This window comes from Gnatocerus cornutus, chromosome 1 (genome assembly GCF_029298725.1).
Source record: "Gnatocerus cornutus isolate USDA-ARS CGAHR chromosome 1, icGnaCorn1.1, whole genome shotgun sequence".
NCBI lineage: Eukaryota > Metazoa > Arthropoda > Insecta > Coleoptera > Tenebrionidae > Gnatocerus > Gnatocerus cornutus.
The window spans coordinates 37,817,736-37,961,914 of record NC_142233.1 but is presented as its reverse complement, the minus strand read 5'-3'; the positions used below and the strand labels follow the sequence as shown (position 1 = coordinate 37,961,914).

Sequence of the window (144,179 nt, the reverse complement as noted above, 5' to 3'; positions counted from 1 at the left end):
TTCTGGCTTGAATTCGCAAAGAAGAGAACGAAATCTACAAAATCATGACTTTTTACCAAGATTCAACAGCTGAATTGCAAGAAAACAGCAGAATTCTGCACGAAATCATCAAAATTGTTACAGAAAACCGCATATTTCGATGCAAAACGACGATTTCTCGCCGATTTTCGTTGTTTTCTGGCTTGAATTCGCAAAGAAGAGAACGAAATCTACAAAATCATGACTTTTTACCAAGATTCAACGGCTGAATTGCATGAAAACAGCAGAATTCTGCACGAAATCATCAAAATTCTTAGAGAAAACCGCATATTTCGATGCAAAACGACGATTTCTCGCTGATTTTCGTTGTTTTCTATCTTGAATTCGCAGAGAAGAGCACGAAATCTACAAAATCATGACTTTTTACCAAGATTCAACGGCTGAATTGTAAGAAAACAGCAGAATTCTGCACGAAATCATCAAAATTCTTACAGAAAACCGCATATTTCGATGCAAAACGCCGATTTCTCGCCGATTTTGTTGTTTTCTGGCTTGAATTCGCAAAGAAGAGAACGAAATCTACAAAATCATGACTTTTTACCAAGATTCAACGGCTGAATTGCAAGAAAACAGCAGAATTCTGCACGAAATCATCAAAATTCTTACAGAAAACCGCATATTTCGATGCAAAACGACGATTTCTCGCCGATTTTCGTTGTTATCTGGCTTGAATTCGCAAAGAAGAGCACGAAATCTACAAAATCATGACTTTTTACCAAGATTCAACGGCTTAATTGCAAGAAAACAGCAGAATTCTGCACGAAATCATTAAAATTCTTAGAGAAAACCGCATATTTCGATGCAAAACGACGATTTCTCGCCGATTTTCGTTGTTTTTTGGCTTGAATTCGCAAAGAAGAGCACGAAATCTACAAAATCATGACTTTTTACCAAGATTCAACGGCTGAATTGCCAGAAAACAGCAGAATTATCCACGAAATTATCAAAATTCTTACAGAAAACCGCATATTTCGATGCAAAACGACGATTTCTCGCCGATTTTCGTTGTTTTCTGGCTTGAATTCGTAGAGAAGAGCACAAAATCTACAAAATCATGACTTTTTACCAAGATTCAACGGCTGAATTGCAAGAAAACAGCAGAATTCTGCACGAAATCATCAAAATTCTTACAGAAAACCGCATATTTCGATGCAAAACGACAATTTCTCGCCGATTTTCGTTGTTTTCTGGCTTGAATTCGCAAAGAAGAGGACGAAATCTACAAAATCATGACTTTTTACCAAGATTCAACGGCTGAATTGCAAGAAAACAGCAGAATTATCCACGAAATCATCAAAATTCTTACAGAAAACCGCATATTTCGATGCAAAACGACGATTTCTCGCCGATTTTCGTTGTTTTCTGGCTTGAATTCGCAGAGAAGAGCAGGAAATCTACAAAATCATGACTTCTTACCAAGATTCAACGGCTGAATTGCAAGAAAACAGCAGAATTCTGCACGAAATCATCAAAATTTTTACAGAAAACCGCATATTTCGATGCAAAACGACGATTTCTCGCCGATTTTCGTCGTTTTTTGGCTTGAATTCGCAAAGAAGAGCACGAAATCTACAAAATCATGACTTTTTACCAAGATTCAACGGCTGAATTGGAAGAAAACAGCAGAATTCTGCACGAAATCATCAAAATTTTTACAGAAAACCGCATATTTCGATGCAAAACGACGATTTCTCGCTGATTTTCGTTGTTTTCTATCTTGAATTCGCAGAGAAAAGCACGAAATCTACAAAATCATGACTTTTTACCAAGATTCAACGGCTGAATTGCAAGAAAACAGCAGAATTATCCACGAAATCATCAAAATTCTAACAGAAAACCGCATATTTCGATGCAAAACGACGATTTCTCGCCGATTTTCGTTGTTTTCTGGCTTGAATTCGCAAAGAAGAGCAGGAAATCTACAAAATCATGACTTTTTACCAAGATTCAACGGCTGAATTGCAAGAAAACAGCAGAATTCTGCACGAAATCATCAAAATTCTTACAGAAAACCGCATATTTCGATGCAAAACGACGATTTCTCGCCGATTTTCGTTGTTTTCTGTCTTGAATTCGCAAAGAAGAGCACGAAATCTACAAAATCATGATTTTTTACCAAGATTCAACTGCTGAATTGCAATAAAACAGCAGAATTCTGCACGAAATCATCAAAACTCTTAGAGAAAACCGCATATTTCGATGCAAAACGACGATTTCTCGCTGATTTTCGTTGTTTTCTATCTTGAATTCGCAGAGAAGAGCACGAAATCTACAAAATCATGACTTTTTACCAAGATTCAACGGCTGAATTGCAAGAAAACAGCAGAATTCTGCACGAAATCATCAAAATTTTTACAGAAAACCGCATATTTCGATGCAAAACGACGATTTTTCGCCGATTTTCGTTGTTTTCTGGCTTGAATTCGCAAAGAAGAGCACGAAATCTACAAAATCATGACTTTTTACCAAGATTCAACGGCTGAATTGCAAGAAAACAGCAGAATTATCCACGAAATTATCAAAATTCTTACAGAAAACCGCATATTTCGATGCAAAACGACGATTTCTCGCCGATTTTCGTTGTTTTCTGGCTTGAATTCGTAGAGAAGAGCACGAAATCTACAAAATCATGACTTTTTACCAAGATTCAACGGCTGAATTGCAAGAAAACAGCAGAATTCTGCACGAAATCATCAAAATTCTTACAGAAAACCGCATATTTCGATGCAAAACGACAATTTCTCGCCGATTTTCGTTGTTTTCTGGCTTGAATTCGCAAAGAAGAGCACGAAATCTACAAAAGCATGACTTTTTACCAAGATTCAACGGCTGAATTGCAAGAAAACAGCAGAATTATCCACGAAATCATCAAAATTCTTACAGAAAACCGCATATTTCGATGCAAAACGACGATTTTTCGCCGATTTTCGTTGTTTTCTGGCTTGAATTTGCAAAGAAGAGCACGAAATCTACAAAATCATGACTTTTTACCAAGATTCAACGGCTAAATTGCAAGAAAACAGCAGAATTATCCACGAAATCATCAAAATTCTTACAGAAAACCGCATATTTCGATGCAAAACGACGATTTCTCGCCGATTTTCGTTGTTTTCTGGCTTGAATTCGCAAAGAAGAGGACGAAATCTACAAAGTCATGACTTTTTACCAAGATTCAACGGCTGAATTGCAAGAAAACAGCAGAATTATCCACGAAATCATCAAAATTCTTACAGAAAACCGCATATTTCGATGCAAAACGACGATTTCTCGCCGATTTTCGTTGTTTTCTGGCTTGGATTCGCAAAGAAGAGCACGAAATCTACAAAATCATGACTTTTTACCAAGATTCAACGGCTGAATTGCAAGAAAACAGCAGAATTCTGCACGAAATCCTCAAAATTCTTACAGAAAACCGCATATTTCGATGCAAAACGACGATTTCTCGCCGATTTTCGTTGTTTTCTGGCTTGAATTCGCAAAGAAGAGAACGAAATCTACAAAATCATGACTTTTTACCAAGATTCAACGGCTGAATTGCAAGAAAACAGCAGAATTCTGCACGAAATCATCAAAATTCTTACAGAAAACCGCATATTTCGATGCAAAACGACGATTTCTCGCCTATTTTCGTTGTTTTCTGGCTTGAATTCGCAAAAAAGAGAACGAAATCTACAAAATCATGACTTTTTACCAAGATTCAACGGCTGAATTGCAAGAAAACAGCAGAATTCTGCACGAAATCATCAAAATTCTTACAGAAAACCGCATATTTCGATGCAAAACGACGATTTCTCGCCGATTTTCGATGTTTTCTGGCTTTAATTCGCAAAGTGGAGCACGAAATCTACAAAATCATGACTTTTTACCAAGATTCAACGGCTGAATTGCAAGAAAACAGCAGAATTCTGCACGAAATCATCAAAATTCTTACAGAAAACCGCATATTTCGATGCAAAACGACGATTTCTCGCCGATTTTCCTTGTTTTCTGGCTTGAATTCGCAAAGAAGAGCACAAAATCTACAAAATCATCAGTTTTTACCAAGATTCAACGCTGAATTGCAAGAAAACAACAGAATTATCCACGAAATCATCAAAATTCTTACAGAAAACCGCATATTTCGATGCAAAACGACGATTTTTCGCCGATTTTCGTTGTTTTCTGGCTTGGATTCGCAAAGAAGAGCACGAAATCTACAAAATCATGACTTTTTACCAAGATTCAACGGCTGAATTGCAAGAAAACAGCAGAATTCTGCACGAAATCATCAAAATTCTTACAGAAAACCGCATATTTCGATGCAAAACGACGATTTCTCGCCGATTTTCGTTGTTTTCTGGCTTGAATTCGCAAAGAAGAGAACGAAATCTACAAAATCATGACTTTTAACCAAGATTCAACGGCTGAATTGCAAGAAAACAGCAGAATTTTGCACGAAATCATCAAAATTCTTAGAGAAAACCGCATATTTCGATGCAAAACGACGATTTCTCGCCGATTTTCGTTGTTTTCTGGCTTGAATTCGCAAAGAAGGGCACGAAATCTACTAAATCATCACTTTTTACCAAGATTCAACGGCTGAATTGCAAGAAAACAGCAGAATTCTGCACGAAATCATCAAAATTCTTACAGAAAACCGCATATTTCGATGCAAAACGACGATTTCTCGCCGATTTTCGTCGTTTTTTGGCTTGAATTCGCAAAGAAGAGCACGAAATCTACAAAATCATGACTTTTTACCAAGATTCAACGGCTGAATTGGAAGAAAACAGCAGAATTCTGCACGAAATCATCAAAATTTTTACAGAAAAGCGCATATTTCGATGCAAAACGGCTATTTCTCGCCGATTTTCGTTGTTTTCTCGCTTGAATTCGCAAAGAAGAGCACGAAATCTACTAAATCATCACTTTTTACCAAGATTCAACGGCTGAATTGCAAGAAAACAGCAGAATTCTGCACGAAATCATCAAAATTCTTAGAGAAAACCGCATATTTCGATGCAAAACAACGATTTCTCGCCGATTTTCGTTGTTATCTGGCTTGAATTTGCTAAAGAAGAGCACGAAATATACAAAATCATGACTTTTTACCACGATTCAACTGCTGAATTGCAAGAAAATAGCAGAATTCAGCACGAAATCATCAAAATTTTTACAGAAAAGCGCATATTTCGATGCAAAACGGCTATTTCTCGCCGATTTTCGTTGATTTCTCGCTTGAATTCGCAAAGAAGAGCACGAAATCTACTAAATCATCACTTTTTACCAAGATTCAACGGCTGAATTGCAAGAAAACAGCAGAATTCTGCACGAAATCATCAAAATTCTTAGAGAAAACCGCATATTTCGATGCAAAACGACGATTTCTCGCTGATTTTCGTTGTATTCTATCTTGAATTCGCAAAGAAGAGCACGAAAACTACAAAATCATCACTTTTTACCAAGATTCAATAAATTGCAAAAAAACAGCAGAATTCTGCACGAAATCATCAAAATTCTTACAGAAAACCGCATATTTCGATGCAAAACGACGATTTCTCGCCGATTTTCGTTGTTTTCTGGCTTGAATTCGCAAAGAAGGGCAGGAAATCTACAAAAACATGACTTTTTACCAAGATTCAACGGCTGAATTGCAATAAAACAGCAGAATTATCCACGAAATCATCAAAATTCTTACAGAAAACCGCATATTTCGATGCAAAACGACGATTTCTCGCCGATTTTCGTTGTTTTCTGGCTTGAATTCGCAAAGAAGAGCACGAAATCTACAAAATCATGACTTTTTACCAAGATTGAACGGCTGAATTGCAAGAAAACAGCAGAATTCTGCACGAAATCATCAAAATTCTTAGAGAAAACCGCTTATTTCGAGGCAAAACGACGATTTCTCGCTGATTTTCGTTGTTTTCTATCTTGAATTCGCAAAGAAGAACACGAAATCTACAAAATCATGACTTTTTGCCAAGATTCAACGGCTGAATTGCAAGAAAACAGCAGAATTCTGCACGAAATCATCAAAATTCTTAGAGAAAACCGCATATTTCGATGCAAAACGACGATTTCTCGCTGATTTTCGTTGTTTTCTATCTTGAATTAGCAAAGAAGAGCACGAAATCTACAAAATCATGACTTTTTACCAAGATTCAACGGCTGAATTGCAAGAAAACAGCAGAATTATCCACGAAATCATCAAAATTCTTACAGAAAACCGCATATTTCGATGCAAAACGACGATTTCTCGCCGATTTTCGTTGTTTTCTGGCTTGAATTCGCAAAGAAGAGCACGAAATCTACAAAATCATGACTTTTTACCAAGATTGAACGGCTGAATTGCAAGAAAACAGCAGAATTCTGCACGAAATCATCAAAATTCTTAGAGAAAACCGCATATTTCGATGCAAAACGACGATTTCTCGCTGATTTTCGTTGTTTTCTATCTTGAATTCGCAAAGAAGAGCACGAAATCTACAAAATCATGACTTTTTACCAAGATTCAACGGCTGAATTGCAAGAAAACAGCAGAATTCTGCACGAAATCCTCAAAATTCTTACAGAAAACCGCATATTTCGATGCAAAACGACGATTTCTCGCCGATTTTTGTTGTTTTCTGGCTTGAACTCGCAAAGAAGAGCAGGAAATCTACAAAATCATGACTTTTTACCAAGATTCAACGGCTGAATTGCAAGAAAACAGCAGAATTCTGCACGAAATCATCAAAATTCTTCCAGAAAACCGCATATTTGGATGCAAAACGACGATTTCTCGCCGATTTTCGTTGTTTTCTGGCTTGAATTCGCAAAGAAGTGAACGAAATCTACAAAAGCATGACTTCTTACCACGATTCAACTGCTGAATTGCAAGAAAACAGCAGAATTCTGCACGAAATCATCAAAATTCTTAGAGAAAACCGCTTATTTCGAGGCAAAACGACGATTTCTCGCTGATTTTCGTTGTTTTCTATCTTGAATTCGCAAAGAAGAACACGAAATCTACAAAATCATGACTTTTTGCCAAGATTCAACGGCTGAATTGCAAGAAAACAGCAGAATTCTGCACGAAATCATCAAAATTCTTACAGAAAACCGCATATTTCGATGCAAAACGACGATTTCTCGCTGATTTTCGTTGTTTTCTATCTTGAATTCGCAAAGAAGAACACGAAATCTACAAAATCATGACTTTTTACCAAGAATTAACGGCTGAATTGCAAGAAAACAGCAGAATTCTGCACGAAATCATCAAAATTCTTACAGAAAACCGCATATTTCGATGCAAAACGACGATTTCTCGTCGATTTTCGTTGTTTTCTGGCTTGAATTTGCAAAGAAGAGCACGAAATCTACAAAATCATGACTTTTTACCAAGATTCAACGGCTGAATTGCAAGAAAACAGCAGAATTCTGCACGAAATCATCAAAATTCTTACAGAAAACCGCATATTTCGATGCAAAACGACGATTTCTCGCCGATTTTCGTTGTTTTCTGGCTTGGATTCGCAAAGAAGAGCACGAAATCTACAAAATCATGACTTTTTACCAAGATTCAACGGCTGAATTGCAAGAAAACAGCAGAATTCAGCACGAAATCATCAAAATTCTTACAGAAAACCGCATATTTCGATGCAAAACGACGATTTCTCGCCGATTTTCGTTGTTTTCTGGCTTGAATTCGCAAAGAAGAGAACGAAATCTACAAAATCGTGACTTTTTACCAAGATTCAACGGCTGAATTGAAAGAAAACAGCAGAATTCTGCACGAAATCATCAAAATTCTTAGAGAAAACCGCATATTTCGATGCAAAACGACGATTCCTCGCTGATTCTCGTTGTTTTCTATCTTGAATTCGCAAAGAAGAGCACGAAATCTACAAAATCATGACTTTTTACCAAGATTCAACGGCTGAATTGCAAGAAAACAGCAGAATTCTGCACGAAATCATCAAAATTCTTAGAGAAAACCGCATATTTCGATGCAAAACGACGATTTCTCGCTGATTCTCGTTGTTTTCTATCTTGAATTCGCAAAGAAGAGCACAAAATCTACAAAATCATGACTTTTTACCAAGATTCAACGGCTGAATTGCAAGAAAACAGCAGAATTCTGCACGAAATCATCAAAATTCTTACAGAAAACCGCATATGTCGATGCAAAACGACGATTTCTCGCCGATTTTCGTTGTTTCCTGGCTTGAATTCGCAAAGAGGAGCACGAAATCTACAAAATCATGCCTTTTTACCAAGATTCAACGGCTGAATTGCAAGAAAACAGCAGAATTCTGCACGAAATCATCAAAATTCTCACAGATAACCGCATATTTCGATGCAAAACGACGATTTCTCGCCGATTTTCGTTGTTTTCTGGCATGAATTCGCAAAGAAGAGCACGAAATCTACAAAATCATGACTTTTTACCAAGATTGAACGGCTGAATTGCAAGAAAACAGCAGAATTCTGCACGAAATCTTCAATATTCTTAGAGAAAACCGCATATTTCGATGCAAAACGACGATTTCTCGCTGATTTTCGTTGTTTTCTATCTTGAATTCGCAAAGAAGAGCACGAAATCTACAAAATCATGACTTTTTACCAAGATTCAACGGCTGAATTGCAAGAAAACAGCAGAATTCTGCACGAAATCATCAAAATTCTTACAGAAAACCGCATATTTCGATGCAAAACGACGATTTCTCGCCGATTTTCCTTGTTTTCTGGCTTGAATTCGCAAAGAAAAGCACGAAGTCTATAAAATCATCACTTTTTACCAAGATTCAACGGCTGAATTGCAAGAAAACAGCAGAATTCTGCACGAAATCATCAAAATTCTTACAGAAAACCGCATATTTCGATGCAAAACGACGATTTCTCGCCGATTTTCGTTGTTTTCTGGCTTGAATTCGCAAAGAAGAGCAGGAAATCTACAAAATCATGACTTTTTACCAAGATTCAACGGCTGAATTGCAAGAAAACAGCAGAATTCTGCACGAAATCATCAAAATTCATACAGAAAACCGCATATTTCGATGCAAAACGACGATTTCTCGCCGATTTTCGTTGTTTTCTGGCTTGAATTCGCAAAGAAGAGAACGAAATCTACAAAATCATGACTTTTTACCAAGATTCAACGGCTGAATTGCAAGAAAACAGCAGAATTCTGCACGAAATCATCAAAATTCTCACAGAAAACCGCATATTTCGATGCAAAACGACGATTTCTCGCCGATTTTCGTTGTTTTCTGGCTTGAATTCGCAAAGAAAAGCACGAAGTCTATAAAATCATCACTTTTTACCAAGATTCAACAGCTGAATTGCAAGAAAACAGCAGAATTCTGCACGAAATCATCAAAATTCTTACAGAAAACCGCATATTTCGATGCAAAACGACGATTTCTCGCTGATTTTCGTTGTTTTCTATCTTGAATTCGCAAAGAAGAGCACGAAATCTACAAAATCATGACTTTTTACCAAGATTCAACGGCTGAATTGCAAGAAAACAGCAGAATTCTGCACGAAATCATCAAAATTCTTACAGAAAACCGCATATTTCGATGCAAAACGACGATTTCTCGCCGATTTTCCTTGTTTTCTGGCTTGAATTCGCAAAGAAAGCACGAAGTCTATAAAATCATCACTTTTTACCAAGATTCAACGGCTGAATTGCAAGAAAACAGCAGAATTCTGCACGAAATCATCAAAATTCTTACAGAAAGCCGCATATTTCGATGCAAAACGACGATTTCTCGCCGATTTTCGTTGTTTTCTGGCTTGAATTCGCAAAAAAGAGCAGGAAATCTACAAAATCATGACATTTTACCAAGATTCAACGGCTGAATTGCAAGAAAACAGCAGAATTCTGCACGAAATCATCAAAATTCTTACAGAAAACCGCATATTTCGATGCAAAACGACGATTTCTCGCCGATTTTCGTTGTTTTCTGGCTTGAATTCGCAAAGAAGAGAACGAAATCTACAAAATCGTGACTTTTTACCAAGATTCAACGGCTGAATTGAAAGAAAACAGCAGAATTCTGCACGAAATCATCAAAATTCTTAGAGAAAACCGCATATTTCGATGCAAAACGACGATTCCTCGCTGATTCTCGTTGTTTTCTATCTTGAATTCGCAAAGAAGAGCACGAAATCTACAAAATCATGACTTTTTACCAAGATTCAACGGCTGAATTGCAAGAAAACAGCAGAATTCTGCACGAAATCATCAAAATTCTTAGAGAAAACCGCATATTTCGATGCAAAACGACGATTTCTCGCTGATTCTCGTTGTTTTCTATCTTGAATTCGCAAAGAAGAGCACGAAATCTACAAAATCATGACTTTTTACCAAGATTCAACGGCTGAATTGCAAGAAAACAGCAGAATTCTGCACGAAATCATCAAAATTCTTACAGAAAACCGCATATGTCGATGCAAAACGACGATTTCTCGCCGATTTTCGTTGTTTCCTGGCTTGAATTCGCAAAGAGGAGCACGAAATCTACAAAATCATGCCTTTTCACCAAGATTCAACGGCTGAATTGCAAGAAAACAGCAGAATTCTGCACGAAATCATCAAAATTCTCACAGAAAACCGCACATTTCGATGCAAAACGACGATTTCTCGCCGATTTTCCTTGTTTTCTGGCTTGAATTCGCAAAGAAGAGCATGAAATCTACAAAATCATCACTTTTTACCAAGATTCACCGGCTGAATTGCAAGAAAACAGCAGAATTCTGCACGAAATCATCAAAATTCTTAGAGAAAACCGCATATTTCGATGCAAAACGACGATTTCTCGTTGATTTTCGTTGTTTTCTATCCTGAATTCGCAAAGAAGAGCACGAAATCTACAAAATCATGACTTTTTACCAAGATTCAACGGCTGAATTGCAAGAAAACAGCCGAATTCTGCACGAAATCATCAAAATTCTTACAGAAAACCGCATATTTCGATGCAAAACGACGATTTCTCGCCGATTTTCGTTGTTTTCTGGCTTGAATTCGCAAAGAGGAGCACGAAATCTACAAAATCATGACTTCTTACCAAGATTCAACGGCTGAATTGCAAGAAAACAGCAGAATTCTGCACGAAATCATCAAAATTCTTACAGAAAACCGCATATTTCGATGCAAAACGACGATTTCTCGCCGATTTTCGTTGTTTTCTATCTTGAATTCGCAAAGAAGAGCACGAAATCTACAAAATCATGACTTTTTACCAAGATTCAACGGCTGAATTGCAAGAAAACAGCAGAATTCTGCACGAAATCATCAAAATTCTTAGAGAAAACCGCATATTTCGATGCAAAACGACGATTTCTCGCTGATTCTCGTTGTTTTCTATCCTGAATTCGCAAAGAAGAGCACGAAATCTACAAAATCATGACTTTTTACCAAGATTCAACGGCTGAATTGCAAGAAAACAGCAGAATTCTGCACGAAATCATCAAAATTCATACAGAAAACCGCATATTTCGATGCAAAACGACGATTTCTCGCCGATTTTCGTTGTTTTCTGGCTTGAATTCGCAAAGAAAAGCACGAAGTCTATAAAATCATCACTTTTTACCAAGATTCAACGGCCGAATTGCAAGAAAACAGCAGAATTCTGCACGAAATCATCAAAATTCTTACAGAAAACCGCATATTTCGATGCAAAACGACGATTTCTCGCCGATTTTCGTTGTTTTCTGGCTTGAATTCGCAAAGAAGAGCAGGAAATCTACCAAATCATGACTTTTTACCAAGATTCAACGGCTGAATTGCAAGAAAACAGCAGAATTCTGCACGAAATCATCAAAATTCATACAGAAAACCGCATATTTCGATGCAAAACGACGATTTCTCGCCGATTTTCGTTGTTTTCTGGCTTGAATTCGCAAAGAAGAGAACGAAATCTACAAGATCATGACTTTCTACCAAGATTCAACGGCTGAATTGCAAGAAAACAGCAGAATTCTGCACAAAATCATCAAAATTCTTGGAGAAAACCGCATATTTCGATGCAAAACGACGATTTCTCGCTGATTTTCGTTGTTTTCTATCTTGAATTCGCAAAGAAGAACACGAAATCTACAAAATCATGACTTTTTACCAAGATTCAACTGCTGAATTGCAAGAAAACAGCAGAATTCTGCACGAAATCATCAAAATTCTTAGAGAAAACCGCATATTTCGATGCAAAACGACGATTTCTCGCTGATTCTCGTTGTTTTCTATCCTGAATTCGCAAAGAAGAGCACGAAATCTACAAAATCATGACTTTTTACCAAGATTCAACGGCTGAATTGCAAGAAAACAGCAGAATTCTGCACGAAATCATCAAAATTCTTACAGAAAACCGCATATTTCGATGCAAAACGACGATTTCTCGCCGATTTTCGTTGTTTCCTGGCTTGAATTCGCAAAGAGGAGCACGAAATCTACAAAATCATGACTTTTTACCAAGATTCAACAGCTGAATTGCAAGAAAACAGCAGAATTCTGCACGAAATCATCAAAATTCTCACAGAAAACCGCACATTTCGATGCAAAACGACGATTTCTCGCCGATTTTCCTTGTTTTCTGGCTTGAATTCGCAAAGAAGAGCATGAAATCTACAAAATCATCACTTTTTACCAAGATTCACCGGCTGAATTGCAAGAAAACAGCAGAATTCTGCACGAAATCATCAAAATTCTTAGAGAAAACCGCATATTTCGATGCAAAACGACGATTTCTCGTTGATTTTCGTTGTTTTCTATCCTGAATTCGCAAAGAAGAGCACGAAATCTACAAAATCATGACTTTTTACCAAGATTCAACGGCTGAATTGCAAGAAAACAGCCGAATTCTGCACGAAATCATCAAAATTCTTACAGAAAACCGCATATTTCGATGCAAAACGACGATTTCTCGTTGATTTTCGTTGTTTTCTATCCTGAATTTGCAAAGAAGAGCACGAAATCTACAAAATCATGACTTTTTACCAAGATTCAACGGCTGAATTGCAAGAAAACAGCAGAATTCTGCACGAAATCATCAAAATTCTTACAGAAAACCGCATATTTCGATGCAAAACGACGATTTCTCGCCGATTTTCCTTGCTTTCTGGCTTGAATTCGCAAAGAAAAGCACGAAGTCTATAAAATCATCACTTTTTACCAAGATTCAACGGCTGAATTGCAAGAAAACAGCAGAATTCTGCACGAAATCATCAAAATTCTCACAGAAAACCGCATATTTCGATGCAAAACGACGATTTCTCGCCGATTTTCCTTGTTTTCTGGCTTGAATTCGCAAAGAAGAGCATGAAATCTACAAAATCATCACTTTTTACCAAGATTCACCGGCTGAATTGCAAGAAAACAGCAGAATTCTGCACGAAATCATCAAAATTCTTAGAGAAAACCGCATATTTCGATGCAAAACGACGATTTCTCGTTGATTTTCGTTGTTTTCTATCTTGAATTCGCAAAGAAGAGCACGAAATCTACAAAATCATGACTTTTTACCAAGATTCAACGGCTGAATTGCAAGAAAACAGCAGAATTCTGCACGAAATCATCAAAATTCTTACAGAAAACCGCATATTTCGATGCAAAACGACGATTTCTCGCCGATTTTCGTTATTTTCTGGCTTGAATTCGCAAAGAAGAGCACGAAATCTACAAAATCATGACTTTTTACCAAGATTCAACGGCTGAATTGCAAGAAAACAGCAGAATTCTGCACGAAATCATCAAAATTCTTAGAGAAAACCGGATATTTCGATGCAAAACGACGATTTCTCGCCGATTTTTCTTGTTTTCTGGCTTGAATTCGCAAAAAAGAGCACGAAATCTACAAAATCATCACTTTTTACCAAGATTCAACGACTGAATTGCAAGAAAACAGCAGAATTCTGCACGAAATCATCAAAATTCTTACAGAAAACCGCATATTTCGATGCAAAACGACGATTTCTCGCCGATTTTCGTTGTTTTCTGTCTTGAATTCGCAAAGAAGAGCACGAAATCTACAAAATCATGACTTTTTACCAAGATTCAACGGCTGAATTGCAAGAAAACAGCAGAATTCTGCACGAAATCATCAAAATTCTTACAGAAAACCGCATATTTCGATGCAAAACGACGATTTCTCGCCGATTTTCGTTGTTTTCTGGCTTGAATTCGCAAAAAAGAGCAGGAAATCTACAAAATCATGACATTTTACCAAGATTCAACGGCTGAATTGCAAGAAAACAGCAGAATTCTGCACGAAATCATCAAAATTCTTACAGAAAACCGCATATTTCGATGCAAAACGACGATTTCTCGCCGATTTTCGTTGTTTTCTGGCTTGAATTCGCAAAGAAGAGAACGAAATCTACAAAATCGTGACTTTTTACCAAGATTCAACGGCTGAATTGAAAGAAAACAGCAGAATTCTGCACGAAATCATCAAAATTCTTAGAGAAAACCGCATATTTCGATGCAAAACGACGATTCCTCGCTGATTCTCGTTGTTTTCTATCTTGAATTCGCAAAGAAGAGCACGAAATCTACAAAATCATGACTTTTTACCAAGATTCAACGGCTGAATTGCAAGAAAACAGCAGAATTCTGCACGAAATCATCAAAATTCTTAGAGAAAACCGCATATTTCGATGCAAAACGACGATTTCTCGCTGATTCTCGTTGTTTTCTATCTTGAATTCGCAAAGAAGAGCACGAAATCTACAAAATCATGACTTTTTACCAAGATTCAACGGCTGAATTGCAAGAAAACAGCAGAATTCTGCACGAAATCATCAAAATTCTTACAGAAAACCGCATATGTCGATGCAAAACGACGATTTCTCGCCGATTTTCGTTGTTTCCTGGCTTGAATTCGCAAAGAGGAGCACGAAATCTACAAAATCATGCCTTTTCACCAAGATTCAACGGCTGAATTGCAAGAAAACAGCAGAATTCTGCACGAAATCATCAAAATTCTCACAGAAAACCGCACATTTCGATGCAAAACGACGATTTCTCGCCGATTTTCCTTGTTTTCTGGCTTGAATTCGCAAAGAAGAGCATGAAATCTACAAAATCATCACTTTTTACCAAGATTCACCGGCTGAATTGCAAGAAAACAGCAGAATTCTGCACGAAATCATCAAAATTCTTAGAGAAAACCGCATATTTCGATGCAAAACGACGATTTCTCGTTGATTTTCGTTGTTTTCTATCTTGAATTCGCAAAGAAGAGCACGAAATCTACAAAATCATGACTTTTTACCAAGATTCAACGGCTGAATTGCAAGAAAACAGCAGAATTCTGCACGAAATCATCAAAATTCTTAGAGAAAACCGCATATTTCGATGCAAAACGACGATTTCTCGCTGATTCTCGTTGTTTTCTATCCTGAATTCGCAAAGAAGAGCACGAAATCTACAAAATCATGACTTTTTACCAAGATTCAACGGCTGAATTGCAAGAAAACAGCAGAATTCTGCACGAAATCATCAAAATTCATACAGAAAACCGCATATTTCGATGCAAAACGACGATTTCTCGCCGATTTTCGTTGTTTTCTGGCTTGAATTCGCAAAGAAAAGCACGAAGTCTATAAAATCATCACTTTTTACCAAGATTCAACGGCCGAATTGCAAGAAAACAGCAGAATTCTGCACGAAATCATCAAAATTCTTACAGAAAACCGCATATTTCGATGCAAAACGACGATTTCTCGCCGATTTTCGTTGTTTTCTGGCTTGAATTCGCAAAGAAGAGCAGGAAATCTACCAAATCATGACTTTTTACCAAGATTCAACGGCTGAATTGCAAGAAAACAGCAGAATTCTGCACGAAATCATCAAAATTCATACAGAAAACCGCATATTTCGATGCAAAACGACGATTTCTCGCCGATTTTCGTTGTTTTCTGGCTTGAATTCGCAAAGAAGAGAACGAAATCTACAAGATCATGACTTTCTACCAAGATTCAACGGCTGAATTGCAAGAAAACAGCAGAATTCTGCACGAAATCATCAAAATTCTCACAGAAAACCGCATATTTCGATGCAAAACGACGATTTCTCGCCGATTTTCGTTGTTTTCTGGCTTGAATTCGCAAAGAAGTGAACGAAATCTACAAAATCATGACTTTTTACCAAGATTCAACAGCTGAATTGCAAGAAAACAGCAGAATTCTGCACGAAATCATCAAAATTCTCACAGAAAACCGCACATTTCGATGCAAAACGACGATTTCTCGCCGATTTTCCTTGTTTTCTGGCTTGAATTCGCAAAGAAGAGCATGAAATCTACAAAATCATCACTTTTTACCAAGATTCACCGGCTGAATTGCAAGAAAACAGCAGAATTCTGCACGAAATCATCAAAATTCTTAGAGAAAACCGCATATTTCGATGCAAAACGACGATTTCTCGTTGATTTTCGTTGTTTTCTATCTTGAATTCGCAAAGAAGAGCACGAAATCTACAAAATCATGACTTTTTACCAAGATTCAACGGCTGAATTGCAAGAAAACAGCAGAATTCTGCACGAAATCATCAAAATTCTTAGAGAAAACCGCATATTTCGATGCAAAACGACGATTTCTCGCTGATTCTCGTTGTTTTCTATCCTGAATTCGCAAAGAAGAGCACGAAATCTACAAAATCATGACTTTTTACCAAGATTCAACGGCTGAATTGCAAGAAAACAGCAGAATTCTGCACGAAATCATCAAAATTCATACAGAAAACCGCATATTTCGATGCAAAACGACGATTTCTCGCCGATTTTCGTTGTTTTCTGGCTTGAATTCGCAAAGAAAAGCACGAAGTCTATAAAATCATCACTTTTTACCAAGATTCAACGGCCGAATTGCAAGAAAACAGCAGAATTCTGCACGAAATCATCAAAATTCTTACAGAAAACCGCATATTTCGATGCAAAACGACGATTTCTCGCCGATTTTCGTTGTTTTCTGGCTTGAATTCGCAAAGAAGAGCAGGAAATCTACCAAATCATGACTTTTTACCAAGATTCAACGGCTGAATTGCAAGAAAACAGCAGAATTCTGCACGAAATCATCAAAATTCATACAGAAAACCGCATATTTCGATGCAAAACGACGATTTCTCGCCGATTTTCGTTGTTTTCTGGCTTGAATTCGCAAAGAAGTGAACGAAATCTACAAAATCATGACTTTTTACCAAGATTCAACAGCTGAATTGCAAGAAAACAGCAGAATTCTGCACAAAATCATCAAAATTCTTGGAGAAAACCGCATATTTCGATGCAAAACGACGATTTCTCGCTGATTTTCGTTGTTTTCTATCTTGAATTCGCAAAGAAGAACACGAAATCTACAAAATCATGACTTTTTACCAAGATTCAACTGCTGAATTGCAAGAAAACAGCAGAATTCTGCACGAAATCATCAAAATTCTTAGAGAAAACCGCATATTTCGATGCAAAACGACGATTTCTCGCTGATTCTCGTTGTTTTCTATCCTGAATTCGCAAAGAAGAGCACGAAATCTACAAAATCATGACTTTTTACCAAGATTCAACGGCTGAATTGCAAGAAAACAGCAGAATTCTGCACGAAATCATCAAAATTCTTACAGAAAACCGCATATTTCGATGCAAAACGACGATTTCTCGCCGATTTTCGTTGTTTCCTGGCTTGAATTCGCAAAGAGGAGCACGAAATCTACAAAATCATGACTTTTTACCAAGATTCAACAGCTGAATTGCAAGAAAACAGCAGAATTCTGCACGAAATCATCAAAATTCTCACAGAAAACCGCACATTTCGATGCAAAACGACGATTTCTCGCCGATTTTCCTTGTTTTCTGGCTTGAATTCGCAAAGAAGAGCATGAAATCTACAAAATCATCACTTTTTACCAAGATTCACCGGCTGAATTGCAAGAAAACAGCAGAATTCTGCACGAAATCATCAAAATTCTTAGAGAAAACCGCATATTTCGATGCAAAACGACGATTTCTCGTTGATTTTCGTTGTTTTCTATCCTGAATTCGCAAAGAAGAGCACGAAATCTACAAAATCATGACTTTTTACCAAGATTCAACGGCTGAATTGCAAGAAAACAGCCGAATTCTGCACGAAATCATCAAAATTCTTACAGAAAACCGCATATTTCGATGCAAAACGACGATTTCTCGTTGATTTTCGTTGTTTTCTATCCTGAATTTGCAAAGAAGAGCACGAAATCTACAAAATCATGACTTTTTACCAAGATTCAACGGCTGAATTGCAAGAAAACAGCAGAATTCTGCACGAAATCATCAAAATTCTTACAGAAAACCGCATATTTCGATGCAAAACGACGATTTCTCGCCGATTTTCCTTGCTTTCTGGCTTGAATTCGCAAAGAAAAGCACGAAGTCTATAAAATCATCACTTTTTACCAAGATTCAACGGCTGAATTGCAAGAAAACAGCAGAATTCTGCACGAAATCATCAAAATTCTCACAGAAAACCGCATATTTCGATGCAAAACGACGATTTCTCGCCGATTTTCCTTGTTTTCTGGCTTGAATTCGCAAAGAAGAGCATGAAATCTACAAAATCATCACTTTTTACCAAGATTCACCGGCTGAATTGCAAGAAAACAGCAGAATTCTGCACGAAATCATCAAAATTCTTAGAGAAAACCGCATATTTCGATGCAAAACGACGATTTCTCGTTGATTTTCGTTGTTTTCTATCTTGAATTCGCAAAGAAGAGCACGAAATCTACAAAATCATGACTTTTTACCAAGATTCAACGGCTGAATTGCAAGAAAACAGCAGAATTCTGCACGAAATCATCAAAATTCTTACAGAAAACCGCATATTTCGATGCAAAACGACGATTTCTCGCCGATTTTCGTTATTTTCTGGCTTGAATTCGCAAAGAAGAGCACGAAATCTACAAAATCATGACTTTTTACCAAGATTCAACGGCTGAATTGCAAGAAAACAGCAGAATTCTGCACGAAATCATCAAAATTCTTAGAGAAAACCGGATATTTCGATGCAAAACGACGATTTCTCGCCGATTTTTCTTGTTTTCTGGCTTGAATTCGCAAAAAAGAGCACGAAATCTACAAAATCATCACTTTTTACCAAGATTCAACGACTGAATTGCAAGAAAACAGCAGAATTCTGCACGAAATCATCAAAATTCTTACAGAAAACCGCATATTTCGATGCAAAACGACGATTTCTCGCCGATTTTCGTTGTTTTCTGTCTTGAATTCGCAAAGAAGAGCACGAAATCTACAAAATCATGACTTTTTACCAAGATTCAACGGCTGAATTGCAAGAAAACAGCAGAATTCTGCACGAAATCATCAAAATTCTTACAGAAAACCGCATATTTCGATGCAAAACGACGATTTCTCGCCGATTTTCCTTGTTTTCTGGCTTGAATTCGCAAAAAAGAGCACGAAATCTACAAAATCATCACTTTTTACCAAGATTCAACGACTGAATTGCAAGAAAACAGCAGAATTCTGCACGAAATCATCAAAATTCTTACAGAAAACCGCATATTTCGATGCAAAACGACGATTTCTCGCCGATTTTCGTTGTTTTCTGGCTTGAATTCGCAAAGAAGAGCACGAAATCTACAAAATCATGACTTTTTACCAAGATTCAACGGCTGAATTGCAAGAAAACAGCAGAATTCTGCACGAAATCATCAAAATTCTTACAGAAAACCGCATATTTCGATGCAAAACGACGATTTCTCGCCGATTTTCGTTATTTTCTGGCTTGAATTCGCAAAGAAGAGCACGAAATCTACAAAATCATGACTTTTTACCAAGATTCAACGGCTGAATTGCAAGAAAACAGCAGAATTCTGCACGAAATCATCAAAATTCTTAGAGAAAACCGGATATTTCGATGCAAAACGACGATTTCTCGCCGATTTTTCTTGTTTTCTGGCTTGAATTCGCAAAAAAGAGCACGAAATCTACAAAATCATCACTTTTTACCAAGATTCAACGACTGAATTGCAAGAAAACAGCAGAATTCTGCACGAAATCATCAAAATTCTTACAGAAAACCGCATATTTCGATGCAAAACGACGATTTCTCGCCGATTTTCGTTGTTTTCTGTCTTGAATTCGCAAAGAAGAGCACGAAATCTACAAAATCATGACTTTTTACCAAGATTCAACGGCTGAATTGCAAGAAAACAGCAGAATTCTGCACGAAATCATCAAAATTCTTACAGAAAACCGCATATTTCGATGCAAAACGACGATTTCTCGCCGATTTTCCTTGTTTTCTGGCTTGAATTCGCAAAAAAGAGCACGAAATCTACAAAATCATCACTTTTTACCAAGATTCAACGACTGAATTGCAAGAAAACAGCAGAATTCTGCACGAAATCATCAAAATTCTTACAGAAAACCGCATATTTCGATGCAAAACGACGATTTCTCGCCGATTTTCGTTGTTTTCTGGCTTGAATTCGCAAAGAAGAGCACGAAATCTACAAAATCATGACTTTTTACCAAGATTCAACGGCTGAATTGCAAGAAAACAGCAGAATTCTGCACGAAATCATCAAAATTCTTACAGAAAACCGCATATTTCGATGCAAAACGACGATTTCTCGCCGATTTTCGTTGTTTTCTGGCTTGAATTCGCAAACAAGAGCACAAAATCTACAAAATCATGCCTTTTTACCAAAATTCAACGGCTGAATTGCAAGAAAACAGCAGAATTCTGCACGAAATCATCAAAATTCTTAGAGAAAACCGCATATTTCGATGCAAAACGACGATTTCTCGTTGATTTTCGTTGTTTTCTATCCTGAATTCGCAAAGAAGAGCACGAAATCTACAAAATCATGACTTTTTACCAAGATTCAACGGCTGAATTGCAAGAAAACAGCCGAATTCTGCACGAAATCATCAAAATTCTTACAGAAAACCGCATATTTCGATGCAAAACGACGATTTCTCGTTGATTTTCGTTGTTTTCTATCCTGAATTCGCAAAGAAGAGCACGAAATCTACAAAATCATGACTTTTTACCAAGATTCAACGGCTGAATTGCAAGAAAACAGCAGAATTCTGCACGAAATCATCAAAATTCTTACAGAAAACCGCATATTTCGATGCAAAACGACGATTTCTCGCCGATTTTCCTTGCTTTCTGGCTTGAATTCGCAAAGAAAAGCACGAAGTCTATAAAATCATCACTTTTTACCAAGATTCAACGGCTGAATTGCAAGAAAACAGCAGAATTCTGCACGAAATCATCAAAATTCTCACAGAAAACCGCATATTTCGATGCAAAACGACGATTTCTCGCCGATTTTCCTTGTTTTCTGGCTTGAATTCGCAAAGAAGAGCATGAAATCTACAAAATCATCACTTTTTACCAAGATTCACCGGCTGAATTTCAAGAAAACAGCAGAATTCTGCACGAAGTCATCAAAATTCTTAGAGAAAACCGCATATTTCGATGCAAAACGACGATTTCTCGTTGATTTTCGTTGTTTTCTATCTTGAATTCGCAAAGAAGAGCACGAAATCTACAAAATCATGACTTTTTACCAAGATTCAACGGCTGAATTGCAAGAAAACAGCAGAATTCTGCACGAAATCATCAAAATTCTTACAGAAAACCGCATATTTCGATGCAAAACGACGATTTCTCGCCGATTTTCGTTATTTTCTGGCTTGAATTGGCAAAGAAGAGCACGAAATCTACAAAATCATGACTTTTTACCAAGATTCAACGGCTGAATTGCAAGAAAACAGCAGAATTCTGCACGAAATCATCAAAATTCTTAGAGAAAACCGGATATTTCGATGCAAAACGACGATTTCTCGCCGATTTTCCTTGTCTTCTGGCTTGAATTCGCAAAAAAGAGCACGAAATCTACAAAATCATCACTTTTTACCAAGATTCAACGACTGAATTGCAAGAAAACAGCAGAATTCTGCACGAAATCATCAAAATTCTTACAGAAAACCGCATATTTCGATGCAAAACGACGATTTCTCGCCGATTTTCGTTATTTTCTGGCTTGAATTTGCAAAGAAGAGCACGAAATCTACAAAATCATGACTTTTTACCAAGATTCAACGGCTGAATTGCAAGAAAACAGCAGAATTCTTCACGAAATCATCAAAATTCTTGGAGAAAACCGCATATTTCGATGCAAAACGACGATTTCTCGCCGATTTTCGTTGTTTCCTGGCTTGAATTCGCAAAGAGGAGCACGAAATCTACAAAATCATGACTTTTTACCAAGATTCAACGGCTGAATTGCAAGAAAACAGCAGAATTCTGCACGAAATCATCAAAATTCTTACAGAAAACCGCATATTTCGATGCAAAACGACGATTTCTCGCCGATTTTCCTTGTTTTCTGGCTTGAATTCGCAAAAAAGAGCACGAAATCTACAAAATCATCACTTTTTACCAAGATTCAACGACTGAATTGCAAGAAAACAGCAGAATTCTGCACGAAATCATCAAAATTTTTACAGAAAACCGCATATTTCGATGCAAAACGACGATTTCTCGCCGATTTTCGTTGTTCTCTGGCTTGAATTCGCAAAGAAGAGCACGAAATCTACAAAATCATGACTTTTTACCAAGATTCAACGGCTGAATTGCAAGAAAACAGCAGAATTCTGCACGAAATCATCAAAATTCTTACAGAAAACCGCATATTTCGATGCAAAACGACGATTTCTCGCCGATTTTCGTTGTTTTCTGGCTTGAATTCGCAAAGAGGAGCACGAAATCTACAAAATCATGACTTTTTACCAAGATTCAACAGCTGAATTGCAAGAAAACAGCAGAATTCTGCACGAAATCATCAAAATTCTTACAGAAAACCGCATATTTCAATGCAAAACGACGATTTCTCGCCGATTTTCGTTGTTTTCTGGCTTGAATTCGCAAAGAAGAGAACGAAATCTACAAAATCATGAGTTTTTACCAAGATTCAACGGCTGAATTGAAAGAAAACAGCAGAATTCTGCACGAAATCATCAAAATTCTTAGAGAAAACCGCATATTTCGATGCAAAACGACGATTTCTCGCTGATTTTCGTTGTTTTCTATCTTGAATTCGCAAAGAAGAGCACGAAATCTACAAAATCATGACTTTTTACCAAGATTCAACGGCTGAATTGCAAGAAAACAGCAGAATTCTGCACGAAATCATCAAAATTCTTACAGAAAACGGCATATTTCGATGCAAAACGACGATTTCTCGCCGATTTTCGTTGTTTCTTGGCTTGAATTCGCAAAGAGGAGCACGAAATCTACAAAATCATGACTTTTTACCAAGATTCAACGGCTGAATTGCAAGAAAACAGCAGAATTCTGCACGAAATCATCAAAATTCTTACAGAAAACCGCATATTTCGATGCAAAACGACGATTTCTCGCCGATTTTCCTTGTTTTCTGGTTTTAATTCGCAAAGAAGAGCACGAAATCTACAAAATCATCACTGTTTACCAAGATTCAACGGCTGAATTGCAAGAAAACAGCAGAATTCTGCACGAAATCATCAAAATTCTTACAGAAAACCGCATATTTCGATGCAAAACGACGATTTCTCGCCGATTTTCGTTGTTTTCTGGCTTGAATTCGCAAAGAAGAGAACGAAATCTACAAAATCATGAGTTTTTACCAAGACTCAACGGCTGAATTGAAAGAAAACAGCAGAATTCTGCACGAAATCATCAAAATTCTTAGAGAAAACCGCATATTTCGATGCAAAACGACGATTTCTCGCTGATTTTCGTTGTTTTCTATCTTGAATTCGCAAAGAAGAGCACGAAATCTACAAAATCATGACTTTTTACCAAGATTCAACGGCTGAATTGCAAGAAAACAGCAGAATTCTGCACGAAATCATCAAAATTCTTACAGAAAACGGCATATTTCGATGCAAAACGACGATTTCTCGCCGATTTTCGTTGTTTTCTGGCTTGAATTCGCAATGAAGAGCACGAAATCTACTAAATCATCACTTTTTACCAAGATTCAACGGCTGAATTGCAAGAAAACAGCAGAATTCTGCACGAAATCATCAAAATTCTTACAGAAAACGGCATATTTCGATGCAAAACGACGATTTTTCGCCGATTTTCCTTGTTTTCTGGCTTGAATTCGCAAAGAAGAGCACGAAATCTACAAAATCATCACTGTTTACCAAGATTCAACGGCTGAATTGCAAGAAAACAGCAGAATTCTGCACGAAATCATCAAAATTCTTACAGAAAACCGCATATTTCGATGCAAAACGACGATTTCTCGCCGATTTTCGTTGTTTTCTGGCTTGAATTCGCAAAGAAGAGCACGAAATCTACAAAATCATGACATTTTACCAAGATTCAACAGCTGAATTGCAAGAAAACAGCAGAATTATCCACGAAATCATCAAAATTCTTACAGAAAACCGCATATTTTGATGCAAAACGGCGATTTCTCGCCGATTTTGGTTGTTTTCTGGCTTGGATTCGCAAAAAAGAGCACAAAATTTACAAAACCATGACTTTTTACCAAGATTCAACGGCTGAATTGCAAGAAAACAGCAGAATTCTGCACGAAATCATCAAAATTCTTACAGAAAACCGCATATTTCGATGCAAAACGACGATTTCTCGCCGATTTTCGTTGTTTTCTGGCTTGAATTCGCAAAAAAGAGAACGAAATTTACAAAATCATCACTTTTTACCAAGATTCACCGGCTGAATTGCAAGAAAACAGCAGAATTCTGCACGAAATCATCAAAATTCTTAGAGAAAACCGCATATTTCGATGCAAAACGACGATTTCTCGTTGATTTTCGTTGTTTTCTGGCTTGAATTCGCAAAGAAGAGAACGAAATCTACAAAATCATGACTTTTTACCAAGATTCAACGGCTGAATTGCAAGAAAACAGCAGAGTTCTGCACGAAATCATCAAAATTCTTACAGAAAACCGCATATTTCGATGCAAAACGACGATTTCTCGCCGATTTTCGTTGTTTTCTGGCTTGAATTCGCAAAGAGGAGCACGAAATCTACAAAATCATGACTTTTTACCAAGATTTAACAGCTGAATTGCAAGAAAACAGCAGAATTCTGCACGAAATCATCAAAATTCTTACAGAAAACCGCATATTTCGATGCAAAACGACGATTTCTCGCCGATTTTCGTTGTTTTCTGGCTTGAATTCGCAAAGAAGAGAACGAAATCTACAAAATCATGAGTTTTTACCAAGATTCAACGGCTGAATTGCAAGAAAACAGCAGAATTCTGCACGAAATCATCAAAATTCTTACAGAAAACCGCATATTTCGATGCAAAACGACGATTTCTCGCCGATTTTCGTTGTTTTCTGGCTTGAATTCGCAAAAAAGAGAACGAAATCTACAAAATCATGACTTTTTACCAAGATTCAACGGCTGAATTGAAAGAAAACAGCAGAATTCTGCACGAAATCATCAAAATTCTTAGAGAAAACCGCATATTTCGATGCAAAACGACGATTTCTCGCTGATTTTCGTTGTTTTCTGGCTTGAATTCGCAAAGAAGAGCAGGAAATCTACAAAATCATCACTGTTTACCAAGATTCAACGGCTGAATTGCAAGAAAACAGCAGAATTCTGCACGAAATCATCAAAATTCTTACAGAAAACCGCATATTTCGATGTGAAACGACGATTTCTCGCCGATTTTCGTTGTTTTCTGGCTTGAATTCGCAAAGAAGAGCACGAAATCTACAAAATCATGACTTTTTACCAAGATTCAACGGCTGAATTGCAAGAAAAGAGCAGAATTATCCACGAAATCATCAAAATTCTTACAGAAAACCGCATATTTCGATGCAAAACGACGATTTCTCGCCGATTTTTGTTATTTTCTGGCTTGAATTCGCAAAGAAGAGCACGAAATCTACAAAATCATGACTTTTTACCAAGATTCAACGGCTGAATTGCAAGAAAACAGCAGAATTCTGCACGAAATCATCAAAATTCTTAGAGAAAACCGCATATTTCGATGCAAAACGACGATTTCTCGCCGATTTTCCTTGCTTTCTGGCTTGAATTCGCAAAGAAGAGCACGAAATCCACTAAATCTTTACTTTTTACCAAGATTCAACGGCTGAATTGCAAGAAAACAGCAGAGTTCTGCACGAAATCATCAAAATTCTTAGAGAAAACCGCATTTTTCGATACAAAACGACGATTTCTCGCTGATTTTTGTTGTTTTCTATCTTGAATTCGCAAAGAAGAGCACGAAATCTACAAAATCATGACTTTTTACCAAGATTCAACGGCTGAATTGCAAGAAAACAGCAGAGTTCTGCACGAAATCATCAAAATTCTTAGAGAAAACCGCATTTTTCGATACAAAACGACGATTTCTCGCTGATTTTTGTTGTTTTCTATCTTGAATTCGCAAAGAAGAGCACGAAATCTACAAAATCATGACTTTTTACCAAGATTCAACGGCTGAATTGCAAGAAAACAGCAGAATTCTGCACGAAATCATCAAAATTCTTACAGAAAACCGCATATTTCGATGTAAAACGACGATTTCTCGCCGATTTTCGTTGTTTTCTGGCTTGAATTCGCAAAAAAGAGAACGAAATCTACAAAATCATGACTTTTTACCAAGATTCAACGGCTGAATTGAAAGAAAACAGCAGAATTCTGCACGAAATCATCAAAATTCTTAGAGAAAACCGCATATTTCGATGCAAAACGACGATTTCTCGCTGATTTTCGTTGTTTTCTGGCTTGAATTCGCAAAGAAGAGCAGGAAATCTACAAAATCATCACTGTTTACCAAGATTCAACGGCTGAATTGCAAGAAAACAGCAGAATTCTGCACGAAATCATCAAAATTCTCACAGAAAACCGCATATTTCGATGCAAAACGACGATTTCTCGTCGATTTTCGTTGTTTTCTGGCTTGAATTCGCAAAGAAGAGCAGGAAATCTACAAAATCATGACTTTTTACCAAGATTCAACAGCTGAATTGCAAGAAAACAGCAGAATTATCCACGAAATCATCAAAATTCTTACAGAAAACCGCATATTTCGATGCAAAACGACGATTTCTCGCTGATTTTCGTTGTTTTCTGGATTGAATTCGCAAAGAAGAGCACGAAATCTACTAAATCATCACTTTTTACCTAGATTCAACGGCTGAATTGCAAGAAAACAGCAGAATTCTGCACGAAATCATCAAAATTCTTAGAGAAAACCGCATATTTCGATGCAAAACGACGATTTCTCGCTGATTTTCGTTGTTTTCTGTCTTGAATTCGCAAAGAAGAGCACGAAAGCTACAAAATCATGACTTTTTACCAAGATTCAACGGCTGAATTGCAAGAAAACAGCAGAATTCTGCACGAAATCATCAAAATTCTTACAGAAAACCGCATATTTCGATGCAAAACGACGATTTCTCGCCGATTTTTGTTATTTTCTGGCTTGAATTCGCAAAGAAGAGCACGAAATCCACTAAATCATTACTTTTTACCAAGATTCAACGGCTGAATTGCAAGAAAACAGCAGAGTTCTGCACGAAATCATCAAAATTCTTACAGAAAACCGCATATTTCGATACAAAACGACGATTTCTCGCTGATTTTTGTTGTTTTCTATCTTGAATTCGCAAAGAAGAGCACGAAATCTACAAAATCATGACTTTTTACCAAGATTCAACGGCTGAATTGCAAGAAACAGCAGAATTCTGCACGAAATCATCAAAATTCTTACAGAAAACCGCATATTTCGATGCAAAACGACGATTTCTCGCCGATTTTCCTTGTTTTCTGGCTTGAATTCGCAAAGAAGAGCACGAAATCTACAAAATCATGACTTTTCACCAAGATTCAACGGCTGAATTGCAAGAAAACAGCAGAATTCTGCACGAAATCATCAAAATTCTTACAGAAAACCGCATATTTCGATGTAAAACGACGATTTCTCGCCGATTTTCGTTGTTTTCTGGCTTGAATTCGCAAAAAAGAGAACGAAATCTACAAAATCATGACTTTTTACCAAGATTCAACGGCTGAATTGAAAGAAAACAGCAGAATTCTGCACGAAATCATCAAAATTCTTAGAGAAAACCGCATATTTCGATGCAAAACGACGATTTCTCGCTGATTTTCGTTGTTTTCTGGCTTGAATTCGCAAAGAAGAGCAGGAAATCTACAAAATCATCACTGTTTACCAAGATTCAACGGCTGAATTGCAAGAAAACAGCAGAATTCTGCACGAAATCATCAAAATTCTTACAGAAAACCGCATATTTCGATGCAAAACGACGATTTCTCGTCGATTTTCGTTGTTTTCTGGCTTGAATTCGCAAAGATGAGCAGGAAATCTACAAAATCATGACTTTTTACCAAGATTCAACGGCTGAATTGCAAGAAAACAGCAGAATTATCCACGAAATCATCAAAATTCTTACAGAAAACCGCATATTTCGATGCAAAACGACGATTTCTCGCCGATTTTCGTTGTTTTCTGGATTGAATTCGCAAAGAAGAGCACGAAATCTACTAAATCATCACTTTTTACCTAGATTCAACGGCTGAATTGCAAGAAAACAGCAGAATTCTGCACGAAATCATCAAAATTCTTACAGAAAACCGCATATTTCGATGCAAAACGACGATTTCTCGCTGATTTTCGTTGTTTTCTGGATTGAATTCGCAAAGAAGAGCACGAAATCTACTAAATCATCACTTTTTACCTAGATTCAACGGCTGAATTGCAAGAAAACAGCAGAATTCTGCACGAAATCATCAAAATTCTTACAGAAAACCGCATATTTCGATGTGAAACGACGATTTCTCGCCGATTTTCGTTGTTTTCTGGCTTGAATTCGCAAAGAAGAGCACGAAATCTACAAAATCATGACTTTTTACCAAGATTCAACGGCTGAATTGCAAGAAAACAGCAGAATTCTGCACGAAATCATCAAAATTCTTACAGAAAACCGCATATTTCGATACAAAACGACGATTTCTCGCTGATTTTTGTTGTTTTCTATCTTGAATTCGCAAAGAAGAGCACGAAATCTACAAAATCATGACTTTTCACCAAGATTCAACGGCTGAATTGCAAGAAAACAGCAGAATTATCCACGAAATCATCAAAATTCTTACAGAAAACCGCATATTTCGATGCAAAACGACGATTTCTCGCTGATTTTCGTTGTTTTCTGGATTGAATTCGCAAAGAAGAGCACGAAATCTACAAAATCACCACTGTTTACCAAGATTCAACGGCTGAATTGCAAGAAAACAGCAGAATTCTGCACGAAATCATCAAAATTCTTACAGAAAACCGCATATTTCGATGCAAAACGACGATTTCTCGTCGATTTTCGTTGTTTTCTGGCTTGAATTCGCAAAGAAGAGCACGAAATCTACAAAATCATGACTTTTTACCAAGATTCAACGGCTGAATTGCAAGAAAACAGCAGAATTATCCACGAAATCATCAAAATTCTTACAGAAAACCGCATATTTCGATACAAAACGACGATTTCTCGCTGATTTTTGTTGTTTTCTATCTTGAATTCGCAAAGAAGAGCACGAAATCTACAAAATCATGACTTTTCACCAAGATTCAACGGCTGAATTGCAAGAAAACAGCAGAATTCTGCACGAAATCATCAAAATTCTTACAGAAAACCGCATATTTCGATGCAAAACGACGATTTCTCGCAGATTTTTGTTATTTTCTGGCTTGAATTCGCAAAGAAGAGCACGAAATCCACTAAATCATTACTTTTTACCAAGATTCAACGGCTGAATTGCAAGAAAACAGCAGAGTTCTGCACGAAATCATCAAAATTCTTACAGAAAACCGCATATTTCGATACAAAACGACGATTTCTCGCTGATTTTTGTTGTTTTCTATCTTGAATTCGCAAAGAAGAGCACGAAATCTACAAAATCATGACTTTTTACCAAGATTCAACGGCTGAATTGCAAGAAACAGCAGAATTCTGCACGAAATCATAAAAATTCTTACAGAAAACCGCATATTTCGATGCAAAACGACGATTTCTCGCCGATTTTCCTTGTTTTCTGGCTTGAATTCGCAAAGAAGAGCACGAAATCTACAAAATCATGACTTTTTACCAAGATTCAACGGCTGAATTGCAAGAAAACAGCAGAATTCTGCACGAAATCATCAAAATTCTTAGAGAAATCCGCATATTTCGATGCAAAACGACGATTTCTCGCCGATTTTCGTTGTTTTCTGGCTTGAATTCGCAAAAAAGAGAACGAAATCTACAAAATCATGACTTTTTACCAAGATTCAACGGCTGAATTGAAAGAAAACAGCAGAATTCTGCACGAAATCATCAAAATTCTTAGAGAAAACCGCATATTTCGATGCAAAACGACGATTTCTCGCTGATTTTCGTTGTTTTCTGGCTTGAATTCGCAAAGAAGAGCAGGAAATCTACAAAATCATCACTGTTTACCAAGATTCAACGGCTGAATTGCAAGAAAACAGCAGAATTCTGCACGAAATCATCAAAATTCTTACAGAAAACCGCATATTTCGATGCAAAACGACGATTTCTCCTCGATTTTCGTTGATTTCTGGCTTGAATTCGCAAAGAAGAGCAGGAAATCTACAAAATCATGACTTTTTACCAAGATTCAACGGCTGAATTGCAAGAAAACAGCAGAATTATCCACGAAATCATCAAAATTCTTACAGAAAACCGCATATTTCGATGCAAAACGACGATTTCTCGCCGATTTTCGTTGTTTTCTGGATTGAATTCGCAAAGAAGAGCACGAAATCTACTAAATCATCACTTTTTACCTAGATTCAACAGCTGAATTGCAAGAAAACAGCAGAATTCTGCACGAAATCATCAAAATTCTTACAGAAAACCGCATATTTCGATGCAAAACGACGATTTCTCGCCGATTTTCCTTGCTTTCTGGCTTGAATTCGCAAAGAAGAGCACGAAATCCACTAAATCATTACTTTTTACCAAGATTCAACGGCTGAATTGCAAGAAAACAGCAGAGTTCTGCACGAAATCATCAAAATTCTTACAGAAAACCGCATATTTCGATACAAAACGACGATTTCTCGCTGATTTTTGTTGTTTTCTATCTTGAATTCGCAAAGAAGAGCACGAAATCTACAAAATCATGACTTTTTACCAAGATTCAACGGCTGAATTGCAAGAAACAGCAGAATTCTGCACGAAATCATCAAAATTCTTACAGAAAACCGCATATTTCGATGCAAAACGACGATTTCTCGCCGATTTTCCTTGTTTTCTGGCTTGAATTCGCAAAGAAGAGCACGAAATCTACAAAATCATGACTTTTTACCAAGATTCAACGGCTGAATTGCAAGAAAACAGCAGAATTCTGCACGAAATCATCAAAATTCTTAGAGAAATCCGCATATTTCGATGCAAAACGACGATTTCTCGCTGATTGTCGTTGTTTTCTATCTTGAATTCGCAAAGAAGAGCACGAAATCTACAAAATCATGACTTTTTACCAAGATTCAACGGCTGAATTGCAAGAAAACAGCAGAATTCTGCACGAAATCATCAAAATTCTCACAGAAAACCGCATATTTCGATGCAAAACGACGATTTCTCGCCGATTTTCCTTGTTTTCTGGCTTGAATTCTCAAAGAAGAGCATGAAATCTACAAAAGCATCACTTTTTACCAAGATTCACCGGCTGAATTGCAAGAAAACAGTAGAATTCTGCACGAAATCATCAAAATTCTTAGAGAAAACCGCATATTTCGATGCAAAACGACGATTTCTCGTTGATTTTCGTTGTTTTCTATCTTGAATTCGCAAAGAAGAGCACGAAATCTACAAAATCATGACTTTTTACCAAGATTCAACGGCTGAATTGCAAGAAAACAGAAGAATTCTGCACGAAATCATCAAAATTCTTACAGAAAACCGCATTTTTCGATGCAAAACGACGATTTCTCGCCGATTTTCCTTGTTTTCTGGCTTGAATTCGAAAAGAAGAGCACGAAAACTACAAAATCATCACTTTTTACCAAGATTCAACAGCTGAATTGCAAGAAAACAGCAGAATTCTGCACGAAATCATCAAAATTCTTATAGAAAACCGCATATTTCGATGCAAAACGACGATTTCTCGGCGATTTTCGTTGTTTTCTGGCTTGAATTCGCAAAGAAGAGCACGAAATCTACAAAATCATCACTTTTTACCAAGATTCAACGGCTGAATTGCAAGAAAACAGCAGAATTATCCACGAAATCATCAAAATTTTTACAGAAAACCGCATATTTCGATGCAAAACGACGATTTCTCGCCGATTTTCGTTGTTTTCTGGCTTGAATTCGCAAAGAAGAGCACGAAATCTACTAAATCATCACTTTTTACCAAGATTCAACGGCTGAATTGCAAGAAAACAGCAGAATTCTGCACGAAATCATCAAAATTCTTACAGAAAACCACATATTTCGATGCAAAACGACGATTTCTCGCCGATTTTCGTTGTTTTCTGGCTTGAATTCGCAAAAAGAGGACGAAATCTACAAAATCATGACATTTTACCAAGATTCAACGGCTGAATTGCAAGAAAACAGCAGAATTATCCACGAAATTATCAAAATTCTTACAGAAAACCGCATATTTCGATGCAAAACGACGATTTCTCGCCGATTTTCGTTGTTTTCTGGCTTGAATTCGCAAAGAGGAGCACGAAACCTACAAAATCATGACTTTTTACCAAGATTCAACGGCTGAATTGCAAGAAAACAGCAGAATTCTGCACGAAATCATCAAAATTCTTACAGAAAACCGCATATTTCGATGCAAAACGACGATTTCTCGCCGATTTTTTTTGTTTTCTGGCTTGAATTTGCAAAGAAGAGCACAAAATCTACAAAATCATCACTTTTTACCAAGATTCAACGGATGAATTGCATGAAAACAGCAGAATTATCCACGAAATCATCAAAATTCTTACAGAAAACCGCATATTTCGATGCAAAACGACGATTTCTCGCCGATTTTCGTTGTTTTCTGGCTTGAATTCGCAAAGAAGAGCACTAAATCTACTAAATCATCACTTTTTACCAAGATTCAACGGCTGAATTGCAACAAAACAGCAGAATTTTCCACGAAATCATCAAAATTCTTACAGAAAACCGCATATTTCGATGCAAAACGACGATTTTTCGCCGGTTTTCGTTGTTTTCTGGCTTGAATTCGCAAAGAAGAGAACGAAATCTACAAATTCATGACTTTTTACCAAAATTCAACGGCTGAATTGCAAGAAAACAGCAGAATTCTGCACGAAATCATCAAAATTCTTACAGAAAACCGCATATTTCGATGCAAAACGACGATTTCTCGCCGATTTTCGTTGTTTTCTGGCTTGAATTCGCAAAGAAGAGAACGAAATCTACAAATTCATGACTTTTTACCAAAATTCAACGGCTGAATTGCAAGAAAACAGCAGAATTCTGCACGAAATCATCAAAATTCTTACAGAAAACCGCATATTTCGATGCAAAACGACGATTTCTCGCCGATTTTCCTTGTTTTCTGGCTTGAATTTGCAAAGAAGAGCACAAAATCTACAAAATCATCACTTTTTACCAAGATTCAACGGCTGAATTGCAACAAAACAGCAGAATTTTCCACGAAATCATCAAAATTCTTACAGAAAACCGCATATTTCGATGCAAAACGACGATTTCTCGCCGATTTTCGTTATTTTCTGGCTTGGATTCGCAAAAAAGAGCACAAAATCTACAAAATCATGACTTTTTACCAAGATTCAACGGCTGAATTGCAAGAAAACAGCAGAATTCTGCACGAAATCATCAAAATGCTTACAGAAAACCGCATATTTCGATGCAAAAGGACGATTTCTCGCCGATTTTCGTTGTTTTCTGGCTTGAATTCGCAAAGAAGAGAACGAAATCTACAAAATCATGACTTTTTACCAAGATTCAACGGCTGAATTGCAAGAAAACAGCAGAATTCTGCACGAAATCATCAAAATTCTTACAGAAAACCGCATATTTCGATGCAAAACGACGATTTCTCGCCGATTTTCCTTGTTTTCTGGCTTGAATTTGCAAAGAAGAGCACGAAATCTACAAAATCATCACTTTTTACCAAGATTCAACGGCTGAATTGCAAGAAAACAGCAGAATTCTGCACGAAATCATCAAAATGCTTACAGAAAACCGCATATTTCGATGCAAAAGGACGATTTCTCGCCGATTTTCGTTGTTTTCTATCTTGAATTCGCAAAGAAGAGCACGAAATCTACAAAATCGTGACTTTTTACCAAGATTCAACGGCTGAATTGCAAGAAAACAGCAGAATTATCCACGAAATCATCAAAATTTTTACAGGAAACCGCATATTTCGATGCAAAACGACGATTTCTCGCCGATTTTCGTTGTTTTCTGGCTTGAATTCGCAAAGAAGAAAACGAAATCTACAAAATCATGACTTTTTACCAAGATTCAACGGCTGAATTGCAAGAAAACAGCAGAATTCTGCACGAAATCATCAAAATTCTTACAGAAAACCGCATATTTTGATGCAAAACGACGATTTCTCGCCGATTTTCGTTGTTTTCTGGCTTGGATTCGCAAAGAAGAGCACGAAATCTACAAAATCATGACTTTTTACCAAGATTCAACGGCTGAATTGCAAGAAAACAGCAGAATTATCCACGAAATCATCAAAATTTTTACAGAAAACCGCATATTTCGATGCAAAACGACGATTTCTCGCCGATTTTCGTTGATTTCTGGCTTGAATTCGCAAAGAAGAAAACGAAATCTACAAAATCATGACTTTTTACCAAGATTCAACGGCTGAATTGCAAGAAAACAGCAGAAATCTGCACGAAATCATCAAAATTCTTACAGAAAACCGCATATTTCGATGCAAAACGACGATTTCTCGCCGATTTTCGTTGTTTTCTGGCTTGGATTCGCAAAGAAGAGCACGAAATCTACAAAATCATGACTTTTTACCAAGATTCAACGGCTGAATTGCAAGAAAACAGCAGAATTCTGCACGAAATCATCAAAATTCTCACAGAAAACCGCATATTTCGATGCAAAACGACGATTTCTCGCCGATTTTCGTTATTTTCTGGCTTGAATTCGCAAAGAAGAGAACGAAATCTACAAAATCATGACTTTTTACCAAGATTCAACGGCTGAATTGCAAGAAAACAGCAGAATTCTGCACGAAATCATCAAAATTCTTACAGAAAACCGCATATTTCGATGCAAAACGACGATTTCTCGCCGATTTTCGTTGTTTTCTAGCTTGGATTCGCAAAAAGAGCACAAAATCTACAAAATCATGACTTTTTACCAAGATTCAACAGCTGAATTGCAAGAAAACAGCAGAATTCTGCACGAAATCATCAAAATTCTTACAGAAAACCGCATATTTCGATGCAAAACGACGATTTCTCGCCGATTTTCGTTATTTTCTGGCTTGAATTCGCAAAGAAGAGAACGAAATCTACAAAATCATGACTTTTTACCAAGATTCAACGGCTGAATTGCAAGAAAACAGCAGAATTCTGTACGAAATCATCAAAATTCTCACAGAAAACCGCATATTTCGATGCAAAACGACGATTTCTCGCCGATTTTCGTTGTTTTCTAGCTTGGATTCGCAAAAAGAGCACGAAATCTACAAAATCATGACTTTTTACCAAGATTCAACGGCTGAATTGCAAGAAAACAGCAGAATTATCCACGAAATCATCAAAATTTTTACAGAAAACCGCATATTTCGATGCAAAACGACGATTTCTCGCCGATTTTCGTTATTTTCTGGCTTGAATTCGCAAAGAAGAGAACGAAATCTACAAAATCATGACTTTTTACCAAGATTCAACGGCTGAATTGCAAGAAAACAGCAGAATTCTGCACGAAATCATCAAAATTCTTACAGAAAACCGCATATTTCGATGCAAAACGACGATTTCTCGCCGATTTTCGTTGTTGTCTGGCTTGAATTCGCAAAGAAGAGCACGAAATCTACAAAATCATGACCTTTTACCAAAATTCAACGGCTGAATTGCAAGAAAACAGCAGAATTCTGCACGAAATCATCAAAATTCTTACAGAAAACCGCATATTTCGATGCAAAACGACGATTTCTCGCCGATTTTCGTTGTTTTCTATCTTGAATTCGCAAAGAAGAGCACGAAATCTACAAAATCATGACTTTTTACCAAGATTCAACGGCTGAATTGCAAGAAAACAGCAGAATTCTCCACGAAATCATCAAAATTCTTAAAGAAAACCGCATATTTCGATGCAAAACGACGATTTCTCGCCGATTTTCGTTGTTTTCTGGCTTGAATTCGCAAAGAAGAGCACGAAATCTAATAAATCATTACTTTTTACCAAGATTCAACGGCTGAATTGCAAGAAAACAGCAGAATTCTGCACGAAATCATCAAAATTCTTACAGAAAACCGCATATTTCGATGCAAAACGACGATTTCTCGCCGATTTTCCTTGTTTCCTGGCTTGAATTCGCAAAGAAGAGCACGAAATCCACTAAATCATTACTTTTTACCAAGATTCAACTGCTGAATTGCAAGAAAACAGCAGAATTCTCCACGAAATCATCAAAATTCTTAAAGAAAACCGCATATTTCGATGCAAAACGACGATTTCTCGCCGATTTTCGTTGTTTTCTGGCTTGGATTCGCAAAGAAGAGCACGAAATCTACAAAATCCTGACTTTTTACCAAGATTCAACGGCTGAATTGCAAGAAAACAGCAGAATTCTGCACGAAATCATCAAAATTCTTACAGAAAACCGCATATTTCGATGCAAAACGACGATTTCTCGCCGATTTTCGTTGTTTTCTGGCTTGAATTCGCAAAGAAGAGAACGAAATCTACAAAATCATGACTTTTTACCAAGATTCAACGGCTGAATTGCAAGAAAACAGCAGAATTCTGCACGAAATCATCAAAATTCTTACAGAAAACCGCATATTTCGAAGCAAAACGACGATTTCTCACCGATTTTCGTTGTTTTCTGGCTTGAATTCGCAAAGAAGAGAACGAAATCTACAAAATCATGACTTTTTACCAAGATTCAACGGCTGAATTGCAAGAAAACAGCAGAATTCTGCACGAAATCATCAAAATTCTTACAGAAAACCGCATATTTCGATGCAAAACGACGATTTCTCGCCGATTTTCGTTGTTTTCTGGCTTGAATTCGCAAAGAAGAGCACGAAATCTACAAAATCATGACTTTTTACCAAGATTCAACGGCTGAATTGCAAGAAAACAGCAGAATCCTGCACGAAATCATCAAAATTCTTACAGAAAACCGCATATTTCGATGCAAAACGACGATTTCTCGCTGATTTTCGTTGATTTCTATCTTGAATTCGCAAAGAAGAGCACGAAATCTACAAAATCATGACTTTTTACCAAGATTCAACGGCTGAATTGCAAGAAAACAGCAGAATTCTTCACGAAATCATCAAAATTCTTACAGAAAACCGCATATTTCGATGCAAAACGACGATTTCTCGCCGATTTTCGTTGTTTTCTGGCTTGAATTCGCAAAGAAGAGCACGAAATCTAATAAATCATTACTTTTTACCAAGATTCAACGGCTGAATTGCAAGAAAACAGCAGAATTCTGCACGAAATCATCAAAATTCTTAGAGAAAACCGCATATTTCGATGCAAAACGACGATTTCTCGCCGATTTTACTTGTTTTCTGGCTTGAATTCGCAAAGAAGAGCACGTAATCCACTAAATCATTACTTTTTACCAAGATTCAACTGCTGAATTGCAAGAAAACAGCAGAATTCTCCACGAAATCATCAAAATTCTTAAAGAAAACCGCATATTTCGATGCAAAACGACGATTTCTCGCCGATTTTCGTTGTTTTCTGGCTTGGATTCGCAAAGAAGAGCACGAAATCTACAAAATCCTGACTTTTTACCAAGATTCAACGGCTGAATTGCAAGAAAACAGCAGAATTCTGCACGAAATCATCAAAATTCTTACAGAAAACCGCATATTTCGAAGCAAAACGACGATTTCTCGCCGATTTTCGTTGTTTTCTGGCTTGAATTCGCAAAGAAGAGCACGAAATCTACAAAATCATGACTTTTTACCAAGATTCAACGGCTGAATTGCAAGAAAACAGCAGAATCCTGCACGAAATCATCAAAATTCTTACAGAAAACCGCATATTTCGATGCAAAACGACGATTTCTCGCCGATTTTCGTTGTTTTCTGGCTTGAATTCGCAAAGAGGAGCACGAAATCTACAAAATCATGACTTTTTACCAAGATTCAACGGCTGAATTGCAAGAAAACAGCAGAATTCTGTACGAAATCATCAAAATTCTTACAGAAAACCGCATATTTCGATGCAAAACGACGATTTCTCGCCGATTTTCGTTGTTTTCTGGCTTGAATTCGCAAAGAGGAGCACGAAATCTACAAAATCATGACTTTTTACCAAGATTCAACGGCTGAATTGCAAGAAAACAGCAGAATTCTGCACGAAATCATCAAAATTCTTACAGAAAACCGCATATTTCGATGCAAAACGACGATTTCTCGCCGATTTTCGTTGTTTTCTGGCTTGAATTCGCAAAGAGGAGCACGAAATCTACAAAATCATGACTTTTTACCAAGATTCAACGGCTGAATTGCAAGAAAACAGCAGAATTCTGTACGAAATCATCAAAATTCTTACAGAAAACCGCATATTTCGATGCAAAACGACGATTTCTCGCCGATTTTCGTTGTTTTCTGGCTTGAATTCGCAAAGAGGAGCACGAAATCTACAAAATCATGACTTTTTACCAAGATTCAACGGCTGAATTGCAAGAAAACAGCAGAATTCTGCACGAAATCATCAAAATTCTTACAGAAAACCGCATATTTCGATGCAAAACGACGATTTCTCGCCGATTTTCCTTGTTTTCTGGCTTGAACTCGCAAAGAAAAGCACGAAATCTACAAAATCATCACTTTTTACCAAGATTCAACGGCTAAATTGCAAGAAAACAGCAGAATTCTGCACGAAATCATCAAAATTCTTACAGAAAACCGCATATTTCGATGCAAAACGACGATTTCTCGCCGATTTTCGTTGTTTTCGGGCTTGAATTCGCAAAGAAGAGCACGAAATCTACAAAATCATGACATTTAACCAAGATTCAACGGCTGAATTGCAAGAAAACAGCAGAATTATCCACGAAATCATCAAAATTTTTACAGAAAACCGCATATTTCGATGCAAAACGACGATTTCTCGCCGATTTTCGTTGTTTTCTGGCTTGGATTCGCAAAGAAGAGCACGAAATCTACAAAATCATCACTTTTTACCAAGATTCAACGGCTGAATAGCAAGAAAACAGCAGAATTCTGCACGAAATCATCAAAATTCTTACAGAAAATCGCATATTTCGATGCAAAACGACGATTTCTCGCCGATTTTCGTTGGTTTCTGGCTTGAATTCGCAAAGAAGAGAACGAAATCTACAAAATCATGACTTTTTACCAAGATTCAACGGCTGAATTGCAAGAAAACAGCAGAATTCTGCACGAAATCATCAAAATTCTTACAGAAAACCGCATATTTCGATGCAAAACGACGATTTCTCGCCGATTTTCGTTGTTTTCTGGCTTGAATTCGCAAAGAAGAGCACGAAATCTACAAAATCATGACTTTTTACCAAGATTCAACGGCTGAATTGCAAGAAAACAGCAGAATTATCCACGAAATCATCAAAATTCTTACAGAAAACCGCATATTTCGATGCAAAACGACGATTTCTCGCCGATTTTCGTTGTTTTCTGGCTTGAATTCGCAAAGAAGAGCACGAAATCTACTAAATCATCACTTTTTACCAAGATTCAACGGCTGAATTGCAAGAAAACAGCAGAATTCTGCACGAAATCATCAAAATTCTTACAGAAAACCACATATTTCGATGCAAAACGACGATTTCTCGCCGATTTTCGTTGTTTTCTGGCTTGAATTCGCAAAAAGAGGACGAAATCTACAAAATCATGACATTTTACCAAGATTCAACGGCTGAATTGCAAGAAAACAGCAGAATTATCCACGAAATTATCAAAATTCTTACAGAAAACCGCATATTTCGATGCAAAACGACGATTTCTCGCCGATTTTCGTTGTTTTCTGGCTTGGATTCGCAAAGAAGAGCACGAAATCTACAAAATCATGACTTTTTACCAAGATTCAACGGCTGAATTGCAAGAAAACAGCAGAATTCTGCACGAAATCATCAAAATTCTTACAGAAAACCGCATATTTCGATGCAAAACGACGATTTCTCGCTGATTTTCGTTGTTTTCTATCTTGAATTCGCAAAGAAGAGCACGAAATCTACAAAATCATGACTTTTTACCAAGATTCAACGGCTGAATTGCAAGAAAACAGCAGAATTCTTCACGAAATCATCAAAATTCTTACAGAAAACCGCATATTTCGATGCAAAACGACGATTTCTCGCCGATTTTCGTTGTTTTCTGGCTTGAATTCGCAAAGAAGAGCAGGAAATCTCCAAAATCATGACTTTTTACCAAGATTCAACGGCTGAATTGCAAGAAAACAGCAGAATTATCCACGAAATCATCAAAATTCTTACAGAAAACCGCATATTTCGATGCAAAACGACGATTTCTCGCCGATTTTCGTTGTTTTCTGGCTTGAATTCGCAAAGAAGAGCACGAAATCTACTAAATCATCACTTTTTACCAAGATTCAACGGCTGAATTGCAAGAAAACAGCAGAATTCTGCACGAAATCATCAAAATTCTTACAGAAAACCACATATTTCGATGCAAAACGACGATTTCTCGCCGATTTTCGTTGTTTTCTGGCTTGAATTCGCAAAAAGAGGACGAAATCTACAAAATCATGACATTTTACCAAGATTCAACGGCTGAATTGCAAGAAAACAGCAGAATTATCCACGAAATTATCAAAATTCTTACAGAAAACCGCATATTTCGATGCAAAACGACGATTTCTCGCCGATTTTCGTTGTTTTCTGGCTTGGATTCGCAAAGAAGAGCACGAAATCTACAAAATCATGACTTTTTACCAAGATTCAACGGCTGAATTGCAAGAAAACAGCAGAATTCTGCACGAAATCATCAAAATTCTTACAGAAAACCGCATATTTCGATGCAAAACGACGATTTCTCGCTGATTTTCGTTGTTTTCTATCTTGAATTCGCAAAGAAGAGCACGAAATCTACAAAATCATGACTTTTTACCAAGATTCAACGGCTGAATTGCAAGAAAACAGCAGAATTCTTCACGAAATCATCAAAATTCTTACAGAAAACCGCATATTTCGATGCAAAACGACGATTTCTCGCCGATTTTCGTTGTTTTCTGGCTTGAATTCGCAAAGAAGAGCAGGAAATCTCCAAAATCATGACTTTTTACCAAGATTCAACGGCTGAATTGCAAGAAAACAGCAGAATTATCCACGAAATCATCAAAATTCTTACAGAAAACCGCATATTTCGATGCAAAACGACGATTTCTCGCCGATTTTCGTTGTTTTCTGGCTTGAATTCGCAAAGAAGAGCACGAAATCTACTAAATCATCACTTTTTACCAAGATTCAACGGCTGAATTGCAAGAAAACAGCAGAATTCTGCACGAAATCATCAAAATTCTTACAGAAAACCACATATTTCGATGCAAAACGACGATTTCTCGCCGATTTTCGTTGTTTTCTGGCTTGAATTCGCAAAAAGAGGACGAAATCTACAAAATCATGACATTTTACCAAGATTCAACGGCTGAATTGCAAGAAAACAGCAGAATTATCCACGAAATTATCAAAATTCTTACAGAAAACCGCATATTTCGATGCAAAACGACGATTTCTCGCCGATTTTCGTTGTTTTCTGGCTTGGATTCGCAAAGAAGAGCACGAAATCTACAAAATCATGACTTTTTACCAAGATTCAACGGCTGAATTGCAAGAAAACAGCAGAATTCTGCACGAAATCATCAAAATTCTTACAGAAAACCGCATATTTCGATGCAAAACGACGATTTCTCGCTGATTTTCGTTGTTTTCTATCTTGAATTCGCAAAGAAGAGCACGAAATCTACAAAATCATGACTTTTTACCAAGATTCAACGGCTGAATTGCAAGAAAACAGCAGAATTCTGCACGAAATCATCAAAATTCTTACAGAAAACCGCATATTTCGATGCAAAACGACGATTTCTCGCCGATTTTCGTTGTTTTCTGGCTTGGATTCGCAAAGAAGAGCACGAAATCTACTAAATCATCACTTTTTACCAAGATTCAACGGCTGTATTGCAACAAAACAGCAGAATTTTCCACGAAATCATCAAAATTCTTACAGAAAACCGCATATTTCGATGCAAAACGACGATTTCTCGCCGATTTTCGTTGTTTTCTGGCTTGAATTCGCAAAGAAGAGCACGAAATCTACAAAATCATGACTTTTTACCAAGATTCAACGGCTGAATTGCAAGAAAACAGCAGAATTCTGCACGAAATCATCAAAATTCTTACAGAAAACCGCATATTTCGATGCAAAACGACGATTTCTCGCCGATTTTCGTTGCTTTCTGGCTTGAATTCGCAAAGAAGAGCAGGAAATCTACAAAATCATGACTTTTTACCAAGATTCAACGGCTGAATTGCAAGAAAACAGCAGAATTCTGCACGAAATCATCAAAATTCTTACAGAAAACCGCATATTTCGATGCAAAACGACGATTTCTCGCCGATTTTCGTTGCTTTCTGGCTTGAATTCGCAAAGAAGAGCAGGAAATCTACAAAATCATGACTTTTTACCAAGATTCAACGGCTGAATTGCAAGAAAACAGCAGAATTCTGCACGAAATCATCAAAATTCTTACAGAAAACCGCATATTTCGATGCAAAACGACGATTTCTCGCCGATTTTCGTTGTTTTCTGGCTTGAATTCGCAAAGAAGAGCACGAAATCTACTAAATCATCACTTTTTACCAAGATTCAACGGCTGAATTGCAAGAAAACAGCAGAATTCTGCACGAAATCATCAAAATTCTTACAGAAAACCGCATATTTCGATGCAAAACGACGATTTCTCGCCGATTTTCGTTGTTTTCTGGCTTGGATTCGCAAAGAAGAGCACGAAATCTACAAAATCATGACTTTTTACCAAGATTCAACGGCTGAATTGCAAGAAAACAGCAGAATTCTGCACGAAATCATCAAAATTCTTACAGAAAACCGCATATTTCGATGCAAAACGACGATTTCTCGCCGATTTTCGTTGTTTTCTGGCTTGGATTCGCAAAGAAGAGCACGAAATCTACAAAATCATGACTTTTTACCAAGATTCAACGGCTGAATTGCAAGAAAACAGCAGAATTCTGCACGAAATCATCAAAATTCTTACAGAAAACCGCATATTTCGATGCAAAACGACGATTTCTCGCTGATTTTCGTTGTTTTCTATCTTGAATTCGCAAAGAAGAGCACGAAATCTACAAAATCATGACTTTTTACCAAGATTCAACGGCTGAATTGCAAGAAAACAGCAGAATTCTGCACGAAATCATCAAAATTCTTACAGAAAACCGCATATTTCGATGCAAAACGACGATTTCTCGCCGATTTTCGTTGTTTTCTGGCTTGGATTCGCAAAGAAGAGCACGAAATCTACTAAATCATCACTTTTTACCAAGATTCAACGGCTGTATTGCAACAAAACAGCAGAATTTTCCACGAAATCATCAAAATTCTTACAGAAAACCGCATATTTCGATGCAAAACGACGATTTCTCGCCGATTTTCGTTGTTTTCTGGCTTGAATTCGCAAAGAAGAGCACGAAATCTACAAAATCATGACTTTTTACCAAGATTCAACGGCTGAATTGCAAGAAAACAGCAGAATTCTGCACGAAATCATCAAAATTCTTACAGAAAACCGCATATTTCGATGCAAAACGACGATTTCTCGCCGATTTTCGTTGCTTTCTGGCTTGAATTCGCAAAGAAGAGCAGGAAATCTACAAAATCATGACTTTTTACCAAGATTCAACGGCTGAATTGCAAGAAAACAGCAGAATTCTGCACGAAATCATCAAAATTCTTACAGAAAACCGCATATTTCGATGCAAAACGACGATTTCTCGCCGATTTTCGTTGCTTTCTGGCTTGAATTCGCAAAGAAGAGCAGGAAATCTACAAAATCATGACTTTTTACCAAGATTCAACGGCTGAATTGCAAGAAAACAGCAGAATTCTGCACGAAATCATCAAAATTCTTACAGAAAACCGCATATTTCGATGCAAAACGACGATTTCTCGCCGATTTTCGTTGTTTTCTGGCTTGAATTCGCAAAGAAGAGCACGAAATCTACTAAATCATCACTTTTTACCAAGATTCAACGGCTGAATTGCAAGAAAACAGCAGAATTCTGCACGAAATCATCAAAATTCTTACAGAAAACCGCATATTTGGATGCAAAACGACGATTTCTCGCCGATTTTCGTTGTTTTCTGGCTTGAATTCGCAAAAAGAGGACGAAATCTACAAAATCATGACTTTTTACCAAGATTCAACGGCTGAATTGCAAGAAAACAGCAGAATTCTGCACGAAATCATCAAAATTTTCACAGAAAACCGAATATTTCCATGCAAAACGACGATTTCTCGCCGATTTTCGTTGATTTTTGGCTTGAATTCGCAAAGAAGAGCACGAAATCTACTAAATCATCACTTTTTACCAAGATTCAACGGCTGAATTGCAAGAAAACAGCAGAATTCTGCACGAAATCATCAAAATTCTTAGAGAAAACCGCATATTTCGATGCAAAACGACGATTTCTCGCTGATTTTCGTTGTTTTCTATCTTGAATTCGCAAAGAAGAGCACGAAATCTACAAAATCACGACTTTTTACCAAGATTCAACGGCTGAATTGCAAGAAAACAGCAGAATTCTGCACGAAATCATCAAAATTCTTACAGAAAACCGCATATTTCGATGCAAAACGACGATTTCTCGCTGATTTTCGTTGTTTTCTATCTTGAATTCGCAAAGAAGAGCACGAAATCTACTAAATAATCACTTTTTACCAAGATTCAACGGCTGAATTGCAAGAAAACAGCAGAAGTCTGCACGAAATCGTCAAAATTCTTAGAGAAAACCATATATTTCGATGCAAAACGACTATTTCTCGCCGATTTTCGTTGTTTTCTCGCTTGAATTCGCAAAGAAGAGCACGAAATCTACTAAATAATTACTTAAGATTCAACGGCTGAATTGCAAGAAAACAGCAGAATTCTGCACGAAATCATCAAAATTCTTACAGAAAACCGCATATTTCGAAGCAAAACGACGATTTCTTGCCGATTTTCGATGATTTCTGGCTTGAATTCGCAATGAAGAGCACGAAATCTACAAAATCATGACTTTTTACCAAGATTCAACGGCTGAATTGCAAGAAAACCGCAGAATTCTGCACGAAATCATCAAAATTCTTACAGAAAACCGCATATTTCGATGCAAAACGACGATTTCTCGCCGATTTTCGTTGTTTTCTGGCTTGGATTCACAAAGAAGAGCACGAAATCTACAAAATCATGACTTTTTACCAAGATTCAACGGCTGAATTGCAAGAAAACAGCAGAATTCTGCACGAAATCATCAAAATTCTCACAGAAAACCGCATATTTCGATGCAAAACGACGATTTCTCGCCGATTTTCGTTATTTTCTGGCTTGAATTCGCAAAGAAGAGAACGAAATCTACAAAATCATGACTTTTTACCAAGATTCAACGGCTGAATTGCAAGAAAACAGCAGAATTCTGCACGAAATCATCAAAATTCTTACAGAAAACCGCATATTTCGATGCAAAACGACGATTTCTCGCCGATTTTCGTTGTTTTCTGGCTTGGATTCGCAAAGAAGAGCACGAAATCTACAAAATCATGACTTTTTACCAAGATTCAACAGCTGAATTGCAAGAAAACAGCAGAATTCTGCACGAAATCATCAAAATTCTTACAGAAAACCGCATATTTCGATGCAAAACGACGATTTCTCGCCGATTTTCGTTGTTTTCTAGCTTGGATTCGCAAAAAAGAGCACAAAATCTACAAAATCATGACTTTTTACCAAGATTCAACAGCTGAATTGCAAGAAAACAGCAGAATTCTTCACGAAATCATCAAAATTCTTAGAGAAAACCGCATATTTCGATGCAAAACGACGATTTCTCGCTGATTTTCGTTGTTTTCTGGCTTGGATTCGCAAAGAAGAGCACGAAATCTACAAAATCATGACATTTTACCAAGATTCAACGGCTGAATTGCAAGAAAACAGCAGAATTATCCACGAAATCATCAAAATTTTTACAGAAAACCGCATATTTCGATGCAAAACGACGATTTCTCGCCGATTTTCGTTGTTTTCTGGCTTGGATTCGCAAAGAATAGCACGAAATCTACAAAATCATCACTTTTTACCAAGATTCAACGGCTGAATTGCAAGAAAACAGCAGAATTCTGCACGAAATCATCAAAATTCTTACAGAAAATCGCATATTTCGATGCAAAACGACGATTTCTCGCCGATTTTCGTTGTTTTCTGGCTTGAATTCGCAAAGAAGAGCACAAAATCTATAAAATCATCACTTTTTACCAAGATTCAACGGCTGAATTGTAAGAAAACAGCAGAATTATCCACGAAATCATCAAAATTCTTACAGAAAACCGCATATTTCGATGCAAAACGACGATTTCTCGCCGATTTTCGTTGTTTTCTGGCTTGGTTTCGCAAAGAAGAGCACGAAATCTACAAAATCATGACTTTTTACCAAGATTCAACGGCTGAATTGCAAGAAAACAGCACAATTCTGCACGAAATCATCAAAATTTTTAGAGAAAACCGCATATTTCGATGCAAAACGACGATTTCTCGCCGATTTTCGTTGTTTTCTGGCTTGGATTCGCAAAGAAGAGCACGAAATCTACAAAATCATGACTTTTTACCAAGATTCAACGGCTGAATTGCAAGAAAACAGCAGAATTCTGCACGAAATCATCAAAATTCTTACAGAAAACCGCATATTTCGATGCAAAACGACGATTTCTCGCCGATTTTCGTTGTTTTCTAGCTTGGATTCGCAAAAAAGAGCACAAAATCTACAAAATCATGACTTTTTACCAAGATTCAACGGCTGAATTGCAAGAAAACAGCAGAATTCTGCACGAAATCATCAAAATTCTTACAGAAAACCGCATATTTCGATGCAAAACGACGATTTCTCGCCGATTTTCGTTGTTTTCTGGCTTGAATTCGCAAAGAAGAGCACGAAATCTAATAAATCATTACTTTTTACCAAGATTCAACGGCTGAATTGCAAGAAAACAGCAGAATTCTGCACGAAATCATCAAAATTCTTACAGAAAACCGCATATTTCGATGCAAAACGACGATTTCTCGCCGATTTTCCTTGTTTTCTAGCTTGGAATCGCAAAAAAGAGCACAAAATCTACAAAATCATGACTTTTTACCAAGATTCAACGGCTGAATTGCAAGAAAACAGCAGAATTCTGCACGAAATCATCAAAATTCTTACAGATAACCGCATATTTCGATGTAAAACGACGATTTCTCGCCGATTTTCCTTGTTTTCTATCTTGAATTCGCAAAGAAGAGCACGAAATCTACAAAATCATGACTTTTTACCAAGATTCAACGGCTGAATTGCAAGAAAACAGCAGAATTATCCACGAAATCATCAAAATTCTTAAAGAAAACCGCATATTTCGATGCAAAACGACGATTTCTCGCCGATTTTCGTTGTTTTCTGGCTTAAATTCGCAAAGAAGAGCACGAAATCTAATAAATCATTACTTTTTACCAAGATTCAACGGCTGAATTGCAAGAAAACAGCAGAATCCTGCACGAAATCATCAAAATTCTTAGAGAAAACCGCATATTTCGATGCAAAACGACGATTTCTCGCCGATTTTCGTTGTTTTCTGGCTTGGATTCGCAAAGAAGAGCACGAAATCTACAAAATCATGACTTTTTACCAAGATTCAACGGCTGAATTGCAAGAAAACAGCAGAATTCTGCACGAAATCATCAAAATTCTTACAGAAAACCGCATATTTCGATGCAAAACGACGATTTCTCGCCGATTTTCGTTGTTTTCTAGCTTGGATTCGCAAAAAAGAGCACAAAATCTACAAAATCATGACTTTTTACCAAGATTCAACGGCTGAATTGCAAGAAAACAGCAGAATTCTGCACGAAATCATCAAAATTCTTACAGAAAACCGCATATTTCGATGCAAAACGACGATTTCTCGCCGATTTTCGTTGTTTTCTAGCTTGGATTCGCAAAAAAGAGCACAAAATCTACAAAATCATCACTTTTTACCAAGATTCAACGGCTGAATTGCAAGAAAACAGCAGAATTCTGCACGAAATCATCAAAATTCTTACAGAAAACCGCATATTTCGATGCAAAACGACGATTTCTCGCCGATTTTCCTTGTTTTCTAGCTTGGAATCGCAAAAAAGAGCACAAAATCTACAAAATCATGACTTTTTACCAAGATTCAACGGCTGAATTGCAAGAAAACAGCAGAATTCTGCACGAAATCATCAAAATTCTTACAGATAACCGCATATTTCGATGTAAAACGACGATTTCTCGCCGATTTTCCTTGTTTTCTATCTTGAATTCGCAAAGAAGAGCACGAAATCTACAAAATCATGACTTTTTACCAAGATTCAACGGCTGAATTGCAAGAAAACAGCAGAATTATCCACGAAATCATCAAAATTCTTAAAGAAAACCGCATATTTCGATGCAAAACGACGATTTCTCGCCGATTTTCGTTGTTTTCTGGCTTAAATTCGCAAAGAAGAGCACGAAATCTAATAAATCATTACTTTTTACCAAGATTCAACGGCTGAATTGCAAGAAAACAGCAGAATTCTGCACGAAATCATCAAAATTCTTAGAGAAAACCGCATATTTCGATGCAAAACGACGATTTCTCGCCGATTTTCCTTGTTTTCTGGCTTGAATTCGCAAAGAAGAGCACGGAATCCACTAAATCATTACTTTTTACCAAGATTCAACTGCTGAATTGCAAGAAAACAGCAGAATTATCCACGAAATCATCAAAATTCTTAAAGAAAACCGCATATTTCGATGCAAAACGACGATTTCTCGCCGATTTTCGTTGTTTTCTGGCTTGGATTCGCAAAGAAGAGCACGAAATCTACAAAATCATGACTTTTTACCAAGATTCAACGGCTGAATTGCAAGAAAACAGCAGAATTCTGCACGAAATCATCAAAATTCTTACAGAAAACCGCATATTTCGATGCAAAACGACGATTTCTCGCCGATTTTCGTTGTTTTCTGGCTTGAATTCGCAAAGAAGAAAACGAAATCTACAAATTCATGACTTTTTACCAAGATTCAACGGCTGAATTGCAAGAAAACAGCAAAATTCTGCACGAAATCATCAAAATTCTTACAGAAAACCGCATATTTCGATGCAAAACGAGGATTTCTCGCCGATTTTCGTTGTTTTCTGGCTTGAATTCGCAAAGAAGAGAACGAAATCTACAAAATCATGACTTTTTACCAAGATTCAACGGCTGAATTGCAAGAAAACAGCAGAATTCTGTACGAAATCATCAAAATTCTTACAGAAAACCGCATATTTCGATGCAAAACGACGATTTCTCGCCGATTTTCGTTGTTTTCTGGCTTAAATTCGCAAAGAGGAGCAAGAAATCTACAAAATCATGACTTTTTACCAAGATTCAACGGCTGAATTGCAAGAAAACAGCAGAATTCTGCACGAAATCATCAAAATTCTTACAGAAAACCGCATATTTCGATGCAAAACGACGATTTCTCGCCGATTTTCGTTGTTTTCTGGCTTGAATTCGCAAAGAAGAGCACGAAATCCACAAAATCATGACATTTTACCAAGATTCAACGGCTGAATTGCAAGAAAACAGCAGAATTATCCACGAAATCATCAAAATTTTTACAGAGAACCGCATATTTCGATGCAAAACGACGATTTCTCGCCGATTTTCGTTGTTTTCTGGCTTGGATTCGCAAAGAAGAGCACGAAATCTACAAAATCATGACATTTTACCAAGATTCAACGGCTGAATTGCAAGAAAACAGCAGAATTATCCACGAAATCATCAAAATTCTTACAGAAAACCGCATATTTCGATGCAAAACGACGATTTCTCGCCGATTTTCGTTGTTTTCTGGCTTGGATTCGCAAAGAAGAGCACGAAATCTACAAAATCATGACATTTTACCAAGATTCAACGGCTGAATTGCAAGAAAACAGCAGAATTATCCACGAAATCATCAAAATTCTTACAGAAAACCGCATATTTCGATGCAAAACGACGATTTCTCGCCGATTTTCGTTGTTTTCTGGCTTAAATTCGCAAAGAGGAGCACGAAATCTACAAAATCATGACTTTTTACCAAGATTCAACGGCTGAATTGCAAGAAAACAGCAGAATTATCCACGAAATCATCAAAATTTTTACAGAGAACCGCATATTTCGATGCAAAACGATGATTTCTCGCCGATTTTCGTTGTTTTCTGGCTTGAATTCGCAAAGAAGAGCACGAAATCTACAAAATCATGACATTTTACCAAGATTCAACGGCTGAATTGCAAGAAAACAGCAGAATTATCCACGAAATCATCAAAATTCTTACAGAAAACCGCATATTTCGATGCAAAACGACGATTTCTCGCCGATTTTCGTTGTTTTCTGGCTTGGATTCGCAAAGAAGAGCACGAAATCTACAAAATCATCACTTTTTACCAAGATTCAACGGCTGAATTGCAAGAAAACAGCAGAATTCTGCACGAAATCATCAAAATTCTTACGGAAAATCGCATATTTCGATGCAAAACGACGATTTCTCGCCGATTTTCGTTGTTTTCTGGCTTGAATTCGCAAAGAAGAGCACAAAATCTATAAAATCATCACTTTTTACCAAGATTCAACGGCTGAATTGCAAGAAAACAGCAGAATTATCCACGAAATCATCAAAATTCTTACAGAAAACCGCATATTTCGATGCAAAACGACGATTTCTCGCCGATTTTCGTTGTTTTCTGGCTTGGTTTCGCAAAGAAGAGCACGAAATCTGCAAAATCATGACTTTTTACCAAGATTCAACGGCTGAATTGCAAGAAAACAGCAGAATTCTGCACGAAATCATCAAAATTCTTACAGAAAACCGCATATTTCGATGCAAAACGACGATTTCTCGCCGATTTTCGTTGTTTTCTGGCTTGGTTTCGCAAAGAAGAGCACGAAATCTGCAAAATCATGACATTTTACCAAGATTCAACTGCTGAATTGCAAGAAAACAGCAGAATTATCCACGAAATCATCAAAATTCTTACAGAAAACCGCATATTTCGATGCAAAACGACGATTTCTCGCCGATTTTCGTTGTTTTCTGGCTTGAATTCGCAAAGAAGAGCACGAAATCTACGAAATCATCACTTTTTACCAAGATTCAACGGCTGAATTGCAAGAAAACAGCAGAATTCTGCACGAAATCATCAAAATTCTTACAGAAAACCGCATATTTCGATGCAAATCGACGATTTCTCGCCGATTTTCGTTGTTTTCTGGCTTGAATTTGCAAAGAGGAGCACGAAATCTACAAAATCATGACTTTTTACCAAGATTCAACGGCTGAATTGCAAGAAAGCAGCAGAATTCTGCACGAAATCATCAAAATTCTTACAGAAAACCGCATATTTCGATGCAAAACGACGATTTCTCGCCGATTTTCCTTGTTTTCTGGCTTGAATTCGCAAAGAAGAGAACGAAATCTACAAAATCATGACTTTTTACCAAGATTCAACGGCTGAATTGCAAGAAAACAGCAGAATTCTGCACGAAATCATCAAAATTCTTACAGAAAACCGCATATTTCGAAGCAAAACGACGATTTCTCACCGATTTTCGTTGTTTTCTGGCTTGAATTCGCAAAGAAGAGAACGAAATCTACAAAATCATGACTTTTTACCAAGATTCAACGGCTGAATTGCAAGAAAACAGCAGAATTCTGCACGAAATCATCAAAATTCTTACAGAAAACCTCATATTTCGATGCAAATCGACGATTTCTCGCCGATATTCGTTGTTTTCTGGCTTGAATTCGCAAAGAAGAGCACGAAATCTACAAAATCATCACTTTTTACCAAGATTCAACGGCTGAATTGCATGAAAACAGCAGAATTCTGCACGAAATCATCAAAATTCTTAGGGAAAACCGCATATTTCGATGCAAAACGACTATTTCTCGCCGATTTTTGTTGTTTCCTGGCTTGAATTCGCAAAGAAGAGCACGAAATCTACAAAATCATCACTTTTTACCAAGATTCAACGGCTGAATTGCAAGAAAACAGCATATTTCGATTCACAACGACGATTTCTCGCCGATTTTCGTTGTTTTCTGGCTTGAATTCGCAAAGAAGAGCACGAAATCTACAAAATCATCACTTTTTACCAAGATTCAACGGCTGAATTGCAAGAAAACAGCAGAATTCTGCACGAAATCATCAAAATTCTTAGGGAAAACCGCATATTTCGATGCAAAACGACTATTTCTCGCCGATTTTTGTTGTTGTCTGGCTTGAATTCGCAAAGAAGAGCACGAAATCTACAAAATCATAATTTTTTACCAAGATTCAACGGCTGAATTGCAAGAAAACAGCAGAATTCTGCACGAAATCATCAAAATTCTTAGAGAAAACCGCATATTTCGATGCAAAACGACTATTTCTCGCCGATTTTTGTTGTTTCCTGGCTTGAATTCGCAAAGAAGAGCACGAAATCTACAAAATCATCACTTTTTACCAAGATTCAACGGCTGAATTGCAAGAAAACAGCAGAATTCTGCACGAAATCATCAAAATTCTTAGGGAAACCGCATATTTCGATGCAAAACGACTATTTCTCGCCGATTTTTGTTGTTGTCTGGCTTGAATTCGCAAAGAAGAGAACGAAATCTACAAAATCATGATTTTTTACCAAGATTCAACGGCTGAATTGCAAGAAAACAGCAAAATTCTGCACGAAATCATCAAAATTCTTAGAGAAAACCGCATATTTCGATGCAAAACGACGATTTCTCGCCGATTTTCGTTGTTTTCTGGCTTGAATTCGCAAAGAAGAGCACGAAATCTACAAAATCATGACTTTTTACCAAGATTCAACGGCTGAATTGCAAGAAAACAGCAGAATTCTGCACGAAATCATCAAAATTCTTAGAGAAAACCGCATATTTCGATGCAAAACGACGATTTCTCGCTGATTTTCGTTGTTTTCTATCTTGAATTCGAAAAGAAGAGCACGAAATTTACTAAATCATCACTTTTTACCAAGATTCAACGGCTGAATTGCAAAAAAACAGCAGAATTCTGCACGAAATCGTCAAAATTCTTGGAGAAAACCGCATATTTCAATGCAAAACGACGATTTCTCGCTGATTTCCGTTGTTTTCTATCTTGAATTCGCAAAGAAGAGCACGAAATCTACTAAATAATCACTTTTTACCAAGATTCAACGGCTGATTGCAAGAAAACAGCAGAATTCTGCACGAAATCATCAAAATTCTTAGAGAAAACCGCATATTTCGATGCAAAACGACGATTTCTCGCCGATTTTCGTTGTTTTCTGGCTTGAATTCGCAAAGAAGAGCACGAAATCTACAAAATCATGACTTTTTACCAAGATTCAACGGCTGAATTGCAAAAAAACAGCAGAATTCTGCACGAAATCGTCAAAATTCTTGGAGAAAACCGCATATTTCAATGCAAAACGACGATTTCTCGCTGATTTCCGTTGTTTTCTATCTTGAATTCGCAAAGAAGAGCACGAAATCTACTAAATAATCACTTTTTACCAAGATTCAACGGCTGAATTGCAAGAAAACAGCAGAATTCTGCACGAAATCAACAAAATTCTTACAGAAAACCGCATATTTCGATGCAAAACGACGATTTCTCGCCGATTTTCGTTGTTTTCTGGCTTGAATTCGCAAAGAAGAGCACGAAATCTACAAAATCATGACTTTTTATTAAGATTCAACGGCTGAATTGCAAGAAAACAGCAGAATTCTGCACGAAATCATCAAAATTCTTACAGAAAACCGCATATTTCGATGCAAAACGACGATTTCTCGCCGATTTTCGTTGTTTTCTGGCTTGAATTCGCAAAGAAGAGAACGAAATCTACAAAATCATGACTTTTTACCAAGATTCAACGGCTGAATTGCAAGAAAACAGCAGAATTCTGCACGAAATCATCAAAATTCTTAGAGAAAACCGCATATTTCGATGCAAAACGACGATTTCTCGCTGATTTTCGTTGTTTTCTATCTTGAATTCGCAAAGAAGAGCACGAAGTCTACAAAATCATGACTTTTTACCAAGATTCAACGGCTGAATTGCAAGAAAACAGCAGAATTCTGCACGAAATCATCAAAATTCTTAGAGAAAACCGCATATTTCGATGCAAAACGACGATTTCTCGCCGATTTTCGTTGTTTTCTGGCTTGAATTCGCAAAGAAGAGCACGAAATCTACAAAATCATCACTTTTTACCAAGATTCAACGGCTGAATTGCAAGAAAACAGCAGAATTCTGCACGAAATCATCAAAATTCTTAGAGAAAACCGCATATTTCGATGCAAAACGACGATTTCTCGCTGATTTTCGTTGTTATCTGGCTTGAATTCGCAAAGAAGAGCACGAAATCTACAAAATCATGACTTTTTACCAAGATTCAACGGCTGAATTGCAAGAAAACAGCAGAATTCTGCACGAAATCATCAAAATTCTAACAGAAAACCGCATATTTCGATGCAAAACGACGATTTCTCGCCGATTTTCGTTGTTTTCTGGCTTGAATTCGCAAAGAAGAGAACGAAATCTACAAAATCATGACTTTTTACCAAGATTCAACGGCTGAATTGCAAGAAAACAGCAGAATTCTGCACGAAATCATCAAAATTCGTAGAGAAAACCGCATATTTCGATGCAAAACGACGATTTCTCGCTGATTTTCGTTGTTTTCTATCTTGAATTCGCAGAGAAGAGCACGAAATCTACAAAATCATGACTTTTTACCAAGATTCAACGGCTGAATTGCAAGAAAACAGCAGAATTCTGCACGAAATCATCAAAATTTTTACAGAAAACCGCATATTTCGATGCAAAACGACGATTTCTCGCCGATTTTCGTTGTTTTCTGGCTTGGATTCGCAAAGAAGAGCACGAAATCTACAAAATCATCACTTTTTACCAAGATTCAACGGCTGAATTGCAAGAAAACAGCAGAATTCTGCACGAAATCATCAAAATTCTTACGAAAAATCGCATATTTCGATGCAAAACGACGATTTCTCGCCGATTTTCGTTGTTTTCTGGCTTGAATTCGCAAAGAAGAGCACAAAATCTATAAAATCATCACTTTTTACCAAGATTCAACGGCTGAATTGCAAGAAAACAGCAGAATTATGCACGAAATCATCAAAATTCTTACAGAAAACCGCATATTTCGATGCAAAACGACGATTTCTCGCCGATTTTCGTTGTTTTCTGGCTTGGTTTCGCAAAGAAGAGCACGAAATCTGCAAAATCATGACTTTTTACCAAGATTCAACGGCTGAATTGCAAGAAAACAGCAGAATTCTGCACGAAATCATCAAAATTCTTACAGAAAATCGCATATTTCGATGCAAAACGACGATTTCTCGCCGATTTTCGTTGTTTTCTGGCTTGAATTCGCAAAGAAGAGAACGAAATCTACAAAATCATGACTTTTTACCAAGATTCAACGGCTGAATTGAAAGAAAACAGCAGAATTATCCACGAAATCATCAAAATTCTTACAGAAAACCGCATATTTCGATGCAAAACGACGATTTCTCGCCGATTTTCGTGGTTTTCTGGCTTGAGTTCGCAAAGAAGAGCACGAAATCTACTAAATCATCACTTTTTACCAAGATTCAACGGCTGAATTGCAAGAAAACAGCAGAATTATGCACGAAATCATCAAAATTCTTACAGAAAACCGCATATTTCGATGCAAAACGACGATTTCTCGCCGATTTTCGTTGTTTTCTGGCTTGGTTTCGCAAAGAAGAGCACGAAATCTGCAAAATCATGACTTTTTACCAAGATTCAACGGCTGAATTGCAAGAAAACAGCAGAATTCTGCACGAAATCATCAAAATTCTTACAGAAAACCGCATATTTCGATGCAAATCGACGATTTCTCGCCGATTTTCGTTGTTTTCTGGCTTGAATTTGCAAAGAGGAGCACGAAATCTACAAAATCATGACTTTTTACCAAGATTCAACGGCTGAATTGCAAGAAAGCAGCAGAATTCTGCACGAAATCATCAAAATTCTTACAGAAAACCGCATATTTCGATGCAAAACGACGATTTCTCGCCGATTTTCCTTGTTTTCTGGCTTGGTTTCGCAAAGAAGAGCACGAAATCTGCAAAATCATGACTTTTTACCAAGATTCAACGGCTGAATTGCAAGAAAACAGCAGAATTCTGCACGAAATCATCAAAATTCTTACAGAAAACCGCATATTTCGATGCAAATCGACGATTTCTCGCCGATTTTCGTTGTTTTCTGGCTTGAATTTGCAAAGAGGAGCACGAAATCTACAAAATCATGACTTTTTACCAAGATTCAACGGCTGAATTGCAAGAAAGCAGCAGAATTCTGCACGAAATCATCAAAATTCTTACAGAAAACCGCATATTTCGATGCAAAACGACGATTTCTCGCCGATTTTCCTTGTTTTCTGGCTTGAATTCGCAAAGAAGAGAACGAAATCTACAAAATCATGACTTTTTACCAAGATTCAACGGCTGAATTGCAAGAAAACAGCAGAATTCTGCACGAAATCATCAAAATTCTTACAGAAAACCGCATATTTCGAAGCAAAACGACGATTTCTCACCGATTTTCGTTGTTTTCTGGCTTGAATTCGCAAAGAAGAGAACGAAATCTACAAAATCATGACTTTTTACCAAGATTCAACGGCTGAATTGCAAGAAAACAGCAGAATTATCCACGAAATCATCAAAATTCTTACAGAAAACCGCATATTTCGATGCAAAACGACGATTTCTCGCCGATATTCGTTGTTTTCTGGCTTGAATTCGCAAAGAATAGCACGAAATCTACAAAATCATCACTTTTTACCAAGATTCAACGGCTGAATTGCAAGAAAACAGCAGAATTCTGCACGAAATCATCAAAATTCTTAGGGAAAACCGCATATTTCGATGCAAAACGACTATTTCTCGCCGATTTTTGTTGTTTCCTGGCTTGAATTCGCAAAGAAGAGCACGAAATCTACAAAATCATCACTTTTTACCAAGATTCAACGGCTGAATTGCAAGAAAACAGCAGAATTCTGCACGAAATCATCAAAATTCTTAGGGAAACCGCATATTTCGATGCAAAACGACTATTTCTCGCCGATTTTTGTTGTTGTCTGGCTTGAATTCGCAAAGAAGAGCACGAAATCTACAAAATCATAATTTTTTACCAAGATTCAACGGCTGAATTGCAAGAAAACAGCAGAATTCTGCACGAAATCATCAAAATTCTTAGAGAAAACCGCATATTTCGATGCAAAACGACTATTTCTCGCCGATTTTTGTTGTTGTCTGGCTTGAATTCGCAAAGAAGAGAACGAAATCTACAAAATCATGATTTTTTACCAAGATTCAACAGCTGAATTGCAAGAAAACAGCAAAATTCTGCACGAAATCATCAAAATTCTTAGAGAAAACCGCATATTTCGATGCAAAACGACGATTTCTCGCCGATTTTCGTTGTTTTCTGGCTTGAATTCGCAAAGAAGAGCACGAAATCTACAAAATCATCACTTTTTACCAAGATTCAACGGCTGAATTGCAAGAAAACAGCAGAATTCTGCACGAAATCATCAAAATTCTTAGGGAAAACCGCATATTTCGATGCAAAACGACTATTTCTCGCCGATTTTTGTTGTTGTCTGGCTTGAATTCGCAAAGAAGAGCACGAAATCTACAAAATCATAATTTTTTACCAAGATTCAACGGCTGAATTGCAAGAAAACAGCAGAATTCTGCACGAAATCATCAAAATTCTTAGAGAAAACCGCATATTTCGATGCAAAACGACTATTTCTCGCCGATTTTTGTTGTTTCCTGGCTTGAATTCGCAAAGAAGAGCACGAAATCTACAAAATCATCACTTTTTACCAAGATTCAACGGCTGAATTGCAAGAAAACAGCAGAATTCTGCACGAAATCATCAAAATTCTTAGGGAAACCGCATATTTCGATGCAAAACGACTATTTCTCGCCGATTTTTGTTGTTGTCTGGCTTGAATTCGCAAAGAAGAGAACGAAATCTACAAAATCATGATTTTTTACCAAGATTCAACGGCTGAATTGCAAGAAAACAGCAAAATTCTGCACGAAATCATCAAAATTCTTAGAGAAAACCGCATATTTCGATGCAAAACGACGATTTCTCGCCGATTTTCGTTGTTTTCTGGCTTGAATTCGCAAAGAAGAGCACGAAATCTACAAAATCATGACTTTTTACCAAGATTCAACGGCTGAATTGCAAGAAAACAGCAGAATTCTGCACGAAATCATCAAAATTCTTAGAGAAAACCGCATATTTCGATGCAAAACGACGATTTCTCGCTGATTTTCGTTGTTTTCTATCTTGAATTCGCAAAGAAGAGCACGAAATTTACTAAATCATCACTTTTTACCAAGATTCAACGGCTGAATTGCAAAAAAACAGCAGAATTCTGCACGAAATCATCAAAATTCTTAGAGAAAACCGCATATTTCGATGCAAAACGACTATTTCTCGCCGATTTTTGTTGTTTCCTGGCTTGAATTCGCAAAGAAGAGCACGAAATCTACAAAATCATCACTTTTTACCAAGATTCAACGGCTGATTGCAAGAAAACAGCAGAATTCTGCACGAAATCATCAAAATTCTTAGAGAAAACCGCATATTTCGATGCAAAACGACCATTTCTCGCCGATTTTCGATGTTTTCTGGCTTGAATTCGCAAAGAAGAGCACGAAATCTACCAAATCATGACTTTTTACCAAGATTCAACGGCTGAATTGCAAGAAAACAGCAGAATTCTGCACGAAATCAACAAAATTCTTACAGAAAACCGCATATTTCGATGCAAAACGACGATTTCTCGCCGATTTTCGTTGTTTTCTGGCTTGAATTCGCAAAGAAGAGCACGAAATCTACAAAATCATGACTTTTTATTAAGATTCAACGGCTGAATTGCAAGAAAACAGCAGAATTCTGCACGAAATCATCAAAATTCTTACAGAAAACCGCATATTTCGATGCAAAACGACGATTTCTCGCCGATTTTCGTTGTTTTCTGGCTTGAATTCGCAAAGAAGAGAACGAAATCTACAAAATCATGACTTTTTACCAAGATTCAACGGCTGAATTGCAAGAAAACAGCAGAATTCTGCACGAAATCATCAAAATTCTTAGAGAAAACCGCATATTTCGATGCAAAACGACGATTTCTCGCTGATTTTCGTTGTTTTCTATCTTGAATTCGCAAAGAAGAGCACGAAGTCTACAAAATCATGACTTTTTACCAAGATTCAACGGCTGAATTGGAAGAAAACAGCAGAATTCTGCACGAAATCATCAAAATTCTTAGAGAAAACCGCATATTTCGATGCAAAACGACGATTTCTCGCCGATTTTCGTTGTTTTCTGGCTTGAATTCGCAAAGAAGAGAACGAAATCTACAAAATCATGACTTTTTACCAAGATTCAACGGCTGAATTGCAAGAAAACAGCAGAATTCTGCACGAAATCATCAAAATTCTTAGAGAAAACCGCATATTTCGATGCAAAACGACGATTTCTCGCCGATTTTCGTTGTTTTCTGGCTTGAATTCGCAAAGAAGAGCACAAAATCTACAAAATCATCACTTTTTACCAAGATTCAACGGCCGAATTGCAAGAAAACAGCAGAATTCTGCACGAAATCATCAAAATTCTTAGAGAAAACCGCATATTTCGATGCAAAACGACGATTTCTCGCTGATTTTCGTTGTTATCTGGCTTGAATTCGCAAAGAAGAGCACGAAATCTACAAAATCATGACTTTCTAAAAAGATTCAACGGCTGAATTGCAAGAAAACAACAGAATTCTGCACGAAATCATCAAAATTCTTAGAGAAAACCGTATATTTCGATGCAAAACGACGATTTCTCGCTGATTTTCGTTGTTTTCTATCTTGAATTCGCAAAGAAGAGCACGAAATCTACAAAATCATCACTTTTTACCAAGATTCAACTGCTGAATTGCAAGAAAACAGCAGAATTCTGCCCGAAATCATCAAAATTCTTAGAGAAAACCGCATATTTCGATGCAAAACGACGATTTCTCGCCGATTTTCGTTGTTTTCTGGCTTGAATTCGCAAAGAAGAGAACGAAATCTACAAAATCATGACTTTTTACCAAGATTCAACGGCTGAATTGCAAGAAAACAGCAGAATTCTGCACGAAATCATCAAAATTCTTAGAGAAAACCGCATATTTCGATGCAAAACGACGATTTCTCGCCGATTTTCGTTGTTTTCTGGCTTGAATTCGCAAAGAAGAGCACGAAATCTACAAAATCATCACTTTTTACCAAGATTCAACGGCTGAATTGCAAGAAAACAGCAGAATTCTGCACGAAATCATCAAAATTCTTAGAGAAAACCGCATATTTCGATGCAAAACGACGATTTCTCGCCGATTTTCGTTGTTTTCTGGCTTGAATTCGCAAAGAAGAGCACGAAATCTACAAAATCATCACTTTTTACCAAGATTCAACGGCTGGATTGCAAGAAAACAGCAGAATTCTGCACGAAATCATCAAAATTCTTAGAGAAAACCGCATATTTCGATGCAAAACGACGATTTCTCGCCGATTTTCGTTGTTTTCTGGCTTGAATTCGCAAAGAAGAGCACGAAATCTACAAAATCATCACTTTTTACCAAGATTCAACGGCTGAATTGCAAGAAAACAGCAGAATTCTGCACGAAATCTTCAAAATTCTTAGAGAAAACCGCATATTTCGATGCAAAACGACGATTTCTCGCCGATTTTCGTTGTTTTCTGGCTTGAATTCGCAAAGAAGAGCACGAAATCTACAAAATCATCACTTTTTACCAAGATTCAACGGCTGAATTGCAAGAAAACAGCAGAATTCTGCACGAAATCATCAAAATTCTTAGAGAAAACCGCATATTTCGATGCAAAACGACGATTTCTCGCCGATTTTCGTTGTTTTCTGGCTTGAATTCGCAAAGAAGAGCACGAAATCTACAAAATCATCACTTTTTACCAAGATTCAACGGCTGAATTGCAAGAAAACAGCAGAATTCTGCACGAAATCTTCAAAATTCTTAGAGAAAACCGCATATTTCGATGCAAAACGACGATTTCTCGCTGATTTTCGTTGTTATCTGGCTTGAATTCGCAAAGAAGAGCACGAAATCTACAAAATCATCACTTTTTACCAAGATTCAACGGCTGAATTGCAAGAAAACAGCAGAATTCTGCACGAAATCATCAAAATTCTTAGAGAAAACCGCATATTTCGATGCAAAACGACGATTTCTCGCTGATTTTCGTTGTTATCTGGCTTGAATTCGCAAAGAAGAGCACGAAATCTACAAAATCATGACTTTTTACCAAGATTCAACGGCTGAATTGCAAGAAAACAGCAGAATTCTGCACGAAATCATCAAAACTCTAACAGAAAACCGCATATTTCGATGCAAAACGACGATTTCTCGCCGATTTTCGTTGTTTTCTGGCTTGAATTCGCAAAGAAGAGAACGAAATCTACAAAATCATGACTTTTTACCAAGATTCAACGGCTGAATTGCAAGAAAACAGCAGAATTCTGCACGAAATCATCAAAATTCTTAGAGAAAACCGCATATTTCGATGCAAAACGACGATTTCTCGCTGATTTTCGTTGTTTTCTATCTTGAATTCGCAGAGAAGAGCACGAAATCTACAAAATCATGACTTTTTACCAAGATTCAACGGCTGAATTGCAAGAAAACAGCAGAATTATCCACGAAATCATCAAAATTCTTACAGAAAACCGCATATTTCGATGCAAAACGACGATTTCTCGCCGATTTTCGTTGTTTTCTGGCTTGAATTCGCAGAGAAGAGCACGAAATCTACAAAATCATGACTTTTAACCAAGATTCAACGGCTGAATTGCAAGAAAACAGCAGAATTCTTCACGAAATCATCAAAATTTTTACAGAAAACCGCATATTTCGATGCAAAACGACTATTTCTCGCCGATTTTCGTTGTTTTCTGGCTTGAATTCGCAAAGAAGAGAACGAAATCTACAAAATCATGACTTTTTACCAAGATTCAACGGCTGAATTGCAAGAAAACAGCAGAATTATCCACGAAATCATCAAAATTTTTACAGAAAACCGCATATTTCGATGCAAAACGACTATTTCTCGCCGATTTTCGTTGTTATCTGGCTTGAATTCGCAGAGAAGAGCACGAAATCTACAAAATCATGACTTTTTACCAAGATTCAACGGCTGAATTGCAAGAAAACAGCAGAATTCTGCACGAAATCATCAAAATTCTTACAGAAAACCGCATATTTCGATGCAAAACGACGATTTCTCGCCGATTTTCGTTGTTTTCTGGCTTGAATTCGCAAAGAAGAGCACGAAATCTACAAAATCATGACTTTTTACCAAGATTCAACGGCTGAATTGCAAGAAAACAGCAGAATTATCCATGAAATCATCAAAATTCTTACAGAAAACCGCATATTTCGATGCAAAACGACGATTTCGCGCCGATTTTCGTTGTTTTCTGGCTTGAATTCGTAAAGAAGAGCAGGAAATCTACAAAATCATGACTTTTTACCAAGATTCAACGGCTGAATTGCAAGAAAACAGCAGAATTCTGCCCGAAATCATCAAAATTCTTAGAGAAAACCGCATATTTCGATGCAAAACGACGATTTCTCGCCGATTTTCGTTGTTTTCTGGCTTGAATTCGCAAAGAAGAGGACGAAATCTACAAAATCATGACTTTTTACCAAGATTCAACGGCTGAATTGCACGAAAACAGCAGAATTCTGCACAAAATCATCAAAATTCTTAGAGAAAACCGCATATTTCGATGCAAAGCGACGATTTCTCGCTGATTTTCGTTGTTTTCTATCTTGAATTCGCAAAGAAGAGCACGAAATCTACAAAATTATGACTTTTTACCAAGATTCAACGGCTGAATTGCAAGAAAACAGCAGAATTCTGCACGAAATCATCAAAATTCTTACAGAAAACCGCATATTTCGATGCAAAACGACGATTTCTCGCCGATTTTCGTTGTTTTCTGGCTTGAATTCGCAAAGAAGAGCACGAAATCTACAAAATCATGACTTTTTACCAAGATTCAACGGCTGAATTGCAAGAAAACAGCAGAATTATCCATGAAATCATCAAAATTCTTACAGAAAACCGCATATTTCGATGCAAAACGACGATTTCGCGCCGATTTTCGTTGTTTTCTGGCTTGAATTCGCAAAGAAGAGCAGGAAATCTACAAAATCATGACTTTTTACCAAGATTCAACGGCTGAATTGCAAGAAAACAGCAGAATTCTGCACGAAATCATCAAAATTCTTACAGAAAACCGCATATTTCGATGCAAAACGACGATTTCGCGCCGATTTTCGTTGTTTTCTGGCTTGAATTCGCAAAGAAGAGCAGGAAATCTACAAAATCATGACTTTTTACCAAGATTCAACGGCTGAATTGCAAGAAAACAGCAGAATTCTGCACGAAATCATCAAAATTCTTACAGAAAACCGCATATTTCGATGCAAAACGACGATTTCTCGCTGATTTTCGTTGTTTTCTATCTTGAATTTGCAAAGAAGAGCACGAAATCTACAAAATCATGACTTTTTACCAAGATTCAACGGCTGAATTGCAAGAAAACAGCAGAATTCTGCACGAAATCATCAAAATTCTTAGAGAAAACCGCATATTTCGATGCAAAACGACGATTTCTCGCTGATTTTTGTTGTTTTCTATCTTGAATTCGCAAAGAAGAGCACGAAATCTACAAAATCATGACTTTTTACCAAGATTCAACGGCTGAATTGCAAGAAAACAGCAGAATTCTGCACGAAATCATCAAAATTCTTACAGAAAACCGCATATTTCGATGCAAAACGACGATTTCTCGCCGATTTTCGTTGTTTTCTGGCTTGAATTCGCAAAGAAGAGCACGAAATCTACTAAATCATCACATTTTACCAAGATTCAACGGCTGAATTGCAAGAAAACAGCAGAATTCTGCACGAAATCATCAAAATTCTTACAGAAAACCGCATATTTCGATGCAAAACGACGATTTCTCGCCGATTTTCGTTGTTATCTGGCTTGAATTCGCAAAGAAGAGCACGAAATCTACAAAATCATCACTTTTTACCAAGATTCAACGGCTGAATTGCAAGAAAACAGCAGAATTCTGCACGAAATCATCAAAATTCTTAGAGAAAACCGCATATTTCGATGCAAAACAACGATTTCTCGCCGATTTTCGTTGTTATCTGGCTTGAATTCGCAAAGAAGAGCACGAAATCTACAAAATCATGACTTTTAACCAAGATTCAACGGCTGAATTGCAAGGAAACAGCAGAATTCTGCACGAAATCATCAAAATTCTTAGAGAAAACCGCATATTTCGATGCAAAACGACGATTTCTCGCTGATTTTCGTTGTTTTCTATCTTGAATTCGCAAAGAAGAGCACGAAATCTACAAAATCATGACTTTTTACCAAGATTCAACAGCTGAATTGCAAGAAAACAGCAGAATTCTGCACGAAATCATCAAAATTCTTACAGAAAACCGCATATTTCGATGCAAAACGACGATTTCTCGCCGATTTTCGTTGTTTTCTGGCTTGAATTCGCAAAGAAGAGCACGAAATCTACTAAATCATCACTTTTTACCAAGATTCAACGGCTGAATTGCAAGAAAACAGCAGAATTCTGCACGAAATCATCAAAATTCTTACAGAAAACCGCATATTTCGATGCAAAACGACGATTTCTCGCCGATTTTCGTTGTTTTCTGGCTTGAATTCGCAAAGAAGAGCACGAAATCTACTAAATCATCACTTTTTACCAAGATTCAACGGCTGAATTGCAAGAAAACAGCAGAATTCTGCACGAAATCATCAAAATTCTTACAGAAAACCGCATATTTCGATGCAAAACGACAATTTCTCGCCGATTTTCGTTGTTTTCTGGCTTGAATTCGCAAAGAAGAGGACAAAATCTACAAAATCATGACTTTTTACCAAGATTCAACGGCTGAATTGCAAGAAAACAGCAGAATTCTGCACGAAATCATCAAAATTCTTAGAGAAAACCGCATATTTCGATGCAAAACGACGATTTCTCGCTGATTTTTGTTGTTTTCTATCTTGAATTCGCAAAGAAGAGCACGAAATCTACAAAATCATGACTTTTTACCAAGATTCAACGGCTGAATTGCAAGAAAACAGCAGAATTCTGCACGAAATCATCAAAATTCTTACAGAAAACCGCATATTTCGATGCAAAACGACGATTTCTCGCCGATTTTCGTTGTTTTCTGGCTTGAATTCGCAAAGAAGAGCACGAAATCTACAAAATCATCACATTTTACCAAGATTCAACGGCTGAATTGCAAGAAAACAGCAGAATTCTGCACGAAATCATCAAAATTCTTACAGAAAACCGCATATTTCGATGCAAAACGACGATTTCTCGCCGATTTTCGTTGTTTTCTGGCTTGAATTCGCAAAGAAGAGCACGAAATCTACAAAATCATCACTTTTTACCAAGATTCAACGGCTGAATTGCAAGAAAACAGCAGAATTCTGCACGAAATCATCAAAATTCTTAGAGAAAACCGCATATTTCGATGCAAAACAACGATTTCTCGCCGATTTTCGTTGTTATCTGGCTTGAATTCGCAAAGAAGAGCACGAAATCTACAAAATCATGACTTTTAACCAAGATTCAACGGCTGAATTGCAAGGAAACAGCAGAATTCTGCACGAAATCATCAAAATTCTTAGAGAAAACCGCATATTTCGATGCAAAACGACGATTTCTCGCTGATTTTCGTTGTTTTCTATCTTGAATTCGCAAAGAAGAGCACGAAATCTACAAAATCATGACTTTTTACCAAGATTCAACAGCTGAATTGCAAGAAAACAGCAGAATTCTGCACGAAATCATCAAAATTCTTACAGAAAACCGCATATTTCGATGCAAAACGACGATTTCTCGCCGATTTTCGTTGTTTTCTGGCTTGAATTCGCAAAGAAGAGCACGAAATCTACTAAATCATCACTTTTTACCAAGATTCAACGGCTGAATTGCAAGAAAACAGCAGAATTCTGCACGAAATCATCAAAATTCTTACAGAAAACCGCATATTTCGATGCAAAACGACGATTTCTCGCCGATTTTCGTTGTTTTCTGGCTTGAATTCGCAAAGAAGAGCACGAAATCTACTAAATCATCACTTTTTACCAAGATTCAACGGCTGAATTGCAAGAAAACAGCAGAATTCTGCACGAAATCATCAAAATTCTTACAGAAAACCGCATATTTCGATGCAAAACGACAATTTCTCGCCGATTTTCGTTGTTTTCTGGCTTGAATTCGCAAAGAAGAGGACAAAATCTACAAAATCATGACTTTTTACCAAGATTCAACGGCTGAATTGCAAGAAAACAGCAGAATTATCCACGAAATCATCAAAATTCTTACAGAAAACCGCATATTTCGATGCAAAACGACGATTCTCGCCGATTTTCGTTGTTTTCTGGCTTGAATTCGCAAAGAAGAGAACGAAATCTACAAAATCATCACTTTTTACCAAGATTCAACGGCTGAATTGCAAGAAAACAGCAGAATTCTGCACGAAATCATCAAAATTCTTAGAGAAAACCGCATATTTCGATGCAAAACGACGATTTCTCGCCGATTTTCGTTGTTTTCTGGCTTCAATTCGCAAAGAAGAGCACGAAATCTACAAAATCATCACTTTTTACCAAGATTCAACGACTGAATTGCAAGAAAACAGCAGAATTCTGCACGAAATCTTCAAAATTCTCACAGAAAACCGCATATTTCGATGCAAAACGACGATTTCTCGCCGATTTTCGTTGTTTTCTGGCTTGAATTCGCAAAGAAGAGCACGAAATCTACAAAATCATCACTTTTTACCAAGATTCAACGGCTGAATTGCAAGAAAACAGCAGAATTCTGCACGAAATCATCAAAATTCTTAGAGAAAACCGCATATTTCGATGCAAAACGACGATTTCTCGCCGATTTTCGTTGTTTTCTGGCTTGAATTCGCAAAGAAGAGCACGAGATCTACAAAATCATCACTTTTTACCAAGATTCAACGGCTGAATTGCAAGAAAACAGCAGAATTCTGCACGAAATCATCAAAATTCTTACAGAAAACCGCATATTTCGATGCAAAACGACAATTTCTCGCCGATTTTCGTTGATTTTTGGCTTGAATTCGCAAAGAAGAGCACGAAATCTACAAAATCATCACTTTTTACCAAGATTCAACGGCTGAATTGCAAGAAAACAGCAGAATTCTGCACGAAATCATCAAAATTCTTAGAGAAAACCGCATATTTCGATGCAAAACGACGATTTCTCGCCGATTTTCGTTGTTTTCTGGCTTGAATTCCCAAAGAAGAGCACGAAATCTACAAAATCATCACTTTTTACCAAGATTCAACGGCTGAATTGCAAGAAAACAGCAGAATTCTGCACGAAATCATCAAAATTCTTAGAGAAAACCGCATATTTCGATGCAAAACGGCGATTTCTCGCCGATTTTCGTTGTTTTCTGGCTTCAATTCGCAAAGAAGAGCACGAAATCTACAAAATCATCACTTTTTACCAAGATTCAACGGCTGAATTGCAAGAAAACAGCAGAATTCTGCACGAAATCATCAAAATTCTTAGAGAAAACCGCATATTTCGATGCAAAACGACGATTTCTCGCCGATTTTCGTTGTTTTCTGGCTTCAATTCGCAAAGAAGAGCACGAAATCTACAAAATCATCACTTTTTACCAAGATTCCACGGCTGAATTGCAAGAAAACAGCAGAATTCTGCACGAAATCATCAAAATTCTTAGAGAAAACCGCATATTTCGATGCAAAATGACGATTTCTCGCCGATTTTCGTTGTTTTCTGGCTTGAATTCCCAAAAAAGAGCACGAAATCTACAAAATTATCACTTTTTACCAAGATTCAACGGCTGAATTGCAAGAAAACAGCAGAATTTTGCACGAAATCATCAAAATTTTTAGAGAAAACCGCATATTTCGATGCAAAACGACGATTTCTCGCGGATTTTCGTTGTTTTCTGGCTTGAATTCGCAAAGAAGAGCACGAAATCTACAAAATCATCACTTTTTACCAAGATTCAACGGTTGAATTGCAAGAAAACAGCAGAATTCTGCACGAAATCATCAAAATTCTTAGAGAAAACCGCATATTTCGATGCAAAACGACGATTTCTCGCGGATTTTCGTTGTTTTCTGGCTTGAATTCGCAAAGAAGAGCACGAAATCTACAAAATCATCACTTTTTACCAAGATTCAACGGCTGAATTGCAAGAAAACAGCAGAATTCTGCACGAAATCATCAAAATTCTTAGAGAAAACCGCATATTTCGATGCAAAACGACAATTTTTCGCCGATTTTTGTTGTTTTCTGGCTTGAATTCTCAAAGAAGAGCACGAAATCTAAAAAAACCATCACTTTTAATCAATAATTATCGGCTGAATTGCAAGAAAACAGCAGAAATCTGCACGAAATCATTAAAATTCTTAGAAAAATGCGCATATTTCGATGCAAAACGACGATTTTTCGCTGATTTTCGTTGTTTTCTGGCTTGAATTCGCAAAAAAGGCTCGAAATCTACAAGACTGTCACTTTTTATCAAGATTCAACGGCTGAATTGCAAGAAAACAGCAGAAATCTGCACGAAATCATCAAAATATAATGATCAAACGAACTTACCTGTGAAGCGCTTCTTTCGAAGAGAAATTTGAATTTTACCACTTTGTAGTACCACTCGCGGTGCTAGGTAGGTACTATTGGCGACACCGAAATGTGAACGACTTTTTTGTTGTCATGGATTTTTTCTGAAATTCCTTAATGTAAATCAGACTTTGAGCAGTGGCGTTCTTTTTGATTTTTCTCTAAATATTTTATTTTACCTATACAACTCTTACTAATCAGCAGCCACTGCTCTTAGCGACCGATTTTCATTAAATTTTGCAATAGCTATTGGTTTTTTGACTAAAGTTTAATGTTTAGCCAATTTTAACTAACTACTGTCATCAATTGTTTTAAACGACAATTAGAAGTGCGCCTATGATTTAAAGTGAGAATTTCGCTAGACAATTTTGCCGTACACATTTCGTTGTCGTCGATTGTACACTTGTTGATAGATTGTTTTTTAAAGAAAACTGTAACAAGGGTACGGGTGCGTGGTGCAGGGCGGCAGCACAGAAAATGTCATTTCGTCGAAAGTAACATTTCTTTTTGCAACATGGGGTTGAAATTTGACTTTGCAAATTGAGAGGGTGGGAATTTCTGTTCGAAAGAAGCGCTTCACGTAATTATGATCGAACTTCACAGGTAAGTTCGTTTGATCATTAAATTATGTTCGCGCTTCTTTCGAACAGAAATTTGAATTTTACCACAATGTAGATGTTGAAAGACTGCAAATGGTGCAAAAAGAAGATTTAAGCTTAAGCTTAATTAAGGCCTAGAGATGTTAATCGGGCTAGGCAAAACATGCAAATAGAAATAATATTCTATTGCAACAATAATGCATAGAAAAATAAACTTAAGCTTTGGATGCCCGAATAAGTTCTGGCCTTCTTTGCTAATTGGCCTGTTGTAGAATTTAGCGAAGGTGGCTGGTCGTTCAGTCCAACCTGCAGTCTTGAAAATTGCATCAACTGTGACGCCTTGTCTCAGGGCAAGTGAGGTTTAGTCGTGTCTTGTTGAGTGTGCTGAAAAAGTGGAAGTATTTATTCCACTATCTTCTATAAGACCTTTGACCCACTTCTTACTGAGGGTTTGTTTGGAAGCTTGCTGATAGAGTTTTCGCGAAGAAATAAAGAGACTGTGTTCTGTGAGGTCCGTCAAGTTTGAGCATCATACATCGCAAAACAATTTCAAAATTTGTGCTGCAATTTTTAAATTCTGTGCTCTTCTTGTTTTCGTGTTATTCAAGAAACAGAAATGATGCTCAAACTTGTCATCAAAATGAATCAAACTAGTCTTATAATTTTGTGCCAATTCTGTGCTAATTTGTGCTGTAATTTTTAAATTCTGTGCTCTTTTGGTTTTTGAGTTATTACCAAAACAAAAATGATGCTCAAACTTGACCCTGAGCATCATAAGTCACAAAAATTGATCAAATTGGTCTTATAATTTTGTGCTAATTCTGTGCTAATTTGTGCTGCAACTTATAAATTCTGTGCTCTTTTCGTTTTTGAGTTATTTCAAAAAACGTACAAAAAATAGTAGGCAACCTAAAATACAGATTTCAACGAATTTTCTTTGAAGTGTCAAGTTTGAGCATCATTCATCACGAAACAGCTTAAATAATATGCCATTATTTTTGTGCTAATTCTGTGCTGACTAATGGTGCAATATCCAAATTCTGTGCTCTTTTCGTTTTTGAGATATTTTAAATAACGTACAAAAAATAGTAGGCAACCCAAAATACAGATTTTAACGAATTTTCCTTGAACAATCATCAGGTTTAAGCATCATTCATTGCAAAACAGCTTAAGAGATATACCATAATTTTGTGCTAATTCTGTGCTGAGAAAAATTTTAACATTTATTTATTCTACTGTGAAATAATACTTACCTTTATTGAAATTTGCAAAATACGTATTTAAAACTATGAAGAAACTATTTTCTTGGCACTCGCTTTGAGTTTGTTGTTGCAATAACGTAAAAACGAAAACAGCACACAATATAAAAATCGTAATAAAAGTTCCGCAATACTTGTCTGCCTAAGTATTATTATTAGAATATTCAGTCCTAGAGCTGTCATTAGATATCTAGATTTTTTTAAATTATTTGGGTGTCAAACATCAGGTAGCAGTAAACATGGGACTTTTACATCGATTTTTTATTAATATCGATTTTGCCAAAAAAAACATCGATTTTTAATACATATATTTTTATTTTCGATGCATCATTAAAAATCGATAATTGCGGTTTCGATGTATGTATTTTATTTTGCACTCTTGTTTTTGGTGATATTTTGTTTGGTTGGTTGTCAACGTATAGAACCAAAGCAAGGCGTAATTTAATTGTGCTGCGATCACGTTATGGTACCATGTGCTAATGTTCCATTGTTATTTGCGTTCACATGTATGTACCTACATGCTAGAATGTGTACACTGTTGTCTGTTGTTGTTCTAAACTGATGAATAACTAGTTGGTAAGTGTAAAACAAATAAGTTTTTGATCATTAATTTGGCAATTAGTATAATAAAATGCCGTCTAAGAGTCCGGTGTGGAGATACTTTCATAAAAAAGAAAATGGCTGTGCTATACAGGGCTAGTCACGAGAAGATTACTTCTAAAAATTATATTTCCGCAACCAAAAATACTAATACCCTGAACTACTCGATACTGACAGAATTAGAAATAAAATGCTGAATCCACGATTGCTTTGGGGTCATTTGGGGTGGTCAATGTCACTTTGACATTATTTATTTTAATTTCGTCTTTATTCTTAATTCCGCTCCTTTAGAGCCCCATTAGTTCGAAGTACCTTTATTAATCTGTCCAATACCGAAGCTGTAAGTGCTCGACCAATAATTTTTCTCCTCAACACGCATGGTATGTTAGGTTGAGTTGAGAAACCCGTCACAAAGTCTTATTCAAATGATGAGAAAACTGAGATGATTCTCATCTACGGAGAGTGCCAAATAATGCTGTAGCTGCTGCGGACCTTTATCGTAAAGATATCCACATCGAAACTGAACTGGGTTGTCTATGGACACTCACGTAACCTCCTTTTCCGGAATTGTCAAAGTGAGACTGTCAAAGCCTAAACAATCGTGGATTCAGCATTTCATTTCTGATTCGGGTTGTATCAAGTGACTCAAGAAATTAGTATTTTGGGTTGCGAAAAAATCATTTTCAGAAGTAATCTTCTCGTGACTAGCCCTGTATGTAAGCTATGCGGAAAATAGCTAAAAACTTCAAGAAATACAACAAATTTATTCGGACATGTACAAAGGATGCATAAGAACCATATTAATCAAGAGACGTACTCTTCGCCTTCACCCCCTCCAATTCCAGAAGACAATCACCAGGTGAGAAGATCATCAGTGGAACAGAGTTGCAGTTCAAGTCAGGCTTCGACTTCCACAAGTTCGGCCGTAGCACTTGATTTAGATTCCTCAACCAACACTATGATGTTAAACAATAAACCATTGTCTTCAAACTCTTCAAGTATTGAAAAGTGTTTTACAAATATTACTAGTTTTAAGAGAGGTGGCCAGAAAGATACCCAAATTACTAATGCAATATTGTTTATGAGTTGTAAAGATAATTTTCCACTATCGACTGTTGAAAATGAAGGATTTAAATACCTATTAAAAAATATGTCACCTTTATACGGGTGTCCCAAAACAGGCGTGCCAAAGTGTCGGTAAGTTGTCAATTAGGGTCCCTGCAGCTTGAGAAAAATATTTAAAAAAATTCATTATCATATTCAGAGTTTTCTAAGCGTAAATTTCTAAGAGTACATTTGGCAACATGATACATAAAAATATTGTACCCACGTACACATTTCTTTTGTATCCATAGAAATTAGAAGGAACAATGAAGGAGCAAAATTCGACATTTAAAAAGTCAAATGCCAAATTTTGAAGCATTTCAAAATGAATTATAGTATTAGATATTACTGTGACATGTACCAAATACTTGGTGCTGCTAACGGCAATTTGAGATTAGCCCAAAGGATGTACCATCAACGTTATCCTAATCGACGACAACCCTGTCGAGTTACGTTCCAAAGATTGGATCAGCGCGTAAGAGAGACTGGAAGGATAGATTTGGGAGAAAATCACGATAGTGGGAGACCAAGAACCACAAGAACCCCTCAACTTGAAGAAGTTGTTCTTGATCAGGTTGAAGAATTTCCAAATAAAAGCATTCGCCAAATTGCTCGAGAACTAGAAGTCAATTCTAGCTTAGTAGGAAGAATCTTGAGGACGGAGAGATTGCACCCTTATCATTACACACGAGTTCAAGCTCTGGAACTTGACGATTATAATCGAAGGTTGAATTATTGCAACTGGGTAATGAATCAACAGAATCAAAATCCTGAATTTAGTGTACGTAATGTGTTATGGACTGATGAAGCAACATTTACGCGAGAAGGAGTTTTCAATTATCATAATCATCATTACTGGTCCATTGAAAACCCTCATGTGTTCAGAGCAAGTAAACACCAGCAGAAGTTTTCAGTTAATATGTGGGCCGGAATTTTAAGAAATCGCTTGGTCGGTCCTTTCATTCTTCCAAATCGACTAAATCACCAACATTTTTTAGAATTCTTAAATAACGATCTCCAACTTTTTTTCGATGATTTACCTCTAGATATTTTGCGCCAAATGTGGTTCCAGTTGGACGGTGCACCAACTCACCATGCCGGTCCAGTGCGTGAATGGCTAAATACAAATTTTCCTCAAAAATGGATCGGCAGAGCAGGTCCTGTTTATTGGCCGGCCCGATCGCCGGATCTCAATCCATTGGATTTTTTCTTTTGGCGACATGCGAAGCAAATGGTTTATGCCACTGTGCCAGAAAGCAGGGAAGAACTCTTGGAAAGAATCACAATGGCTGCTAATGCAGTAACGCCCGAGATGTTAGAAGATGTTCAGTTAAATAAAATTAGAAGAGTGAATAGGTGTCTTCAAGCCAATGGTCGAAACTTTGAACATTTGCTTTAAACCTTCTAAAATTGAATGTTTTTTTAATGCATTTTTACATAATAAATCTCAAAAGAAACTATTTTTAAAATGGTAGAGGTAATTCTCAAAGACTAACAATAAGTATTTCTTGTTTTATTACGCTTCGTTTCGAAACCTTAACCATTTTCAGCAATGAAAAATTTTATTATCAATGTAAAACGAGAAATACATTCACTGACGAATAGACAATGCACAGTAATAGTGACTGAAGTGATATAATAATAACGCAATAAATAAATATTGAAATTTTACTAGAACGCTGGAAAACACCAAAGGTTCCGATCCACGATGACATAGTTTTATGAGATTATTGTTTCATGAGAGCAAAATGTCCGTAAAATGTTCATTTGGATGCTATTTCACTATGAACTCCAGGATTCCCACCACTCAGAACAAAACCAGATTTTGAAGGGCTACATAAGACCAGTCAGAGCTTCATGTTATCGCTTTTACCTCTGCCAAATTCAGATACAAATCGCTCGTGGCAAAGCACTTTCCTTTTCTATTTCAGAACAGCAAATACCGCAAATTTTGGTGAAGGAAAACATTGACAGCTCTTATTGACATACACAACATTGACTTCTATTAACAATGAAAATTTTAATTGTTATGGTTACGACGTGGGGTGGTAAAGCAATGTTGTCAAATGATTTTTCAGGTGAAATCGACACTTAAATCTTCTGAAAGTACAAGAAACAATGTAATAAATTACGCTCAAAAGCATCTTATATCATCCAAAGATCTTAACAGAACCCAATGCATAGCTCTAATAATTTCAAACATAAAAATAAAAGTGTTCAAATGTTGTCTTTTGGAGCCCTGTATCTTAAAAACTACAACAGATTGAATTTTTTTGACACTTTTCTCGGGTTTTTTGAACCTTCACCACCAACGTAGTAATAATTTGGCACGCCTGTTTTGGGACACCCTGTATAAGCTGCCCTGCAGAAAAACATTTTCAAATTTACTCAGTAATAAATATAATGTGCTAACCGATTTGGTAAAACATAAATTATCAAACTATGAATTTTTTAATCTAACTACATATGTTTGGAGTGATACATCCCAAAGCAAAAGTTATTAAGGTGTAACTCTTTACTTCTTAAACGGACTTGAAATGAACACTGTCACGCTTGGCGTCTACCCTTTAGACCAAAGACACACTTCTGATTATATTATATCTATAAAATTTGAAGAAGCGTTAACCCATTTACCAAAAGAAAAGATTTTAAATATTGTTACAGATAATGCTTCAAACATGAAAAAAGCTATTATTGATATGTTTTCTGAGAAAAACATTTGTCTTGCTTTGCACATACGCTGAGGGGCCAATTTCAAGTCGTTTGCGACGTCGCTAAGGTAGCTGTGATGTGATTGACGTTGCTACGTCGCTAACACCTTTAGCGACGTCGCTGAATAACTTGAAATTGACCCCTTAATCTTGTTCTGGACAGTTCCTTTAAAGTTTCACGTGATATTGGAAATGTAATTTCTAAAGTCAAAAGTATAGTAACTTTTTATAAACAGAGCGTTAGTGCTGCCGATAAGCTTCGCCAACTACAAACTAAAGATGGTGTGGCTGAATCTGATGTTATAAAATTAAAACAAGAGGTCGCAACGAGGTGGAACTCAAAATATTATATGATTGATAGATTTCTTACCCTGGCGAAATACATTGCAACAGTTAGTTTAGAGGATTCTAGGGCTGCTGTCATGCTCAACGCTAATGAAGTGGAGATATTAAAAGAGTTAAAACAGTTACTGAAACCCCTTGAAATGGCTACAAAAGAGCCTTCTGAAGAAAAGTATGTAACTGTTAGTAAGATTATACCAATGGTAAGATGTTTGGAAGAGACAATTGTTAATTTTTTGCCACAACATGAACAGGTTACACTGTTCAAGGAGCAAATACTTCAACAAATTCAGATACGGTTTGGAAAATTGGAAAAAATAGAAAAGTTGGCAATTGGAACATTGCTAGGTTTAAGAAAATTCATTTTAAGGATTACTTGGCCGTCGAGACCGCTGTAAACAGTATTAAAAGAAAAGCAAAAGAACTCTCAAATTTTAACGACACATTTGTGGAAACAGTTTCTGTGGAATGAGAAGGGAATTCGACTGCTAATAAAGAACGTGATGACAACTTTGACATTTGGAATTATCATAAATCTTTGGTAGATGATTTTGCTTTGAGGGTTACTAGAGAAGAAAAGGATGAAATTGGTTTTTTAATTAGTCAGGAGCTGTCACTTTATTTATTGCAGTCAGTGATTTAAAAGTAAACCCATTTCTCATCTGGCAAAATCTAAAATTTAATTATCCTCATCTATTTCCAATCGCTAAGCAGTATCTTCAAAATATAGCCACATCAGTTCCTGCTGAGCGTCTATTTTCTAAAGTCGGTCATATTTTAAGTGACAGAAGGTGCCGCATCAAACCCGAGAGGGTGAATAAAATAGCCATTTTATAGTTATTTAATAAACTAGTTTGTTAATGAAGGCGATTAATGATCGACACTGTTTAAAGCACGAACGAGCGAAGCGAGTGAGTGTCTTTAATAGTGGAGATCATTAATCGCCCATTAACAAACGAGTTTATTACAACGTTTTATCGTTGACCACACAATACCTTTATTTGGGTGACAAAATGGGGAAGAGTTTCACGGAAAAATCATTATGATAAAAAAACATAGTTACCATTGAAAAAAATGACATGCGAATTTTATCAACAAGTGTCACCATTTTGAAAAAGTTGTTGCTGAAGTCGTAATTATGGACCTGGAAAATTGTGATAATACCCTACCGGCTGCAGTGGTCCAAAGTGCAAACGATGCATGTTCAAGTTTATTACCGATAAAGTGCAAGTGAATGATGTTCACAGCGCAATAACTCTTCCATTTTTAACCTTAAATAATTGTAGTATTAATAATTTCGTTGTAAATATTCAGAAATAGAAACATAGTTGAAGATAATGCCGTAGTTTTTGTTTTATTTCTGTGTGTATTTCTGGTCAAAATGTCAAAATTACAAAAAGAGCTGCATAATGAAAAAGAGAGCGTTAATGACACCCATTAACGCATCCTTTTTCAGACAAACTGATTCATTAATATTGACATTAATAAGAGGTCAACGATAAAATTCTTTAAATGAAGAAGACTGGAATTTAATTTGATTTAAAGCAGTTATATTTTAGAATTTTCATTATTCTTATTTTAATCTTGAATTTGTTATTTTTTTATAATTTATTTACTTTATATTTTGTTTATAACTTAAAGTTTTTATTTATTTTTGTTTTTTTTTGTATTTGTTTATTATTTTGATGGTTTATTAAGAATTTTATTTATTTTTGTTTTTCACAATAAACTATGTAATATTGAGTTTTTTATTTACTATTTTTCAAAATCGATGTTTTCTGCGATGTATTAGAGATCGATGTAATTGTGCTCTTGTTGAAATTGAGTTCAACATCGATTTTTTTTACTCGATGTTCCCATGTTTAGGTAGCAGTAAGTTGACACAATGTTGTTGCCAATGAAAATGTACAGATTTGGTCCGAGTTTTATACTGCTACACCTAGTATTTTTATGTAGTTTTGGTTTAAATTTTCGAAGACCAAATATTAAGAAGGATATCTAGGTACCTATAAATGGTGCATAAAGTTTGTTGTTTTGTTTTAACTACATTCATAATTTAATTAACACACTTCATATTCTTCACAATTAAAAATTTGCTGAGTAAGAACAGTTCTATCATTTATTTTTCTGATTCACGTTGTAAAATGAGTGTTTCAGGAATAGTTAACCAGGCGCGTTAGAATGATGTCTTCTGAGAATACAAATACAGTCGAATTCTATTAATTCATATTTCAAGGAACGGAGGGATAAATATATTAATTAAGCAAACATATGGACAACCATATATTTGAAGTTGAAAAATAAAAATTATAAAATATGGCCATTAAATTATGACATATCTACATAATATTCTACTTTGTAATGTACGATATTCCAATTTGACGCGTCTTTATGTAGTTACATACGTCCTTTTAAACAACTTGAAAATCAAAAAGGCATCAAATTTAAATTAGCATAAAATTATGGCGAATCAATTATTCTGTTTTGCGATGGATGATGTTCAAACTTGAGGCTTCATCAAAAAGAAACCATTAAAATATGTATTTTGGGTTGCCATCTAGCCGTGTATATTTTTTAAAATAACTTGATATTAAAAAGAGCACAGAATTTGGAAATTGCACAGAATTAGCACAAAATTATGGCATATCACTTAAGCCGTTTCGTGATGCATGATGACGCTTGACTTGACGCTTCTTTAAAGAAAATTTGTTAAAATCGGTATTTTGAGTTGCCTACTAATTTTGGTACGTTTTTTAAAATAACTCAAAAACGAAAAAAGCACAGAATTTGGAAATCATACCACCAATCAGCACATAATTAGTACAAAATTATGGCATATTACTTCAGCTGTTTTGCAATGATTGATGCTCGAACTTGACGCTTGTTCAAATTTGTTTATTTGAATAACTGAATAACGAAAAGAGCACAGAATTTGGAAATTGTACCATCAATCAGCACAGAATTAGCACAAAATTATGGCATATTTTTTAAGCTGTTTCGTGATGACTGATGCTCAAACTTGACGCTTCAAAGAACATTCGTTGAAATCTGTATTTTGGGTTGCCTACTATTTTTGTACGTTTTTTTGAAAAAAGCACAGAATTTATAAGTTGCAGCACAAATTAGCACAGAATTAGCACAAAATTATAAGACTAATTTGATCAATTTTTGTGACTTATGATGCTCAGCGTCAAATTTGAGCATCATTTTTGTTTTGGTAATAACTCAAAAACCAAAAGAGCACAGAATTTAAAAATTACAGCACAAATTAGCACATAATTGGCACAAAATTATAAGACTAGTTTGATTCATTTTGATGACATATGATGCTAGGCGTCAAGTTTGAGCATCATTTTTGTTTCTTGAATAACTCGAAAACGAAAAAAGCACAGAATTTAAAAATTGCAGCACAAATTAGCACAGAATTAGCACAAAATTATAGCATATGTTTGAAATTGTTTTGCGATGTATGATGCTCAAACTTGACGGACCATGTTCTGTGGTATTTCTGATTGGTGCGCTCGCCTCTAGGAAATATTCCAAAGTGGTGGCAGGGCAAACTGCGGGTTTGTCTCTGTAGGGGGTCATTCACGAAATCTGATTTGCAAACGCTTACCGGGATTGCAAGTTGCAATATCCTTACAATGACTTATCGGGGGAAATTCACAAACCGATTGCAAAGTACCAGCAACTTAACCAGTGACATGTTATAATATACCTAGACGGTGAAAAGCCGGTGGTGGGGGTAGAAATCCGTGTTCCTAGCATGGGCCATCTTGGAAATAGCATTTGTGTATGCAATGATATAAATCGGGTACACCGGTGTATCAAATGTTGCCTATATTGCAAAATCCGTTTTACATTGTGAAAAGCAAAAAAGATGTAATTTTAATTTATCTAAGATGTTTTTTCGACGACGTCATTAACACAAGTTGACAAGCATCGTTATTTATTAAAATAATGAGTTTTATAATAAAAATTTATTTGTAAGTAGTCAAGTTAAGTAGTCTGTTTTCTTTTCTTTGCTGCCGTAGAATTTCCAGGGATTTTTGATAAACTAGTTCCTAATTTATTGTAATCTAAAAATAATAAGTGTAAATACTAAATGGTCTGTAGTTTTTATAATCTATAAAAATATTTAAAAATGTAGGAGTGATAATGATAAGTTTCGAAAATTTTTAAAATGGTCAAATAGAACCTAGCATTTTCTAATTAAAGCTCTTGTTTATTATTTTGGTTGTGGTATACAACTTTAGTCATAATTTATTAAAATTTTGCATGTTTCTTCAAACTATTTTCGGTGGTGTATTTCAACTTAGAGTAAAACATTACACTTGAGAATTGCGGGTTGCCTAAAAATTTGAATCCACTATTTCCAATATGGCTGGTGAGTAGGAACATCATGGCGGGTACTTTGCACCATCTTGGTTATTTAGTTACAGTCAATGAACTTAATCTTAGCCTACATTGCAAATTTAAAATTATTATTATTATGAGAAATGTAAAAGTAATGTCAAATTATTTTGATATTAAAGTGTGTTGCTTTCTTGTTACGTTATACAAGATGGGTAAAGGTATCAAAACCGATGAAAAAAAAATCTGTCCACGTATTGCTCCGGATTTCTAGATGGTTTCTGTAGACATACATGAATGTAGTCAATAGCTCCAAGCACATTGGGGAACCCACAGCAAAGTCCCCCGTCGTGGCCAATTCCCTAAAATTGCTGTTTAATGTTAACGAGGCTTTCGTTGTCTTCAGGAAATTTAATAAACTGTGGTGCAATTTCTATAAGGGAATCAACGACACCTCGAATGATCCTACCTGTCGAAGCTTGAGAGATCTGGATTGTATTGCCTACTAACCATTGAAATCCTCCACTAGCCAAAAATTCTAAGGCGACATAAAGTTGTCTATCAACATTAAAGGCCTTGGACCGTTTTGATTTTCTGATTAAACGGTTTCCAATCAATTCTTTGATTTACAAAAAAGTTTTTCTCGTTATTCTCGTACTTTGAAATAATGTCAGATCTCTTCTATTTTGAATTCTTTATTTAAAACAGTTTTTTCTTTGTCTTTGCTTCTGCTATCAAAAATCTCTGCTACCACAAATCTCTGCTACCACTGCTGCACAAAGAGCCATTTTGTACTACAAATATTGGTAATAAACGTGAAATTAGTTTTGCTGCATACATTTGTCCCATACTTACATCGACAATTATATTTTTCATAAAGTGGAAATTCTTCAAAATAAAGTTGCGGGAACCAAGCGTGTGCCGCAAATTAGAGATGCTTACCGAGAAATTGCAAATATTTACAAATTTTAGAGAATTAGGTTTAACGATAATTAGAGCCTGTTATTGGTAGCCATGGTTTTGGCATTTGCAAACAGATCAAGAATTACCTTATCTGACTTGGTAACTTGCAACTGCTTACCCGACCTTATCGAGTTTTGTGAATGACCCCCTTAGAAAAGAATATGCAAATGAGGCTGTTTGCTATTTTTGCCTGAGGTCTTAATGCGGTCGATAATAAATATATCGAAGTGCTCTTCAATTTTCCTGATACAAGAGACTCTGATTTTTGAAATTGTTTGCAGGCGTTGTCCTGTACAGAGGACTAATAGAACAGCAAGTTTTCTAGATAGTTCCGTAAAACTGAGGTTTTGGTTACAGGGTAGATTTGATCCAATATGGTCAAGTACTATTTGGGGATCCCAAGTCGTGTCATATTTTGGCGTGGACGGTCGTAGTCTAGATATTCCTTTGAGAAATCTTTTGACTAAAGGGTGGCTTCCTATATCACCAGGTAGAATAAGTGATAAGGCCGAACGGTGTGCGTTAAACGTGTTGTATTTGACATTCGAGGTTGCCAACATTGTCTGTAGGAATTTTATAAGTTTCTGTGGCTCGGTCTTGAATGGATTGGAACAGTAAGACCACCAAGCTTTGTAAGTTAAATTATACTGGGCCATTGTTGACGATGAGATGGAATTAAGGATGGTGTCGAGTGCCTCCTCCGGGATGCCTCTTATGCGATAAGCCACCCTGATAACCTGGCGGCTGCCAGGGTAAGATCCGTTGTAAAACTCGTTGATGTGCTACGCGCAAAGATTAGAGAATTAGATTTTAGACGAAAATTTAAAATTTCGCTATCTGCTAGTCTTATGAATAAGGGGTACAACTACTATACCGATTCCTCTATCATTGATTATCTTTCTTAGCATAAAAGTAAATATTAGACCAATTAAGTGTAAATGCATCTATTTTGAAAGCTTCGGCATCTCGTCCCCTTGACACGTACTTTTCACATTTGTGATTTGTACTAGACGCAAAGAGGTCTATTTCAGTTTCACCCAGTTCTCTAACTATCGCATCAAAATTATTCGGTGAAAGTTCGAATGCTGTTTCAGGAGGAAGTATTCTGGACTCCTCGTCAGCCAATGTTATTATTTTTGGATGTAATATACAGGGTGTTCAAAAAATAGCGGACCAACTGATAAGAACTTCAAACTCTAAGACGCTGTGAATTGGAAATGCTGTTTAAAATTTTTATTTGAAGCTTTGTAAGGGAGCAAAATAACTTTAAATATTGCGAAAAACGGCAACACTGTTCAGTTCTTTCCGGAATTATCAGTAGTATAATTGTGTGACCGCAGTAACACTTTGGTAGTTACAATTATTAATAAATCATGTAATTGGTTACTATGGTTTGCAATTAATTTTGATAACACCTGACCAGTAAAAGTCACAAAGTAGATCAAGAACCATTTGTTCTCTTCTTGGTGTGCGAATAGTCCTGGGTCCTCCATGATCCTGATAAATTTGGTTCCAATCGGCCCGTCTCACGTACCTGTTGATAAAATCGTTGAAAAGTATTCTTGGAGGGAATTTGACAGTTAGGAAATTCACAAGCCTTACTGCCCCTTACTGCTTCTCGACTGTTTCCATCACGTGTCGGTATATTCAGCAAAATTATACATCTTTAGAGAAATAAACTCCTCTAATTTGTGACACCTAAAAAATGTTCATTTTCTAAAAAAATGGTCATTGTCAGGCACTAGGCAACAATTAATAACTGAATTCTTGAAGTGAAATGTTGCCAGATTAATTTTGCGCTTTTGAGCTTAATTTTAAAAGTGCAAAATAACGTTTTGCATCAACATTTAAGGCATTTAAGGCATTTAGGTATGTAAATATTACCCAAAACATGAACTCTAGTAGAATTTTGTAAACCTTGAGTTCATTATAAGGAAAAATTTGTGCCATAATTAGCGCCCCTTTAAGTGGCTGTGGATTTCCAACGAAGCACTCAATAATTGAAAAAACTTAATTTAGCTACTAGTTATTATCTGAAGATTCACGTAGTGAATAGTTGGTCCGCCATTTTTTGAACACCCTGTATGAGCCAAATATCCAGATAGCTCTTGTTAGAGAGCAAAGCTTAGGATGTTGAACACTCCCCATGTGGTCAATGTAAGCAGTTGCCGTTTTATTATCTAACCTTAGTAGTACATTGCAATTAGATTTAGAACCCAGAAAGGTTTTTAGAGCCTAAAATACTGCAAGTAGCTGAAAGAAATTAATAGGTTTGGTTTTTCCTCTTCGGACCACCATCCATGTGCTCGAGAGTCACCATCGAATGCCCATCTGTAAACAATTCCACATCAAAGTTGTCACGAGTAAGGCTGTTAGCCGCCGAAGGTAGGGCGTTAAGCCACCATGTGAGGTCCTCTTTTATAGGGTCTGTTACGTGCATTTTTGCATTATAATTTTGGCTATTAAAGCTAAAAATTTTTGTCTTTCCATCTCTTTTGTATACAGGTGTCCCAGAACTCGCGCCCCAGAGAGCAAGGGAGGGTGCCGACAGCAATACAGATGGTAAATTTCAAAACAAAAATTGACTAAGTATATTAGTATTCGAGAACTGACAAAAATTTAGACAGTTTTGAATTTTCTGCGTAGTAAATTTTTAATAGCGAAGACCGTTCGTTCTTTAATTTATTTTCTTTTAAACTTTTTATTCTTTTTTTCATTTTTAAATTATCAGGAAAATTTACATTTTGCCATGTCTAATTCTTTCTAATAAAGTTTTAAGAATCGAATCTTAAAATTTCCTTTTCTAAATGTTAAATGACTAAATACTGTTAAATAGGTGGTCCTCGGAATTTTGTGGATCTAATAAATATGCTATCTTAAATTCTAATCCAACGCCACGTAAAATCGAGGTTCACGAAAGAAGCGAGATCGACTGAATTCCGAGGGCCACCTAGTGTAATTTCCTAATTGCTAACTACCTTTTTCTTGAGCGAACAAAAAATAATCAAAAGACATTTTAAGGATTGCGGAAAATACCATTTCGGCAATATTAAAACCAATCAATTAGAAAATTTACATTTTTAAAACCAAAACTACGATTTTTTTAATAAAATTTTTAAACTTTTAGGTTTGTCCAAAAAATAAAATTAATAAATGTGGCACGAAAACTAACCTCTCCAAATTTCATCGCTATAGCAAAGACACAACCAAAAGTACGATTTTTTTTATAGAATTTTGAAACTTTCGGTCCGTCCCAAAAATAAAAAATTCCAAAATCCGATTGTGTTGCTCCAGAATTTTGAAATTTGACACAGTGAATAAATGAGTCAATGACAGTAACGTCCCCTAATTTCATTGCTGTAGCACTAACACGACCAAAAGTACAATTTTTTTTATTACATTTCGAAACTTTTGGATTCATCTTAAAAATAAAAAATTCCAAATTTCGAATATGTTGCTCTAGAATTTTGGCACAATTAATAAATTGGTTAAAAATTGTCACTTATTTAAATCTCATCGCTGTAGCACTAACATGACCAAAAGTACGATTTTTTTTTTAATTTTGAAACTTTTGGATTTATCCTAAAAATAAAAATTTCTAAAAATCTGAGTTTGTTTGTTCCGACTTTTGAAATTCAGCACAGTTAATAAATTAGTCAAGAGTAGCAACGTGTTTAAATTAATTTCATGAAATGAAATTTCATAGCTGTAGCACTAACACGACAAAAAGTACGATTTTTTTATTGAATTTTGAAACTTTTGGGTCTATCCTAAAAATAAAAATTTATAAAATTCGAATCAGTTGCTCCAGAATTTTGAAATTTAACACAGTTAATAAGTGGGTCAAGAATGGTAACGTCCCCAAATTTCATCCCTGAGCACTGACTCGATCAAAAATACGATTTTTTATCGAATTTTGAAATTTTGCGTTCGTTCCAAAAGTATATATTTTTTAAATTTGAATCTGTTTCTCCAAAATTTTGAAATTTGACACAGTTAATAAATAAGTCCACACTAGCAATCTCCGTAAATGTCGTTGATGTACCAATGACACAACCAAATGTACATTTTTTTACGGAATTTTGTAACTTTTGGATCCGTCCTTAAAATAAAAATTTATAAAATCCGAATCTGTTGTTCCAGAATTTTGAAATTTGGCACAGTTAATAAATGAGTTAAACGTAGCAGCCACCTAAAATTTCATCGCTGTAGCATTGAGGCAACCAAAAGTACGGTTTTTTATAGAATTTTGAAATTTTGGATCGGTTCTAAAAACAAAAATTTCTAAAATCTGAGTGTGTTGCTCCAAAATTTAGAAATTTCGCACAGTCAATAAATGAGCCTAAAAGTATCAATTTCCTCAAATTTCATTGCTGTAGCACTAATACAACCAAAAATACGATTTTTTTTATAGTGTTGTCGGTACTAGTAGCACCTCCAAATTTTGTCGAAATTATCAAGAAAACAGAAAGTTCTTTCCGAATGTAGAAAATGGTAAATATTTTATTCTTTCCTTCCTTCCTTTGAACTATCTAACATCGATTTCTAAAGTAAAAAATTGCGAGCAAAACGACTTCAAAAAAGGTTTTTTTATATTTGCCATAATTCCGGAGATATCGGGGAAAATCGTTTCTGGAGCTTCAAAGTTTCGGTCCTCTGGCGCCAAGCCGAAATTTCAAACGAATCTAACTCAATTATTTGTTGACTGACAAAAAAACAAGAGTGGTTTTGGATTCAGCGCAAAATTCAAAGTTCCATACAGCTTAAATTTCCTTAACAAATAACGTTTTTTTTTATTTAGTAAATACCTTCATAGGTAGGTTCAAATATATCTAAGCAATTTTCTACAGGTTTTGAATATTTTTATTTAAAATGTATCTAAATTACTCGCTGACTTTCTATTTATTTATTGGCAATTTTTACCTTAAAATTTTCCTTCTACATTTATCTAGGTGTGTCTTACTTTATCAATCAATCATTGATAATAAATAAAGATTGGATATAAATAGCTTTGATACAGTAAAACGGTTCATAAAGTGTTCGCAACGTGCTAAAAGACGTCTCCAAAAGTGAGCTTCTTTTTACTTTTTTGCATCGAAACATTTTTGTAGTCCTTATGATTTCTCCAAGTGATAGAAGATAGTTAAAGGTAAGCTTTACATTAATTATTATGACATATTTTTTACGTTCTTTGGTGCCTTTTCAATTTCCGTAATACAAATAATAGGCGAAAATACGAGTTTTAATGTTTTCCTCGTTATAAATAAGCTGGCAACAGACCTATTTTGACGAAATTTGATGTAAAGTCATACTGATAACGATAAGATAGTGCTAATAAGCTTTTATAGTTTCTGAATCTGAAATTTTGTACAAACATGTCCAAAAGCGATAAAAGTCGACAAACATCTCAACTCAACTAGAATCGGATTACACTGAAGCCTGATTTACAGGCTTTTTAAGGCTTATTGAGGTTTTTGAAAATGTCAAAATTTTTCTTACTCGGAGTATCAAAATTTTCTAAAGATTATCTAATTCTTTCAATAATTTTGTAACTGGGTGGAGTAAGTCTCAGAATGAATTTGCACCAAATTTCAAAATTGTTGTCCTGTTAATAACCTATACAAAAGTTTTACGAATTGTCAACATTTTATACCCTGCATATCAATAGTTATTTATGTATTAAGGGCATAATGTGGATGTTTATGTTCGAGGGCAACTAGATTACAAGGTCGAGGGCCTTTGGCCCGAGACTTTGTAAGTTGCCAATTAAACGGTAAGACATAAAAATTTTAAAGTACAAGTAATACAAAATTATAGGCGAGAATTTTTAGTATTAACTTTTTATCGTCATAAAAACCTGCCAATAGACCTATTCTGGCGAAATTTGATGTAATGTAATGATGACATAACACTGATAAGATAACTTTTTCTAGTTTCAAATGAGACCATAAACGATATAAAATTTTGTACAAATATGTCCAAAGACGAGAAAAGACGCAGTCTGGAATCGGATTGTACTGATAAGCCTGAGGTAAGTGTTTCCATCTTCTTTCAAAAGTTTTTCGGAAAATTGACATGTTCTTAATTGCCAATAAAGAAATTGATTCTAAACAAAGTGATAAACTGATAAGCACAGATAATGATTAGTAACGATAAAAGTCACCAAAACCGGATGATGATAAATTGATGATATAATATTGTTCAAAATTTTCTCTCAAAATTTAGTCGAAAATTAAAATGTATTTCTTCAGTTGTTAATTTTTTTAGTGTCTTAAAAGTATTAAAAGGCGCATTTCTCACATTTAGAAGTCTAGAAAGCGACTTGTGGAATTAAAATACGTTCTTAACAACCTATTTCATTCAAATCAAAAATTTGATGCATAATTTATTAAATTAACATTGACACTAGTAGACAATAATAATGAAGTTTTCATATTTCCAGTTTTTTAAGAAACGACAAGGAACAACAAATTTAGGCACAGATTATGAGAATTTCAACATTGCCAGTTTTGCCTTCAACTTGGCGACGAAGGAAGAAATTGAAACCTTCAAGATGTCGTCGAATGACGAAGAATATGGCGACTTTGACGACATCGTGCTTCAAACGACAGCTGGAAGTTTCAATGAAGTCGTTGCATTTCAACTCAAGCACAGCAACAATGAAGGTATCTTGCTAGTAAGTCAGCTCGAGGCAGAAAAAGGCGATTTTAGCATTAAGAAGTATGTTAATTCCGTAAAGAAAATTAAGGCAAATTGTGATAAATTTGTGTTGTACACGAACCTTAAATTTAAGCATCCGGGCACGACGGTTCTTCAAATTCAAGGTGAAAACTTTAAAGTTGGTGTAAAAGAAATAAGTTTGTGTGATAATTTCAAGATTTTTAGTAGCACGGAAATATGTTATCAGTTTTATGTGGTCGATGATTCTTCTAGTTCAAATAATGACGTTGAAGTAGAAGAATACCGAAAGTTTTTTAGAAAATTTTATCTTTATGCAAATCAATACAATGTTGAAAAAACAAAAAAAAAAATGTATGAAAAATTCAAAGAGTTTTGTGGGGCACCAGAGAAAGATGTTGACAGTTACATTCAGTTTATAGCGAATTGGGCCAAATTAGCGAAAAGGAAAGAAAAGTTAAACCAAACTTGGATTAAGCGTGTAATTCTCTTGCAGCTTCTCTCTTCCAAAATGAAATCATTGCATTTTGACGATGTTTGTTTTAGAAGCGAAGAGAAAATTCAAGTTTTGAAAACTGCATTTACCACCTTCAATTTTGTTTATTTAAAGACAGAATCGTACGAAAATTGTAAAAATATGTGGAGTGCTACCAAGAGCGAAGTGCGCGATTTAAAAGATGTCAGAATCTTGGTAAATACATATCAGCTAACTCAAAAAGATTTTAACAGTTTAGATGATCTTGAGAATGAAACTTTAAATAAAATATTTTGGTTGCAAGGTAAATGTCCGCTGGTTATAGAAGCCGACGATGACTTCATTTACAATGTGTTCAAGTTATGTCCGGATCAAAATTATATTTTATTAGGAGATCAAGTTAAAACTGAAAAATTATCAGAAAAATTTAATATTTTCAAAAATTTATCTCAAGTTGAAGCTCACACAGATTTATTTGACAAAATAACTAAAATATTTACGTGTTCGATTCAAGGTAAAAATGAAATTAGTTTGGACGAACTATGCAAAAAAATAAAAACCTTACCTGAAATGATTGAGTGCGACGATCTAGTCGAGATGTTAAACGGTCCCTTAAATTTAGGCGGTGAAAAAGAGAGTTTCAGCTTTCCGTATGTTCCCAGATATTTATTGCGACATCTTGTAGATATTAACTATTTAGAAAATATTGAGGACAAAACGGTTGTAATCATTGACAATGTAAAAGACATCGAAGGTCTAAGAAGCAAATTTAGCCGTCATAACTTTATCAAAATTGGTACTCAAAATGATGACTCCCTTTCAGCAAATATTAATTCAAAATTCCTTGTCTACTTTTCTGAAAATGAATGTTGTACTCAGGACTTTGAAATACTTTCCCAAAAAAATATAAAAACTGAAATTTGCCACCATTTAAGGTGGTTAAACGACATTTGTCTCGAGTGGATTCGTGGTAAGGGCGACATTAATCAGTTGCAAAATCATAAATTGACAAATTTATTTTCTCAAAAATATAAATTTTTTGATCTTTTCTCCAAATTTATAAATAAAAGCGACATTATGCAGATACTAAATGGATGGTCTTTCGATCGTTTAAAAGAGACAATTTTGTGGTCTGAAAAACCTCAAAACAATATCAATTTATTAGTGGGCGAACCGGGAATGGGAAAATCAGAATTAATGAAAAGTCTCAAAAACCAAACTCTCTCAAATGTTTGGACGATTGTAATAGACCCAAATGATATTTTTAATTTTTTTGAAACAAGTAAAGATCACAGTTCCAATAGATTTTTAACTTTCATAACAACGGAAAAAGTTAAGCATTTGAGTCTCCGGGATAAACAAATTTTTGAGATGTCTGCGAAACAAAGCAATGTCATCTTTGTTTGGGATGCACTGGACGAAATTGATACCGAAAAAGTTGGAACTGTGGGTGACATAATTTTAGAGTTTTCTAAAAAAAGTTGGTCTCAGTGGATCACAGCACGTAGTCATTTGCAACGATCTTTGGAACTCAAATTTAATGTTTTGTCTCGAAATCTTACTCAATTTGACACAGAAGAACAGAAGGAGTACATTCGCGATCGTCTTAAAAGTGTCATTTCCATCGACAAACTCGAATCAATTATTGAACAAATGCAGACTTCTGTTGTTCTGGTCGAGAAAAATAACATTCTGGGTGTGCCGCTGCTACTCTACATGATGACGGAACTGATAAAGAACGACAGCAAACTTGATTTATTCAGTGGAGGGTTTTTACTTAACAATTTGTATCATCATTTCTTTGAGCAGAAACTTGAAGTGTTTTATACAGAAAAACTCGGTTATAGTTTGACAAATCATAATTCAAAACTACAGTTTAATAAGTGGATAAAACAACAAATGATAACACATACAAAATTCGCTTTGAAGTTGCTTTTCCCAGAAGAAATATTAACACAATTGAACGTCGAATGTGACGTGGATAGTAAAGACAACCTTCGCATTGGTTTAATTGTGGACAACCAGAACAACACTTCTTCTTTCTCCCACTTGTCATTCGCAGAATATTTAGTCGCATTGTATCTTTCGGAAAATGTGGATAAAAAAGATTTCTTCAAATCCATCCTCTTTGATGAAAAATACAACAACGTTCGTTTCTTCTTTGATTTACTTTCGGCAAAAGATTCTCCGGCTCATGTCGCGGTTTTGTACAGAAATTTAGATTCATTGAAAACTTGTAAAGATGACATTGCAACCTGTAAGGATCAACATGGTCGAAATTTATTGCATTTGGTTTGTTCTTGGGGGCAAAGACATCCTCACTTTAAGGTGGAAAATGTGAACGGGGCGTATATTGTAGATCATGATTATCGGTTTAGTAGTTCTGCAGAATCTCCAGAGTATTCCGAAATGTTAGACTTCTTGTTAAACAAATGTAATAGTCGCGAAGTTGATGATTTATTTGGAATGACACCATTGGAGTATGCACAACAAACTACCTCTTTAATAGCTGAAGTCCAACTGAGAAGAATTCAAGGGAACAATCTGTCATATCTCAATCCAAACTACGTGAGCAATATTTTGTATTATTCGGCAAAATTCGGGTACATGGAAGCATTCGAATTGTTCATCTGCGATAATTCAAATTTAGTTGACGTCAGAAATATCGACAACTGGACTCTGCTTTTAGTAGCAATTAGTAATAAACATTTTGATATTGGAAAGTTTCTGTTATCCTCCGGTGCGAAAGTTAATGTTGCTACCATCGAAGATGAATTCACACCACTTCTTTTCGCCATTCTGCACGGAAATAACGAAATTATAAAAGATTTACTTAGACGTGGAGCGGACATTTATCAAGTGACGAATGATCGTGCCTCCCCGCTTTGCGTTGCTTGCCTGATAGGACAAAATGAAACTGTACGTCTTTTACTGGACAACGGGGCGGACATTAATCAAGCGACGAATGATGGTGCCTCCCCGCTTTGCATTTCTTGCCAAGAGGGACACAATGAAACTGTACGTCTTTTACTGGACAACGGGGCGGACATTAATCAAGCGACGAATAATGGTGTCTCCCCGCTTTACATTGCTTGCCAAAAGGGACAAAATGAAACTGTCGGTCTTTTACTGGACAACGGGGCGGACATTAATCAAGCGACGAATGATGGTGCCTCCCCGCTTTACATTGCTTGCGAAATGGGACAAGACGAAACTGTACGTCTTTTACTGGACAACGGGGCGGACATTAATCAAGCGAAGAATGATGGTGCCTTCCCGCTTTACATTGCTTGCCAAAAGGGACAAAATGAAACTGTCGGTCTTTTACTGGACAACGGGGCGGACATTAATCAAGCGAAGAATGATGGTGCCTCCCCGCTTTACATTGCTTGCCAAAAGGGACAAAATGAAACTGTCGGTCTTTTACTGGACAACGGGGCGGACATTAATCAAGCGAAGAATGATGGTGCCTCCCCGCTTCACGTTGCTTGCCTAAATGAACACAATGAAACTGTACGTTTTTTACTGGACAATGGGGCGGACATTAATCAAGCGACGAATAATGGCTCCTCCCCGCTTCACATTGCTTGCCTAAAGGGACAAATTGAAACTGTCGGTCTTTTACTGGACAACAGGGCGGACATTCATCAAACGACGAATGATGGTGCCTCTCCGCTTTACATTGCTTGCCATGAGGGACAAAATGAAACCGTACGTCTTTTACTGGACAACGGGGCGGACATTAATCAAGCGACGAATAATGGCTTCTTCCCGCTTTACGTTGCTTGCGAAAAAGTACAAATTGAAACTGTACGTTTTTTACTGAACAACGGGGCAAACATTCATCAAACGAATAAAAATGGTGCCTCACCGCTTCACATTGCTTGCGAAATGAGGCAAAATGAAACTGTACGTCTTTTACTGGACAACGGGGCGGACATTAATCAAGCGATGAATGATGGTGCCTCACCGCTTCACATTGCTTGCCAAGAGGGACAAAATGAAACTGTCGGTCTTTTACTGGACAACGGGGCGGACATTAATCAAGCGGCGAATAATGGTGCCTCCCCGCTTTACATTGCTTGCCGAATGGGACAAAATGAAACTGTACGTCTTTTACTGGAGAACGGGGCGGACATTAATCAAGCGGCGAATAATGGTGCCTCCCCACTTCACATTGCTTGCCAAGAGGGACAAAATGAAACCGTACGTCTTATACTGGACAACGGGGCGGACATTAATCAAGCGATGAATGATGGTGCCTCACCGCTTCACATTGCTTGCCAAGACGGACAAAATGAAACTGTACGTCTTTTACTGGACACCGGGGGGGACATTCATCAAGTGACGAATGATGGTGCCACCCCGCTTCACATTGCTTGCCAAGAGGGACAAAATGAAACTGTACGTCTTTTACTGGACAACGGGGCGGACATTCATCAAACGAATAAAAATGGTGCCTCTCCGCTTTACATTGCTTGCCAAGAGGGACAAATTGAAACTGTACGTCTTTTACTGGACAACGGGGCGAACATTAATCAAGCGGCGAATAATGGTGTCTCCCCGCTTTACATTGCTTGCCAAGAGGGACACAATGAAACTGTACGTCTTTTACTGGACAACGGGGCGGACATTAATCAAGCGGCGAATAATGGTGTCTCCCCGCTTTACATTGCTTGCCAAGAGGGACAAAATGAAACTGTACGTCTTTTACTGGACAACGGGGCGGACATTCATCAAACAAATAAAAATGGTGCTTCCCCGCTTAACATTGCTCGCCAAAAGGGACAAAATGAAATTGTACGTATTTTACTAGATAACGGGGCGGACGTCAATCAAGCAACTAATTATGGTATCAGTCCGCTTTGAGATTGCATACCTAAAGAGACACCGTAGCATTTTCTATATGTTACTAGATCATGGTGCAAAATTTAGGTATCTCCAAACCTTTTGCAAAATATTGAAAGGATGTTTAACCTTCACATATTTTATTTGTTTTTTTATTGAGGTTTTTGTTTCTGAACGATACGAGACGAAGTGATAAGTGACAAGGTAAAAAATACAAATTTCAAATGCAAAAGACAAACACGACTATATTTTATCACTGCCGATATTTATTGTTTTAAGAAACAAAATCGCACCCTATGTTTTTCTATGGCCGATTTTTCTGATTTAAAAAAAAATGTAAATGCTTGTCTTAGGAATTAATTTATTTACTAGTACTTTCATTCTAACGCTCATCTTACATTTTTGGCACTCTGTTTGCTTCTCTTTTACGGTTTTTGGTAGCACTTTTCATTTTTTAATTTACCCTAATATAGGTGTTTATGCTCGTCATTTTTATTTTTATATCTAAATAATAATTAATAATTATTATACAAGGTGTTTATAAATGTTTCTAGCATCAATGGAGGCTCTGGGATTCTTGTCGTACACCATTTTGCCGCTTTGTTTTCATAGTGAATATGACTATCTTGAAAATTATTTATAATGTTATTTACGTCAATGACGTTTCAGTTACAGTTTTGTGTCCAATTTTTTGATTTTCAGGTTTTAAACCACAACTAGAACAGTTTATTTCTCAAAACTTACTTTGCTCCATGTTTGAGGTTAACTGAAAATGTCAGTTGAAAAATCGAAACCCACATTGGTAATGAGCGGCAAATTTCTTTGACATTCCATAGCCACCCTTGATGCTAGAAACATTTATAAACACCTTGTATTTAATATTATTATAATTATTATAATTAATAATTATTTTATTATCCGAAGTGTCCGAAAAATTCCAAGAAACGGAAGTAAAAAATTCGAAAATTTCCTCCGCAATATTTGTCGTAATTTTGATTTAAAATTTATCTAAAATACTGGCTGACTTCTTTCTCACAAGATAGACAATTTTCCCTTTCAAATTTTCCTTCTACTCTTATGATAAAAATTTTAAACATACTTTTTATGACCTTTTGAAAATTCTTAAAAATAATTTTTATTGTAAAAGGAATAAAGACAATAATTCACAATTTCGAACCGTCAGTTGATTTGATGTTTAAAATTTTAATCGCGCGATAAAATCTATGTAGTAAGCTGTAAGGTGCGTCTTACTTTATCATCTTATCAATTAATCGTTGATATATTAATAATTGGATATAAATAGCTATGATAAAATAGAACGGTTTCTAAATTTTGATTGCAACGTGCCAAAAAACGTCTCCAAAAATGAAACTTTTTTCTACTTTATTGTTTTAAAACAATTGGGTACTTTTCAAAAGTTCTCCAAGTGACAATATAAGATAAGATAAGATAAGGTAAGATTTACTTTAATTATTGAGCTCTGTAAACACAAAAAATAGATCTGTGTAGTTTGATAAGATAATAATAAAAAAAATAAGAAATTTATTAAAAATGTTACCTACTGGTTCAAACAAAGCTTAATATTTGTGGCTTGTTTTGATTTTCATGCTTTTTAAATTTTCTTAATACAAAATTATACGCGAAAATTCAGAGTATTAACTTTTTCTTCGGTATAAATAAACTGCCAACAGACCCATTTTGACAAAATTGTTTCGATCATTTAATAATTCTTGGCGACCTGATTCTTAATCTGAAGTAAGTTTTGTTCCATCAGATTTTGTTTAGTGGTTGCGCTTCTCAAATTTCGGTGGTCACATTCTAGCCACTAACAACCACATCGCGATAAATCGTGTCCACGATATCTTATCAATTCTCAAATAAAATCTTCTATTATCGCTCAGTCGTTTTCAATTCTTCCAATTAGCAGTTTGTCCTCTCGTGAATTTACACTCTTCCAAACTATGGCGCAGGAGGCGTTAGAATTGGAAATCAAAGTTATTTCTGATGGGGGAATTTTAGACAAGAACATGGCACGATTTCTCAACAATCCGAGATTCTCCGACGTCATTTTTAATGTCGGAGATGTCAAAATTAACGCCCATAAGGTGAGTTTCTCGCTAAATAATTTGATGCAATCTTTTGCTATTTACGATAAGATTACGACGTGGAATTTCTCATTTTAGGTGATTCTCGCAGGTCGCTGTGATTATTTTGATTCCTTGTTGGCCGACGCCAAAGTACGTCCCTGCGTCTTTTATTTAGTAACGGCATTGTTTCATTTTCAGGAGGTAAAAATTGATGTTCCGTTGCGAGCTTTTGAAGAAGTGTTGAAGTACATCTACTTGGGTAAAACAGATGAAAATTTAAATCAAAATCTGAGGTTGGTTTGTAGGAACTCTTTCTATTCCGTCTGAAGCCGATATGGTGGCTGAAATTTTAAATCTTGCTCATAAGTTTTCGTTGGAGGTTTTGGCGAAACTTATGATTGAAAAAATGACTACTTTTCTTAATAGTCAGAATGTCTATACAGTCTATACAGCAACCGCATGCCATCTACAAGAACTTCAAAAAAACTGTCTGAATTTCATGGATAAAAATATCGCGGAATTTCTTAAAGATGACAGTCTTAAGTAAACTTGAAAGACACGTTTAAATCTTGTTAATTGTTTTTTTAGGCGTCCATGATTGCGTTGTTAGAACGCGATGATTTTTCTCTCCCTGAAATTGAAGTGTTCAAACTGGTAGAACGTTGGTGCAAAGTCAATACAGACACAGATGGTTAGGTTAAAAATTGCATCAGATTGACTTCTTTTACCGAGACTGAAATTTTTAAAATTGTCAGGCCCTCAAAAATGATTGATGATTCAAAATTACTAACAGCACTTTCACACATTAAAGACGGTGTTATTCAAAACCGAACTTTTAGTAACAATGTTTGCTCATGGTAATTTGTTCACCTAAATGTTTGGTTTTAGGACAATCTCCCTCATTGATTCCAGAAGTTTTAAAAAATTTGGGGCTATCAGAAGATAACATAGTAAATCGTGTTAGTTCTGGAGTCATTGCTGAACTTAAATCTGTTATAAAAGTGAAGAATGTGGTTTCTATTTTAAACACTGCAAACCATTATGGTTTAGCTAAATTACAAAAAACTTGTCACCAGTTTATAGATGACAATTTTGCCCAAGTGTTCTCAAATGGCAGTTCTCAACAGTTATCAAAGGTAGAAAAGAAAAACAGTTTCATCTCTTAACTAACAAGAAGTTTTAGGAATCTTTAATTAGCTATTTGCAACGTGACTTCTGCTTAGTTAGGGAAATAGAGCTCTTTAAATTAGCTGAAAAATGGTGCAAAGACAACAAAAGTGTTGATGATGCAATATTAGAGTGTATTCGGTTCTCGGCAATGTCAGTGGCCGAAATAGTGTCCATAGTGTGGCCCACTAATTTGCTGAAAACTGAAACATTAGTTGAATTCATTTCAGAGATTGTTGGAGTGAAGCCGAGGAGATCCAAACTTAGATGTAATTATGCAGGTGAGTATAAGTTAAACTGTTTCGTAAAATGAAATGTTTTTTAAAGTCGAAAATGTGAATGTTGCTTGCAAAAACTGTGGAGCTCGAGCGATTGCTGGAGTGGACACTGATCATTTACTGAGTGAAATAATCGGCGAAAATCATGGCGCTCATCACGTTGTAAATGGCAAGGAAAGTATTGTAGTGCGACTTTGTGAAACGTGTAGTATAAACTACATAAAAATGAGACTTTATGAGAACAGTAAAAGGTAAAATTAAAGAAAAAGTACAAAGTTCCTGAGAATATCGTTGCAGCTTCTATTCTTACTACATCGAAATCTCTCTCGATGGTCAAAACTGGACCAGAATTATTGACTACCAACGTTTCCTTTGTCGTTCTGTCCAACATTTGTACTTTAATCAACAAATGGTCAAATTTATAAAAATTGTGGGGACGAAAAGCTCATCAGGAAATGTGAGTATTTTTACTGAGTAAATAAAAGTTAAAACCACCATAACTGAAGACGTAAAGATTAATTTGGCATTGCAGACACCACCCTTTTCTTAAAAAGGCTAATTTTATTTATCTTAATTTACATTATTTAAAAATTTATCTTATCTTATAAAGCAGCAGTAACAATAAGCGTTCGCTGAAAATCAGTCATCAAGCTCGTCTAGTTTCCACGAAAAAAGCAAAAACACAGCCAACATTTCCAAAAGGTATACAATCATCTCCGGCTATGAAATCGATGACAATTTTGGAAATCTCAGACATCTCCTGTTTCAATGTGTCAATTTTGACATTTCGTATAAGAGGTTTTAGGTTGATTACACTGGGCATCTTTTGTATTTTTTTATGAACAATCTTTTTTAAAGATCAGCAGTAATCTGCCATCAAGTGACGATCCCATCTACCTCGATTACCATTCTTTCATCACTTTTAGAGCGGTGGAAGCTCTTTCCCTGTTCTTCACAATAATTTCCTAGATTCTCAGGAAATTTATCTAGATGACTAGAGAAAGTGTAATTTTATGCCCATATTTACTGAAAATCTTGAAGCATTCCAACTTTTGTTAGTCACGTGGCGTGCACAAAGCGAATTTTAACATCATAATAAACATTTTATTATAATTCGTGTTCTGAAGAGCCGACTCAAAATCTAAATTATTAAAAATGTTAAATACGCCAAAGTCATAAAAACCATTCAGTACTTTCAAGAATATACAGGGTTCGGCAACACTTGTGTCCACCCCCAAAATCGTCTTTAATTTTAAAGTTACAATTTTGAAAATTTGCATACGCTCATAGTTGACAAAGGTCTAGAAGCTGACGCAAAAATTTGTTTTTTATCACTCATAGTTTTGGCGTCGCGACGCCTTAAAAATCTAATTTTTAGGTAATTGTGAGGTTTTGTGATATCAACCCCTAATTTAATTTTTTTTCAATATAAATGTGTTAAAAATATCTCAGTTGTTATTTTAAATTTTATGCAAATTGTGAACCCGCTGGGTTAGAACGAGACGCAAGATTCTAGGGAATTGTCATAAAATTGTTGACGTAAAATTTGTCATTGACAAAATTTAAGGTTATCTTAAATTTATTTGTTTAAAATACACTTAAATAAACCGTGGGTACAAAAAGAAAATAGGTTCCAACATTACAACAGACTATGTGAATACGTAAGAGGTGAGCGAACCGACATTAGAACCGATTCCATTTTAGCACGTTAAGGAGGTGCAACACTCAGAAACGGTCTCGGACTACAAGCACTGTCTTTTCTAATCTCCAACGATTCGACTTGTATGCAGTAACGCCCTAATTAGAATATGCTATTAGCACTTATTATATTGTAGCTTCTCCCGACGATGTAGTAACAATGATGAGATGTTAAAGTAACTGAGAGAAAGCATTGCACAAATGGAAGTAGCAAATACATGAGCAGAAAATGAAGTACATGAGATATTTTAAAGGGGCTATTAAGAAGAAGAATTTACAAGTTTGAAGAAGTAGACATGTTTAAGATCTTGAATGAGTTTATGCAAAACAACTGCAACAAAATGAATATCAAGAACAAATATTAAGGTTATGTTAAAATTATTTACTTAAATCACCCTGAAATACAAAATTACATCTATTTTTAACACTACAGGAGACCATTTGAATGCGTTTAAGGACCTTCGTACGCCACATTAAACTATAGAACCAGTTTTGCATATCTTATGTATATTTCATGTCCCATTGCATTTTCAGTTTTCACATTCATTATGAGGAAGTAGCAGCGGCTTCAAACCAACCATCTTCTGCCGCTGATGTTGAAAGCGATGGTGTGTCTTCCTCATGAGACTATGTATCTGCACTGTTCAAGTGATGAGTGCAATGACTGTGTCTTGTCCACCTGCTAGTTTATGAGGCCCCGCTGTTACATTAAGGATATCAGTCAGTTGGTCCTACAACACATTTTGAGAACGTTTGCCGTTGAGGCCGATATACTTACACTTTACAATATCATTGCTTGTGTTTTAGGCATTTGAAATAATATTTCTGTCCATAACGCAGGTTTTGTGATGTACCACATGTGAGTGGTCTTCCTTCTTCCATTTTCTTGCCCATAGATTTGATTTTCAACTCATATTAACAATAAGATGAACGAGTTATTCGCCTGAATGCAAGAAGTTCATGTTGGTATTGGGGCTATTGAAACACAAAAGCGATCGAAGACAAATTGGGGGAACATTATTTAAATTTAGTTCACGGAATTCGTAAACCAACAGGTACAAAATTCCATAACCTTATAAGAAGTACTCAAGGGTTCATATACAAAAACCAACTTTAGTATTCCCCCAATACGTACTGCTTAACCAATGTCACAATGATTGTCGGCTTCGATAGGGCTTCCATCTACCTTCTATTTGGAGTTTTCTGAAATTAGTGGAAAGTCGTCGTACGTAAAACGTCAAATAGTATTTACTTACGGCGGAGGAAACAAATACACCATAACGATTCGTGTTGAGAAATCGCACATTCAAACCATTTTATTACAAACGATATTTGACAAGAATTGACAGTTCATAAAGCAATGTGTCCACACAAACAACACAAAATTTAGTGCGCATGTAGAGATAGACAGAAGATATCGTTGTCTTTCATTTTGTCACTAACAGCGGTACCTTATAAAACAGACACTTTGATCTAGTGACCTTATAAAACATTTTCATGCAGCACCATCTTGTGTACTTTTTGTGCACCAACTTCAAAATTGACAGAATTGACAGATGACGAAATTTATAAATGTTTTCATGAATTTTGAAAAACCCACTTATTTCAATTAAAAGTTTTTCGGCCAAAAAGTTTAATACAACTCTTGCGTATTGACAGTGTGACTGTTTTCTTAATTATGTATGACTATAAAAATGTGGCATTTGTAATAATGATGATGACGTAACTGGGAGTCATTAATGTTGTAATTATGAGCCCTTGAATTGGCTCAGTAACTTGTGCGCACCCCGGGTTGGGGTGAATGACGCCAGAATGTGTGGCTTAAGGCAGTGAAGAGTTGGCCGTAGGAGGGAGTGCGGGGCCTGGATGGCTGACTTCCAGAAGTGTTCTGGATGGTAGACTTCCAGAATGCGCTGAGTGAGAGGGGCATGTAGTGTCTGGAGGGTAGATTTCCAGGCGGCCTGGATGGCTGACTTTCCAGAAGGCGCAGGGCTACATGTCGCACCTGGATGGTAGATTTCCAGGTGCTCTGGATGGTAGATTTCCAGTACGCGGGTGGGTACGGTGATGGTAGATTTCACCGTACTCGAAGAGAGAAAAAGATGCCGTTCGAGTAACTCCCCAGGGTCGGAGTAAGGACGTGGGTGTCCTGCCGTTGCAGAAAATGGGGTCAGTGCCAGTAATCCGAGCCGCTATCCAGCGATGGGGCAGGGGGCGAAGGCTCCCCCGGTAAGTTATCCCATTATAAATGATTAAGGCCGATAAGGCAGGTGGCAATATGTTTTGTTGCGAGAATTCCGTGACTTCCCAGTTGTGCTAAGCCCGGACCTGACTAGATAAGGGTGTTCCGGAAGGGGTAAGTCAAGTAGCATTGTGTTGGTAGTCAAAAGTACCCTTGCAAGGAAAGAAAATGAGTTCCACCCTGTAATGAGGGTTGGTTTCGTAAATTCAGCATTTAAGCGTAAAAAATCGAATTACAATTATTTTCATGTAATTATTATAGGATTTTATATAGGTTAATAAAGGTTTAAAAAAAGTTCTATTTTAGGTAGTTTTAGTGCTTAATTATGAAAACTCCATTTCGCATTTCCACATTATGGAGCTATTAAATTAACTGTTCTAAGAGAGTTTTCTGATTCACCACCACTACTCATCCATCCTCCTCGAGCTCCGAATAGATAAGTTGAGAATTTCGCCAATAAATGGAAAATGTCCGAAAAATTTGGCAATTGTCTTCCTGGTTCCAGCAAAATTATTCACCTCCAAGAACTCACACAATAAACTAGCAAAAGCCATGCAATTGTTCTTCAGCACGTGGTAATCAACATCTCTGAAGCAAACAAACAAAATTAAAAGATCCTATAAAAAAAGTGTATAGAATATTTTACATACCGAAAAGAATTTCGAATTTCATTAATAAATTCTTGAAGTTGATCTTCAGTTTTCTTTGTTTGACCTAAGCTTATCTTTGTGCAATCTTCATCACTCTATTAAGATAGATATAAATACAATAAAATAAATGATAAGATTTCACTTACAGGTAAGAAAGAAACAGTTATTCCTGAATCTCCATAGGAATATTCATTGCCGAATACAACAATACTTGCGTGTTTAATTCCTATAAAAGTGTCATGGATATTTAATAATGGGCTATTTGTAATTTTCTTGATATTTACTGGCTACTACGTTGTATAATCTTCCTTCTACCTGCGACGCCATCATACCAACTGTGAAAATATTTATGAAATTCTTTATCACTTTTTGTACAATGATAATTGTGACGAATCAGCTGATAAACTTAAATAGTCTATCAATACACGTACTTACATAAAAATATCAATTCGAAAGTACTTTACAGCAAGATAGAGTTTTTCCAAGATGTCAACGCAGGTAGAAGGACAAATTTACGACTTAGGAAATGGTAAGAATTATACGTAACTACACATTCAAAATTACATGTTTTTTCTACAACTTCTTACTTAATTACTTACAAAGTTTAATCAAAACGGTTGACTATAAAAATTGCAGGAGAGTGTTGTACAAGTATTGTTGCCTTTGACAATGAATACTTTTGCACTAAGAAAGGATTATCAATAAACAAATCCCCAGTAAGTATTTTGTTTGTAAATTTAACCCCACGCCATTTTTTTCAGAGCACAGAACCGTGTAAAAAGATAAACTTAGGTGAGACCACTAGAACTGAATCTGAACTTTACAATTTTCTTTCAAAATGGAGGGATTTTTTCAGGTATTAATTTTTATGACTTTGGGTGTCGTCTATTCATTTGTGAATTCCATTTTTTTTTCAAGTATTCACATATTTATTTTGTATTGTCTTTTCCTAACAACCAAAACGGAAAGCACAAAATAAACATTCTGATTCATATTAACTAACCACCGACACGAGCTTAAGTCGTTAAACATTGATAAGATAAACAGATTGTTTATACAGTGTGTCATTAAGTCTGGTCTTAAACGTAATTTTTATTTTTGTCTGTTTCACTTCCTTAATATAATAGAACCAGTTGAAACAAGCAATTTTACCAAAGAAACCAAAAATGTTCACAATTTTCTGTTAAAGGCTGTAGTTCTAGTAATTTGAATGCTACAACAACGACAGTTTGGTGAAATATTGCTTTTAGTTTTTCTACTAAATGTACAAAATTTCAAAATTGTAGAACAGACAGAAATTTTCTTGCATTTTTTTATTTGTTAAACAAACTAATTTTTTTCACATTTTTCTGTTAAAACATGCAGTTCTAGTAGTTCTAATGCTACAGCAACGAAAGTATGGCAAAATATTACTTCTAGTTTCTTGATTATGCGCACAAAATTTCAACATTCTACAACAGACGAGATTTTTTTTTGCAATTTTTCATTTGTTAAACAGACTAAATTTTTTTACATTTTTCTTATAAAACATGTAGTTCTAGTACTTTTAATGCTACGACAACAAAGGTTTGGCAAAATATTACTTTTGGTTTCTTTATTATCTACACAACATTTCAACATTCTAAAACAAACGAGAAAATTTTTGTAATTTTTCATTTGTTGAACAAACCAATTTTTTTACAAATTTCTGTTAAATGCTGTAGTTCTAGTAATTTGAATGCTACAGCAACGAGAGTTTGATGAAATATTGCTTTTAGTTTTTGTACTGAGTGTACAAAATTTCAAAATTCTAGAACAAACAAACATTTTTTTGCAATTTTTCATTTGTTAAACAGCCTAATTTTTTTTACGATTTTCTGTTAAAGGCTGTAGTTCTAGTAGTTTTAATGCTACAGCAACGAAAGTTTGGCAAAATATTATTTTTGGCTTCTTTATTAACTGCACAAAATTTCAACATTCTAGAACAGACGAGAAAATTTCTGGAATTTTTCATTTGTTTAACAAACCAAATTTTTTTACATTTTTCTGTTAAAGCCTCTTGTTCTAGTAATTTGAATGCTACAACAACGAGAGTTTGGTGAAATATTGCTTTTAGTTTTTCTACTAAGTGTACAAATTTTCAAAATTTTAGAACAGGCAGAAATTTTTTGCAATTTTTAATTTTTTAAACAAACTAATTTTTTTACATTTTTCTGTTAAACCATGTAGTTCTAGTAGTTTTAATGCTGCAGCAATGAAAGTTTGGCAAAATATTACTTTTAGTTTCTTTATTATTTGCACAAAATTTCAACATTTTAGAACAGACGAGAAAATTTTTGAAATTTTTCATTTGTTCAACAAACCAAAATTTTTTACATTAAAAAAAATACAAATAAAAACATACTAATCGCCCATAATTCGGTCATTTATATTCATACGTGAATTTCAAGCACGGATTTGAAATCTGCGTGAAATTCACCGAAAAATGAGATATAATAAGTTGTGTTCACTCCAAAAATAAACTAAATATCGATCGAAGTAAATTTAGATTACAGATCGAATTTGATTGTTGTTTGAGTCGGAATTTTTTTTTCTAAAAAATGAAAATTTTTTGACATAGATTCTTATGTCAGAAGATGCGAGAAAGGCGCAAAGCAAGTGTATTTATCTTTTTTAGTTTCGAAGATACCGGATTTTAAATATTTGCAAAACTGAAAATTAAATATCCAAAACTTTAAACGGCCATAACTCGGTTATTTGTGGGCCGATCTTAACGAATTTCACGTTTTTGAATTCTGCGTGAAATTCTGCGTTAGATGAGACTTAAATTTGCTCCAAAACAACCGAGATATCAACCGAATTAGACTTGATCCAATTAAATCCAACCTTTGGTCGAAAAAGTAATTTTTTCAAATTTATAGAGCTTTAAACGTTTGAATTTTTTGAATTTACAGATTTTTAATGTTTTAGGCTTGTCTAATGCTTGTAGGACAAAGCAAACTCATTTTAGAAATTTTTTTTTGTTGATAAAACGATTTTTTTTTATAAAAATCGTAATTCTGCTATTTTTAGTAATAAATGAAAAAGAAAATCTGCAATTTCTGAAACTTTTCTTGGTTACCTTCCAGGAGTTCGACCTTCTGGTGGACGAGGAGTTGGTCGATCACCGCCAAATATTCGAGTCCTGGGGGCGCTGATACAACGAAGAGTTAGACATTTAGGGGAGGTTCAGGGGACAACTCACTTGGGGGTTGCAGCGCGTATTGGTTCGGGGGAGGTTTGCTGAACGAGGGTTGGTCTTGAATGGGCCTCTGGGGCTCATTCTAGCAATACAAAAAGGGCTGAAAGAACATAAATAGCTCGCTGCGCTCGCTCCCTAATTTTTTTTAGCTCGAAAAAAGAAATATTTACATTTTTTTACAGGTAATAAAACATCGAGCGACAGTTAATTACCTCCAAACAGGTGGTTTGCATTTCTACCTATAATTCTACGACAATACAATTTTAAGTTTCTCTTATTATACAGTGTGTGCAATTTTCATCGATTTTTCAAATTGATTTTATCGATAAGGCATTAATTTGTTCGAAGTCTGGATTTTATTGTCAACCGTATGAAACCGAATTTGTACTGCTGGGGCTGATCCATACTGTGCTGAGGCGTCGAGCCTAAAAAAGTGGCTCCATCTAGGAACAAGTAGGAGAATTATTGAACAAAATTCCCTTTATTTCCAATAAAAAATGCAGTTTTAGTATTTTTAATGGCAAATTAATGAAACTTTGGGATTTTGATGCCTTTTATTTGTTTGTTGGCTGTGTCAAATTATACAGTCATAGAAGAAAGGAAACAAATTTTGGAAAATTCTGAATTGTGGACAAATGAAAAATTTTTGACATTTCTTATAAAATTCGTAATTTTGGTATTTTTAAATATAAATGAATCAAATTTGGACCGTTTGAGACTTTTAACATGTTTAATAAGTGTGTTAATTTACAAAATTTAAGAGCAAAAGGGCCAAATTGTATCAATTTTTATTTTTAGGACGAACCAAAAATTTACAATAATTTACATACAAATTTGTAATTTTTGAATTTTTAATGCTAAATCAATGAAATTCGGGAAGTTAAAAGTCTTTGATTTGTTTATTAAGTAAGTCAAATTGTAAAAATCTAAAACAAGAGAAACAAATTTTGAAAAATTCTGAATTTTATACTAACGAAATGACGAAAAATTTTTGACATTTCTTATAAAATTCGTAATTTTGGTATTTTTAATAATAAACTAATAAAATTTGGACCGTTTGGCACCTTTGACTTGTTTAATAAGTGTGTAAAATTTCAAATTACTAGAACGACAGATGTAAATTTTATAAAATTTTATCTTTAGAGCGAACCAAAAATTTTAAGTACCTATTTCACAAAAAAAACCATAATTTTTCGTATTTTTAATGATAAATTAATGAAATTTGGAGATTTTAATGCGTTTGACTTGTTTAATAAATATGTAAAATTACACAATTATTGGACAACGAAAACAAATTTTCGAAAGTTTCGAATTTTGGACAAATGAAAAACTTTCAAAATTAGTTTAAAACATCGTAATTTTGGTATTTTTTACAATGAATAACATTTATGCCGTTTGACGCCTTTGACTTATTTACTAAATATGTAAAATTTCAAAAGTCCAGAGCAAAAAAGAAATATTTAATTAATTTTTTTTTAGAGCAAACCAAAACATTTCTAGTATTTAAAAAAAATCAAAATTTTGGTAATTTTGATGATAAATGAATAAAATTTGGACCGTTTGACACCTTTGACTTGTTTAATGAGTGTTTTAAGTTACAAAATTTTAGAGCAAAAGACACAAATTTTATAAATTTTTATTTTAAGAGATAACCTAAAATTTCCAGTATTTTAGAAAAGAAAATTGTAGTTTTTACATTTTTGATGATAAATTAATAATATTTGGAGACTCTAATGCTTTTGACTTGTTTAATAAATATGGCAAATTACAATTTTATTAGAGAACGGAAACAAATTCTTGAAAACTTCAAATTTTGAACGAACGAAAATCTTTCAAAAGTTCTTATAAAATTCGTAATTTTGGTGATTTTCACGATAAACCAATAAAATTTGGGTTATTTGACACCTTTGACTTGTTTATTGAGTTAGTTAAATTAGAAAATTCTAGAGGAAAAGAGACTCATTTTATAAATTTTTACTTTTAGAGCAAACCTAAAATTTCCAGTATTTTGAAAAAAAAAGTAGTTTTTGCATTTTTAATGACAAATTAATGAAATATAAAGACTTTGATGCTTTTGACTTGTTTAATAAATATGGCAAATTACAAAATTATTAGAGAACGGAAAGAAATTCTAGAAAATTTCGAATTTTGGACGAACGAAAAATTTTCAAAATTTCTTATAAAATTCGTAATTTTAGTGATTTTCACGATAAATCAATAAAATTTGGGCCGTTTGACACCTTTGACTTGTTTATTGAATGTGTTAAATTACAAAATTCTAGAGCAAAAGAGACACATTTTATGAATTTTTATTTTTTGAGCAAACCTAAAATTTACAGTATTTAAAAAAAAAATTGTAGTTTTTGCATTTTTAATGATAAATTAATGAAATTTGGATACTTTAATGCTTTTGACTTGTTCAATAAATATGGCAAATTACAAATTTATTAGAGAACGGAAACAAATTCTAGAAAACTTCAAATTTTGAACGAACAAAAAACTTTCAAAATTTCTTATAAAATTCGTTATTTTGGTGATTTTTACGATAAACCAATAAAATTTGAGCCGTTTGACACCTTTGACTTGTTTATTGAGTGTGTTAAATTACAAAATTCTAGAGCAAAAGAGACACATTTTATGAATTTTTATTTTTTGAGCAAACCTAAAATTTACAGTATTTAAAAAAAAATAGTAGTTTTTGCATTTTTAATGATAAATTAATGAAATTTGGAGACTTTAATGCTTTTGACTTGTTTAATAAATATGGCAAATTACAATTTTATTAGAGAACGGAAACAAATTGGAGAAAATTTCGAATTTTGGACGAACAAAATATTTTATCAAATTCGTAATTTTGGTATTTTAAACCATAAATAAATGAAATTTGAGCAGTTTAATGCCTTTGATGTGTTTAACAACTGTTTTAATTTACAAGAATATAGAGGAAACGAAATAAACAAAAAAAATATGAAAAGGAGTCAAAATAGTATATTAAAACACCGAGTTTCATAAGGCAATTTTTTAGGCACGAATCCAAGTTTATAAAACGAGCGGCAAAGCCGCGAGTTTTATAATGGATGAGTGCCTAAATGGCCTTATGAACGAGGTTTTTATATTATTTTTCCTAATTTGTTCTTGTAACAGAGCTATTTTTGCTATTTTCCAATTCGTTTTCAGTGTTAGAATATCCATTTCGATACGGAATGTTAGAATAGCTTTGTTTCCATAGCAACTTGGGAATATTTAAGATACAAATTAGGAAAATATATTTAAATACTCAGTTTGTAGGTGCAAAAAAGACATATTTTTACATTTAGTAAAAAAAAGTGAACTGTTACATTAATATATCCACAATTCTTCCTAGTTCGACGACTTCTCATAGTACATAAAGTCCTGCAACCAGAAAATTTAGTCAAAGTACCACCTCAAGTACCACCTTACAATCAGAAACAAGGCCCCCAGCAGCACAGGCCTTCATCTTCACATCCAGATGAACAGGAAAACTCACGCAGAAATTATCAGCATCAGTGAACGCTTCTTGTGCAAACCCAGACCACTGCTTCGCAATTTTCCCCACCTGACGGCCATCAACTGTCGTCACTTCAAAATTAACATCTCCGCCACAACTGCAGGTGAAAAGCGGCCCATTTATCTTGAAAACGACATCTCCATGCGCGTTCTTCACACTGAAACTAGGATAAAAGACACTCCAGTCTTGTTCGACGGTGCCGATGACGGTACCAGGAGGTGACGACACCTCCAGACTCTGCAAAACTCGTTTATTTTGGGAGTTTTGGTGTGGTACTCACCTGGAGGCAGCAGGGAAAGCAGCATCCTTGGCAAGCTAGAGGTCGGTTCAAACTAATAATCTTGAAGTTGTCGAAGATTTTCAAGTCAAAAGGGCGAAGAGGGCCGCAGCAGTACCGATCGCAACAGCCGGAGAATTCGGCGGCGAAGTAGACGTCTTGGCCTAAAGTGTTGCGGATGCGGTATTTGTTCTCAGTTTCGAAGCCGGTGATGACTGAAAACGGCTAGTGAGAGACGTGGGCGAAGGGTTCTTTGAAGTTACCTTCTAGAAGTTCGATTTGTTGATGGACCAGGAGTTGGTCGATTACTGCGAGGTACTGGAGACCTGGAGGACAGTTTGGTGGTGATGTGCCTGTGGTGGTGATGATGAGAAGATGTTGAGAGTGAAGAGAACCTTTGTTGGAGATTGAAGGAGGAACGTCAATTGGTGGCGGCGCTAAATTAGAGAAGGGAACAAATTTTAGAAAAATTCGTAATTTTGGGGTTTTTAACGATAAATGAATGCAATTTTGGCCGTTTGACTTGTTTATTAAGTGTGTTAAAATTCAGAGTTCTAGAGCAAAAGAGACAAATTTTATTGATTTTTAGTTTTAGGACGAACCAAAAATTTCTAATATTTTACATAAAAATTAGTAATTTTTGTATTTTTCATGCTAAATCAATGAAACTTGGGAATTGTAATGTCTTTGGTTTGTTTACTAAGTGTACCGAATTACAAAATTATAAAACAAAGGAAACAAATTTTGGAAAATTTTGAATTTCTGACAAACGAAAGAACTTTCTACATGTATTATAAAATTCGTAACTTTGGTATTTTTAAAGATAAATGAATGAAATTTGAACCATTTGACACTTTTAACTTGTTTAATAAGTATGTTAAATTTCAAAATTCTAGAGCAAAAGACATACATTTTACCAATTTTAATTTGCAGAGTGAATAAAAAACATCCAGTATATCACAAAAAAATTGTAACTTTTGTACTTTTAATGAAAAATTAATGAAATTTGCAGATTATAATAACTTTGATTTGTTTAATAAATGTGGCAAATAACAAAATTATTGGACAACGGAAACAAATTCTGAAAAATTTCGAATTTTGGATGAACGAAAAATTTTTAATTTCTCCTTAATTTTTCCAAAATTCTGGAGCAACAAACATAAATTTTATAAATTTTTATTTTCAGAGTGAACCAAAAATTTTTAGTAATTCATAAAAAAAATGTAATTTTTGTATTTCTAATGATAAATTAATAAAATTTTAAGATTATAATCCCTTTGACTTATTTAATAAATAGGCAAATTTACAAAATTATTAGACAACGGAAACAAATTCTAGAAAATTTTGAATTTTGAACGAACAAAAAATTGCAAAATTTCTTATAAAATTCGTAATTTTGGTATATTTGACCATAAATTAATAAAATTTGGACCGTTTGACTTATTTAATAAATAGGCAAATTTACAAAATTATTAGACAACGGAAACAAATTCTAGAAAATTTTGAATTTTGAATGAACAAAAAATTGCAAAATTTGTTATAAAATTCGTAATTTTGGTATATTTGACCATAAATTAATAAAATTTGGACTGTTTGACATCTTTAACTTGTTTAATAAGTGTGTAAAATTACAAAATTCTAGAACGAAAGACACAAATTTTATAAATTTTTATTCTTGGAAAAACCAAGAATTTCACAAAAAAAAATTCTTTGTATTTCTAAACATAAATTAATAAAATTTTAAGATTATAATGGCTTTGAATTGTTTAATAAATAAGAATAAATAAGCAAAATTACAAAATTATTGAACAACAGAAACAAATTCTAGAAAACTTCGAATTTTGGATAAACGAAAAATTTTCAGTTTCTTATAAAATTCGTAACTTTTGTAATTTTAACGATAAATGAATAACATTTGGGCCGTTTGACGCCTTTGACTTGTTTAATAAGTGTGTAAAAATACAAAATTCTATAAATTTTTATTTTCAGAGCGAACCAAAAATTTCTAGTAATTCATAAAAAAATTGTAATTTTTGTATTTCGAATAATAAATTAATAAAATTTTAAGATTATAAAGGCTTTGACTTGTTTAATAAATAGGCAAATTTACAAAATTATTGGACAACGGAAACAAATTCTAGAAAATTTTGAATTTTGAACGAACAAAAAAATTGCAAAATTTCTTATATAATTCGTAATTTTGGTATATTTGACCACAAATTAATAAAATTTGGACCGCTTGACATCTTTGACTTGTTTAATAAATAAGAAAAATAACAAAATTCTTAGACAACGAAAACAAATACTAGAAAATTTCGAATTCTGAACAAACGAAAAACTTAAAAAAAAAATTTTTTTTTTTACCATTAGGTAAAATTCGTAATTTTAGTATTTTTAACAACAAATTAATAAAATATGGGCCGTTTGACACCCTTAACTTGTTTAATGAGTGCGTAAAGTTTCAAAATTCTAGATCAAAGGACAAATATTTTATATTTTTTTTTAGAGCAAATCAAAAATTTCCAGTATTTCACAAAAGAAATTGTAATTTTTTTATTTTAAAGCATAAATTAATGAAATTTCGGGATTTTAATGCCTTTGACTTGTTTAATAAATAATATTCAAAATTACAATATTATTCGACAATAGAAACAAATTCTAGAAAATTCCGAATTTTGGGTGAACGAAAAATTTCCAAAATTTTTAATAATAAATAAATGAAATTTGGACCGTTTGACACTTTTAACTTGTTTAATAAGTATGTTAAATTTCAAAATTCTAGAGCAAAAGGCACAAATTTTATAAATTTTTATTTTTAGAGCAAAGCAAAAATTTCCATTATTATAAAAAGAATGTAATTTTTGAATTTTTAATGCTAAATTAATGAAATTTGCATATTTTAATAGTTTTGACTTGTTTAATAAAGATGGCAAGTTACAAAATTATTAGACAACGGAAACAAATTCCAGCAAATTTTGAATTTTGAACGAACAAAAAACTTTCAAAATTTCTTATAAAATTCGTAATTTTGGTATTTTTAATAATAAACTAATAAAATTTAGACCGTTTGACACCTTTGACTTGTTTAATAAGTGTGTAAAATTTCAAATTTCTTGAACGAGAGATGTAAATTTTATAAAATTTTATCTTTAGAGCGAACCAAAAATTTTAAGTATTTCACAAAAAAAAACATAATTTTTCGTATTTTTAATGTTAAATTAATGAAATTTAGGGATTTTAAAGTGTTTGACTTTTTTAATAAATATGCAAAATTACACAATTATTGGACAACAAAAACAAATTTTAGAAAGTTTTAAATTTTGGACAAATGAAAAACTTTTAAAATTACTTTAAAACATCGTAATTTTGGTATTTTTTACAATAAACTAATAACATTTATGCCTTTTGGCGTTTAAGGCCTTTGACTTGTTTACTAAATGTGTAAAATTTGAAAAGTCCAGAGCAAAGAAGAAAAATTTTCTAATAATTTTTTTTTAGAGCAAACCAAAACATTTCTAGTATTTCAAAAAAAAATTGTAATTTTTGTATTTTTAATAATACATTAATTAAATTTAGAGATTATAATAGCTCTAATTTGCTTAATAAATACGCAAAATTCCAAAATTATTGAATAACGAAAACAAAAAACTTGCAAAATTTTTTATAAAATTCGAGATTTTGGTAATTTTAATGATAAATGAATAAAATTTGTTGTTGTTGTTAAATTACAAAATTCAATAGCAAAATACACACATTTTATAAATTTTTATTTTTAGAGCAAACTTAAAATTACCAGTATTTTAATTGTTATTTAATCGCCCATAACTCGGTTATTTACATTCGTACGTATATTTCAAGCACGGATTTAGAATCTGCCTAAAATTCTGCGCAAAATGAGATATAAATTCTGCGTAAAATACCGTAATTTTGCTTCACAAATAAACTAAATATTGACCAAAATAGGAGTTTTCAGGTCTTTTTGGGGGGATTTTCAACAAACTTTTTCAAGGCAATGCCTTTGAGTTACACATCAATCGAAAGAGCAGCTCAAACTCTATCGTCTGACCAATTTACAGATCAATAAGACGAATAGTTAAAGACAGGTGCTCAAAAAACTAAATTTTTTTTTGGATTTTTTTTCCGGTTATCAAATTTTGATTACTGAAGACCTGAAAAACAGTTTGGTGGTGATGCAAACCCGCCTGTGGTTAACTATGGGCTCTTGGGTCTAGGGTAGAAAGAGTTGTCCCATAATGTTGAAATTTTGCCCACATGTTTTCCTTGGCCCCAATATAACGTAAACAAAAAATCAACCCCAAATTCCAAAATTTAAGGGTGGCATGTTAGGGGTAGGGGGTTGAAAAAAAGAAAAAGTTGAGTTTTTTATTTTTTTTTAACTCTCCAAGTGCTCCAAAGCCCTTATGTCAAATTTGGCGTTTCTAGGGGGATTATGGGACTCACAATAAATTTATTAAAATTTAACGAAATTGTCAAAATTATGGATAAGGACTTGATTTGTAACGGATAAACTAGCTCAAAAATTTTGAAAAAATTCACGAACACATTGGAGATCAAAACAAACTAGAAAAAAAATATGCCATAAATTTTGCCCTTTACTAAGGGGGTGCATTGGGGTGAAGGGGTTGTTTTTTTTGAGAAAACAAAAATGTAATTACCACACGTTTTCGACGTCAGCCAAAGGCATCTAATCTGAAAATCTCGTAATTTTTGCTCAAAGTTTACAATTTATCCACATAAGGGGGTTTTGTAAAAGCGCATCCTGGAACTCGGCGGCGATTAATAAGTGTCAAGTTTACCACGATAAAAACGTTCAAAAATTCTGAAAAAATTCAGATGTGTTAGGTTCACTAAGCTGGTAGGGAAAAAAATACTTCACAATTTGAGGCCTTCAGGAAAGGGGTGAAATGGGGTGAGGGGTGGTTTTTTCGACCAAAATAAAAAAATTACTTGCACGTTATTTTGGTTTCTACTAACAGAACCTTCCTCTAAAATTTCATATTTTTTTCTCCAAGATTTGTTTCAACCCCAAAAGTGGACTTGGAAAATAATCTTTCGAAATCGGCCACCCGTGGGCTGTTGGGTCCAGCCCTGTTAGAGACGTCAAAAAATTATGAAAAAAATCAGGTGTGCTAGGTTGTCTGAGCTAATAAAGAAAAAAAATACTCCACAATTTTAGGCTTCCAGGAAAGGGGTGTAATGGGGTGAGGGGTAGTTTTTTTCAACTAAATCGAAAAAGTAACTAGCACGTTATTTTGCTTTTTAAAAGCAGGATCTCCCTACAAAATTTCGGAATTTTTCTCCAAATTTTGTTTCAACCCCAAGAGTGGACTTTGAAAATAAATCTCCGGAAACCTGCCGCCTATGGGCTATTGGGTCTAGCCCTGTTAGAGTGGCTCGAAAATTCTGAAAAAATTCAGATATACTAGGTTGACTGAGCTAATGAAGAAAAAAAATACTCCAGAATTTTAGGCCTCCAGGAAGGGAATGAAATGGGGTGAGGGGTGGTTTTTCTCAACAAAATCGAAAAAGTAGCTAGCACGTTATTTTGCGTTTTAAAAGCAGGATCTCCCTACAAAATTTCGGAATTTTTCTCCAAATTTTGTTTCAACCCCAAGAGTGGACTTTGAAAATAAATCTCCGAAAACCTGCCGCCTATGGGCTATTGGGTCTAGCCCTGTTAGAGTGGCTCGAAAATTCTGAAAAAATTCAGGTATACTAGGTTGACTGAGCTAATGAAGAAAAAAAATACTACAGAATTTTAGGCCTTTAGGAAGGGGGTGAAATGGGGTGAGGGGTAGTTTTTCTCAATTAAATCGAAAAAGTAACTAACAGGTTAATTTGCTTTTTAAAAGCAGGATCTCCCTACAAAATTTCGAAATTTTTCAACAAATTTTGTTTCAACCCCAAGAGTGGACTTTGAAAATAAATCTCCCGAAAGCAGCCGCCTATGGGCTATTGGGTCTAGCCCTGTTAGAGTGGCTCGAAAATTCTGAAAAAATTCAGGTATACTAGGTTGACTGAGCTAATAAAGAAAAAAAATACTCCACAATTTTAGGCCTTCAGGGAGGGGGTGAAATGGGACAAGGGGTAGTTTTTTTCAACTAAATCGAAAAAGTAACTAGCACGTTATTTTGCTTTTTAATAGCAGGATCTCCCTACAAAATTTCGTAATTTTTCACCCAACTTTGTTTCAACCCCAAGAGTGGACTTTGAAAATAAATCTCCGGAAACCTGCCCCCTATGGTGGGCTATTGGGTCAAGCCCTGTTAGAGTGGCTCGAAAATTCTGAAAAAATTCAGATATACTATGTTGACTGAGCTAATAAAGAAAAAAAATACTCCACAATTTTAAGCCTCCAGGAAAGGGGTGAAATGGGGTGAGGGGTAGTTTTTCTCAATTAAATCGAAAAAGTAACTAGCACGTTATTTTGTTTTTTAATAGCAGGATCTCCCTACAAAATTTCGGAATTTTTCACCCAACTTTGTTTCAACCCCAAGAGTGGACTTTGAAAATAAATCTCCCGAAACCAGCCGCCTATGGGCTATTGGGTCTAGCCATGTTAGAGTTGCTCGAAAATTCTGAAAAAATTCAGGTATACTAGGTTGACTGAGCTAATGAAGAAAAAAAATACTCCAGAATTTTAGGCCTTCAGGAAGGGGGTAAAATGGGGTAAGGGGTAGTTTTTCTCAATTAAATCGAAAAAGTAACTAGCAGGTTAATTTGCTTTTTAAAAGCAAGATCTCCCTACAAAATTTCGGAATTTTTCAACAAATTTTGTTTCAACCCCAAGAGTGGACTTTGAAAATAAATCTCCGGAAACCTGCCGCCTATGGGCTATTGGGTCTAGCCCTGTTAGAGTGGTTCGAAAATTCTGAAAAAATTCAGGTCTACTAGGTTGACTGAGCTAATGAAGAAAAAAATATTCCACAATTTTAGGCCTCCTGGAAAGGGGTGAAATGGGGTGAGGGGTTGTTTTTTTCAACTAAATTGAAAAAGTAACTGGCACGTTATTTTGGTTTTTAATCGCAGGATCTCCCTACAAAATTTCGTAATTTTTCTCCAAATTTTGTTTCAACCCCAAGAGTGGACTTTGAAAATAAATCTCCGGAAACCTGCCCCCTATGGTGGGCTATTGGGTCTAGCCCTGTTAGAGTGGCTCGAAAATTCTGAAAAAATTCAGGTGTGCTAGGTTGACTGAGCTAATGAAGAAAAAAAATACTCCACAATTTTAGGCCTCCAGGAAGGGGATGAAATGGGGCGAGGGGTAGTTTTTCTCAACTAAATCGAAAAAGTAACTAGCACGTTATTTTGGTTTTTAATGGCAGGATCTCCCTACAAAATTTCGTAATTTTTCTCCAAATTTTGTTTCAACCCCAAGAGTGGACTTTGAAAATAAATCTCCCGAAACCAGCCGCCTATGGGCTATTGGGTCTAGCCATGTTAGAGTAGTTCGAAAATTCTGAAAAAATTCAGGTGTGCTAGGTTGTTTGAGCTAATGAAGAAAAAAAATACTTCACAATTTTAGGCCTCCAGGAAGGGGGTGAAATGGGGTGAGGGGTAGTTTTTCTCAACTAAATCGAAAAAGTGAATAACACGTAATTTTGGCTTTTAATAGCAGGATCTCCCTACAAAATTTCGTAATTTTTCACCCAACTTTGTTTCAACCCCAAGAGTGGACTTTGAAAATAAATCTCGCGAAACCGGCCGCCTATGGGCTATTGGGTCTAGCCCTGTTAGAGTTGCTAGAAAATTCTAAAAAAAATCAGGTATACTAGGTTGTCTGAGCTAATAAAGAAAAAAAATACTCCACAATTGTAGGCCTCCAGGAAGGGGGTGGAATGGGGTAAAGGGTGTTTTTTTTTAAGTTAAACATAAAAGTGTCCTATACATAGAATTGCCCTGTTTTGAGAAGATTTACATGAAAAGGTGGTATTTTTTCGTTAAACAACTTCGGGCAGAAAATACTGGTTTTGTGAAATATTTTGCAGATGTCCGACGGCATTTGTCTGCCAGTTGTATTAATGTGATATTGTGAGCAAAACAAAGAAAAGAGTACCTCTATGTATTATGGAACGTTTGAAATAGTAAAAAAAATACGGGGACGTTTTATGAATAAGCAATAATCCTTGAATTGGTAAGTTTGAGTACTCTTAGGAAATGAGAATGTGCTTCTTTTTATACTAATGTAATATCTATGGTCTCCTTAAAACTTTAACCCTTATTTGCAGCCTGCGACGTTTTGAAAAAATTACTAATACTGAGCGTAGGGTTACTAATACCAACCCCACTACAGATTATATTCGTCTCCCTACCAGCAGCCGTCAGAAGAAAAGAAAACCGCTTCATGTGAATCTGTAAAAATGGAAACGGCAACATGGGTGTCAAAACAAAGTAACAAACGTCTGGATTTATCTCTCGTGTCCGATGTACCCCCTAACATCAGCTTGGGTTGTGATTGTTTAAACAAAATAAACGGGTTTTCCACTGGCAACTCAGAATGCACTTGTGTATTATAAGTTGCATGGTTAGAGTCTCACCCTCAATACAGCTCGATAAAATCGATAGGAAAGTATAAAAATGACAAATAATTCGTTCATTTACTCTACAGATATTTTATCACGAAAGGGTCTTTCGGTGTTAAAGTACTCGTTTATGTACAATGCATAAATCCTCTCAAATTTGCCATAGAGCTCCACAATTTTCACAAATTATGACCTTGAAAGGTGCGATTTAAAATAAATGAGGAGTTTACCTCCTTTCAATGTATGTATACAAGTGGCCCAGAAATCATGGCCTAGAAAGCAAGGGAAGTTGCGGATATCAATAGAGTTTGCAAATTTAAAACCATAATTGTCTAACTCTAATAGTATTCGAACAATAACGAAAAACTGAGAGACAATTCCGAATTGATAGATAGAACGAAGGTGAAATAAAAGTTATTTCAATTTCCAGGACCGTAATGTCATATCTGACAATTGAACAACGGTATTTAACGTATCCTAGCAATGAAAAGGCTTATGAAGGCAACAATTCTTAACCAAAATTTTGAAACAAAACTTTTATTGCTGAAAAAATAATTGAGTTAAGACAAAAAGACGGTAGCCAATCCGGAAGCTGAACAGAATTTTAAAATCGGTAACTATGAACACATGCTATCGTTCATTGGTCTGGTGAAGATTACACTCTCGTTGCCTAGGAAATTTTACTCCATCTTTAGAATAAGCTTCCAGGATTGGTTGTCAATTTTTTATCCTTTCTCGAATACTATTAAACTTAGGCAATTTTTGTTTTAAAATTTAACATTTGTATTGCTGCCGGCACCCTCCCTTGCTCTCTGGGTCATGAGTTCTGGGACACTATGTATTTACTCACATGTATACAAGTCCGGATTAAGGAGGGGGCTAAAGGTGCTGTAGCACCGGGCCCCACTTTCCCAGGGGCCCCTTGACACGTAAAAATTTTCTACAGAAATTGAAAAAATACAAATCATATACGTAAGGCTTTCTTTGCATAATAGAATGAAAAAACAATTTGTAAATCAAAAACTGACAAGGTAAAATTAACCCCAATCCACGTATTTTCTACACCACTGGCGAAAAAGCACCTAAATGACTTCCTAAGCAACCAACAACTCGATTTTTTGTTCACTTTTAAATCAAAGACGCACTAGCAAAATTATTAAAAAATTTGTGTAATTTTATCTCGACAACAAAAAGACTTACGAAAACTTTTCTCTTTTAATAGCCTTAATTTGTGACAAAAAATTACCACACTCTTTTTGTACATGCATTTCAAACATACCCTGTATAATTAACAAGATCAAACGAACTTACCAAGTGAAGTTCGATCTTGATTATGCTATCATCTTGCACAACGACATCATTAGAATATAGGTAGTACCCCCATTCTCTCCATAACACGCACGATATTTAAAGTAAGCAAATTCAAAACTCCCGCCACCCACCCTGTTGGTAGGCCTGCTTACTGGCGGTTCTGTCATTATTTTAAAGTCTTCGATGTCGCAACTTGGGAAGATCAGGGTTGCATCTTTTTGAAGATGCAAAGGGTGGGAGTGATGTCGTTGTGCAAGATGATAGCATAATCAAGATCGAACTTCACTTGGTAAGTTCGTTTGATCTTGTTAATTATGCCACTCATCTTGCACTTCGACATCATTAGAATATAGGTAGATGTTTAAAGTACGTTGCGACTCGACTTTTATTTATTCCATTCTCAATTTAAAACTGGAATAAATATCGGTAAACGTAAAAGATGAAAATAAACTATGTCAGTGTCTCCAATGACAAGGCTAACCTAATATAAACGTATATTAGGGATAATTTAAAACAACCTTAGCAAAAGGACCACATCTATTTTACATAATAGAACGGTTATAATGCCGCACACAACGGATTTTTGGACCATCCTAAGAATAGTCCATTCCTAAAGGCTCTAGCGGCATTTGCCGAGAAAATAGAGGCGTCAACACCTGCTGTTTCCAAAACATCCTTTATGGCTCGACTAATTGTAGCGAAAGAGGCATTCTTTTGGAAAGTTGGAAAAAAGACGAAAACAGAACGTCTTATCTTCTCCGTTTGGTGAAGTGCAAGCTTCAATGTTAAAAAAACAGAGAAATATGTCTGCGTTTAATGAAATTGTGCGAAGGTGTGCTAAGGCAACACTGAGATCCAAACTTTATCCTACTTGGGACTTGATGACCTCAAGTGATAGATATGCTTAAAAAAAACGGGTAAATCCTGTGATCCTCCCCTAATTTAGGAGTAAAAAGAAAGATCAAAGCCGAATTGAAACTGTTAAGACTCCCGTACGAAAATCCGTCTTAAATTCGTATGTCAGAAAGGACAAAACATTGTCTACTGATTTCACTATAACGTTTAACGCAAAAGTGTCTCCGTGACTACATTTCTTCCACGCCACGCCATTGTTTGTATGTTGAACTGGAAATAGAAGCTACCATTTTGTTAATGGAAGTATCCCTCTGGACTCCTAAACAGCCATGGCATTATTTAAAGAGCTTACGTAAGAAGCAATGATCCATAGTTCTGCTGCTCACAAAATTGTGAAATCTTTCTGGATAATTTAAAAAGTAATGGAAATTGAAGACCACCCATCCTATTTATATTAACAGCGGCGGTGGCGTTGTCAAGCGTTGATAAACTTTTGCATGACGTGATTCGGAAGCTAACCATCTTAGACCAAAAGGTGCTAGGAATTCAAGATAATGGAAGTGACACTTCTTTTTCTTCATCCAATATCTAAACGCCCGTTGATTTCCATTTACAACTCACCAGCCGGTCCGCGAGGCATCAGAGTAAGTCTCAGTTGAAAAGTCAAACGACTTTATTCGACAGTCTGATAGAGAAACTTTAAGCTGCCACTTAAGATAATCTTCTGTTAAATAGGGATATAACAACATGCGAGCGTCATATTTATCCCAAAATTGTTGAAGGGCTAAACCTTCGCTCTTTCCATGTACCTTGTATTAAGCCAGCCATACTGTACAGCTGTACAGACGGGTGTACAATCTAGTATATTCTCTAATTGTGCAAGAAAGTTTCTTTGAAAACTCTAGCTCTAACTTTGATCCTCTTTTCCGGTTGCAACTCTACAGTCATTCGTTCCGAATTCAAAAGAATTCTTAAAAATTTTCACGACCTTGCAGGATGGACTTGATTTTTTAATATTAATTAGAAATCTGAAAGATTCTAGCAGTCTTGGAGATTACCAGAGCAAGATTCATCGTGTCATCAAAGAGCAATAAGTCATCTTATTATAAAACTGACAAAGAACAACAACAAGTTTTTAACTTGTTGAACAGCTATGAAGCCAACTCTAACCTAAAGGGTAAAGGCGAATATTCATAGTTTTCCATTTAAACAAAAGCGAAGAAATCGCCTATCAGTGTGAATAATCAAACAAAGAAATATGCAACCATTAGATCAATTGAAGCTAAGAAGCAACTTAGGGCAAAAGACCTAACCATTAGGCTTACAGACTGTAAAACAGTAGTAACGAATTGTACTTCAACTGGTTTGGTTTACTTGGTTATAAATTTATAACACCCTTCTTTAGTAACATTAACTGCGACCTAAGTCGCTTGATTTTCTGAGAAAGACATCAATCTTTCAGTAGAAGATGACTTTGGTGTGGAATATTAAGAAAAAAAAGGATTTTTAAAACCCCAAATCAACGACAAATTTGTCTAGTTGCTGGTGATGGACTGTCAAGCATCAATACAAGACTGCAATCGTTCGGCAAATCTTACAGTGAAGGCCGCCACTGCTAATCTCAAAACCTCCGTGACTGATCTTCTGTGGTTCGGATCGTTTAAGTTGTGTTTTCTTGGGTAAAAATTCTTCGTCCATTTCTGATTGGTGCGCCCAAACGGGATGACCAGTGCTGGTACGAACCTCGGCAGTTTTAAGAACGCCCTGACAAAGTCAGATCCCTTGGAGAGGCCGTCTTTTCAAGTGTTTTTGTTTCCTAAAGTCGTTCTTCAAGATTATTACCAAAAAGGGAATGAGACTCGACTTTTTAACGTTTGAGAATTAATTCTAGACGGAAAGCAGATTTGAGTGTAATTACATTTGCCAAAAGGCGAGCTGCATCCTATAATCTGCACATCACTGTCGCCCCTCCCCCTCCTTTTGCAAAAGGTGGTATAAAACAGTTTGATATTGAAGAGGGCCGCCCCATCTGAACTTGAAGTCCAGCTTAACGAGTGTCGCGATAGATTACCCTTTCAGGGACACAGACGACTAATTCTGGATTAGATTTTTGCGCGTTGAACAAAGGACAATTACCATCCAATGGGTATTTGGGACCAAAGCGGAGCGAGATACAGAAGGCAAACCTTGTGTTAGAACAGAGGCCCAACGCGCCGACAAATTTGCATGAACAGGATCACCTATCGTTGACGCCCCAACTGGCATCTGCACAAGAAGTGACCACAATTTTTGCTCTAAACAGGCGCATCCTCGGGCTCACCTCATCCGTTAGGATAGTCTCAGTAACGTACCGCAACCAGCAGGATAACCCGCAAATTGCAACACAATTCTCTATAAGAAAGCAACTCTGAAGAAGATAATCTCAGTAACGTAAAACGTACTCCCCAATCAGCAGGGAAATCAGCAATTTTTCAGTGCAATTTTTCATAAAAAAACACAACAGTGAAGAAAAATCACCTTGTTCAGACAACGCTGCTATGAAAACATACACCGCAATCAGCAGAAAACACTGCAAGTTGTAATTCTCCCTAAGAAGACGCAAATCAGACAAGGCTGCAAGGCAAATGAAAACGTACACCGCAATCAGCAGGAAAAGCAGCAATTTTGCAGCGCAATTCTCCATAAGAAGACAGCGCAACGTGAAGAAAGGTCACCTCAGACAACCCTGCTAGGTTATACAAAAAACGTTCACCGCAACCAATAGGAACACCTGCAAGTTGCAACGCAATTCTCCATCAGAAGAAATGAAAACGTACACCGCAATCAGCAGGGAAAGCAGCAATTTTGCAGCGCAATTCTCCATCAGAAGAAAGCGCAACGTGAAAAAAGGTCACTTCAGACAACGCTGCTAGGTCATACAAAAACGTACACCGCAACCAATAGGAACACCTGCAAGTTGCAACGCAATTCTCCATCAGAAGAAAGCGCAATTGCGTTCATTCAAGGCCAAGGAAGTCCGAAGATTCCTGAAAACGCTCTTTTTCTAGGCGATGAAATTTCTGATCGAGTTCGCCGTTGTCTCTCGTTCCTGGAGACCCATTGCGACTCGAACTGTGGTCACGATGTCTACTGGAAAGATATACGCACACGTACATCGCAACCAACAGGATCATCTGCAAGTTGTAACGCAAATCTCCATAGAAGAAAGCGCAATTGTGTTCTTTCTCAGTTTCTAGGCGATGAAATTTCTGATCGAGTTCGCTGTTCTCTCGGGCTCCTAGGGACGGACTGCAACTCGAACTGTGGCCACGATGTCTACTGGAAAGGTATACGCACACGTACACCGCAACCAACAGGAACACCTGCAAGTTGCAACGCAATTCTCCATCAGAAGAAAGCGCAATTGTGTTCTTTCTGGGACGAGCCTGGAGTCAAGAAAGTCCGAAGAGTGTCGTCAAATTCCTGAAGACGCCGCGGTGACGCCGCAACATAACCTCATTTTCTAGGTGATGAAATTTCTGACCAAGTTCGCTGTGCTCTCTCGCTCCTGGGGACGGACTGCAACTCGAACTGTGGTCACGATGTCTTCTTTTACGATATTTTCCCATTGCCTAACGTTTGTTGGCTAATTTCTTCAAAACTCGGGAGAAAAACGTGAACGTGTTATGGCACGAAAATGAAGAATGACAGAACCGCCAGTAAGCAGGCCTACCAACAGGGTGGGTGGCGGGAGTTTTGAATTTGCTTACTTTAAATATCGTGCGTGTTATGGAGAGAATGGGGGTACTACCTATATTCTAATGATGTCGAAGTGCAAGATGAGTGGCATAATTAGGTAATGATCATTTTCCGCCTATTAGACATAACAAAGACAGTGTACTTTCTGTTCAGTTTAATGATGAGCCATCTTTTAATTTCCGTTAATTCAAGATATTTATCTCTTTACTTAGTTTACAACATAAAAAATACCTGGCTACTTAAATTTACAACTTTGGTGCATTTTTCCAAGAATTATGTCATAAAGTGACTATTCCAGGAGTTGTTCGCCGGGCGCGTTATAAGAAGAAATAAAAAATCGTAAAATTATTGTTTCTGGGAATCATCAAAATGTACTTCAAGTATCATATTTTGGTTTTCCAGAGCACTGACTTTCAGTAGGAATGATTAGAAACTTTAAATTATCGAAAGTCGACAATACATAATAGGCGCCGTGTCGTCTGGTTTGAACACGCTGATCACACGTATGGACAAAGCTGGCCGGCTTTTTTGCCGCATAAAGATAGGTAAATCAACGATCGGCACGTGATTATGAGCTGCAATCGTGCAATGGCACTTCCTTTCTCGTTCGATCTCTTTCTTACTAATACGCGACATGCGTTCTACCCCCACTTTTTTAATTTGTTATAAAAGAATACCGATTAGTATAGCGTATTAATAATTAAATGTATTTGTAACTAATTGGATTTGTTGATTCCATCGACTTCACCAATAAATTTATATTAATAATATTCAAAACTGTTTTAAAATGTAAATAAAGAACTACGCACTGTTTCTATTATTATTTAAATGTTTACAGGCGTGTATGTCTTGCGAAAACAAATATTTTTGCCTCATGCTTATAAGGAATTCGGCAATTGTAATTTAATTTATTTATTTATTAAAAGCATGTCCTTTTGAAAATAATTTAAGATTGTGCCTGCCCAATGATTGGATTAAATGGCCGCAGTATTTTGACTGTGCAAAGGTAGCATAATCATTAAACATTTTCGCTCAAAAGTAAAACTCGTAGGTACTAAAAATAATATCAAAACTTGCTTTGCCATTATTTTGTCTCTGAGTCATTGAATTTTTTTTAAGTCTTTTATTTAATTTAGTGGTGCTCGATTAGTGAATGTACAATATCAAAAAAATGGCATCCTAATATTTAATGGTTGCAATGCAAGCAAACCAGTGACATTTACCAAACAAGATAGCTATCAAGTAAAGATACGTAAAAAATATCATCATGGTCGTAAATTAATACAAAAGTGCATTTTGGGTTGCCAGAAAAAAACTTTTTATTTTGTTTAAACAATCACAACCCTACTTTCCGACAGTCGGCAAAGGTAAACTGGATACGAGAGATAAACACGAACATTTTTTACTTTTATTGCCACCCATACCGACGTGCTACATTCTCATTTTTACCGATTCACAGAAACAGGAATTTTTTCTTTCTGACGGCAGGTGTAGGCAAATGTAATCTGTAGAGTAAATGAACGAATTATTTGTCATTTTTATACTTTCCTATCGATTTTATCGAGCTGTATTGAGGGTGAGACTCTAACCATGCAACTTACAATACACAAGTGCATGTGGAAAACCCGTTTATTTTGTTTAAACAATCAAAACCCAAGCTTCCGACTCATGCTTCCGACTGATGTTAGGGGGTACACCGGATACGAAAGATAAATCCAGACGTTTGTTACTTTGTTTTGACACCCATATCGCCGTTTCCATTTTTACAGATTCACATGAAGCGGTTTTCTTTTCTTCTGACGGCTGCTGGTAGCGAGACGAATATAATCTGTAGTAGGGTTAGTTTCAGTAACCCTACGCTCAGTATTAATAATTTTTTCAAAACGTCGCAGGCTGCAAATAAGAGTTAAAGATTCATGGAGACCATAGACATTACATTAGTATAAAAGGAAGCACATTCTCATTTCCTAAGAGTACTCAAACTTACCAATTCAAGGATTATTGCTTATTCATAAAACGTCCCCGTATTTTTTTTTACTTTTTGAAACGTTCTATAATACATAGGTACTCTTTTCTTTGTTTTGTTCACAATATCACATTAATACAACTGGCAGACAAATGCCGTCGGACACCAGCAAATTTTTCACAAAACCAGTTTTTTCTGCCCGAAGTTGTTTAACGAAAAAATACCACCTTTCATGTAAATCTTCTCAAAACAGGGCGATTATTCTATGTATAGAACACTTTTACGTTTAACTTAAAAAAAAAACACCCTTTACCCCATTCCACCCCCTTCCTGGAAGCCTAAAATTATAGAGTATTTTTTTTCTTCATCAGTTCAAGCAACCTTACACACCTGAATTTTTTCAGAATTTTTGAACTACTCTAACATGGCTAGACCCAATAGCCCATAGGCGGCAGATTTCGGGAGATTTATTTTCAAATTCCACTCTTGGGGTTGAAACAAAATTTGGTGAAAAATTACGAAATTTTGTAGGGAGATCCTGCTATTAAAAAGCAAAATAACGTGCTAGTTACTTTTTCGATTTAATTGAGAAAAACTACCCCTTACCCCATTTCACCCCCTTCCTGAAGGCCTAAAATTCTGGAGTATTTTTTTTCTTCATTAGCTCAGTCAACCTAGTATACCTGAATTTTTTCAGAATTTTCGAGCAACTCTAACATGGCTAGACCCAATAGCCCATAGGCGGCAGATTTCGGGAGATTTATTTTCAAAGTCCACTCTTGGGGTTGAAACAAAGTTGGGTGAAAAATTACGAAATTTTTTAGGGAGATCCTGCTATTAAAAAGCAAAATAACGTGCCAGTTACTTTTTCAATTTAGTTGAAAAAAACTTCCCCTCACCCCATTTCACCCCCTTCCTGGAGGCCTAAAATTCTGAAGTATTTTTTTTCTTCATTAGCTCAGTCAACCAAGTATACCTGAATTTTTTCAGAATTTTCGAGCCACTCTAACAGGGCTAGACCCAATAGCCCATAGGCGGCAGGTTTCCGGAGATTTCTTTTCAAAGTCCACTCTTGGGGTTGAAACAAAGTTGGGTGAAAAATTACTACATTTTTTAGGGAGGTCCTACTATTAAAAAGCAAAATAACGTGCTAGTTACTTTTTCGATTTAGTTGAGAAAAACTACCCCTCACCCCATTTCACCCCTTTCCTGGAAGCCTAAAATTGTGGTCTATTTTTTTTCTTCATCAGTTCAAGCAACCTAACACACCTGATTTTTTTCATAATTTTCTGACGTCTCTAACAGGGCTAGACCCAACAGCCTACAGGTGGCCGATTTCGAAAGATTATTTTCCAAGTCCACTTTTGGGGTTGAAACAAAGTTTCGAGAAAAAAATATGAAATTTTAGAGAAGGATTCTGTTAGTAGAAACCAAAATAACGTGCAAGTAATTTTTTAAATTTGGTTGAAAAAAATCACCCCTCACCCCATTTCACCCCTTTCCTGAAGGCCTAAAATAGTGGAGTATTTTTTTTCCTCATCAGTTTAATCAACCTAGCACACCTGAATTTTTTCAGAATTTTTGAACGTTTTTATCGAGGTAAACTTGACACTTATTAATCGCCGCCGAGTTCCAGGATGCGCTTTTACAAAACCCCCTTATCTGGATAAATTGTAAACTTTGAACAAAAAATACGAAATTTTCAGATTAGATGCCTTTGGCTGACGTCGAAAACATGTGGTAATTACATTTTTGTTTTCTTAAAAAAAACAACCCCTTCACCCCAATGCACCCCCTTAATAAAGGGCAAAGTTTATGGCATATTTTTTTTCTAGTTTCTTTTGATCTCCAATGTGTTCGTGAATTTTTTCAAAATTTTTGCGCTAGTTTATCCGTTACAAATCAAGTCCTTATCCATAATTTTGACAATTTCGTTAAATTTTAATAAATTTATTGTGAGTCCCATAATCCTCCTAGAAACGCCAAATTTGACATAAGGGCTTTGAAGCACTTGGAAAGTTCAAAAAAAAATAAAAAACTCAACTTTTTCTTGTTTTCAACCCCCTACCCCTAACATGCCACCCTTAAATTTTGGAATTTGGGGTTGATTTTTTTTTTACGGTATATTGGGGCCAAGGAAAACATGTGTGCAAAATTTCAACATTATGGGACAACTCTTTCTACCCTAGACCCAAGAGCCCATAGCTAACCGCAGCTTGGAATTTGAGGAAGTTTGCTCTGTGAAAACACAAACTTAGAGACACTGGAGGAATCGGAAAATCTGCAAAATTTAGCCAAACTTACCAAACATCTCAAAGGAATTACTTCTGCACTTTGCAAGAACAATTCGATGACTGAGCGAAGAATAAAAGCAGACTAAACACATGCAAAGGAGTGCGATTCACCAGCGAAATGTTATCTCCAATGGGAGTAAAAGAATTTGCAGGTGGTGTTTACCATTGTACCATTTTTTAAGACCATGGAAAGATTCAAGTGTTGCGGTTTCTTACCTGGAGAATCGAATTCTTCGTTTTCTTGCATTTTTAACTGTAACTGATTGGGAAAATGCAAGCGGAAAATTTGTCGCCGCGAAATTCTTCTACTGATAAGAAGAATTATAAGTTATGAAAACATCCGTGGGATTTATAAAGTTTATTTTTAATATCGTTTGGTCCCCTAGCGACTCTAATCGCCTCTTAAAAAAAACAACACAAAATTGTCAAAAAATCAGTTTTTATTATTTTTTTCGACCTTTTGCACTAGTGCCGCCGGTGCCGCCTCTGGTCCCCCCTCTTCTCGTAGTACATGAAATTCTGCAAATCCTCCAACGTTAGTCCAAGCACCACCCTCCCCCTTCACTTACAATCAAAAACAGCGCCCCCAGCAGCACCCCTTTCATCTTCACATCCAAATCCACCGGAAATCGAATCCCGAAGTTGTCAGCCTCCGTGAACGCTTCTTGGACCAACCCGGCCCACTGCTTGGAGATCTTCCCCACGTCCTCACCCCCATCAGCTCTGGTGATGTGAAAATCCACGTCATTCCCGCAGCTGCAGGTGAAGAACGGGCCACTTATCTTGAAGACTGTCTCTCCGGCCGCGTTCTTCACCCGGAAGTTCGGGTAGATGAGACTCCACTCTTGCTCGACGGTCCCGATGACGTTTCCGGGGGGTGCCGACACAGGATTTGTCCACGGCATCCGCAATACCCAAGATTTATAACTCGAGATCTACTATTTCCGCACTTTAAAAAAAATTAACGAAACCACACATTACTTTGTTTTACTCATACAAAATGGTCCCCTCTTTTAATTTTCTCGATTTTCAAGCCGATTTGTCGTTTTTGACAGAATAAAATTTTAAACTGTAACTCGAGATCTACTATTTCCAAACCTTAAAATGTTCAAGTAATACCGTTTACTATAACCATTTAGTCGTACAAAATGGTCCCATCTTTTAGTTTCCTCAATTTTGAACGCAATTTTGCTTTTTGAGCAAAAATAAATTTCGGTTTTAAAATTTGAACAAATCTAAAAAAACGCCAAAAATTGTATATTTATACATAATTAGAAAGAGGAACCTTTATCAAAAATTGTGGCAGATGTGGATTTTAAATAATGTAGCGTTTTTATTTTTTTTTGAATTTTATTTGGTGGCGCCGTGTCGCGACGATTACTCCGTGGGCCCAAGGACGAACTTGAAAATGTCGATTGATGGCCAGTATGCTTTGAAAATCTGAATGTCGGGCTTCAAGACATTGACACTGTCAGTGTCACAGCTTTAAGGACGTTTGTTAAGCGTGCTAATAATACATTGAGGTTTTTGATAACACTTGTAATGTGAAAAGATGGAAAATAGTGTTTTTGTAGGCACATATTGTAGAAACACCTTTCGAAAAGTAAACATTTTGGCGCGAATTTTGAATTTTTAAAATTGATGTCTGTAATCATAATTTGTTACTTCTCTATACGTATAATATTAGGCACAATATATTGTAGTTTTTCGCCTTTGAGGACGTCCAAATGCAGACCCACGGGGGGTTTGCCTGCCCTGGAAAAGTCAACATAACCTCAAACAACTGTCAGTGGGGCGCGGGTTTTTGGGGAAGGAACTACGCTAGGGCTGGTAATCATCACGGTGAATCGAGTAGATACGGTGGCCGCATCTCTCTAGCCGAGCAGAATGATGACGTCACAGTCGCCCTGAAGAGAGGCGCTTGCATGAACATTTTACGATTATTTCAATGAAATTTCGCAGAAATAATGTTTAAACTTTTATTAACATATCAGAAAATTATACAGCGATTCCTTCCACTTTGGGGAAATACATTTTTTACCATATCTTAGCTATAATTTAGCATAAATATTATTCCTAGTTTTTTAACTGTTGTTATAATTTTTGTTTCTGTAACATGTTCTATCTGTTTTTTGAATTAAAAATAACAAGAAAACACATAATAATAAAAAAAAGTATGTATCTAATACTAGTGTTGGTACAATTGCGTCCAAAAATAATGCACCATGGTATGAACAAAATATGTATCCAACAATACATTTTACACTTAGAACTTTTGGGTTGGTCTTCTTGAGATCTGAGCGGTCAGTTTTTGTACAGGGGTGCGTCAGACAACCAAATTTTATTTACAAGTTACTCGACAACTCTTGAAGATTGAGTCGAATAAACAAGATGGTATGAACAACATTGAAAGAAATTTTGAATCTATGTTTGTATTCTTAATCAATGACCCCGATCCCACTATAAGTTGATTGCAATTAAATTCATCACGCATTTAATTAAGTTTGATTGCTGACATTTGATGGAATTAAATATTAATTTTAATTAAAGATGTAATTTTTAATTTCTAATTTATTTCTTAAAATTATTGATTATTCTAACGTTCATTTTTCTTCATACAATTCACTTTCATTGCTAAAAAAGTAAATTTTAGAACAATCGATTTTTAATTCTGCTCAATAGTAAGTAACTACGTATACGCCGGTTTAACGCAATAATTTAATTGAAATTAATTAACTTGCAACTTACTTATGTCACTTTAACATAATGTGAAATATTTCATTTTATCCTAAATTGCAAGAGTAACAGTATCACTTTAGCAGTAGATTGTATAAAGGCACATTTAACAATCCTAGTGCTGTTAAAACTTTGGCAACAATATTAGTGTTGGTAAATGCGTTTTTTCGCAATTTCTTGATTTTACTAAGCTGTTTACATGTTTTACTGATTATGGCCAACTAACATTTATAATTTTTGAAGCATCAATTTATACATTTCCTCGAATTTTAGTTTTTCAAACATAAAGATGTAAAAACCCTAATGACGTTATTTGGTTTCGTAAAAATCTTTCATCAAAATTAGGGATTTAATTTTGTTTCTGTAAACCGGGTGTATAATTTTTTTAATTATTTGTCTTTAGCTAAAAAATATAGTTTTTTCAACTTTAATATAAAAATACATTTTCTGTCATTGTTTGAGACCTATGAAACTCAAATTTTCTCCATTTTTTCACTAGTAATTAACTTATATTTCTACTAACTAGTAAGTGAAAAAGTCACAAAACAATGAGAGCAAGTGATTTAACATGTCAGAATTGACAATTATATTTTTATTTAATTTAAGCGAAATTTGAAAAATTTCATACTGCACTTTCAAGCTAATCTAAATTTCAATCATTCCTCAACTCTATTATTGCAAGTCCACATTAGATTAAAACAAAACTCAACTTGACACGTTGAGTAATCTACTATATTTGTCTGTATGTCCTGAAACTTTATTTCCAAATATTTTTCCCCAATTCCAGTAAATTTGAATCAACAAAAAGGCTGTAATTTATTGGGATCAATTCTGGTCATCAGACTCTTGAGGGTGATTATGTTTATAGGGTCTTGCGGTAAGTTTGGTGGAAACTGTTTAAAAAGTTAAAGTCATAAACGCTCCACAGTATTTCTCCGTTTCTCCATTTAAAATCTAATGAGATCAGATTTTTTTTCGCAAATTTACTTTCAAAACGCAAGATAGAAACGCAAGATAGAGCTCTTCGCCAGTTCTGTAACGCCAAGTACAATGTGTTTAGGAATCGTTTTAAAAAATCATTTCAAATTTCAGAATTTGCAAACACGGAAATTAGATTTTTTTATAAAACTTTTTATTTTATTTACGTTTTACTCAAATTTAATAGAAGTAATAATTAATTTTGAGGTTTTCAACAAGCAACATAAAATAATATTTTCTTCGTAACTTCAGTAATATTTTTTTAGCTCTTGTAACAAGATTCACAGACACGCATCCATATCAATAATTTTCTAGATCAAAATATACTTACTCAATCTCAGTTTCGTAACTATTCTTGAAATTAAAATGTTAATATCGTCTTTTCAGTCTCTTATTTAATAATACTTGATTGTTTATATAGAACACTTAACAAAAATAGTTTATACTATAATAGCACAATAACTTCACAACACACCTACACTACAATAAACAGTGAAGAATAAGTCGGACCTTCTCTTACTGCAAACAAAATTCAAATAAACAATAAGGAAAATGCATATTGCTATTCTTTTTCTTTTAATAAGTCGGCATCGGCACTTTTTGATGTCGGCGTCTGATCAAACGCCACCTTGCATTTTTTATCAACGCGTAATAACATTATAAACACAATAGATTTCAGAACGGTTGGTCGTTTAAAACGTACTCATTGTATTTTACAAAACTATCAAGTTAGAAAATGCATTTTGGCCTCATTTTCGTACGACGTATGATTGTTAATAATGTTTGTAACAAAATATTGTAGTGTACACCGTAAATTATTGACTGCTGTTTAAAGAAGCTGTTAGCTGTAAAGCATTATTGCCACATATCGTAACGACTTAAGCCGACGATATATTCTTTAACGCACATACATGAAGGTAAAAAGATTAAATACGAGTCAAGAAGAATCTGCGAGGGCAAAAAGAAAGTCACGTACACAGATAAAATCTAAAAATGCTAAAAAAATGAAAAAACCCACACTAGTATTAGATACATACTTTTCTTTTTGATTATTATGTGTTTTTTTGTTATTTTGAATTCAAAAAAGAGATAGAACATGTTACAGAAACAAAAATTATAACAACAGTTAAAAAACTAGGAATAATATTTCTGCTAAATTATAGCTAAGATATGGTTAAAAATGTATTTCCCCAAAGTGAAAGGAATCGCTGTATAATTTTCTGATATGTTAATAAAAGTTTAAACATTATTTCTGCGAAATTTTATTGAAATAATCGTAAAATGTTCATGCAAGCGCCTCTCTTCAGGGCGACTGTGACGTCATCATTCTGCTCGGCTAGAGAGATGCGGCCACCGTATCTACTCGATTCACCGTGGGTAATCATGCAGAATCGGGACCTGAAAAATGACGGCTGACATTTTTGACAGCGTTCGGGTAAAGACGGCCTGCAACGTTGCCAAATCGTTTGAGTTTAGAGGTGCGGTTGCATGTATAAAGAGTTGTGTAAAGCAGGTTGTTTATAAAATAATTCCCAGAAGAAGGAAAAATAATAGCGTGAAGGTATTACTCACTTCTTGCCACATACATAAATCAAATCTAGCAACCCTAATTTTAACCGCCCAATAAAACCCGGTTTCTCAATTAAGATTATTATAATTTTGAATTTACTTTTGATTTTTAAAATTCGTTAATTATTGGAATAAATGGACTCCGTATGAATTCATAGTAGATTGTTCTACAAGTAATGAAAAATGATGGTTTTCGAATGACTACAAAGGGGTTGAATTAACGAATGCAGCGACTTAATTAACTTTTCACGAGCTGAAAAACACTTTTCTTACTACTATTTGCTGCTATTTTATCGTGTATCTAGTTTTTAAAGTTTAAAACAGACTTTCAAACGTAAATTTTAATTCAAATTATAACAAAAATGAAAGGATGGAAGGGCAAAATTATTCTGAACGTTAATAAAATTTTTCGTTTGATTCCTTTAAACACTACAATTAAACATTACATCTGCAATTGGTAGTGTTTTTCCACGCATCGTGCAATTCGATAGAAAAAGAATGTTTAAGCGTAAATTTGTTTTTTTGAACGAATGTTTTTTATTAAATAATTGTTATTAGATGAGAGACAAATGGCTTTGTATCTCACAAATTGGGGATTTCGTTAATGTCATTACTTTGACAAATTAATTTTGACGGTTCTTGTTTTGCGCTAAAAATAGTTAGGGTTTTTGAAACTTTTCTCCTTTCAGCGTAAAATGGGACAAAAACACCGAAGTAGTAAGCAACAGCGTTGTGGGTGTGTCAACCAGAAATGTAATCAAATTTCAATTTATTGTAAGCTTAGTAAGGCAGTACGACCAGGGATTAGCCTTTAACAACTACATAAAGTACCATGAATATCTTTAGAGTGACATTAGATTACTTATCCCCGACAGAAAAAAAATCAATTTGAGTTTGAATTTGAATTTGAAACAATTTTCACCAGTCTGGAAAAAAGCGATGTATAGTAGGTTCGATCCTCAGTGTGGAACTTTTATACAGTTTTTTCAGTTTAGTACATGAACATGAGCCTGGAAAAGACATTTTGTGTTGTCACGTTCTGCCTGAGATTATGCAGCCCACTATGACGCAGTCTGAATCTTTCTTGTATTTGAGGCAACTTGGCAACAAAGCTATGTCTTCGTGCCCGATCGCAGTACGCGGGCGCATGCGCACATGTCAGGTCCCGATTGTGCATGATTACCTGGGGGCTTTCTTTTAGGAAGAATTAGAAGGGATTCGGGCTCTGGGGGGCGATACTTACCAATTTGGGACTTCATAATGGTTTGCCATTTGTGCACTTGACGCAAGTTTGACATCTAGTTTTGACAGTTTGACAGAACCACAGATGTTTAGTGATACAATGGCAACATGTCCGTTGCAACGAATTTCTATGCTTTCACAGTTGTTTGTTTATTTAAGATTGGAATCTTGGGGAATTAAGTTTGAAACGGTTGGCATCATTGTCTTTCTAGAAATTGACATTTGGTTATTTGACAAAATTTTATGTGAGTTAGTTTACATTAAGGTCACTAAATCAAAGTTTCTGTTTTATAAAACATTTTGGTGGTTCAGACGCCCCTTTTACTCAAGGTTCCTAAATTAAGCAGGTTTGCTCGTTACAAAGGCTGAAACTCCACCCTCTTTTGGTTGCTAGGGACGTGCGACCATAAATGACGTCACAAGAAAGTTCTGTCAATTGTTTTGCGATGTAAAAACATTGTTGATCGCCATTGTTATTTAACAAAGTTCTTGTAGAAACATCAGAGTGCTGTTTTAAATAATAATAGCAATGAAAAAAATCAATCGGAATTTAAAAGAGCTTTCCGATGACGTATTCGCGCCAGTTTGAGAGGCCTGCTTCTATTGGCTCAAAACTTCAGTAACCTTGGCACGCGACGCTGTTTCAGTCGATAATACAGTTTCCATTTAACTTGTCAGTTGACATTGGCGGTTGGAGTGTGTTATTTTTCTTTAGTGTTCGCAAATTTGAACTTACGGTGTAAGTAAAATGTCTTGATGTTTATTAAATGTTATAAGTAAAATATAATTCATCTGAAATTCTGTTCATTTTCAACGCTTGTGTCTAAAATTAAAGTAAATCAAATAACTGAATCCTGACCAACGAACGTGGTACATTGTTATTACCATTTTTCAGTGTGATAAAAGAAAAACATTGCTTTCACGTCCAAAACATGGTAGTAATTAATAACTAGAATAATTGTATTTATTATACTATTGCTGGGAAGTTGTAACACGTGTTGTACTTAACCTAAAACTAGGTACAGGTAGGCAATTATCTGAATTTATGTTTTTGTAAAGGTTTTTAAATATCGCAGAGGAAATATCTGCCTAAAGCTGACTCGTACTGTAAGTTATTTCCATTCTTAGTTTGCTAGTTTCATGATCGAGAAAAGTTGTCCAAATCAAACAATACTTGACTTTCCGTTTAATTTACAATTTTTGAGTTTCTTCATTTATTGCTCTCATTTTTTAGTTTGTCTTTCAAGCTCAACTAATGACAGTAGGTATTTTTTATTTTATAATAAATAAAAAATTTCACTACGTGAAATAGGTACACCCGCGAACAACAAAATCTTAGACGTCATTTTTCTGGCGTTTCAAAAATTTGAGTGTAGTCTGTACATTACTGTCATTGTCATTACTGACATTTAAAACACCAAAGTATTGACAAGTTGTAATTAAAAATTATCATGAATGAAGTATTTAAAGTCGATAAAATTAGAATAATCTCTTTAGAACAGAGCGGTATAATTTACATTCAGGTTCTTGCAATATTGGAAATTCAGTGTATTTAGAAATTAAAAAATTAAAACTGTGAAAATTGACAATGCAAAAATTAAGGTTAGTAATTCTAAGTGGGGTTTTACACCATGCGACAGTTAAATGACATTCACGTCTTAAGATTTTTTCTCCCCGGCTGTACATACGAACGTTATAATTATAACAATTACCTAATAATTTAACTGAAATTACGTTTGTCTTAGAATCAAATTTAAATAATTAAAATTCTTTTTTTCTGGCTTTTTGTTCAGCAAAAGTGTTAATTACGTCATCGAAGTTCAAATTCCGGGCCATGGAATGTTGGATGGACAAAACAGCTAAGCTGCTTAACCTTTCCTGTCCCATTTCTTAGATAAGTTTTTGTCAATTTCAATTTTGAAAATGATCGCTCGGCACTAGCCGTAGTTAGAGGGATGGTAATAAATAGCAGAAATGCAGTGCAGACTTCAGAAAAGCTTGAAGACATAAAATGATTCTTGATAATTAATAAGTCAGCGAGTTCTCCTATAGAAGATGTCGAAAAGCGGATCGAAAATTAAGAATTTCCTTTGCAAACGAAATCGATATTAACTTTTTTCTACAAATTGACAAATACTAAAGCTTTTTCTAACAAATCGTTATCATTTAAATTTTGCAAAGTGACAGGTTGCAGGATACTGAAATTAGAAACATCTTAAATTGTGAGCAGCACAATGAACATACACCGCATTTGGCTCGATATCTCTTAGGAGTTTTTGAACTCCGCCATAAGTGCCTTTCATGTTATTATCTCATGTTATTTACGAAATATGATTACTAAAAATAGGAGATTTATAGGAACACACGCAATTACAGGGTAAAACATGACATTTCAAGCAATCTTTCCAAAACGGTTTAGTTCCACTATTATTATGTGTTTTATTATTACATACATATATTAATAATCCAATAAAATCGCAATAGCGCCTATTAATGTTTATTAATTTATTTCTCCATTACTAATACTTCTATTATAGACATGGATGAGAGACAAGAAAAGAAGAAGAATAATGAATACGGAGGGTGAATCTGTCAACCGGGATCATGACAAAGAAAAAACTGATGGCGCCCAAATTGTAACTACCGATAATAGACCACCAGAGGTAATAACGAATTGATTGATCAAGATAATTAGGGCAATGTAGTTTTTTGTCTTTGTTTTACATGTGCTTTGATTCGTTTTGCTGATTTATTGTTTTTCATGCATATGTAAGTAAGTGTGGTTTATTGCTCGTTAAATTAATGTTTTTTTTTTTATTTTCTTTACAGGAATTGCATATACCAGATTCATTAAAAGCATCAGATGTCGCCGATTTAACTACAGAGGACTTTAACGTCGTCAGAACAAAACTCACCTTTGTAGATAAGAGCGAGGGCATAAAACGTTTATTTGAACTTCCAGCATCTGGGGTCCAGATAACAGCCCCGAGGGGCTTTGGAAAATCAACATTTATGAATATGCTCGAGGTATTTTTGATGATAATAGTGGATAAAGATGGAAGGCCAATTTCAAATCCAGAGAGTTCTGATAATTACAAGATGTTTATGGAATTAAAGCTAGGTCAAAAGCATGGTCGATTTGTTAAGCAACATTGCGGTCAATATCCTGTGATTTCGTTGAGTCTTAAATGTGTGGAAGGTAAAACAGAATCAGATGTTTTAGACTCCCTAAGGGATGCTATTAGTGAGACATTCAAAAAGCATCTGTATCTGCTTGAAACAGCTCCTGACGGTTCTAAGAGCTTCAAAAATAAGAAACTGGAGGACATCGAACTATTTTTGAAATATTGTGATCGTAATAGGTTGGAGCAACTCACTGCAAGGAATGTAAGAATAGCTTTGCAATTCTTGTCTAGAATCTTGTACACTCACTTTAACAAGAAAGTTGTTATACTTGTAGACGAGGCCGACCCGCCCATTATGAAAGCTATTACAGACAAGGTGGGAAATGAGACCCTGAAATTCCTCATGCGTCTTCTTATGAGTATGTTGTCAGCAGGCTTGAAGGATAACGATTTTTTGGAACGTTCATTAGTTAGTTCTTGTGTTCTCTTTTCAGGCACATATCCCTGGGAGATAAATAATCAATATCATGCTCTGTTCCTCCAAGAAAAACATATTTCTGAAATATATGGATTCACAGAACAAGAAGTACAAAATCTGTTGGAGAATGCTGCATTGCAAGCAGTGAATAATTTTGATGGTGTTAAAAAGTGGTATAATGGATACCATACGTTAAATGAAGATGGGGCAACGATTTACAGTAGCTGGTCTGTTCTAAACTATTTGAGCAAGAGTTTTGAACAAGGAAATAAAATGTTTGACACTTATTGGCCTAACTCAGGCTTACTGGATATTTTAGAAAAATTGCTTGTGCATCACGAGATATATAAGAGAATCAACGAACTTATTAATGGCGAGAATTCTATAATAGTGGTAGCTGAGGCAGACGTTGATAATATATTGGAGTTGAAAAATACGATTTCTTTTCCATCTACAAAGTTGAATGAGAAACAAGTGGATTTCTTCTTGCAGCTACTGTGGGATGAGGGTTTGTTGAATGCAGTTGAGAAGTATGGGGATACTGTAGTACTAAAGATCCCAAACTTTGAGATTAAGACGGAAATCCAACGTAAATGTTACACTCAGTCGCTTTTTGAAACCAAATATAAGCTCAAACCTGAGAATATAGAGAGATACATAGAAGCAGTGAATCGACTGCTACTAACAAATAGTAATGAACAAGCAAATAAGAATGAAGAAAAAGGTGAAATAGAGGAATCTGAGGAAGGGGCAACTGAAAAATGTGAAGAAGCAATACGCAACCTTGTTAATGCGGTTTCACTTCTTTTCTCAGGTGATGCGGTAATTCCATTTAATGAACCAGAGTTACATCACATCCTGTTTTTTTTAACATATAATAACAAGCTTTTCACAACACAGTCTAGTAGGGCAGTTGTGAAAGTATCAGAAGAGTTGCGAGATACCGACGAACTGAAGAAGTTTTATCCACGCGAGGCCAAGACAGGTTCTCAAAGTAAGGGAAAAGAGAAACATGGAAGAAAAAACGAGTGTGACATATGTGTGACTCGTGGAACAGGTGGACTCATATTGGAATTAAAATTTCTCAAGGAGGATAAAGCAAAGGAAAATTCAAGAGCTGCGCTTGAACAAATTATTGAAAAAAATTATTATAAGATTTTTGACAAAGACGAGTATAAATATGTTAGAACCAAAATCTATGTTGGGTTGTGTTTAAAAAAAAACTTGGATGTGGCAGCGCATTACTTAGTCGACAATATTGATATAAACAAAGCAAAAATTGTATGTGGCAACAAATAAGTTTTCTTTAGATATTTTCTTTTTTTTTGTTTATTAGGTGTATGTATTTTCATTTCAGTTAGTTGATAAAATAATCTAAGAATCATTGTATATTGTATTAATAATAAAATATTTTGGTAAAAAGTTTGAAATAAAATGTCACAAAATCAACTTTTCACACAATAATGACCTGTTATTCTGTCAATTGGCCAAAGGGCTATGAGTCGAAGACATACCAATAAACGGTGTAAGCTGTCGTTAAAGAGGAGATGCTATAAGAATAGATTGACTCTGTAAATATTGGGGTGTTGAAAATCGAGGGTTGAATGGTAATGAAAAATAAAGGAATATTCATCAATGAATCTCGACTAAGGTATGTATATTCTTTTATGGGGTAAAGGAAAACTCACTATTTTGAAGATGCTTATTAAGTGTACTAAATTATACAGGGTCCGGCAACACTTGTGTCCACCCCCAAAATCGTCTTTAATTTTAAAGATAAAATTTTGAAAATTTGCATACGCTCATAGTTGACAAAGCTCTAGAAGCTGACGTAAAAATTTGTTTTTTTTATCACGGTTTGGTTGGCGTCGCGACGCCTAAGAAGTATAATTTTTAGCGATTTTTGAGTTTTTGCGGAAATATACGCGAATTCAATTTTATTTCAACATAACTGTGGTACAAATATCTGAGTTTTTATTTTAAATCTAATGCAAATTGTGTTTAAAATTTGCGAAAAAAACGCTGTTTTATCAAGTTAGTTTTCAAAATTATGACAGTGCAGCGGCAATCTACGTTTACACCAAAATTTCACAAGTCACTTCACTCACTTTTATAAAGGTTAATTTTGATTACCACGGGCATGTTGCACTTTATGGACACCAGAAATCGTTAATTAACATCGACAAAGTGACAATTTCACCAAGTAACACTTTTGTTACAATCTAAAGCGAGCCAAAGAATAGATGTCATTTGTGACACAAGATGTTGACAGATGGGTGTAAACGTAGTTCCCAATTTTGACATAATAAAATTGGAAACTAACTTGATAAAACAGCATTTTTTCCTCAAATTTTGAAGACTATTTGCATTGAATCTAAAATAATAACTCAGATATTTTTAACATATTTATATTGAAAAAAAATTAAATTAGGGGTTGATATCACAAACCCTCACAATTACCTAACAATTACATTTTTAAGGCGTCGCGACGCCAAAACTATCAGTGATAAAAAACAAATTTTTACGTCAGCTTCTAGAGCTTTGTCAACTGTGAGCGTATGCAAATTTTCAAAATTTTATCTTTAAAATTAAAGACGATTTTGGGGGTGGACACAAGTGTTGCCGGACCCTGTATAAGAAGAATTAAAATTACAAGAAGAAATAAAAAATTTTTAATCTTTCATATTCAGGACTAACTTAAAATCAAAATTTGTCTATTAAATTTCGTAACTCCAAAAGTTTTAAAATTAAAATAGTCAAATTTGGTATATTTACTCCTTTGAAGATGTTTATTAAGTGTATGAAATTATGGAATTTTAAAACAAGATATAAGAATTTTAGAATTTTTTTTATATACAGGACTAACTCAAAATCAAAATTTGTCTATTAAATTTCGTAACTTTGACCGTTTTAAAGTTAGAACATTGAAATTTGGAAGATTCATCATTTTGAAGAAGTGTATTAAAGAAGAAGTGTATGAAATTATAGAATTTTAGATCAAGAAATAAAAATTTTAAAATTTTTCATATGCAGGACTAACTAAAATTAAAATTTGTCTATAAAATTTCGTAACTTCAGCAGTTTTAAAGTTTGAACCACCAAATTTGGTACATTTACTTCTTTCAGCATGCTTATTTAGGGTATTAAATTATAGAATTTTAGAACAAGAAGTAAGAATTTTAGAATTTTTTATATGTAGGACTAACTCAAAATCAAAATTTGTCTATAAAATTTCGTAACTTCGATAATCTTAAAGTGCGAACCACCAAATTTGGTACATTTACTTCTTTCAGCATTCTTATTTAGTGTATTAAATTATAGAATTTTAGAACAAGAAGTAATAATTTTAGAATTTTTTTATGTCGGAAGGACAAACTCAAAATTCCTTAAATTCCGAAACATTGACAGTTTTAAAGTTATAACAATTAAATTTATTTGCTAGTTTGGAAATGCTTATTAAGTGTAATAAATTATAGAATTTTAGAACAAGAAGTTAAAGTTTAAAATTTTTTATATGTAGGACTAACTTAAAATCAAAATTTGTTTATCAATTTTCGTAACTCCTAAAGTTTTAAAGTTAAAATAGTCAAATTTCGTATATTTACTAGTTTGGAGATGCTTATTAAGTGTATTAAATTATAGAATTTTAGAACAAGAAGTAATAATTTTAAAAATTTTCATATGCAAGACTTACTTAAAATCAAAATTTGTCTATTAAATTTCGTAACTCCTACAGTTTTAAAGTTAACATAGTCAAATTTGGTATATTTACTCCTTTGAAGATGTTTATTGAGTGTATGAAATTATGGAATTTTAAAACAAAAAATAAGAATTTTAGAATTTTTTTTAGATACAGGACTAACTCAAAATCAAAATTTGTCTATTAAATTTCGTAACTTCGACAGTTTTAAAGTTCGAACCACCAAATTTGGTACATTAACTTCTTTCAGGATGCGTATTTAGTGTATTAAATTATAGAATTTTAGAACAAGAATTACAAATTTTAAAACTTTATATGCAGAACAAACTCAAAATCAAAATTTGTCTATTAAATTTTGTAACTTCGACAATTTTAAAGTTAGAACATTCAAATTTAGAAGATTCACTATTTTGAAGATACTTATTAAATGTATTAAATTATAGAATTTTAGAACATGAAATAAAAATTTAAAATTTTTTCATATGCAAAACAAACTCAAAATCAAAATTTGTCTATAAAATTTTGTAACTTCGACAGTTTTAAAGTTCGAGCCACCAAATTTGGCACATTTACTTCTTTCGGGATGCTTATTTAGTGTATTAAATTATAGAATTTTAGAATAAGAAGTAAGAATTTTAGAATTTCTCATATGCAGGACCAACTCAAAATATCAAAATTTGTCTATAAAATTTCGTAACTTCGATAGTTTTAAAGTTAAAATAGTCAAATTTGGTATGTTTACTCCTATGTCTATTAAGTGTATGAAATTTTGGAATTTTAGAACAAGAAATAAGAATTTTAGAGTTTTTTCATGTGCAGGACAAACTCAAAATCAAAATTTGTCTATAAAATTTCGTAACTTCGACAGTTTTAAAGTTTGAACCTCCAAATTGTAAGAATTTTAGTAACCTGGTATTTTGAACTGATTCTATTTTATAAAATTACCTGAAATTTCCGAATTATGAAATTATAATTTAACTTGCCGATTTTTTTATTATTTTTTGTTCCGGCCAATCGTTATAGAATTCTATTACAAACAGATGAGTTGAATTGATACCTATGAAAATAAGTCAGAAAACCTCCCAGAACTTCACATGGGTTTAACATGGCCTTAAATGACCTTAAGACAGGTACTCACTTGGAGGCAGCACGGAAAGCAGCAACTCTGGCAGGCTAGAGGCCGGTAGAAGTGCATCACCTCGTTGTTGTAGTTGTCCAAAATCCTCATATCAAACGGCCGAACTGCGTGGAGACAATTCCGCGTGCAGCAGTCGGTGTCTTCGGCGGCGAAGTAGACGTCTTGGCCAAGAGTGTTGCGGATGTGGAATTTCGTCTCGGTGACGAAGTGGGTGACCACTACGAGACTCTTCTAAAAGTGTGACTTTCCGGGGTTAACTCACCTTCCAGAAGCTCGACCTTCTGGTGGACGAGTAATTGGTCGACCATGGATAAGTACTCGAGGCCTGGAGGACAATGTGGAGGTCCTGGAGGGTGGGCCAGGAAGTTTTGAGGCATGGGTTGGTGTAAAACAGGTCCGGGGACGTACGGGGGCGGTGGGTATGTCAAGCTGGGGTCTCCTGGGGGAAAACGTGAAGCGCGTTTTTAGTACCTCCATGTTGGTGGGGAAATACGTACGGGGCAGTTCTATCGTTGAAATTTTAGAGGAGTCCATTGCGGCGACTGGCACTAATAAATTTGAGATTTTTAGAAAGAATACTTGTGGAGATAAAAGAGATAAATCGGTCGTATCTGTGGAGGACTTTCGGCATTGGAAATTATGAATCATAAATCGAAGAATATTATTTTTATCTGTTTATCTAGCGGATGGAGAACAATGGTATCTCTGGTCGACAAAATTAAATTTTGCTTTTATTTCGTAAAAATCGACAAGAACACGATGCTAAGAATCCTTGAAATTTAAAGAAGATTGTCAAATAAATAGAAAATTTCCAAAATTTCTGGAAAAATTTTTGAAAAAAAAAACTTTTTGTTTTTTTGGACGCCTTTCGTAAACTACTTGTCTCATTTAATTGAAATTTGCACAGATAATAGACTTCGAACTGCTCTTTCAATAGATATATAATTCAAAGCAATTATTGTTGTTTTCGCTTTGAAAAAGTTCCTTGAAAATCACTCCAAAAAGACCTCCTGAAAAATCCTATTTCCGTCAATATCTAGTTTATCTGTGAAGCAAAATTACGTTATTATGGCTCATTTTATGCAGAATTTCACGCTGAATTCAAAACTCTGCTAATTTTTCACGTACGTCAACAAGTAACTGAGTTATAGCCGATGAAAATTTCGGGTTGTCGCCAGATGGCTAAAATTTTGAAAGTCCGGTTCTCCATATCTTGGAAATTATGACAGATAGAGAGATGCGGTTTTTGCCTTCGTTTTTCAAACATTCCGTTGGCTAAAAATTCGCTCTTACATTTTTCGGAATTCAAAAATTTCTTTTTTTAGAAAAATATTTTTTGGCAACCTAATTCGATCTGTAATCTAAATCTAATTCGATCGATGTCCAGTTTATTTTTTGAGTAATCTTAACTTATTACATATCATTTTACGCAGAATTTCACGCAGATTCCAAATCTGTGCGCAAAATCCTGGTACGAATATAAATAGCCTAGAGTTATAAGCGATTAAATGTTCGGATAGTTTGGTTTAATTTTCGAAAATTGTAGTTTTTTGACGGCTTTTTATAAGCTTTTTTGTTTGCTTTACATCCTTGTAATTGAAAACAGTTGGTTAACAAGTCAAAGGCGTTAAACTGCCTAAATTTCGGCTCTGAGGCCTGGGTTGTCACTCAAACACTGCTTATGTGGTTCGCATTTAGGAGTACTGTTATTTTTATAAATACTATTGATTTTCTAATATGAAAATGCGTTTTCGCCGTCTTGTTATTTTGAATCTTTTGAGTAATAATTTTCGGTTTCGTTTTAAGTTTAAGTATTATGTTAAATCCTGAACTACACTGGCTGCTTCCATATCATTGTGTGTTCAATCTTATTGAACTGATTTAGTCGGAGTTGAAAGCACATATTCGACGAAATAATACAGCGCCCAAATTTAGCAAAGAAGCGATTGATTTAATTTATCAAGAAGTGCACAAAATCAGCGTTTCTAGCTGGAAAAACAGTGTTGCGCATGTAATAAAGATTGAAGACAATTATAGAA

At 35.3% G+C, this 144,179-nt stretch overlaps 9 protein-coding genes, 1 long non-coding RNA gene and 1 pseudogene across 21 annotated transcripts; 7 read left to right on the top strand and 4 right to left on the bottom strand.

Moving 5' to 3' along the window:
• The first annotated feature begins 73,274 nt into the window (after window positions 1–73,274).
• LOC148182301 (uncharacterized) lies at window positions 73,275–74,348 on the top strand. The gene has a single exon (XM_088029407.1). The coding sequence runs from the start codon at window positions 73,275–73,277 to the stop codon at window positions 74,346–74,348; it is 1,074 nt and encodes a 357-aa protein (XP_087885533.1).
• Window positions 74,349–86,373: 12,025 nt separating this feature from the next.
• Window positions 86,374–108,105, top strand: LOC148182295 (uncharacterized). The gene is made up of 4 exons (XM_088050067.1): window positions 86,374–86,467; window positions 87,252–87,349; window positions 87,761–94,773; window positions 108,026–108,105. Exons 2-3 carry the CDS (start codon window positions 87,293–87,295, stop codon window positions 93,338–93,340), a joined length of 5,637 nt encoding a protein of 1,878 aa, XP_087906193.1. The 5' UTR covers window positions 86,374–86,467; window positions 87,252–87,292; the 3' UTR covers window positions 93,341–94,773; window positions 108,026–108,105.
• On the top strand, window positions 87,895–96,086 carry LOC148182300 (BTB/POZ domain-containing protein 9-like). Of its 2 annotated transcripts, XM_088029141.1 has the most exons (6): window positions 87,895–87,983; window positions 95,244–95,424; window positions 95,503–95,556; window positions 95,605–95,665; window positions 95,712–95,949; window positions 95,995–96,086. In XM_088029141.1, the coding sequence occupies exons 2-6, from the start codon at window positions 95,281–95,283 to the stop codon at window positions 96,002–96,004; spliced, it is 507 nt and encodes a 168-aa protein (XP_087885267.1). In that variant the 5' UTR covers window positions 87,895–87,983; window positions 95,244–95,280; the 3' UTR covers window positions 96,005–96,086. The 2 variants fall into 2 exon arrangements, with proteins under 2 accessions (XP_087885267.1, XP_087906985.1); XM_088050859.1 differs by lacking the exon at window positions 87,895–87,983 and having other exon boundaries at window positions 94,805–95,424.
• LOC148182299 (BTB/POZ domain-containing protein 9-like) lies at window positions 96,160–101,483 on the top strand. Of its 9 annotated transcripts, XR_015771732.1 has the most exons (8): window positions 96,160–96,244; window positions 96,295–96,542; window positions 96,590–96,854; window positions 96,901–97,102; window positions 97,149–97,308; window positions 98,556–98,633; window positions 98,687–100,905; window positions 101,098–101,483. XR_015771732.1 is itself a non-coding variant. In XM_088050189.1 (7 exons), the coding sequence occupies exons 1-6, from the start codon at window positions 96,172–96,174 to the stop codon at window positions 98,613–98,615; spliced, it is 1,008 nt and encodes a 335-aa protein (XP_087906315.1). In that variant the 5' UTR covers window positions 96,160–96,171; the 3' UTR covers window positions 98,616–98,633; window positions 98,687–101,483. The 9 variants fall into 9 exon arrangements, 8 of the variants coding, with proteins under 8 accessions (XP_087906315.1, XP_087906616.1, XP_087906409.1 ...); XM_088050189.1 differs by having other exon boundaries at window positions 98,687–101,483; XM_088050490.1 differs by lacking the exon at window positions 98,556–98,633 and having other exon boundaries at window positions 96,901–97,095; window positions 99,084–101,483.
• On the top strand, window positions 97,573–101,483 carry LOC148182298 (uncharacterized). The gene is made up of 2 exons (XR_015769581.1): window positions 97,573–97,656; window positions 97,710–101,483. It is a non-coding gene; the product is annotated as an uncharacterized LOC148182298 (long non-coding RNA).
• LOC148182297 (desumoylating isopeptidase 1-like) lies at window positions 101,087–101,830 on the bottom strand. The gene is made up of 4 exons (XM_088029265.1): window positions 101,726–101,830; window positions 101,588–101,667; window positions 101,442–101,536; window positions 101,087–101,379 (listed from the first exon to the last, which is right to left on the bottom strand). Exons 1-4 carry the CDS (start codon window positions 101,769–101,771, stop codon window positions 101,196–101,198), a joined length of 405 nt encoding a protein of 134 aa, XP_087885391.1. The 5' UTR covers window positions 101,772–101,830; the 3' UTR covers window positions 101,087–101,195.
• Window positions 101,748–105,255, top strand: LOC148182296 (uncharacterized). The gene is made up of 4 exons (XM_088029384.1): window positions 101,748–101,970; window positions 102,078–102,157; window positions 102,203–102,297; window positions 104,549–105,255. The coding sequence occupies exons 1-4, from the start codon at window positions 101,928–101,930 to the stop codon at window positions 104,631–104,633; spliced, it is 303 nt and encodes a 100-aa protein (XP_087885510.1). The 5' UTR covers window positions 101,748–101,927; the 3' UTR covers window positions 104,634–105,255.
• LOC148182294 (phospholipid scramblase 1-like) lies at window positions 107,979–120,874 on the bottom strand (annotated as a pseudogene). The gene is made up of 6 exons (XR_015769575.1): window positions 120,775–120,874; window positions 108,863–108,904; window positions 108,731–108,820; window positions 108,471–108,682; window positions 108,103–108,427; window positions 107,979–108,054 (listed from the first exon to the last, which is right to left on the bottom strand). The product of XR_015769575.1 is annotated as a phospholipid scramblase 1-like (transcript).
• A 6,722-nt stretch (window positions 120,875–127,596) lies between these two features.
• On the bottom strand, window positions 127,597–128,174 carry LOC148182293 (phospholipid scramblase 3-like). Its single transcript, XM_088032064.1, has 2 exons — window positions 127,744–128,174; window positions 127,597–127,693 (listed from the first exon to the last, which is right to left on the bottom strand). Exons 1-2 carry the CDS (start codon window positions 128,077–128,079, stop codon window positions 127,640–127,642), a joined length of 390 nt encoding a protein of 129 aa, XP_087888190.1. The 5' UTR covers window positions 128,080–128,174; the 3' UTR covers window positions 127,597–127,639.
• A 291-nt stretch (window positions 128,175–128,465) lies between these two features.
• Window positions 128,466–142,711, bottom strand: LOC148182291 (phospholipid scramblase 1-like). 2 transcript variants are annotated; one of them, XR_015769753.1, is made up of 5 exons: window positions 142,638–142,711; window positions 142,403–142,579; window positions 142,141–142,358; window positions 133,701–133,907; window positions 128,466–128,929 (listed from the first exon to the last, which is right to left on the bottom strand). XR_015769753.1 is itself a non-coding variant. In XM_088032053.1 (4 exons), exons 1-4 carry the CDS (start codon window positions 142,672–142,674, stop codon window positions 133,854–133,856), a joined length of 486 nt encoding a protein of 161 aa, XP_087888179.1. In that variant the 5' UTR covers window positions 142,675–142,711; the 3' UTR covers window positions 132,970–133,853. The 2 variants fall into 2 exon arrangements, 1 of the variants encoding a protein (XP_087888179.1); XM_088032053.1 differs by lacking the exon at window positions 128,466–128,929 and having other exon boundaries at window positions 132,970–133,907.
• LOC148182292 (uncharacterized) lies at window positions 134,347–138,766 on the top strand. Its single transcript, XM_088032048.1, has 3 exons — window positions 134,347–134,438; window positions 136,237–136,362; window positions 136,529–138,766. The coding sequence occupies exons 2-3, from the start codon at window positions 136,243–136,245 to the stop codon at window positions 138,599–138,601; spliced, it is 2,193 nt and encodes a 730-aa protein (XP_087888174.1). The 5' UTR covers window positions 134,347–134,438; window positions 136,237–136,242; the 3' UTR covers window positions 138,602–138,766.
• Window positions 142,712–144,179: the final 1,468 nt, after the last annotated feature.

What these genes read in the sequence shown, in the direction of transcription:
- LOC148182295 (XM_088050067.1), top strand. Translation starts at nt 87,293, where the DNA reads ATGTCCAAAGACGAGAAAAGACGCAGTCTGGAATCGGATTGTACTGAT. An exon ending in ATTGTACTGATAAGCCTGAG is followed by an intron (nt 87,350 to 87,760) that starts GTAAGTGTTTCC and finishes TCATATTTCCAG; the next exon opens with TTTTTTAAGAAACGACAAGG.
- LOC148182299 (XM_088050189.1), top strand. Translation starts at nt 96,172, where the DNA reads ATGATTGATGATTCAAAATTACTAACAGCACTTTCACACATTAAAGAC. An exon ending in GTTCTCAACAGTTATCAAAG is followed by an intron (nt 96,543 to 96,589) that starts GTAGAAAAGAAA and finishes AAGAAGTTTTAG; the next exon opens with GAATCTTTAATTAGCTATTT. An exon ending in CGAAAAGCTCATCAGGAAAT is followed by an intron (nt 97,309 to 98,555) that starts GTGAGTATTTTT and finishes ATTCCATTTTAG; the next exon opens with CACGTTAAGGAGGTGCAACA.
- LOC148182301 (XM_088029407.1), top strand. Translation starts at nt 73,275, where the DNA reads ATGAATTATAGTATTAGATATTACTGTGACATGTACCAAATACTTGGT.
- LOC148182291 (XM_088032053.1), bottom strand. Translation starts at nt 142,674, where the DNA reads ATGGACTCCTCTAAAATTTCAACGATAGAACTGCCCC. An exon ending in GAAGGTCGAGCTTCTGGAAG is followed by an intron (nt 142,359 to 142,402) that starts GTGAGTTAACCC and finishes AGAGTCTCGTAG; the next exon opens with TGGTCACCCACTTCGTCACC. An exon ending in GCTTTCCGTGCTGCCTCCAA is followed by an intron (nt 133,908 to 142,140) that starts GTGAGTACCTGT and finishes GTCAATTTCTAG; the next exon opens with AAAGACAATGATGCCAACCG.
- LOC148182296 (XM_088029384.1), top strand. Translation starts at nt 101,928, where the DNA reads ATGTCAACGCAGGTAGAAGGACAAATTTACGACTTAGGAAATG. An exon ending in AATTTACGACTTAGGAAATG is followed by an intron (nt 101,971 to 102,077) that starts GTAAGAATTATA and finishes TAAAAATTGCAG; the next exon opens with GAGAGTGTTGTACAAGTATT. An exon ending in TATCAATAAACAAATCCCCA is followed by an intron (nt 102,158 to 102,202) that starts GTAAGTATTTTG and finishes CATTTTTTTCAG; the next exon opens with AGCACAGAACCGTGTAAAAA.
- LOC148182293 (XM_088032064.1), bottom strand. Translation starts at nt 128,079, where the DNA reads ATGCCGTGGACAAATCCTGTGTCGGCACCCCCCGGAAACGTCATCGGG. An exon ending in TGGGGGCGCTGTTTTTGATT is followed by an intron (nt 127,694 to 127,743) that starts GTAAGTGAAGGG and finishes GAGGATTTGCAG; the next exon opens with AATTTCATGTACTACGAGAA.
- LOC148182300 (XM_088029141.1), top strand. Translation starts at nt 95,281, where the DNA reads ATGGCGCAGGAGGCGTTAGAATTGGAAATCAAAGTTATTTCTGATGGG. An exon ending in TCAAAATTAACGCCCATAAG is followed by an intron (nt 95,425 to 95,502) that starts GTGAGTTTCTCG and finishes TTCTCATTTTAG; the next exon opens with GTGATTCTCGCAGGTCGCTG. An exon ending in CCTTGTTGGCCGACGCCAAA is followed by an intron (nt 95,557 to 95,604) that starts GTACGTCCCTGC and finishes TTTCATTTTCAG; the next exon opens with GAGGTAAAAATTGATGTTCC.
- LOC148182297 (XM_088029265.1), bottom strand. Translation starts at nt 101,771, where the DNA reads ATGATGGCGTCGCAGGTAGAAGGAAGATTATACAACGTAGTAGCCA. An exon ending in ATTATACAACGTAGTAGCCA is followed by an intron (nt 101,668 to 101,725) that starts GTAAATATCAAG and finishes ACACTTTTATAG; the next exon opens with GAATTAAACACGCAAGTATT. An exon ending in GAAATTCGAAATTCTTTTCG is followed by an intron (nt 101,380 to 101,441) that starts GTATGTAAAATA and finishes TGTTTGCTTCAG; the next exon opens with AGATGTTGATTACCACGTGC.
- LOC148182292 (XM_088032048.1), top strand. Translation starts at nt 136,243, where the DNA reads ATGAGAGACAAGAAAAGAAGAAGAATAATGAATACGGAGGGTGAATCT. An exon ending in CCGATAATAGACCACCAGAG is followed by an intron (nt 136,363 to 136,528) that starts GTAATAACGAAT and finishes TTTTCTTTACAG; the next exon opens with GAATTGCATATACCAGATTC.